Source organism: Oryx dammah, unplaced genomic scaffold, assembly GCF_014754425.2.
Source record: "Oryx dammah isolate SB20612 unplaced genomic scaffold, SCBI_Odam_1.1 HiC_scaffold_21, whole genome shotgun sequence".
In the NCBI taxonomy this organism is placed as follows: domain Eukaryota; kingdom Metazoa; phylum Chordata; class Mammalia; order Artiodactyla; family Bovidae; genus Oryx; species Oryx dammah.
In genome coordinates this window covers 37629523-37765596 of record NW_024070205.1, presented here as the reverse complement: position 1 = coordinate 37765596, position 136074 = coordinate 37629523, and the positions used below count along the sequence as shown (strand labels likewise).

At 52.9% G+C, this 136074-nt stretch overlaps 1 long non-coding RNA gene across 1 annotated transcript; it reads left to right on the top strand.

The window, feature by feature from the left end:
* Nucleotides 1-37871: 37871 nt before the first annotated feature.
* Nucleotides 37872-98672, top strand: LOC120880206. The gene is made up of 3 exons (XR_005724977.1): nucleotides 37872-37999; nucleotides 71103-71255; nucleotides 97926-98672. It is a non-coding gene; the product is annotated as an uncharacterized LOC120880206 (long non-coding RNA).
* The last annotated feature ends 37402 nt before the right edge of the window (nucleotides 98673-136074 follow it).

Here is a 136074-nt window from a genome sequence, read left to right as displayed (position 1 = left end):
GCCTAGCCGATAACCTCTTTTGGAGATTTTTTAAATATTTATTTGTTTGGCTGCATCAAGTGTTAGCATGCAGGTTCAGTAGTGGTGGCATGGCACGTGGGCTAAGTTGCCCCACCACATGTGGGATGTTAGTTCCTTAACCAAGGATCAAACCAGAGTCCCCTGAATTGCAAGGCAGATTCATAACCACTGGACCACCAGGGAAACTCCCCTCTTCTGGTGACTGACCTCTCATCTCGTGTTGTAACCCCCTTGCCCACTTCCTCTACTTCCCTCCTTATCCGTCTAAGTATTTAATTCTCTTTATCTTTTTAAAAAGAGAGTTGAGAGTCCCTTAAATAGTAAGGAGATCAAACCAGTCAATCCTAAAGAAAGTGAAAGTAAAAGTCACTCAGTCATGTCTGACTCTTTGCAACCCCATGGGACTATACAGTTCATGAAATTCTCCAGGCCAGAATACTGGAGTGAGTACCCTTTCCCTTTTCCATGGAATCTTCCCAACCCAGGGATCAAACCCAGGTCTCCTGCATTGCAGGCGAATTCTTTACCAGCTGAACCACAAAGGAAGCCCGTCCTAAAAGAAATCAACTCTGAATATTCATTGGTAGGACTGATGCTGATGCTGAAGCTGAAGCTCCAATACTTCGGCCATCTAATGCCAAGAGTTGACTCATTGGAAAAGACCCTGATGCTGGGAAAGATTGAGGGCAGGAGGAGAAGGGGATGGCAGAGGATGAGATGGTTGGATGGGATCACTGACTCAGTGGATGTGAGTTTGAACAAATTTGGGGAGATAGTGAAGGACAGGGAAGCCTGGCATTCTGCAGTCCATGGGGTCGCAAAGAGTCAGACATGACTTAGCAACTGAACAACAGCCATAATTTATTAATTATTATTATTTTTAATTATTTTGCTGTGGTGGGTCTTCGTTGCTGCCCACAGGCTTTCTCTGGTTATGGCAAGTGGGGTCTATTCTTCACTGCACTGCAAGGGCTTCTCATTGCAGTGGATTCTCTTCTTACAGAGCACGGGTTCTAGGCTCTAGGGCTTCAGTAGTGACAGCTTGTGTGTTCAGTAGTTATGGCACGTGGGCTTAGCTGCTCCTTGGCGTGTGGGATCTTCCCCGGACCAGGGATCAAACAGGTGTCCCTTACATTGCATGGCGGATTCTTAACCATTGGACCACCAGGAAAGCCTTAATTCTCTTGATTGTTGTCTGTCTCTTACGCTAAGATGTGAACTTCATGGTGTAGGGGTTTGCATCTCTTTTGTCCACTCCTGCTTTTCTGGCTCCCAGAGCAGTGCTCAGCACATAGCAATGGCTCAGTAAATATTTAGCAAGTAGACACCCATTTTACAGATGAGGAAACTGAGGCCCAGAGAGGTTCTGTGAGCTGCTCCAATAGGTGGTAAGATTCGAGTGCAGTCTTCTCAGAGTTCCCCAGCCCCATGAGACACCCACCACCCCAGTCCTGGCCTGGTAACTCTTTCCTCTCCATGCTGCTCTAGGTGGCAGTGGTGGTGGGCAGACAGTCTCCTCCATCCTCCACCCTGTCCCTCCCACCTTCCTTCAGGGACCAGAGGCTGGGAGGGGTCATGAGGGGTTGAGAAGGCGCCTGATCCCTCCCCTTCCCCATCCAGGGCTGTCTGCACCCGCCACCCCAGGCTAGAAATCTGACACCCGAGGCCCATCTGCTGCCCTGCTGTCCTCCCGCCCCTGGAGGCTGCTGGGCCGGCGGCTGTGGAGCAGTGATTGTTTGGGGCTGAATGGGCAGGCCTGGTGCCCACGCCAGGTGTGCCATTGTGAAGGCCCTGACACCTGCCTGGCGGGCGCAGACCCTGCCCCAGGGACCCTCACCCAGCTGAGAGGAGCCGCCCACCCGCCTCCCAGGGTGGGGCTGGGGGCCAGGCTCCTACTGCCCCCCCAGGGTAGAGAGCCCACGACACCCTGAGTCCTTACCCTGCTCGCGTCTGTCTCCAAACTCCTCCACCTCTCTACTGCTCTCTTCGCCTCTTAGCCATGTGGGAGCACGTCCTGGGGGTCAGCGATGACACCGCTTACTGTCTGTAATGGGCAAGAGACACAAGTTCTCTGAGCATCAGTTTCTCTCATCTGTAGAATGGGGATAATCAGAACCCATCACATAGGAGCATTAGGAAGATCACAGACTGTAGTCCATGGGCCGTGCTGAACTCATTGAGGGTGACAGAGAAAGGCAATTATTGTTACTAAGATCTAGCAGTGTGCAGATGGGGACCCAGAGGAGCTGGTCTCAGCCCCCAGCAGGCCCAGCCCAGGGAGCCCCCAGCCCGCCCTGCTCCCCCTGCCTCCCTCCCCTTGCCCGGCCTCCCACCCGCTCTATGAAAATTTAATGCTGGGTAATGACAGTCTGGGCTAATGAAAGAGCCTTCTCTTCTGGCAAAAAGAGAAAAACAAACAAAAATCAACAACCTGCAAGGGGGCATTAACTTTTCATGAGATGCTCTCCCCACTGACAACCCCACCCCCCTGCCCTGGCTCACCCGGGCAGCGCCAAGTCCCCTCCTTCTGTCCTTCCCTCTGTGCTGGGCAGCCTGGGGTGGGGGTGGGGCCTGGCTCTTTGGTGGTGGGGACATCTTCCCCGGAGCTCCTCCACAAGGCATCTGCCAGCTCCGGGGATGGGAGGGGAGCCCCTGAGGGTCTTTGAGAGCCCACGGAGGGCTCTGGGATGGGGGCTCCAGTCCTCAGAACTGTCTCTGGGCAGTGGAGGTTGAGGAAAGATGACACTCAGATGGGTGGGAGAGAAGAGGAAGGGCTCAGGGCACGCCCCCCCCACATCTGCCAACAGCCTCCTGTGCAGCGAGAGGCTTCCCCAGCTCACTGCGTCTGCTGCCAGCCAGGCTGGAAGTGGTTAGACGAAAGGGCATGCCGTGTCTCTCGCTCTCTTTCCCTCTCTTTGTGGTATCCTGGTGAGGCATTGGCTGTTGCCTGTGATATCCTGAGAGATGCGACAATTAATTTTCTTTTAATCAAGGTCGGATGAAGTAAATTGGTGTGGTTCTGCAGCCCTTCATTTTCTGTTTTTGCAGTGATGCAAAACAAATATGATCAAATTATGCTCCTTCTCACCTTATTGAATTAGGAAGCATGACTGATCAGAGGGAGTGGAAATGTTCTATACCGTGTAGCCCCCACCTTGCTCCCTCCCTGCCCTAGCCTCAGTCTCCCTGGTTTCACCTTCCCCAGGGACCCCAGGGCTTTGGAGGACAGAAGCCAGCATAGTCTGTGCTCAGCGAATGAGGGATTAAATGAATGAATGAACAAGTGAGCCATGGATAGATATCATTAGATACAGCCAGATTAAGCAGAGAGAAGGACTCATGTTGGTGAAGCCCAGCGACACAGCTTTTCATGCTCTCTCTAGAATATTACCTTGCTGGCTTCTTCCTACGATTGTCACCATCTGAAATTATCTTGTTCACATGTCTGTCAACACGTCTATTGTTTCTCTCCCCTTCTCGGATGTGTCCTCCGTAAGCTCAGGACCTCATCTGACTCATATACTGTGAGTCCTGGCACATAGTAAAGTGAGTGTTAGTCACTCGGTCATGTCCAACTCTTTGCGACCCCATGGACCATAGCCAACCTGGCTCCTCTGTCCATGGAATTCTCTAGGCAAGAATACTGGAGTGGGTAGCCATTCCCTTCTCCAGGGGAACCTTCCTGAAGGAAGATTCAGAATCGAACCCTGGTCTCCTACATTGCCGGCAAATTCTTCACCATTTGAGTGCACATAGTAGGTATTCATCAAGTATCAGTTGACTTGGTCAATGATTCTAATACATCCCAACTGAGTGGCTGAGCTTCCGATTCAGCAAGCGTGACAGGTATTGACAGTTTCAATGGCCATGACATTGGTGTCACACAGAGATCCGAATGCAGGGCCACCAGAACTAATTCCCTGTGGGTCATTGAGGGGGTGACATTAAAGGTGGGTCTGAAAAGGTACATGGGACTCGGACCCAAGGACAAAGAGAGGGAGAAATTTGGGGCAGGAGGACTTTGTATGTAGAGGCTGGTGGTCTGCAATGGCGGGGCTGGCTAGCTTTCCTCACAAGAGAGATCGCCATTAACGGGCCAGTGCAGCTCACTGGTTAGGGCTGTGCCCTGGGGCACCAGTTAACCTGGACTCAAGTCCCTCCTTCTTTCTGGGACATTTCAGATTTCCCCATTGTCCTCTTTACCCTGAGGATGACCTTTGACGTGCCATCTCAGAGTCATCTGAGGAATGAATGAAGTGACAATTATGTCAGGTGTCCTCAGGCAGTAGGTGCAGGAAAATGGCAATCACCATCATCACCACTGGTTTTGTTTCTTTGTGTCTGTTTTTTAACCATAGCTTCTATTTCTATTATGAAAGGCAGGTCAGAGCTAGATTGAGAAAGGCCTTGAATGCCAGGCCAAAGAGGTGGACAGCACAGATAGGTCTGCGGGCTTCTCACACTGCTGGTGGACCCAGCCTACGACGCGCACAGCAGTGCAGGCAAGTTGGATCATCTCTATGTGCTTAGTTGCTCAGTTGTGTCCGACTCTTTGCAGCCCCATGGACTGAAGTCCACCAAGTTCCTCTGTCCATGGAGATTCTCCAGGCAAGAATACTGGAATGGGTTGCCATACCTTCCTCTAGGGGTGGATCTTTATGAGCAAATTTATTTTTTAGGACCAGGAAAGCTGGATGTTTGAGGGATCCTGCTGAACATCTTTTGCTAAGCAAAGACTTTCTGTAAAGTAAATGATCCCTCGGGCATCAGATTAGTTAGAGTCCAGTGGCTAAGACCCCACGTACCCAATGTAGGGGGCCTGGGTTCGATCTTCAGTCAGGGAACTAGATCTCACATGCTACAGCTAAGAGTTCACATGCTGCAACCAAACAACCAAAGACTATGCCTCAACTAAGATCCAGTGCAGCTAAATAAATAAGCAGAAATAAATATTAACAAAAGTTACTTTTGTTTACAGCGAGACTTGACCTGGACTGGAAGCCTCTGACCCTCCGCTGTGGAAAGGCAGGGGGAGGTGGGGATAGAGGGCAGTGGTGATGTAGTTACCACCTTGGGGAGCTTGGCACCTTGCTGAGGGACATGCACACATGTGATAAATGTCATGAAGTAACAAACGAAGGGATACACACATATACACACTCTGAAGAGAAAGACAAAGCACACTGGAGAAATTACCCAGCTGCCCAGAGTCAGGCATGCTGATTCCAGGGCACTGGGGTGGAGGGCCAGACAGCATAGGGGGCTGGAGTGTGCTGGAGGAGGCTGGAGAGCTTTAAGTAGGGGTGCAGACAAAGTATTCCCAGTGGAAAGAGAGGTGTTTGGGGAGGCTCAGGAATGAGTCCCTGCAGGCAAGTGAACAAGTGGGATTGTCCATCTCTCATGCTTGGGGCCGAGGCCTACTGTGAAAATCTCCTACAAATCTGGTCCTTGGAAGCCTTGGGGAAGCCCCCCTGAGCACCCAAGGCCCTCAGAACCCCTCCTTGTGAGTATTCCAGAGTTTTGGAGCTTTAGGAAAAGCCTTGAGCCTCACAGCTGGGCCATCTCCAGCCAGACTCAGCTGTCATGGGCCAGCTTCAGACTTCCATCTCTATCATGTCTGAGCTGTGCAACCTTGGGCAAGTGAACTGACCTCTCTGGGTTTGGATGAGATGAACTGCACAAGACTTGAAATGAACCAGACTTGCTGTGTGGCTCGAGCAAATTCCTTGATCTCGTTGGGTCTGCCCTGCCTCGGAGGAGTCAGTTAGCTGGTACTGAGTCCTCAGCCTGGGCTGAGTTGTAAAGAGGCCAGGGGGTGCCTGAGCCATTGAGCTGATGAGTGACTGAGCATTGCTCCGCGGGACTTCCCAGCGTGTGTTTGCTGTGCCCGTGGGCCTGGGCTGCAGCCTGTGGGACCAGTCTCTGGGTGGGGACGTCTCACCAGTTGAATCATCGCTCCTGGGGTGCAGCTGGTGACCCAGATGGAGCAAGATCATGACATATCTTTATCTCTTCTATCTCCCCTTCCCCTTTCTCTTCCTGTTCCCACCCCCTTGTCTAGTCATTGGGTGGTCAGGCTGAGTCTGTGACTTAGCCCCAAATCTTTCCAACACTGGACAAGATCTGTGTTCCTCCTAGGCCTACTGTCTCTTATCTAAGTTCAAGGACAATAGTAATAGATGAGTATGTAGCAATTATATAGCATTTTGGATACATTAAATCTAATCCCTCTATTTGGTGAACTTATTACTATTATCCCCATTTTACAGATGATGAAAAGGAGGCTCAGAGAAGTTGAATGGCTGGCCTACGGCCACAGAGCTAGAAATGGCCAGGCTGGGGCTTTAAGTGGGTGGCTCTGATGTCAGAGTTCATGATCCTTCTATGATGCTTCATGCAATTTGTCTTTATTGCATCTCTTCTAACTCTCTAGTGGTCCTCCCTCCTCTCAGAGTCCTAGGAGCCCCCAGCTGATTCCCTTGAAACCAGCTCGTCCCAATCCGAGCCCATTAGGGCTCTGTCTTCCCAGCAGCTGATCCAGTCACTCCATCCAGCCAGTTTCATGGGCCACCTCCCCTAGGAACTTGCTAACTCTATCAGAGGAGACTTCTAGAGATTCTGCCTGAGCCCAGTCATGAGGCCAGTGCAGGGGCATCTCCAGTAGGCCCCTCAATCTGCTCCAGCAGTGGCTGGGATGGAGGACACCTGGGGCCTTGTCCCCAGACAGGGATGTAGGCCTGGGATGCAGGTTGGAGGTGATGAGAGGGAAGGGGTGGTGTCAGCATTGGGGGGGGGCACCCAGGTGGTGAGCGGTGATCCTTCTTATCCAGGCATCAGTGCATCGTTGCTTTTCCAGGCTGAAGTTTCAGATCTCATTTTCACTCTGGCCTTTGATCATACCGAGAGTGGGTGGCAAGTGGGCCAGGGAGAGGTGGGGGTAGGGGCCTTGAAGGGTGAGGGGGAGGGTGGAGTTCAAGGCAACACCCCCTTCCTGGGCATGTACCAGTATCTGCCATCAGAAGTGATGCTCTGAGAATAAATAACAAGGGCGACCTGAAGTGCTCCAACAGTGAGGTCCCAACCTGGGCATCGCCTCTGGCCCACTCTTGCGAGCTGCTCATTTTTTGTTTTCCAAATGATAATAGCTTTGCTAGTTTTCTCCCCTCTGATAATTAAAGTCACTTATGTTTGCTCTAGGAGGCTCAGACTATATGGAAGAGAAGACCCCAAATGGTCCCTCCCCAACACAGACAGTGAGGGAAAAATTCAGCTTTCAGTGCATGCATCCACACAAAGATCTTTCTCCACTAGGATGCTGTGCATCAAACTGTTTTGGAAACTGACTTTTCCACTTCCGACGTCTTTTGAACATTTCTCCACGTCAGGATATATCGAAAGTTACCATCACTGATTCCATAAGGTTTCTAATTTGTGCTCTATTTAACCAATCCCTTCACGCTGGACGTTGAAATTGTTTCTGATGTTAGGCCCTCCCTGGGCTGACCTAGGCAATGGGCAGGGTTTGATGTAGTGAAAGGAACATGAGTGTGAATTCAAGGGACCTGAGTTCAAATATCACTCTGCTTTATCTGAACCACGAGGACAGGAATAAGCTCTTTATTTCTATGAACCTCAATCTTCCAATCTGAAAAATGGAGAAAGTAATAAACTCACATGGCAGAGGTGATGAGAGTAATGCCTGAGTTTATGAGTGTGGCGTGCTCAGTCCTGGGCTGAGGCAAGTGCTGGGGGCTCAGCAGAGAAGAAGGGGTTTGTGCAGGTGATGCAGAGGTGGCCTGAGCCAAGGTGTGGAAGGACCCCGAGGCCCTCACTCCTTCACCCTCTTACCTACCAAATGCCTCATTTTTAGCCTTCACTTTAAAAAAATCACACACACTGCTCATTGTGGAGAAATCAGACAACACATAAAGATTCTAAGAAGCAAATGTAATTCCCTTGCTATTTGAGCCCCGTGAATTAACTCCTGAGAACATTTTCTGGTTATGGATTTGAAAGGCAGCACCCTTCCGTTCCCCATGGGTCTTCCACTACAGAACCAGGAAACTGGACTTGGTTCACAGCAGGTGGAATTTAGGGCCGATTCGGGAGGCACTGTCCCAGCTGAGAGGGTCAGCATCCCTGAGCCAGGTGATGGAGAACAGACAAGGACTGCGTGCTGTGGGGCCAGATGCTGCAGGAGTCCCTGCCTTGGATCCTTGGAAGTGGCATCCTTGGGGGTGCTGAAACTTGAGAGAGGAAGAAGGACCAGTAGCATTTTGGAGGACAGACTCTTACAGAGGGGAGGATGGGGGAGGAGAGAAGGAAGGGGGCAGGGAGGGACCGTTTGCAGCCAGAAACCTGTGTCTGTGAGGGGGGCTGGTGGAATGAAAGATGGTGGTGGGCTCTGAAAATGTGTGTGTCAGCAGTGGGCAGACCCCGCCAACACTTAGAGCTGCCAGGCAGGGAGGCACTTTCAGGGCGAGTGGAGAAAGGGCCAAATAGCCGGGTCGAGCAATAAATCTCGGCAGAACCTACTCACACACCGCGAACCCCGTCTCCTCCAGCCATCCCCGGAGGGCTGGGGATCTGGGGTCCCTTCGGTCATCCTTCACCATCCCCTTGCCATCGCTGTCTCCCCAGGAACGTCCTTCATCCAGCCCGCAGGGTTCATGTCACCCCATGGAGCGCGGGCTCCGTGCCACTGTACACTTCGGAGAATCATTAGCAGAAATCATTAGCTAGAATACAGCCTCCCCCATAAATCTCCCCTGCACCTGGATCGTTTGTCCGTGCCTAATTTCCATCTCCCGAACTTTATGATTTGTCCCTCGTTTGATGAGCGCTTCTCCCATCAATTGTGCCGTAAGTGCTTGCAGAGAAAGACCCCCTGCACTGACCCCATCTCAGATGGACGGGCTTGGGCTTCTCGCCCTGCATGTTGGGTGGAGACACCGCCCCCCCGCCCCCTCCTCAGTTCGTCCCTCAAAGGGCAGCTTAAAGACGATGCTGTGCCCGCAGCCTCCCAAAGTGATGCGAGGCAGAGCTGGTCCCAGGGTGTGGCTGGGACAATGAGAGGAGGAGGGAAGTAGGAAGGGCCTGTGGCTGGCTGGGATCTCAGGGGGAAGGGTCCTGGGATGGGGGTCAAGGGGCTTGTGTTTTTATCTCACTAGGTGACCTCAAGCCTGTTGTGTTCCTTCTCTGAGCCTCACTTTCTTCATTTGACACACAAGGATAATGCTGCCCATCTTTTACAGTTATAGGGAGGGTGGAGATCATTCATTCACTCACTTGTGCTTTCACACATTCGAACGTCCCTGGGAACATTCATCTACTTTGGAAGCACCCATGGGATACCTGCTCTAAGCTCAGACTGAATCAGCAAGAGCCTCGCAACCTGGCACAGCTGGAAGGAACTTTTTGGTTAAAAGCCAGGGCCTTTGTGTCCAGGAGATGTGGGTTTTGAATCCTGGCTCTACCGCTGATGAGTTCTGTGACCTTGGGCAGGTCACTGGACCTGTCTTAGTCTCAATTCCTTCATCTATAAAAAGGGGGGGGGAGATGAGTGACTGTACGGAGAGAACCGAACACACAGCACATGCTTGACACACAGCGTCCACTACCACGGTTGTTTTGTCATTATAAGGACACAGAGGGAGGCAGTGGCTTTCCTAAGGGGCATAAGGAGTCGGGAAATGTGAGTAAGAGGGTTCGGAGAAACGTGAAGGGGGGAACAGAAGCACAGGGCCAAAGGCTTCAGCATGGGAAGGAGTATTTTTCCAGCCTGGTCTCACTGGCCAGCTGACACATTTAGAAATATCAGACGAACCCCAGGAAAGGGGCAGAGAGGAGGTTACTTGGAACTCAAAAAAAATGTTTTCAAGATGTTTTATTTTTTTGGTCACCCCATGGGCATGGAGGCTCTTAGATTCCCCAACCAGGGATCGAACTTGTGCCCCCTTCAATCTTAACCACTGGACCGCCAGGAAAGTCCCTGGAACTCGGGGTAAAGACGTGGAGTCTAGGTAATTGGGAAACCGGGCTGGCAGGGCCTTCCCCAGGCAGAACTACAGATCTGAAAGGCTTCCCAGCTGTGACGTGTGTACCTGTGAGCTTTGGGAGACAGAGTTCAACCCTGTCCAACCCACGGCAGGGGCGGGCCCCTTGGAGACCAAGCTGGGGAGGGGAACACCTAGTTTAATGCTCAGGACTGGCCCCCACCTGGAAGAAAAGGAAGGGTGAATGCCAGGCACAGTGATTGCTGTGCCTGGCATTCACAGGATGTCCTTAGCTCCCACTGTGGGAGGCCAGGGAGCCTGGTGGTTGGTCATGTAAGTCATGGGGCCTCTGGTGAGTTACTTAACCTCTCTGAGTCTCAGTTTCCTCCTTAAAAAAAGGCAGGGTTTGGGCGGGTCTAAGGCTTCATAAGATGGTTGGAAGGTTATAAGCCTCTTAGTCTGGCCTCTGGCACATAGTAGGTGCTCAGTCTGATGATTGCTGTCATCACCCCATGCTATGACACACTCTTTCGCTTTGTTGTTTGTTGTTGTTTAATTCCTGAGTCGTATCTGCCTCTTTGAAACCCCAGGAACTGTAGTCCGCCAGGCTCCTCTGTCCATAGCATTTCCCAGGCAAGAATACTAGAGTGGGTTGCCATTTCCTTCTCCAGGGGATCTTCCCAATCCAGGGATCGAACCTGGGTCTCCTGCATTGGCAAGCAGATTCTTGACTGCTGAGCCATCAGGGCAGCCCTTTATTACTATTACCTTCTTGCAAAATGACAAAGGGCAAGATTTTTCACTTCCATTTTAAAGGTAGAGAAACTGAGGCCCAAAGCAGCTCAGAACTTACGTGGTTTCAAGCAGCTGGTCAGTGGTGACGCTGGAACTAGAACCCAGGCTTCTAGGGCACAGGGTGTCTGCCCCATTGTGTGAATTCCCAGGAGCTGAAAACAAAGAGGCAGGATTCAGACTCATCAACACACTCCCACGGGGGTGACTCACCTGGGAGAGGAGAGCCAGGATCTGCCCCGGCACATTTCCACCCCCTGGCCTGGCAGCAGCAACCCTGCTGACCTGAGGGCCAGGGTAAAGGGGGTGCAGAGGAGGAGGGGGAGGAAGGGGCCCTCACCATCACCACCCACTTCGGCACACCGTGGGGTCTTGGGGCCGGACACCTCCCTCAGCCCTAGGGTCCCCAGTGGTCTGATGGCCTGAGCCCCGTGGGACCACCAGGGTAGCAGACTAGGCCTGAGGGCAGGAGAGTGGAGGTGGGAGTGGGGCGTGGGGCCCGGGCGCCACTGGTTGGGAAGCAGCTTGCAGATTTTACAGGTCACATTATCTTTTATGGGCATCCTAAAAAGAATGTCAGGCACTAGAGGGCTTTTTTTTCCCCCTCCTCTCTCTTTCTCTCTCTCTCCTTCTTTCTCTTTGACTCTGACCATTGCAGTCACCACTGCGGGATTTTTATTGCAGGCCTGGCCCCCCGAGATGCTGGGCAGCCCACTGGGATCAGCTGAGCTGGGTCCAGGGGAAAGTTGGTTATTTCTTCCAGAAGTAGGTAGAGTGGCGTGGCTGGTGGTAGCAGCATGCCCCCTCCCCCTTCAGACTAGAAAGGACCCATGCCTCCCCCAACTAGCTAGGGCATCAACTAGACTTCCAAGTAGTCTTTCCTCTGCTTTTTGCCATGTGTTTCTGCCCAAGGGAGGATTCAGTCCACAGTGGGGACTAAATCACTTTCAGCATCAGCTCTATGACTCTGCTTGTCTGGGATTCGGGGGCTGGGGGTTTCCCCAGCTGGACCCTGACTGTCCTCACCCTTTTCCAGATGGCTCAGTTTCCCCTTGGTCTCATCATTCTTGATCCCTGAAAGAGGCCCAGCCCTTGAGGTCTCCAGATATCAGCTTTGGGGCCTAGAAGTCCTGCCTGGGCAGCCCCACTTCCCTCATCTTTAAAATGAGTTCAATCTTTCCCAGTTCACTACCCCAAGGGCATTGTGTTTGGGGCTTTGGCTCCTTAACCTTGAGGAAAAAATGCTATTCTGGAACTGACAGGGAAAGTTCTAGAAGACAAAGTTGTGTTGGCGGGGGCGGGGGGGTGGTGGTGGTGGTAGGTGTGCATTTAGCCAGGAGAAGCTTTATATTTTGGCCTTCTGATGCAAAGAGTCGACTCATTGGAAAAGACCCTGATGCTGGGCAAGATTGAAGGCAAAAGGAGAAGGAGGCGGCAGGGGATGAGATGGTTATATTGCATCACTGACTCAATGGACATGAATTTGAGCAAACTCCGAGAGACAGAAAAGGAGAGGGAAGCCTGGCGTGCTGCAGCGGGGTCGCAGAGTCGGACATGACTTAGCAACTGAACAACAAATAACAAAGGGCATTCATAGGCTCTTTGAGTTCATATGGAAAGGTGTTTAGAACCATTGATTTTGGGGTCCCGGTTTCACCACCTGCTATCTCTGAGTCACGATTCCTCCATCTTAAAATGGGAGTGATAATAGTCCACACCTCAAGAAGGCTGTGGGGGGAAGTTACTGAGTTCACAGGGCCTGGCACTTAGTAAGTTCTCAGTAAATGCTAATGGTCATAATTAGTGATTATTAATCAAGTCTGAGCTGCCACTCTCTGTGCCTGGGGACTCCAGGAAAAGGGGACGTGGGCTGACACGGCAGCAAGAGGCATCGAGGTGACACAGCAGGAAGAACTGCAGGCCACGATACTAGCAGTGAGGGGGACGGGGCGTGACGGCTCTTTCCTCCAAAATGGTTAAGAAAGAGGAAAGACTTGCCAAGACAGCAAGTGCCGCCCAGGAAAATTAGGCAGCAGGCCTAATGAAAACCAGGCAGCGGGCCAAGTAAGAAATGTGACCTTCCTCCTGCCTCTCCTTTTTCTTCCCTCTGAGCCTGGGTGTGGGGTGGGGCAGGGTCTTTGCCTTCAGCTGGGTCTCAGGCAGGAGTACCACTTGGACGCATGCTGAGAGTAGGGGTGGGTAGCGGGGAGAGGCAAGCCCACGGGAAGATGGGATGGGACCAGAAGAAGCAGGTTGACAACATCTGGCCTTAGAGTCCCACAGGTTTTTCGGGCCTGCTGGGACCCTAGAGAGGCTCTAGAACAAGCCCATCATTTTACCAACAAGGAAATGACAACCCAGATTGGTGGGGAGGTGGGCAGAGCCAACAGGATGAAAGCCTGCCTCGAACTTGGGCTCTTGGCTTCTATCCCCTTCTGGCCTCCCTGGCTCTGAACTTGGCCAGAGGAGATTAGCCCCAGTCCTTTGGACACCTGGCTTTCTCAGGTTGGGTCAGCCCCATTGTCAGGGCACAAGTTTCAAACCTTCTCCCCCAAAGTGCCACTAAGGGCAGCTCCTTACCAGAGTGGCCTGGTGCTATCCTATAATGCAGGTGTCCCCAGCCTCTGGGGTCTAATGCCTGATGATTTGAGGTGGAGCTGATGCAATAATAATAGAAACAAAGTGCACACTAAATGTAAATGCACTTGAATCATCCCCAGACCACTACCCCCCCACCGCCCCACTGGTCCAGGGAAAAACTGTCTTTCATGAAACCAGTCCCTGGTGCCAAAAAGGCTAGAGACTACTGCTATCATGGATCTGTGTTGCTTAGATAATGTTCCTCCCAGCCCCTTCCCCCAAATTTAAGTAAGAAATTGACATACTGAGATGACATGCTAGGTTGATCTTGTGGCTTCATCTCCCCCCACCTCCAACACAGGGCAATGTCTCCCCCAGCTAGAGGAGCTCAGGGTTCACTGATCTACCAGCCCCTTGAGGACAGATGATTTTGTCACTTCTTTTCACTGCTGTGTCGCCAGCACCCAGAACAGTGTTTGGCACATAGTAGCTGCTCAATAAATATGTGTCGACTGAATGAATAAGCAAGGTTGTCTGGGGAGGCCTGCTGGAGGAAGTGACATTCCAGCTGAAATCTGAGGGGTGAGGAGGTGGAAAGAGAAGAGACAAGCCCCTGGGTCAGAGGGCACAGCAGGTGTGAAGGTCTGCAGCAGAGAGCCCAGAGTGTTTGAAGAGCAGAGATGATGCACCTGGAGCTGGAGTGTGCTGCGTGGGACGGCATGAGGTGGGGGCTGTTCAGCCCAGTCCCTCTCCTTTCTGGCTGTGACCTTGCACAAGCTATTGGTCCTCTCTGAGTCTCAGTTCCCTGGTCTGTCAAATAGGATTAAAAAAAAAGAGCTACCTCATTGGGACTTGGGAGGACGAGGGGGTCAATGCACAGAGTCAGCCTATGGCCATGGCTGAATATTCAGTGGCTCTAATAATATTAGCTTAAAATTAAATTGGGCTTCCTAGGTGGCTCAGTGGTAAAGAATCCACCTGCCAATGCAGGAGACACAGAGACTCAGATTCAATCCCTGGGTCGGGAAGATTCCCTGGAGAAGGAAACGGCAACCCACTCCTGTATTCTTGCCTGGGAAATCCCATGACCAGAGGAGCGTGGAAGGCTGCAGTCCATGGGGTCCCAAAAAGTCGGACACAACAGCACGCATACATGCGTGCACAATTAAATTAATAGTTAAGGGACTTCCCTGGTTGTCCAGCTTTGTGCTTCCACTGTAGGGGACCCAGCTTCAATCCCTGGTCAGGCAACTAAGATCCCACATGCCACTCAAGACAGCCAAAAAAAATTTTCCTTTGATGATAAAGAATAAAAGAAACAAGATGAATAAAAACTAGAAAAATAAAAATGACTTAAAATAAATTAATGATTAATAATCACTACTAAATAATAATTCCAATTACTATCTAGAAGCTCTGTTTTTCATTTTGCACCATGCTCCATGCCCCATCTCAAACTCAAGCCAAGCTACAGCCTGGAGGTGCCCCCTTCCCTCTTGTGCCCCGCCTGAAGGTCAGGCCTTCCCAAGGTTATCTCTTGTTTTTCTCTGGATTCTGTGAAGTCGCACAGGTCACACTCTGGGGCTGAAAAGTGTTGCTTTTTATAGCCTTCCCTGATGGCAAGGAATGCCTGTGGGGCCCCTTGTGGGGAGTCCTGGCCCTGGGCAGAGATACCTAGGGGACTGGGGGCCCTGCAGCCACACTAACCTGACACCCCAGCACTCTGCAACCCTTCTAGGCCAAGCTGCCACCCCTGCTAGGTATCACAGGACCAAGGATGCTGGCCAAGAAGGTGGAAGTGCCCTGAACAGAAAGCCAGGACCCCCTGATTCCAAATCCAGTCTTGGGCAGGCCACTATCCCACTCTAGACTTTACTTTCTCATCTGTAAAATGGGACTACATGCCTTGGTTGCCTCCCATGGAGGTGAAGGGCCTGGAAGCTTTGGGGAGAACCGAGCAGAGGGTCAGCAGGTCCCAGGGCCAGGTCCCTGTGACGGCAGGAGGGAGAGGGACCAGGGATAAGGCAGGCACAACAGTGACGGTTTCAAAGAACCTGGCAGAGGGAGGGAAGAGTGATTCAGTGTGGCAGGCCCTCCGCCCCCTTCACCTCCTGGAATGCTGAACCTTGGAGGAGGCAGAGTGATCAGCATCACAGACCGGAAAAGCAAGGCTGGAGAGCTGGTCATTGGCCCAGGGTCACCTGCCTTGTAAGTGGCGGAGCTGGACTCACACTCAGATGTGTCCCTCACTTTGGTCACTTCAGCAGGCAGCCCCTGGTGACAGCTGACCACCAAGAAGACCAGCTGGGGGACCGTGTCCCCTTGCGGGAGCCCTCAACTCACAGAGTTCCCACCCCTCGCTCCACCAGGCAGGTGCCCGCAGCTCCTCTCCCATCTCTGCATCTCCGTCTCTCCCAGGCCCCTCACCCCCACCCCCAGGAAGAGGCCTGGCTTGTGGGGTCCTGGCCAGATTCTAGCCAGGGCCCCAAGAGCAGCTGAGGGCTTGCTCAGCATGACCAGCGCTGCCCTTTGCTTCTCCCCCACCCCTTTACCCCAACCTGTGCCTCCCCCTCCCTCCTTTTAATCTAGTTCTTATCAAGGATGATAACATTCAGCAATAATAAAACCCAGGTCCACTTTCTAACAGCTGATTGCCCCCACGCCCTGATGCAGCGATAGGGAGCCTGGGTCTCGTGCTGACCTGAGGAACGCTCCGTGCAGCCCCCACCCCATGGGGCGTCTCCAGGGCCCCTGGATCACTCCCACCCCTGGCAGACTCCCTGGCGAACCTCTGGAGAGAGGTTACAACCTCTCGTCTCTCCAAGAATCTCAAAGATGCTTCCTTTTTGCCAGGAACTGCAGGAAGGACCCACGACCAACCTGCGCTATCCAACTGTCCATCCTTCTCTCCACAGCACAACACGCAACTGTTACCCCTTTGGGCACCAACTTTGTGCCATTCATTAATAGATTCTTTGGTAGTGTTTTCAGGCATTTTCTTAAGGAATCATGAATAATATATGTTGCCCTTAACTCCGTTTTACTCAGCTATGACCAAACTGAAGCTCAGAGAGGTCAAGTCACTTGCCCAAGCTCACATACTGGGTAGGGGCTGAGTTAAGATTCAAGGAAATGGCAACCCACTCCAGTATTCTTGCCTGGAGAATCCCAGAGACGGGGGAGCCTGGTGGGCTGCCATCTATGGGGTCGCACAGAGTCGGACATGACTGAAGCGACTTAGCAGCAGCAGCAGGCAGCTGGTGGTCCAGTGGTTAAGATCCTGCACTTCCACCGTAGCGGCTTGAGTTCAATCCCTGGTTGGGGAACTAAGTTCTCACATGCTACTCGGTATGGCCAAAAAAATTAAATTAAAAGAAAAACAATATGCTTTTGTTGTTATTGTTTAGTCACTAAGTCACGTCCAACTCTTTTGAGCCCCCATGGACTCCGCCAGGCTCCTCTGTCCATGGGATTTCCCAGGCAAGAATACTAGAGTGGGCTGCTGTTTCCTTCTCGAGGGGATCTTCTCCACCCAGAGATCAAATCAGCATCACTTACGTCTCTTGCACTGGCAGGCTGATTCTTTACCACTGAGCCACCAGGGAAGCCCAACATGATTTTAAGGAGTACCTATATAATGAAATGATATTAAAAATGTTTTGAATTTAAGACTGCTGGACTCCAGGCTCCATGCTATCGAGTGCCTTGTCTCCCAAATCCTGCCTGTGCCCTGCCAAGTGGGAAGCACCTGCTGTTTTTGCATCCTGTCCTCACATAATGGGGGTCCTGCCCCAAGGAAGGGAGACCCAGGACCTTGCTTCTTCCATCCCTTCCCTGAGGTCTGAGCTGGCAGGGCTGAGAGTTGGGGTTCCTGTAGCAGCCCAAGCCTGGGCCAGCTGCCAGGGCTGAGCTGGGGTGCTTGCACCCCATGAAGACCTTTGTCCCTTTAATAGGCCCTCCTTGGTACAGGATGTCCCAGGGCGGAGGGTGCAGTCTGAATGCCAGGCCTGGGCAAGCCCTGCCCAGGGCACTCCCCATGTTCTGGGGCTGGGGGCAGGGCACCCATGTCTTTGACAAACAGCCATCGGTTGCCCTGTGCACAAGAACTGGGGCTCCCAGTCACCCCCAGCCAGAGCAAGACTTACGGGGTCTCAAGCATGGTGGTGGTCAGATGGGCAATCTGGATCTTTCCCAATGAAATTCACAGACAGGACTGTCTGTGTTTATGCAGATGCCCCGTCCGCCCCCACCTTGCTTTCAACTCCACAGCCCTGTTCCTCCCATCTCTGTCCTAGCTCCTACCATGCCTGGAAAATATCTGTCCTCCTCCCTGCCAACTTTTGAGACTCCACAGTCCTCAAGGCCCTGCTCCTGACACCTCCTCCAAGAAGGCCTCTCTGACTGCTGCAGCTCACAGTAATCTCCCTTTCCCACCTGGAACTCACAAAACCCTAATGTAGAACATACAGCACCCAACAGTTCTCTTCAGCCTGTGCTGACGGAGCCTCTACGGTGTGCCAAGCCCTGTGCTGAACTTGACGGAGTGGAGGAAGAGAAAAAATTATTAACACACGGTCCTGGCCCTGGGAGTGCACTCAAGCCTGTGGGGGTATAGATCACATCACACATTCCTGTAGCACTTTTCTGAATAATATGACCTCCCCACCACCTGTGCCCCCCCAGGACCTCAGGTCTCTAGTCCCCAGGGGTGCAGGCACCTCAGGCTCAGCCCTGAGGCTAGCCCTCTCTGGGTAGCGGCCCATAGAGATGCCCAATAAATACTGGTTGGATGAAGAATGAATTGAATGAATGAATGAATTGTGGGTTTCCCTCATTTCCTCCCCTGGAGGCTGAGCTGCGTGAGGGCAGGGACCAGGTGGTCTTACACTCAGGAAAAACAAGGCTTTCTGGGAGCTTGGAGGAGGGTCACGTGACCAAGACTAGGGCAGGTGGCCAGGAAACCTGACAAGAAAGCAGTAGGGACAGGGGCCGGTCAAGAAAAGCCTGGTCCCATGAAAATGCCGTGCCACGGGCAAAGGCCAGGGCCCAGACCACAGGGTGCTTTGGCGGGAAAGCAGAAAACCATGTGTCCAGGCAGGGGGAGCCAAAGAGGAGGGAGAAGAGGGTGGCAAGGTCACACCAAGCGGGGAACTTGGGAGTCACAGGAAGGAATCGGGACCTTTGATGGCCTCAAATCCACTGCTGCGTGACAGCAGGTGGGCAGGGCCAGCCTGGGGCCCCTGTCCTTTCAGGAGGCAGTTGCAGAATTTCAGGAGAGCCTGAAGGTGTCTGGATTTACTGTTCCTCCTTCCTCAGCTCGGAGAGTCTGGGGATCCCAGATTTTAGCCTCTGGGGACCTTTGGGGCTCATTCAGTCTTGCTTTCAGATGCAAGATGGGAGCACTGAGGCCCAGAGTTGGGAAGAATCTTACCTGAGTTTGAGAGCAAGTTGGGGTGAGAATCCAGGGCCGAAGAGGTCTCAGGCCAAGGAGGCCCCTCCCCACCATGGAGCAGGCAAAGGTGGAGCACCTTGGTGGGCAGGGGTCCACAGGGAGCCACTCGTTCAGGTCACAGGCAGACAGTCTTGAGTGGCCCTGGCAAGACCAGGGCATTTAGAATAGTCCACTACTGGGGGTTGAGGCTGAAAAGAGTCCTTCTGAGCAGCAGGGGTTGGGGAACAGCTGGAGGACCAGGCTTAAGTTTGATACAGGATCCTGAACCCACAGAGCCCCCAGTCCTGGGGGGACCCCTGCCAGCCTTGCTGCTTTCAAAGAGGCTGCCTGAGTCACAAAGTAATACGATTACTACTCTAACTACAGGCGGTGACCGCAATGGCCACCCTCTGTCAAGCACCTCCTAGGTGCCCGGCATTATTTCACTGGGCTCTCATGATAACCCAGGAGGAAGTTGTGTTATTGCCCCATCTCACAGATGAAGAAACAGAGGCACAGACCAGTGATGTCATTTATATGGCAGCTGTGAGTGAGAGAGTAAAGATTTGAATCTAGAGACCTGGCCCCAGAACCGTCTCTTAGTGTCGGAGCGCAACCCTGCCTATGCCAAGTTGAGAGTCAGGGCAGGGTTCAGTCTGTGTTTAGGCGACCATGAGCCAGTGAACTTCTGAGCCTCAGTTTCCCTCCTTCTCTTCCAAGAATCTGAGAATGTGGACTAGTGGACTTCAAGGAGCTGCTGTGGGAACACAGGAGGTGGTGCGTTTAAAGTGGCTGGAGCACAGAAGAGGCTCGAGGAGCACCGGCTCTGGCCCTGCCAGGCCTCTGACGGCTGCCGACACCTCTCCCGGGGCACATTCAGTCTCCACCCCACGCCCATCTGCATGCCAAGCTGCCAGCCTTGGCAGGTGAGCCAGGCCTGCCTCCTGCCCTCCCCTTCCTGTGCATGATCAGGCCCCCCCTCTGGAGGGGCTACCCTGGCTGGGGCTGGGCAGAGGGTCCTCTCCAGGCTGTGGTCGTCCTGGGTGGGATTGGGGGAAAGCTGGTACTTGTACAAGGGCAGCCAGACTCTCTGAGGGCTCAAGAGTTCTGGAGAAAGGGGCAAAGCCCCCCTGCCCTCATTTCTCCAGCTCACTTCCTCCGACCTTGATAAAGGTGTTTAACGAGCAAACACACGTTTAAAGAAAAGGCCCATTTCTGGGAAGAATCTGGCTCCCCTGAGATGCCAAGTCAAAATGTCCTCTCTCACCTCCTCTGATTGACTTTGGTTTTGATGTTGGTTCAGGTGAGTGCTCTGAGCCTCAACTTCCTTATCTGTAAAATGGGGATGAGACTTTTCTGGAGAGCTGGAGGGGGCTTCAATAAAACACTTAAGGTGATAGCTATTTTAGCCTAACCAAATATTCTCCTGCCTCCTTCAACTCCCAGTGCAAAGTTGCCCCTCTTGGGCACCTGGAGAAACTGAGGAATTACACCCCAAGTCCCAGGGGGTAGAAGTGGGAACAGAAGCCCGGTGTCCAATGTCCCAACTCTGGGTTCTGCCTGGCCTCGAGGTGGCGGTGCCGAGATACCATCTCCCCTCCCAAGGGCCCAGAGGAATTTGGACGCCAAAGAAAAAACAAGTCCCAGCCCAATGTTTTTCATTTTTGTCCTGAACAATGCCGTTTCTGGGCTGATTGTTAAGCAAATATTGCAGGAGGTGGGCCCCAGAGCTGACGAAGGCTGGAATATCATCAGAACTACAGCCCCAGGGCCCTGCCGCCCACAGATTCTGTCCCAGACTCTAGGGACCACCTGTGGCCCTCCCCGAGTCTAGCCACCTTGGAGGAGGGAGCTTCAGGTTCTGGGGTCCCAGGGAGTCCTGACTAGAGAGAAGGCATTGTAGAGAACACTTCTGTCCAGCACACCTGGGTCTCCCCTTCCCCTCCATCCTCTTCAGGCCACACAGGGTTTGGCTGACTATCCCTGTTTGCTCTGGACTGTAGGGTTTCTTGTGACAGGGAACTTTCAGTGCTAAAATTGGGATAGTCTCGATGAACTGGCTTCCCTGGTGGCTCAGATGGTAAAGAACCTGGCTGCAGTGGTGGAGACCCGGGTTTGATCCCTAGGTTGGGAGGATCCCTTGGAGGAGGGCATGGCAACCCACTCCAGTATTCTTGCCTGGAGAATGCCCATGGACAGAGGAGCCTGGTGGGCTACAGTCGATGGTGTTGCAAAGAGTTGGACACGACTGAACAACTTAGCACATACACAGTGCATGGCACACTTGAGTGAACCAGGATAGTTGTCACCCTATAGGGTCAAAGAATTGAGAGTCAAGTGCAATGATTCCTTGCTGCTGCTGCTGCTAAGTCACTTCTACTATTATGACTCCCACCATTTATTGAGTGATTACTATGTGCCTGGCACCCCACATAAGGGACTTGACATGTATCACCTCATATACCCCTGCGAACAGACCTGTGAGTCCCATTATACGGCTAAGAAAACTGAGGCTCAGAAACTGACTTGCACTGAGGTCATGCACGCCGCTGGGAAATAGAAGAGAGTCAAACTCAGCCTGATTCCAAAGACCTAGATTCCAGTTACCCTCTGCCCTGTGAGGGAGATTGACCTTGGCCAGCAAGGTCAATGGTAAGACCAAGGTCAAGACAGTGGGAAGAGCTCAACTCCAAGCTGGTGCTCCCTCAGTGAAGATGGCTTTAGGACACCCCTGCCCATCAGTATTGGGAGGCCCCTTTGCCCCCTGGTCTAGCCTCTGAGAAACACATCCCAGTTAACTGGGGGTAATAAGATGCTTCCGTCTGGTCTTAAGGTGTTGCAGGAAGGGGGACCCTTCCAGGGCTGAAAGGGGGCTCTTGTCTAACACTCGGAAATGAATTGTCCAAAGAGACGTGCATGTGACAAAGCAAGAGACTGTATTGGGAAGCTCCCAACCGGGAAATCAGGACTGCTCTCCCGTGTGGCTCAAAGTCTTGGGTTTTATGATGATGGATAATTTTCTGAGGGTTTTTGGCCAATCATTCTGACTCAGGATCCTTTCTGGTGGCACATGCATTGCTCAGCCAGATGGATGCCAGAGAGGAGGATTTTGGGAGGTGGTTGGACACATGGCATCTCCTTCTGATCTTTCACAAACTCTCCCAGTTGGTGGTAGCTTATTGGTTCTGTGTTCCTTACTAAGACCTCCTGTCATAAAATAACTCATGCAAATAGTTACTATGGTGCCCGGCCAGGGAGGGCGGTTTCAGCCAGTGTGTTGCCCCCAACAAAGGGCTCCAGAAACTGTCCAGAAACTATGGGAGGTTAGTGCAGCCTCTGGAATCCAGCCTTGTCTTGACAGCCTGTGGCCTCATTGGACAAACAGCCTGAACAGTCTCTTCCAGAGCCCTGGGCAAGGCAGAGTCCCAGAACTCCAGCCCCCACTGGTTTCTGAGTCCTGGAAGGCAGGGGTCAGAGCTGGTCTGGACTCTGTTCTTACCAGAGGCTGGGCCTGGAGCTTCCCGGGCAGCCCCCTCCTCTCTGCTCCCCCGCTTTGCTTGGCTGCTGGTGCTTCGGCCTCCGGCCTCTGTGACAGGGAGGGCACTGACGCTCTGGGGGTCTGTTTGAGGTTTCCTCCGGCGGCTGGTGGCGGCGGGTACAGCTCACTAATTAATTAGTGCTTAAGTACTTAGCATCCTCCTGCATCGTGTCAAACGAGGATTTGAGTCTTAATTCCCTGTGTAGGTAACGGTGGGAATGTGCTGGGGAGGGCGGTCAGGGCTTAGAGAAAATGCTTCCCCCCGCTTGGATGCTGCTGGAAACACTGCTGGTGCAGAGGCAGAAGGACGCCCATGGGAGCAGAGCTCCTGGACGCCCCTCATCCCCTCCTCCCCACCCCCATCACCATTTGCTTATCCTCTGTGGCATAGAGGGGTAATACACACAGGTCCTGCAGCCCCACTACCTGCGTTCATTTCCTAGCTGCCCCCACCTGCTATGTGTGTGCCCATGAGGGAGTGACTTAATCTCCTTGAATCTTGCTTTGCCTGTATAAAGGTGATGAAGATGGTATCTACCCATAGGATTGCTGCAGAGAGTTAAACAGCTACTGAAATTTTAGAGAACATGGCTGGCATGCGGTACCTCCCCCTCCTCCTTCCACCGATTAATAGGAGCTGCTTTCTTTCCTTTATTCACTCTCTAGGTCATGTTTCTATTTATCTCACAAGCATTTATCAAGCGTCTACTATGTACCTGCTGGGCACAAGCCCAGGTGCTGGGAGCACAGAGCTAAGAATTTCCACCTCTTTAAGTCTTAGTCTGACCATCCATGACATGGGAATGATGACAGCCTCTGTCTATGAGGCTCGATGAGATGCTGAAAGTCAAAGGCTGAGCCCCACTGACCTCTGGCTATTAGTGGGGGGAGGAAGAGCAGCAGTTCCAGCAGAACTGAACTAGGGGCTGCAGGGCAGACAGGATGGCCCTCTCTCCCTGGCTCATGGCCCAGCATCCCTCAGAGGACCCACCTGGAAAGATGGTTCCATCCCTTGGCTGCCCGGGTTGTACCTGAATGAGGGGCTGCCTATTCAGTGCCCGGACTCAGGGACAACGGGTGAAGGTCTGAATGGGTCCTTGAAAGGAGAGCCACAGGGCGGGTACCTGCTAAGTTGCTTCAATCATGTCTGACTCTTTGTGACCCCACGGACTGTAGCCTGCCAGGCTCCTCTGTCCATGGGATTCTCCAGGTGAGAATGCTGGAGTGGGTTGCCGTGCCCTCCTCCAGGGGATCGTCCCAACCCAGAGATCGAACCCACTTCTCTTATATCGCCTGCTTTGGCAGGCGGGTTCTTAAAGACCAAATCTGATCCTTCTTTTTCTAACACGTTTGACCTGTTCACACTCCGTCAGCATCACTTGGAAAAGCTTGGTCACAGAAATGGGTGGTTTCCACTGTTGCTGTCCCAGAAGTGGCACTGTGGGGTCTCTAGTGTAAGCCTCCCTCTAACAGTGAAACTGCATGGGGCATCTCAGCCCCATAGAGTGCCAGGTGACCAGTCAAGGGTGCTGGAGAAGGCCACATCTGTTGTAAGTAAAAGTTATCATCAAGAGGTGGAGAGGAAGGAGTGGAAGGGGGTGAGACAGAGAGGGGAATGGCAGAGGAAAGTGCTGGAAATTGAGTCTGAGTTTCTTGGATTAGCCACATGCCTCTGCTCTGTGACCTGAAGAAAGCCACACAACCTCTCTGAGTTTTAATTTTCTCACGTGAAATGAGGGTATCAATCCTGCAAGAGACAGCATCTCTAGCTGAGCACTCTGTGAATTGACAATGTGTCATAAAACTTCAGGGATTGTGTTATTTAGGCACCAAAATGGACTAATGATTCTACAGAAGACTTTTTCCACTACAGAAAGTTTTACAGACAGCGACTCAAATTCAGCTGCACATTCTAGGTTTCTAACACTGAGTTCTGCCTGCAATAAAAATAGACACCATTTCTGCAGGGTCTACTAAGTGCCAGGAACCATGCTAAATGCAGGGTATTCCTTAAGTCTTATCAACTCCTCACAACAGGCCCACGAACTGAGCACTCTTAGCCCCTCTTACAGATGAGGTATCTGAGGATCAACTGGGTTAAGTCATTTTTCTAAGTTCTCCCAGCTAGTCAAGATTCCAACCCAGGTTAGCTGCATTTGACAGTCAACAAACACTTGCTGAGTGAATGTGTAAACAAATGCATGCGTGATTACAGGAAAATAGTTGCTTAGGGGACAGTGAGTAGGATCCTCCTTTTTAGGGAAGCTAGAAAAGCAGGGGCAGCAAGGAAAGAGGGCTCCAAGGCTTTTGTCTGTCTTGAGCTACCTACTATTGCATAGAGCCCCAGAAGTTTAAAAGAGACGGAAAATAAAATCCTAGTCCAAAAGGAAGAATGGACAATTCGGGTATTCACTGGTCTCTGTGGTGTGGCAGCCACATGCCAGTTGCTTGGATAGGATCCATGATGCAGCCCTGGACGGACTAGACATCGCCCTGCCCTTGTGGTGCTTACAACAACTGGCAATGGAGCCAGACTTGAAGCAAAAGGTGTGGAAGGTAACACTTTGGGGATGGCAGATGGGAGGCTTGGGACCAACCAGCTCTCAGTCTCTTTCTATGCCTATTCTCTTCCACAAAAGGAAGAGCTTGAGAACTAGGGTGTTGTCTAATCACATCGCCTCACTTACATATTCAGACCCAGAGCCTGAAAGAAATTAAATGGAGACAATAAGTGGCAGGAGGTTGAAGAATGAAAGTCATACTAAAGCCTACAATCTGCTCCTTGACCAAAATGAGAGCTCAGTCCAATGAGCACCCACTACAAGCTGGGAACTGTGCTAAGACCTTCACCTATGTTATCTCACTCGATCCTCGCAATAACACGCCATAATTGAAATGCTGAGGCTTAGAGAGGTCACCTTGCCCAAGGTCACACTTGATAGCGTGTGGCAGAGTTGGGATTCAGACTCCAGGATGTATGACTGCAGACAGTGAACTGTCAGTGTGAGCTTTGCTCCCTGGATGAGCCTATTCTTCAGGTGGCAAAAGCTCCCTGCAGTCTGACTTCATAGAGCATGGTGGGCTGGGATGAGTAGGGAGAGGGCACGGGAAATTCCCAGACTGGTAGCTGGTCTCCAACAAGCAAAGCTGCTTTAGCACATGTGGCCCCAACCTCAAGACACCTGGAGGGAAGAAGAGGGGCTGAAATAGAAGAGCTTGTGAAATTCACTGTGCTCTGAGTTAACGACAGCTTGGAAAACCTCTCTGAAGGTTCCTGGCAATGTCCCTGTGGAAGCCAGCTCATGTATTTTAAGAAAAAAAAATCATTAAGGAACTTAGGACTATGGAGAGGCTGTAAATGTAAAATATTGGTGGTTCGACAGTATATCCTTAGCAGCTTCAAGCAGAGTTCATCTTGACGAGCCAGAACCGTGTCCAAGAAATAAATCACTCTGTTTTCCCCCAGATGGCTCCCACCTCAATCCATCTAGATGTCTGCTCACCTAGTTTGGGACTGACCAAGACTATGACCGCACCTCACCAGAAAAGGATGGAGTATTGGCAGGATTACGGAGGGAACTGCCCCACTTGGTAGGCGGAATGAGAGAGAGCCCAAGCGATCACCCCCCACGTCGGCCCTTACTTTGCCTGTCAGTAGTTATAACTATATACCAAAAGCACTTCATTTACTTACAGACATTCTGGTGGTAAGGCTGTTACTTTGGCACCTGCTAGTACTGCTGGCTCAGTTGGTAAGGAATCCACCTGCAATGCAGGAGACCTGGGTTCGATTCCTGGGTTGGGAAGATGCCCTGGAGAAGGGAATGGCTACCCACTCCAGTATTCTGGCCTGGAGAATTCCATGGTCAGAGGAGTCTGGCGGGCTACAGTCCGTGGGGTTGCAAAGAGTTGGACACGACTTTCACTTTCAGACATTCAGTACTGCTCGTTGGTGCCGGGAACCAGTCATTGGTTTGGGTCATAGCCACAGCACCTGCTTATCCCTTGTCCTGTGGGTATTTTGTTCCCTTCCCTCTGCCCTGTTTCCCCACAGGAAAGAAGGTGCCATCACCCAGTCAATCTTTTATTCCGCTTCCTCTTTCCTTTGGTGAGCTAAAGAGAAGATTGGGAATGAGTGGATCTAAAAGTGTTGGGGCCCACCCCTGCCCCCAGCCCCATCAGCCTGGGCCTGGATCCGGCCCAGACAGAGGGTCTGAGGCTGGAAGGAAGATTACCAAGGTCCTACTGTAGCCTTCAGCCCCCATATCCAGGGTGACTTCTAACAAACCACCTGACCCCTCCCCAACTCCCCCTTCCCAGCTGGGAGACAAGGGAGGGTGACATTGAGCGCTGGCTCTGGGGCGTCCTAAGGGTTAACTAATTAATGGTCGGAAAGTGCTTTGAAAAAATAAAGTGCTGGATAATGGGAAGGGCAATTATGTTGGGAGAAACTCCTAATTTGGCTGGAATTGATGTTAATGATAAAGTATCTGAAACATGTAGCAAGCAAGCGTGATTGTATTTTATATGACAGAGAGAGACACTCACACGCAGGGGACATGGAGAGCAGTTAATTTGGTTAAATAAAGTGAAAGATAAAAGGAACGCAGACACCACGGACCTCGCTGTTTATCTGGACTTGGAGTAACACTTTGGAATTGGAGCGGGCCCTCTGACTCCTATTTATTTGTTTGTGATTGAAATAAATGGGGAAGTGCCAGGCTTACGGTTCAAAAAGAGCCCATGGAAAGCAGACTCTGATAGAAGGCCCCAGGCAGCTACAGCCAGCATTCTGGGAAAGAGCCAAGGTCTTTGAGAGTCAAGGTGGGTGAGGATTGTCCCCACGGTGCCCTGTCCTGCACACAGAAGCCTCGCCCATCAAAGCTGGAGGGAGCTTAGAGGATGGCTAGTGTGCCTCTCTCATCTTCCAGAGGGAGAAACGGAGACATGAAAGAAGAGAGAGTATTAATCGGTATTGTTGTCCAGTCGCTAAGTCATGTCTGACTCTTGGTGACCCCATGGACTGCAGCACGCCAGGCTTCCCTGTCCTTCACCATCTCCCAGAGTTTGGTATATTAATCGGTATAGGAGTGAACATTTATGGAGCACTTCTGTTTGCCAGGCCTGATGATAAGATATTATGGTGGTAGTGGCTGGTGGTTTAGTGGCTAAGTCATGTCCAACTCTTACAACTCCATGGACTGTAGCCCATCAGGCTCCTCTGCCCGTGGAATTTCCCAGGAAAGAATACTGGAGTGGGTTGCCATTTCCTCCTCCAGAGGGTATTACTGACTCAGGGATCGAACTCGGGTTCCCTGAATTGCAGGTAGACTCTTTACCACCTGAGCCATTATGATTCCATTTAATCCTCAAAGAGACCCTATGAGGTGGGTACCATTTTCATCCCTATCTTACAGAGGAAAAAACAAAAGCTCAGAGAAGCAAAGCTATGTGCTCAAGGTCACAGAGCCAAGAAACAGCAGAGCAGGGAGGTGCAGGCAGACCCATCCTGGGAGTTAAGCTCTGTGATCATGACTTTTGGATTAATCAAGTGTGCTCCATATTCACAGGCCTCCCACGTGGCTCAGTGGTAAAGAATCCGCCTGCCAATGCAGGAGACATGGGTTGGATCACTGGGTGGGGAAGATCCCCTGGAGGAGGGCATGGCAACCCATTCCAGTATTCTTGCCTGAAGAATCCCATGGACAGAGGAGCCTGGTGGACTACAGTCCATGGGGCTGCAAAGAGTCAGACACAACTGAGCAACTGAACACACACACACTCCGTACTCACAGGTTTGTTCTCCTTGACTTGATCTGCTGAAGCAGGAACAGGACAAGGAAGTGGGGAAACTTCTATCTCTGTCCAGTGAGGACTCGGTGATGGGGTCTTCTGGCCTAGGACCCGCTCAGGAGGGTCTGAGCCATAGTTTGGGGCCTCATGAGAGAGTGTGAGGTTGCCCCAGGGAAGAGCAGGCGCCTTGGTTTCTGGAAGGTCTGTGAGGTCCCTGCAGGTCCATATTAGTATTCAGTATTTATAATATTTCCATAATGGTAAAACAAAAGAAAACAAGCAGAGAGAATGCATTTTTAATCACCAATCATTTCTCTTTGTTTGTTGTGAATGAACAGCGAGGTGAAATAGTATTTCATAATCACCCCATTCGAATTTTCCTCCCCACAAAGCACCGAGAAATCTCTAAATAAAATAAATAAACAAGCTAAGACCTTAAAATAAATTCCAGAGGGCAGAGTGCTACGTGTGGGTTATCACAGCTGCGGGAGACAGGAGCTCAGAGGTGGGGAAGGGAGGACAAAGGGACAGGGGCCTTGTCAGTTACCTGGAATCAGAGATCCAGGTCTAGGTGACCCACAGCAGGTCAAGAAAAGCAGATCAATGCTTTGAAGATCTACACAGTGGAGTGGAGCTGGGGCGGACTCCCCAACCTTCATCTCCTCATTCTTATTCTTCCAGCATCTTCTGTTCTCATCCTGTCACTGTAAACCAAGGGAGCTCCTGTCCCCTGGCCCCTTGGACCTTTACCACCTCCTACTCAAAAGCTATGCATTTAGGAAATCTTACCTACACAGTGTCTACCAGCCCTCTGAGCTAGTCTGACTCTCTCCATTGTTAAACAAAGAAACCATAGCAAAGAGAGAAGGGACATATCCACAACCTTGCAGCAAGCTAGTGACAGGGCTAGACCTGGGACTCTACGGGCTTGACTCCCTGTTTGGTCTCCTCATCTATGTGCACTATCTCTAGGTGTCTTTGAGAAGTCTCCTTTGCCATGAAAATTTTCTTCATAGGCTGTTCCCAATATTTTGTTTTATTCATCTCAGCATCTCCAGACACTCAGGTTATAGCAAGGTGCCTGGTACATGGGGGCACTCATTCAGAGGTTTGTTGGATGTATGGATGGATGAGTGGATGGTTGGGTATGTGGATGGATGAGTGGACATATGGATAGATGGAAGGATGGATGAGTGAATGAATGGATGGATCAACAGATGGATGGATGAATCAATGAATGGATAGATGGATGAGTTGATGGATGGATAGATGGATGGATGGATCAATGGATGGATAGATGGATGGATCAGTTGATGCATGGATAGATGGATAGATGGATGGATGGATGGATGGATGGAAAGTTGGATGGGTGGATGGAAGGTTGGATAGATTGAAAGAAGTTTGGAGGGATGAATGATTGGACGGATAAGTGGATTGATAGATGAACAAATAAGAGGCTAGAGCTGATTTGGTCCCTTCACTGGCCATTAGCTCTCAGTAGATAGATAATGCTCATCATACTGTGTTAGTCACTAAGTTGAGTCTGATTCTTTTGCGACCCCATGGACCTGTCAGGCTCCTCTGTCCATGGAATTCGCCAATCAAGAATACTTGGAGTAGGTTGCCATGCCCTTCTCCAGGGGATTTTCCTGACCCAGGGATCGAACCTGGGTATCATAATATAGTCTAGTTAATATCTAGGTTCCTGATGCCTTGAAATTATGTCTCCAAGCATCCTCTGAAAGACCCTGGGGAAGAAAATTACCTTCTAGCAAGTCAGAGCCCTTTCAGGTAGAAATCTGAAGCAAAGCTCTAGGGCCAGGCAGACCTCCATTTTCAAATGAGACATGTGGTGGTAAAGAGCATTCTCCTGGGGTCGAGGGACCTGGGCTCTGCTCCCACTTTACCACTAACTTGCTGTGTGGTCATGGGTGAGTAAGTGACTTCTTCTCTCTGGGCCTCAGTTTCCCACTCTGAAATGGCCTCTGTTAAATGTGCTGGGCTCTGAATCCAGCCCCTTCTATGTGGACAACTCAGCCAGAACGTGGAAGAACTACCTCTGGAGCACCTGTTTTATAGGCTGGGCAGCCCTCTTCCTCAATCTCTAAGCCCTTCCATGTTTAGGATCACTGCTCAGCCCTCTCCAGCCTTTTCCCCAGTGAGGCAGTTGGAATGGGATAGCTCAAAGCATCGGGGTATTCTCAAAGCCTGGCTGAATGTTCCAGCCATGGCCAAGGCCCACACTCCCTCTGAATCCTATTGAAAAAATAATAAAAAGGTAATTACTTTGTCATTACTGAACACTGATTTGTCTTTTTTTTTTTTTCTTAAGGCATGACCATAAATAACCAGCCCATTACCCTTCGGAGTGGACACACACATCTATAGGCCCCGCCTCCCTGTACAGGCTGGTTCTCCCCTCATACCACCACCCTGGTATATACCACACATCCACACACACATGCCCATCACACACAGAGATGTGGCTCCTTCACCTGACATTTTCTAAGCATTCTGCCAGACGCTGGGAATAATAATAACAATGGCCATTATGTGTGAAGCCAGGCTAAGTGCTTTGTGTAAATGATCTCAGTTAATTTTTCCCTGTAAGGTAGATATGTATTTTGTTGCCATTTTAGAGAGGGAGACACTGAGGCTGAGGAAGGTCAGGAACTTACCCAAGGTCGTACTGCTAGTGAGTACCAGAGCTGGGACTTGAACTCATGTGACCCAATTAGAAACCCAGACTCCAACAGACCAGTTGATTAAACATAGATTTAACACCCGCCCCCCCCCACCCCCCACCACACACACAGAGTCTACCAAGATAATTATAATCCAGTGTGATTAGTGTTGCAACAGAGGAGTCAAGAGGGCTGTGGGAGCCCACATGGAGGCATCTAACCCAGTTTGGAGCAGAAGGACCTCAGGGAAGGCTCCCCAGAGGAGGTGATACTTGCTTAGGCTTCCCAGGTGGCTCAATGGTAAAGAATCTGCCTGCCAATGCAGGAGACACAAGTTTGATCCCTGGGTCGGGAAGATTCCCCCAGAGAAGGAAATGGCAACCCACTCCAGTATTCTTGCCTAGAGAATCCCATGGACAGAGGAGCCTGGTAGGCTATAGTCCATGGGGTTGCAAAAGAATCGGACACGACTGAGTGGCTAAACAACAACATAGAAATAAAGAAGGGGAGGTGAGGCCTTCTGGGAACAGCCTGGACGAAGGCCTGGAGGGGAGACCTAAGCAGGTATGTTTGGAGCCCTGAGCAGCTCTGTGTAGCTGGGGCAGAGGGTGTGCAAAGGTATGACAGAGTGTTGAGAGGTAAGGCTGGAGAGGCAGGCAGGGCTCACATCCGGGCCAGGCTGGCACAGTGGGGAGCCCTCCTCCACCCACAGTCAGCTACCTGGCACTCCTGTCCATGTGACACGAGGGCACCTCATCAGCAAAACAGCTCTTTCCTGCCTCCCCGGCCAGCCCCGCCCTCTGTGAGACACAGTGCCATGGGCGGCAGCCAGCACCTGCACAGGTGCCAGTCGGGAGCCAGCATGGCCACTTCCGGAAACTCACCGCCGCTTCCTCTTGCTCGTGGTCTGGCCACACCAGCCTCAGGCAGGTTGCCTCCTGGGACTGAGCAGCACAGCCATGACTAGTCCATTTGGCTCCTGCCCTCGGAGATCTCTGCTGATTTCAGATCTGAGAGAGATGGGAGGAAGAAGCAAGGGGCTGGGGCTGAGAGATGGGTCCACGTGGTACATGGCAGGATCCCCCAGGCCCCGGGAGTGTGGCTGGTGCTCTAAGGACAGGTGGCCCCTTCAACTTCTCCGTCACTTGGTTTCCCTTGGTCAGTAGGGTTCTGGTGGCAGGCATGCCCCTCCCTGGCAGGCATGGGAGGGGAGTAGGTGTCACCTGTGGATTTTTTTTTTTAAGAGATGATGTCACAAGTCAGCCCTGCTCCTCACCTGGCTGTACTTTTCTGTATTCAGGTGTCTGCTGATAGCATGAACACAGTCTTTCAGTGTGCAAATAGAGCGAGGTCTACCTGCATAGACCCAAGCCCTCCTTTAAAGGGATACGTGTCCCACAAATGTATGTGCATGTGCGCACACCCACACGCCCATACAGATAAAATCAGACACATACCTCATCACTTGGCATGAAAGACACTCCTATCCACACACACGTCCCAAAAGTCTGCTGGGGTGGGCTCAGAAAGATATAACTGGTGGATTTTACTTAAATTCATTTTTTTAATTTTTAAAGTCCAGTTCACACCCAAATACAGGGCTCTCAGACTGTGGGTGTTTTGATATTTTCTGCATTCTGTTTATATTTGTATTTTTCTGAACTGTTATTATTGAATGTGAGTTAATCTTTTTACCCTAGAAATTTAAAGCTATTAGAAAAAAAAAAGATATTAAAGCTGAAAAGGATCAGAGAGATCAGACTGGGATTAGGGTACATTTCCTAAAAGGAAAAAATTAGTCACCTTCAATTCTTCTTGTTACCAGGTAGGGGTAAACACAAATACCAAAAAAGTAAATCAGTTAGAACCAACTAGAAAAAGGAAAAAGTTGAATCAGAGAGCAAAACAGTCTGTCCCTTGACTGGGGCTGAGTGATAGCTCAGGCGGGGAAATGAAAGCAGGTACAAAGTGTGGATGCTGAGCTTGAAAAACAGGTAGTATTTATGGCATAGAAATCCCTAAGGCTTCTCTGTCGAGAGAGGTGTCTGCAAGGTGTGGGCGGAGAGGTAGGAGGAAGCAGGAGCTCATTTCTGTTGAGACTGACAGACCCCACCCCTCTGCCCCCAAGAGTTGAGCACATGCCCAAGAAGCCTGGGCTCAGGTAGACAGTCTAGAAGCTCCCCCAGAACCTGTAAGAGATCTCTGCTCTCCCCTACAACTACCCACTCCTAAGCATTTGTTTTTCTCATCTCTGCCCGAAGTGGGTCTGAACAAGGCCGCGCAAACCTTGAAAGAGCCCCTGCTTGTGGCCAGCACGGTTCTAATAAGGATTCATTACTAGAATCGCAGACTCTTTCACCCATTAAATTAACAGGGGTTAAAAAAAAAACGAAAGAGCGAGAATACCAAAAGCTGGAGAGCATTTGGAGAGACGGGACTTGCTCACAGGCTGCTGGTTGGAGGGCAAGTTCATACAGCCTAACAGGGAGGGGGCACTGGCAACTGGGAATCAAAGCTCTGAAATGAGTGCACACTCTTTGACTCAACAATTCCACTTGAAGGAATGTGCACTATCATTTATGGACAAGGATATTCATTAGCATTATTTATAATAATGAAATGAATTGGGAACGAATTTGATGTCCAAAGTTTCCAATAGTGGGGGACTGGTTAAATAAATTATGATCAAGCTCTGCTGTGGGTCTACATAACATCGTGTTGTGGAAGAACATTTAATGCCGGGAGAAAATGTTCATGCCACATACACATGCGTTGGTATGTGTTCAGTCATGTCTGACTCTTTGCGACCCCATGTACTGGAGCTCTCCAGGCTCCTCTGTCCATGAGGTTACCCTAGCAAGAATACTGGAGCAGGTTGCCATTTCCTTCTCCAGGGGATCTTCCTGACCCAGGAATCGAACCAGAGTTTCTTGCATCTCCTGCGTTGGCAGGCGAGTTCTTTACCACTGAGCCACCTGGGAAACGCTACACACACATAGCAGGCTTAAAAAAAAACCTGGAATGTTCAGTGTGCTGATTGTATAAAACAAAACAAAGCAAAAACAAAAAACAAACAAAAACCCTAGACTGGCAGGAAATATATTGAAACATCAGCAGTGAATTATTCATGGGTGGTGGGATTATGGACGATTAACTTTTTCTTGCTGTTTATCTGTACTTTCTGAATTTTCTACAATAAATACATTATATATATATATGTATATAGTCAGAAACAAATAACACGTACTTTACAAAAAGGAACGAGGGGTGGAAAGGCTTGGCAAGTTGGTCAACTTGGATGAGATTTGAGAACCAAGCTTAGCATTTGGGAAGAAGCCCCTCTCTCCCCTCCTCCCGCTCCTGGACTCCCAAGAGAGACATTCGTAAATTTAAAAAAAAATGCACTCAGCTTTTTTTATTTTTAATTACAACTTGCCCAGTAATCACCATAGTCACTTATCTCAGGCGTTTGTTTAATTATTCAGTCACTAAGTGTCTATTGAGCGCCCACTGTGATGCCAGAACCATACGAGACCCAGTGAACCCAAAAGACACAGACCTCACCCAAGAGGAACCTCAAACTTAAGGCAGCTTGGGAAAAAGGCAAACAAGCACATAATCTGTAATTTTTACATTTAAAAATAGTGATTCTTTGCCAATACTTACTGAGTGCTTCACGCATATAAAATCTGGTGTTTGGTCCTTTGATTTCTTTGATTCTTTTTGTCTTTTGCTGGATTGAAATAAGATTTTATGGTGAAAGAACAGCTTTGTTCAACTTCTCCTCCTCCTCTTCTCTCAATGCACTCACATTTCATCTTTCTATGAAGAGTAAAGATGTAAACGCTTGTTGCACTGGGGTAAGTCATGGAGTGAGCCTTTGGTCACCTCCCCATCCCTGCACCTGGTCTTGGAGGTAAGAGGTGTCAGCTCTGGAGTCAGGTAGCACAGCCTCAGCCTTGGGAAAGGCATTCCCTGTGCCTTGGTTTCCTCATCCATATAATGGGCATATTCATAACAGTAACCACCTGGTACAGCTGTTGTGAGGACAACACACACAAGTGCTCAGTGTGCTGCTGGCACATTATAACCGCTCAGTAAATAACAGCTATTGACGCACAATTAGGTCTCGCTTTCCATCACCACAGAGGACCAGAAACCAAAAAACTGTGACCAGGAAGCTGAGCTGTGATTACTTTCAAGGCTGTGCCAATTACACAAACAGAGACAGACTTAAAGTTATTTGTTCAACAATCAATCATTGAGAGCCTCCTGGATGGCACCATACTTGGCTCCTCAGCTTCTGTGACAAAAGCACAGACCCTACCACGGGGAAACTCACAGTCTAGTGGGGAGGGTCTTCCCAGGAGATTTAGAAACGGGAGAGGCTCTTGATCATGGGCAGCCTGCCCAGAAGCAGGGGGCTAGAAGGACGGCTTCCATAGGGTCCTTAGTTGACCCCACATCCCTTCCTGCCTGTGCAGCCTCTTCTGTTGAGGCTCGGGTCACCAGAGTCATCTGCTTCGTCACTATCAACCCCTGGCCAAAAGCCAGAGAGTGTAAAACTTGGCAAAGCCACAGATTCAACTTGGCAACTACTGGCGACCCTCAGGTTGTACCAGTTCTTCCTCCCTCCCCCAAACTTTGTCCTGGGTGCTTTCTAGTCGTTCTCCTGCAGATATGTCCCTCAAGGGCAGGGGACCATAGAGGCTTATTTCCATTCACTCCAAAGAGTAAGGACCTACTAGGTGCCAGGCTGAGGTGTTGAAGACATGAGGAGACACAAAACAAAGTCCCTGCCTCCAAGGAGCTCCCACTGTAGCAGGGGCAGCTGGACAGGAAACACAGAAACAAAAGAATAAGCAAAATCTCTGAAGACACTCAAACAGAGTAAAATGAGAGAGAAAGGCTGGGAGCTGCTTTAGGGAGAAAGTCTCCCTGAGGAGGTGACATGTCAGCAGAATGATACAAGGAAGCAGCCGAAAGAAGGGCATTTTGGGCAGAGGGGACAAGTGCAAAGGCCCTGAGGTAGCAACAAGCTTGGTGATTTCCAGGGCAGCAAGAGGCTAGTGTGTTGGGACAATGTGACCAAGGGGAGGGTGGAAGGAGGTGAGGTCCAAGGGCAGGCAGTGGCCAGATCTTGCCAACCATGGGAAAGAGTTTGTATTTTATTTTAGGGAAAGATCAGGAAATGCTAAGATGAAACAAATAAGGAAAAGAGCATCTGATTTCAGCCCCTGTGAAAGAAATGGGGCGGGGGGTGGGGAGAAGAAGGTACTAGAGGCTTTCAAAATGCAGGCTACTTTTTGGGTGAGGTGCTTTTTCCTGGTCCCTCGGTTTGTTTTTGTTTTTTTTTTTTTCAGTTGGGTTGGTGGGAAAGGAAGAGGGAGCCCTCCCTTTTCACATCACCCCAATGTCCCCCTCCCTCCTCCCAGGCTTGCTTCTGTTTCCAGCTTCCACCACCCCAGATGAGGTTCCTTCAGAGGAGATAGAAAGACGTCTTGGGGGATGGGAGAGTTGTGAAGCATCCGAGGGAAAAATGGAGGGAAGAATAAATATTTTAATAAAAGTTTGGTGGTGACTGTAGCTGTTGGGGAGTATGTGGAGGGGAGCAGTTGAGCCTTATAGTGGGAAAAGAGGGAGGGGAGAGATGAGCAAACTCCTCAATCAGTTCTTCAGAGGCAAAGCCTCTTAGTTCATTTTTATCTCCCTGGCCTTGGGAAGGATGCACTCTTCACTGGGGCTCGGCAAATGCCTGCTGAATAAATGACTGAGCGCAGGACTGTTGTGGGAGAAGAAAGGACAGACGAGGAGAAGGGAGGGAGAGAGGACAGGAAGAAATAAGAAGGAGAGGGAACACCGGATGTCCAGGGAGCAATGACAATTACTGGCATTGATCGATCACTGCCTTGGCCGAGTCACTTTTCCTGCATTAACTCATTTTAGCCTCTCAACCTGCCCTGACAATAGTACTATTATTATCCCCATTTTACTGTTGAGGAAACTGAGGCACAGAGGGGTCAAATATCTTACTCAAGGTCGCGAGGCTGGTGAGTGACTGAGGTCTGACCCCAAAGTCCGAGCTGCCTACCACGTATTTACACTGTCCTAGGAGTAGAATGAGCCCAAATCAAAAGTTGGAATACCTGCCTCCCCTTGCAGATGATGCCCTGAAGTCTACCAAGCCACAAAGGTGTTGACCAGCCGGTAGCACTTCCTCCTTTGAGACTCAGCCTGGTGTGGCCACCTCAAACCACCTGGGAGGTGGGCAAGTTGGGCACAGGGACAAAAGGGGGGTTGATCTCCAATGGAGTATGAAGGTTTCCCCTCAAAGAGGCCTTCTTTATCGCCTGGGCAGGGGAAATTAGCTCTCCCAAGATACTCTTTATCTTACTGCTTTGTTTTATTTTCCTCAAGATCCTTTCACTCTCTGAAATAATATTATTCATTTGTTTTAATGTACATTATCTGCAACTCTCTCCCGCCCTTCGCCCCGGGCCCCAGGTTCATTTTTCACGACATATCTTGTTCACTTAGGGATTTATTTCTTGCACAATGCACTGAATGAAAAACTCCCTGGCAAAGAATAAGTGCAAAGCAGGTACCAAGCAGTGAGAACATCACATCCTTTTGGGTTCAGCAATTCCAACATCCTGACTTGCAGAAAAGAGCTAGTTCTTCAGTGGAAAAGTGGGAAGCACAGTAGCTTGCAAGGTTTAGAACAGGTGGAAAGTAACCTACTCCCGTCCCTCCTCTCTTGTCCCCCGGCCTCTACTCCACTCAGTCTGGGATGGAAAAGGCTTCTCCAGCCGCAAAAGGGAGACTTGCGCTCACATGCTGCTCCGCAGGCCGGGTCTAACCGCGCGCGCCAGCAGAGCTCAGCCGGGGCGGTGGGTGGGAAGAAACCGGGAGGGGAAGGTCTGGGGGTGTGAGGGTGGAGCGGAGCCCGGCCCCGCGATCCGGCCCGGGTTTTGCATGCCACCCACTCGCCCGCTCGGCCGCGGAGAATTCCATAATCACAGCGGGCGAGAGCGGAGACTGGGAGCGAAAAATCCGGGATCCGGCAACTTTGGGCAGCGCATGCGCGCCCGCGGCGCTCCATCCCAAACACACACACATTTTTCCCCCGGACTTGGAAAGTCACCCAAAGCCGCCCCAAGTGCAGGTAAGAGACTCGGCGCTCCCTCCGCCGCGCCCCCCTCGACCCCCTCAGCTCCGCGGCCCTCCCGGGGTGCTTCCCCGCCTCGCCCCCTGTCAGGGTGCAGTCCCCCACCCCCGGGGCTGCCGCTTGCAGCCGGGAGCGGGCGAGCGAGCGAGCGATCGAGAGAGCCAGCCAGCCAGCCAGCCAGCCTGCGCGCGGCGGCTGCCACCCAACTCCGGCCGTGCGGGAGGCAGGGGACACGGAGGGCTGGCACCCGGGCGCAGGGCGGCGCGTCGCCCGCCGCGGCCAGGGAATGCCCAGCGCGCGATTCCGGGGAAGGAGAGGGCTGCTGCTCCTGGGGTCACTTACTCCAACTGAGGGGGCGGCGGGGTAGCGGAGAAGAGGGGGAGGCGCCAGGCGCGAGTGCAGGACTTTGCAAATAGGGTGGGGGCGCCCCCCGCGGTGCGGGCTCGGGCGGGGGGGTGGGGGGCAGGTGCTCGCGAATACCCGGTAATCACTCCTTCCCCCTACGCTCCCCCCCAGCCCCCCGAGTTGCAGGGGTTCGTGCGCTCTCCGGGGCAGAGAAGGAGGCAGGGGTGAGGGGCGCCTGGGGTGACTTTGCAAGACTTTGTTCAAGGGAAGGGATGGGTGGGGAGCCCCTCCAACCGACTCTTGTGCCCCAATACTGGGGTGTAAATGCTACCGGCAGAGGTAGACAGTGTTCACTGTGGGGTGCCAAGGGGTGCCTCCTGGTTGGAAAACGAAGCCGCGAGGTTGCTTGGCTGGGGGGAACGGCGCCCCCGTTTTCATTTGTGCCTGGGAAGTTTGTCTCAAGTGCGCTGCTCCGGGCGAGGCAAGTGGCGCTCCTCACTCACCCCACCCCCACCCCAGCCTCCCGGGTGCAGGGCTGGCATGGCTGGGCACAGGGAGCCGGGGCGCCGGCTTAGGGCCGTGTGATTGTCGGCCGGAGCCCGCCTGGGTCCCGGAAAAAGTTCGGGGGAGTTGCCGCGGTTGTCGTGTGCGCTGGGAGAGAAGTTGCGTCCGGGGACTTGGGACGCTGGGCTGGCGGGCCGGTGGGCGGGTGGAGCCGTGCACTTGTAGGAAGCTCGGCCGAGGTGGGCGAGGGTCTGGTGGGGTCTGTACCCCCAAAAGTGGGCTGAGAGTGACCTCAAGGCTCAACAGTTGGGGAAGGGGAGCCCTGAATCCAGGGGCGCACGGCTGAAATAGGCACCAGGAGGAAGACCGAGAATGGTAGCTTGTGGGAATACAGGGGGGCACCCAAGGGGAGAGGGCCGGGCCGCCTGGCCACTTGGGGTCGAGTTTCAGGGCAAAGGAGCGCGCGATGGCTGGCGGAGGAGTGTCGGGGAGCGGGGCTCCAGGGGGCGCACCGGAATGGGGGATCCGGCCGGACCGACAGTCCCGGGGCAGGGGGCTGAGTCGTGCGCTCAGGGTGAGCCGGCCGGGCGGAGCGGCGGCCGGTTTATTTTTACTCGGTGGCATTTGCAGAATGTGCAGCTGATGGCCGTCGGCCGCCAGGAAGTTTTGCTTTCTGTTCTTTCTCTCTTTCCGAAGCCAGCGCGTCCGGGAGCGGGAGGGCTGGGGAGCCGGGCCTGGGAGGGGAGGGGGCGGCCGATGGGGTGGCAAGGTAGGAGGCAGGGGTGCACTGGGGCGGCGGGCGGGGGCTGGCCGGGCGAGGGTGGCGGGCAGGTTCTGGGCCGCTGCAGAGCTTTGGGGTGAATGTCTGTCCCCAGCGTTGGAAGCTCCTCGGCGAGGGGAACAGGTGTATGCGCCGTCAATCACGGCGGGAGGGACACTTTGGGGGCGTAGATTAAGATAATAATAATAGATTTTTCTCCAGGGGGTGGGCGCAGATTCTTCGTCCAAGCCATCCTCGACCCGGGTCCGGAGTTGGGGGAGGAAAGGAGTGCCGAGGGAGTCAGGGGGCCGCTTCACCCTTCCACACAAGTTCCTCCTGACCAGCCTCAGCTTGGGAAGTGGGCCCTGGGTGCGGCGAGGACCTCCTTCCAGTCACGCTGGGGAGGGTGCGGGCGCATGTACGGTGTATATGACTTGTCCACCAGCGAAGCAGCAACAACACCCCTCCAACGAGCCTGGAGCTCCCCCAAACCCGGCTGGACCAAGGGGTGACTCCGGGTTATGCGTCGCTGCCCCGGCGGAGTCTGAGGCCACGACCCTTATAGTGTGTGGTTGTCCCGCCAACATCCCGTACACTTAGAGATGGGGACGGCGAGGGGGAAAAGGCCAGGGTAGTCGTAGGGTAAAGTTGGTAAATTTAGGGCGCCTCTAAGCTGGTACAGATGCGCGATGAAAGCGCGCGAGGGGACTGGAAAACGGATCGCCGGGCAAATTGGTGCGCCACCCCCCCGCCCACCCCACGGCGCGCGCGCACAGACACAGACACAGACACACACACACACACACACACACCCCACACGCGCGCGCACACACACACACACGCACACACACGTCGCCGTCCTAAAGGGAGCTGTCCGGGCTGAGCAGGAGCAGCTGCGCCGGGCGTGGTGAGGGGGGTAGTTGGTCCCCGGGGGCTGCGCCCGGGCTGCGCTCCACGTGCCCAGAGGGGGCGCTGGGCCATTCGGCGCCCGAGCGCAAAGCTCCGGGTTTGCGCCCTGGTGGCGGCGAGGCTGTGCGTCCCGGGCCGGCGTCGCGTCCCGCGCCATCTCCGGCGATTCGCACTGCCTCCGCTGACGCCCAGCCGCTTTCCCACTTCCCAAACTTCGGCATTCTGGCTTTCGCCTCACTGGAGCTCTGAGACTCTCTCCAGGGCAAGGTGGGAAACTTTTCCCTTCCTGGCAGCGGCCACCGTCTCTCTCCCCGGAATCCGGCGAATTGGAGAGATTGACACCACCACCCCCATCTTGTTAGCCACCTTAGAGGCGGTTAACGAGAGTTTATGGGGAATATTGTTGAACTTCAGTAATCAGGTTTCCAGCGATCTTATGCCTCCTGTTTAATTTATTAGACTAGTTATTTATTCTGTTGATGATAATCTGTTGCTGGTTTCTATGGAGATGTTAAACTGATCTCTTTCAGAAATCAAACTCCATATGCACTAAAACGTTTAAAGGGGCAGTGCCTCCCTCCTTTTTCCGCCCCCCTGCCTTTTTTGTTTTGTTTTTTAGACTTTGCACCTTGCAGACACTTCGCGTCTTTCTCTGAGTCTCAGTGCATTTTATTTCCTTCTTACGAAGGAGAGGAGCCCGGAGACTCAACGCTTTGTGGCAAGTACTGCTTATTATGGCTAGAAGAAAGCCAAGGCTTTGATCCCTAAGTTGCATCATCATTTAAAACAGATCATTTCACCACCACCCTCTTCTCCCCCATAATATAAGAGCAAAATTCTTTCAAGATCAAAGAATCCAATCTTAAAAAAAAAAACACTATTGTTAAAAAAAATAGGAAGTCAGTCAAATGTGAACCTCTCCTATATATCTGCTCTCCTTGTGTTTAAAGAATTTTTTAATAAGAAAAACAAAACTTGTAGCTCAGCTAATTTTTTTATACTTATTAATAGTTTATCTTGCCCCCCCACACACACACACTTTTTTTTAATTTAAAAAGAAGTTCAAAGTTAGATTTCTCTGCCTGTGGGGGTTGAGGTATATTTGCTTCTCATTTAGATTCTGACCATCTGTTTTTGGAAAACTAGCCTCTGGGAAGAGGGGGGAAGGAGTTTTTAGTCAAACTTAATGGAGTACTTAAAAAAAATACCTAAATATTTTAAAGTCTTCATTTTTCTACTTTTTAGGAGAATATCAGTAACCTCTGTCTGGTGTGTGAAAGCATATCAACTTTTCCCCTCTTTTTCTCTTCTCCTCTCCTCAGGTATTTTTCTGTAGACTTGTGACTTTGAAGGGAGTGGGGGCAGTGAATTAAGAAAGTAAGGCAGAAAAAAAATTATCTTGGTTTGTGACACTCTGAAGAATTGCAAACCACTCTGAACTCAGATATTATCATGCTGACAGATATGATACAAAGCGATTGCATTTCCTAATGATCCTCTGGGACTAAGTTGTAGGTAAAACCATTTAATGCATTTTTAATATTAAAGTAAGGCCTGGGTTCCATCTTCTTGAAGGTGAGGGGAGTGGATGTCCCTCTCTGGAGCTGATGCTTTCAGAGTATACTGTTTTGCTTTTTCAACTCGAGCCCCCCACCTCCACTCCTTGATATCTCCACTTACTTTGGAGAGAGTTGAGCCGCACACAGGGCATTTGGCTTTATAAATAAATTTATATCTGGCCAGAAGGTCCAATGCTAAATAAGAGCACACTTTTAAAAAAAAGAAGAAAAAACAAACCTCAGACTCCACCCCTGCTATAGGAAATAAAACAGAGGCAATACTTTTTTTTTTTTTTTCTCCTTCTACCATCCTGGTTCTCTTTTATATTATTTTATTTTGGAAGAGGGTGGAGTGGTTGTTACTTCTTAGCTCAGAGGAGAGAGGAGTCATTCCTGTTATTTCCCTCTTTGCTATATTTTAAAAATTTGTTTGATTTGGATTGCAAACAGAACAGGCTTACGGGTAGAAAAGAGCACTGTGGCTTTAAACTCACGAGTTTGCATATTCTCCTTGTATCTTTCCCCTTTGCTAATTATTGTGTTGTTTTCAGAGCAAATATGTCATATCCATGGCGACCGGGCAGGTTTATTGTCTTTCTGAAGCAATAGCTCACATAAGTAATTAATGACTTTCTTTTTTTTCCTCTGGCTTAGGTTAAACAGATCATTCAAGGAAAGTCATATCTCTCTTCTCTCTCTCTCTTTCTCTCGCTCTCTTTTTTAGCCCAGTGACATAAGAACATGAGTTAGAACAAGAAGATACTTTAACCAAGAAGTCAACAGCTTATTTTCCTCCATTTCTTTTAAAAGCTAAAGTGTCAGCTTTCAGACATATGAGGCTGTCATTCTTGCAGCCGAGAGCAGTGCAGTCCACGCCTGGGTTGGAAATTCATCTGAAGGTTGTACAGCAGGGGAAGTCTTGGCATGGGGGGAGTAACCTAAAGGAATTTGCTTTTGAGCTGGGGGGAGGCACTCCAAAATGAGTATTTCTCCTGTATTTAGCAGAATTTAATTACATTGTTTACAGGAAAGAATTAATGAGTTGGTAGTAATGTGTAGGCCCCCCTCACCCCCGCCCCCTTTTCCTAGTCTGGTTAATTGGAAAGACAAAGTTTTTCTTTTTGATTCACCTTGAACTTCAGCTTTCTCCAGTCTTTGTCTCCACTGCTTTTTCCTGGAAAAGTACCTTTTGGAATCCCCTCTGGTTAGTATTTCCAGAATAATAGCAGGGGGTTATTTTTGTTTTTTATCCCTTAGACCTACGTACAACTTGAAGCTAGTTTCTGCATCTCAAGAATCCACAGCTGTGGTGATTGACTATGACTTGGATTTTAAAACTTTTTTTTCCTTTTTTGAGGGGGCAGCTTTTGAGGATGTAAAATGATAGAGACAGCACATCTCCTTTCCATAGCTAGTAACAGTATCGGGGAGGGTAGAAGCAATGTTTTCCTTTTTTTTAAAAAAAAAAAGGAAATCACCATTTATGTTCCACCTTTTTCAAATGGACCTTTTGTTAATAAGAAGCTTTGTGATGTCACCCCATAACTTTAGAAATATACTAAGTGTCCAACTGATATTCTCCAGCAGCCCCCGCAATAGACAGACACTAATTAGGGACATTTATATGCTGTTGCCCCTCTTTTTGAAATTTCACATATAGCCAAGGGTTTGTGTGTGTCCTTAAGAAAAGGGAATGAGATAAAGAGAAAAGCGTTTATGTTATACTTCTACTTGGACACAATTAAAAAGGATAGTTCCCCCATCTGAAGTAAGTTAAAAAAGGCTGTGAGTCAACTGAATGAATCTTGAGGCTTTTGGCATTCACAATAAAAATAAAAAGCAGAAGAGAGATTTATTTGGGATCTGGTTTCTGAAGAGGAGAAGAGAAGGCCAGGCAAGTCTGATGCTGAGACTCCAGCGGAGTTGTAATTGAGCCCGTAACCTCTTGATGTCTATATCAGAAAAACAGACACGAGCAGAGGGAACGGAGGAGAGGCAAACAAGCCTTGTAGAGGAGGGAGTGCAGGGGGAGATTCACAGAGAGAGAGAGAGAGATTTAATTTATAGACATTTTAAAAACCATAATTTCATTAGGATCTGTTCTTCCCCTTCTCTGAAGGGCAGCCTGGCAGACCGATAAGGCCGGTCCCTCTGCCGGGATGCGTGGTGTGGCCGGTGGGCGGGAACATGGGCATCCTTGTCAGTTTTGAGGTAGCATTGTTTCCCCTCTGCCCACTTTCTGCTGGCCTCCTTATTTTGGAATTTAAAAGTCCCACATGGCCAAAAGTTAGCTGTGGCTGGCTTCTGGCTGGCTGGTGATCTCCCCTGTGGGTGCCACGCCGCTCTGTGAGCGGGTCTGTCTCCTGCTTGGCCTTTGGCATCAACGATGCATCTTCCTTCTGTTGCCAGGCAGCCCGTGGTTCCAGCCATGGGAGACCGCTAGAAAGGGGGGCACCCTTTTCTCTGCCCCCGTCAAGTTCGCCAAGTTAAGTTGCTGTGGTTCGGAGGTCATGGTGTTGGGGTGGGGGGGGATGCTAAAGCCTGTCATAAATTCTGCAAAAATTAATCAACCGTTTAAAAGCTGCACGTTAAGAAGGGTGTGCAGGCAAGCTAGGCCCTTCTCCTGCTCCCCCTGTTCAAAGTCCAGCAGAGTGAGGGGTGGCCTGGACGATAGGAAGGGAAGGGGGAATTGTGTGTGTGTGTGTTTTTAATCTGAATAATTGAGAACAACTAGAGAGAGGGAAGAAGAGAGAGGGATTTGTTGAATATAAATCCTCCAGTGCCCTTGTTCCATATTGTTGGAATTTTTTTTTCCCTTTTGGTCTGGATTTGTCCTGTGTGTCTTTGGTGGAAAAGACACGTAGAGAAAGAGAGCAGAGGGGGATGGGGGGAGAGAGAGAGAGAGAGAGGGAAGGATGGAGGAGAGAGAGAGGGAGACGTGTGGCTCCTTCGAAACTCATTATCATTCTTAATAAGTCTTAAGGAATAAAGGAGAGCATTGAGTGTAAATGCTGGGTAATCCTAACACTTCTCAAGGTGAGAGGAGTCTTGAGGACACAGAGAAAAGAGAGAGCAGAGGAGGGGGTGGGAGGGGCCCGAGCAGCCCTGGTGGAGTGGCAGGCCCAGAGTCTGGGGGACTCAGCGGGGGCCTGGAGGCTGGGGTGGGAGCTACCTGGAGGAACCCAGAGGAGACAGTTGTCCAAGATGACCCTGGGGATCTCCAGGAGACGGTGACTGGCTGGGACAAGGAGCAAGGGTGTTGGGAACATCTTCCCCGGGTCAGCCCTGCTGTGGGCTTAAGGCCTTTGCAGCTTCCTGGGCACTATCTCCCCAGGCAGCTAGGCCCCCACCACCCCCGGGCCTCAGGTTCCTGGAGAAGGCCCGGGGCTCCTGCTCTGGCTCCCATGCATTGTCCGCTCTGGGAGGCGGGAGAGAGAGCCACTGCCAGAGCTCAGCTCCGGACACTAGGTGGCTTAGAGCATCTGCGAGGTTTTCCAAGACGAGCCGCCGCTGGCTTCCTCTCTTCTCCCGGATGGTGGGCTCCGCTGTGCCTGTCCTCTGCTGGGTCTGCGGGCAGCCCTGGCTGACAGGCGGGAGGGCCAGTGGGCACAGGCCCAGGGGCCATGGCACAGCTCCCAGGGCCGGCGATCCCAGTGAGCAGCTTCCAGGCGAGGCGAGGAGGAGGCCAGGGGCAGCTCCCATGGGAGGAAGGCCGCCGGTCAGGTCACTTACAGGAGGGCCAGTTGGAGCCCACCCCTGTGTTCTCTGCCACTTGGGCCTGAGGCACTGCCGAGTCCATGATGGGGGTGAGGTTGGGGGGGGCGTGTCTTGGCTTCTTCCTCTTTTGAGTTCATGTGCACCCCTTTGAGAATGTTCTTAATAAAAAAATTTCATCAGCACAAATACTGCTTATACTTTGAAGGATTTCACAGATCTTGTAAAGCCAACTAAAGACCCTCCAGGGTCCCTAGCTCTGGTGGGCTTCTTTCTAATGCTCCAGGACTGTAGGGCAGAAGCGGGCAGTGAGGAGGGCACTTCTCACGGCCACTCCCACCCCTGCTGGCCTCAGTACCTGGAGAGCAGAGCCATGTCAAGCTGTGACACCAGGCCCCCGCAGGTGGATGGGGGCCAATACTCAGGCTCCCTTCTGAACAGCCACACCTGCTTAGGTAGTTTTCCTCCTCCAGGCCAAAGGCTGCCTCCCCCTCATCCGACTGGCATTGTCCAGGATTCCTAGGGTGTTTGAGGAAGGGTCTTAGCCAAGGTGACATCAGAACCATGGATTGTTTTCTCTGGGGACAGAGGTGGGCAGGAAGACACAATTCAGGTTTGACTTACTATAGTCAGGCTTTGTGTGTGTGTGTGTTTTTAAAACTGTTTCTTTTGGAAAGCAACTTCTGGGGAGCATGCAAAAGGGGGTGCGTGGGAGTTAGAGATGAAGGCTGATGACTGAGCTGGTGTGAAGCCCGGAGGGGGAGCAGGATGGGTTAATGGCGGGTGGATTCTGCTTTTCTGTGGTTTAAAAGCAGTAATGACCAAATTGCATGCCCTGCGTATGCCTTGCTGACGAGATTTACCGAAAGGAAGCTGCACTGCCTCTCTGCTGCTGGTCTCGGGGTGGGTAAGCGTGTGTGTGTGTGTGTGTGTGTGTGTGTGTGTGTGTAAATGAGAAGACGGGGTGGGGGAATTAGCTCTGCCAGGCTGGCACCCTTCCCCAGCACTAATTGCTGGCAGAGTACCCACGGGGGCTGTGCCAGCGTCTCTAGCTCCACCCGCCCCCCTCACCCCCGGGGAGCTCAGCTGTGCAGCTCGCTATGTGAGGGCCATTTCCGGGCCCACTAGTCCCGGAGGCTCCTTTGGGAATTTCAGGGAAATCTGATCCTTGGTTGGGGGGCGGGGGGCTGGGGCTGGACCATGGGCCAAGCCCCAGCACCCCTGATCTGGGGTGAGGGGACAAGGTAAGTCTTGGGTGGTCCAGAGCTCTGCTGAGGTCTAGTTGCAGGCATCAGGAGACCCCATTCCAGTTTTGATTCTGTAGTAAATCACTGTGTGGCCTTGGGCAAGTCATTTGACCTCTCTGAGCCTCAGTTTCCTCTCTTATCAAATGGCCTCTGACACTCTTGCCCTTACAGGGTTCCCCTGATTGTCAGCTGGACTTGTAGCTGTGAAAGTCCTTTGAAATAATTAAGCGTAATGAAGAATTTATCATGGTTGTGTTGTCAAGTGCAGGGTGCCCATAATGTCAGGGGAGCCAGTTTTATAGAACATGGTATTAGTCTCAAAGGGGACCCATGTGAATTCCATTCCAGAAAGCCTCGAGCCTGGATATTGTGTGGTGCTGGGCTTTCATTTCTGTATCAGGTTGTGATATGGTTCTTTTTTTGAGGGGGAGGGTAGATAAGTTGTGTAATTCAGTTTTTATAAAATGAACAACTAATAAAAAAAAAAGAAAGAAAGAAACTGAACAGTTAAATGTATCAATCTGGATGAATCTCAAAAACAATATTAAGCCCCCCAAAACAAGTCGTCGAAATCACTGTAAGCTTGGGGCTGAATTGGAGGGTGGTGTTGCTTTTCAGGCAGTATAGGGGAGCCCATTCCGGATGTGTGGTGTGCTTAACTGTGTGGACACACGGATTCATTGAGGAGCTGTGTGTACTGTAGAGGATGCATTCTGGAGCACGCCAGCCGGGGCCCAAAATCGTGCCCTTATATTGCTTACTTAATTAGCCTGTGCCTCAGTTTTCTCACTTGTAAAATGGGGGTAACAATCCCTACTTTGTGGGGTTGATGTGAGAGTTAGATAAGCTAAAATGCATGAAGTGTTTAGAACAGGCCTGCGTATTCTAGACCCACGTCAGGGTGAGTGTGCACGTATTTGCTGCACACCAGGGAGTAGATGTGAGGGTGAGGGGAGGTAGCTGTCTATGTATCTGGGGGCAGGGGCCCTGCTAGGAGTGGGTTACTATGGGATCAGTTGGAAATTCTGAATTTTGTGTTTTATCTATGGACTGCCTTGGAGTCCTCCTGATATTTTTTGGTGATCAATCAGAAGGGCATGAGAAGTAAGACTGTGCCCACTTTCAGAGTTAGATGCCCCTCGTCGCGGAGGGGTCATTGGTCTCTCTTTTCTGTTGTTGTCAGACTGACCGTTCCTGGAGCTGAGGGGGTGGGATGAGGGGAGGTCCATCACAGAAGCCGTTGGACATGGGAGGCAAGGGGGTTGGATGGGCGGCAGACCCTGGGAACTCACTCCGGGCGCCAGTGGCCTCTGTCTGTGTTCTCGCGGCCCAGGAGCCAAATGCTGAGTGCCGGTGCGGCGCGCGGGGGGTGGGGTGGGGGTGGGGGCCGGGGGTCTGCGCGTGCGCAGAGGCTCTGCTGTGGTGGAGACGTGTGGCTGGCAGAGGGTCAAAAGCTGCTGTTGGAGTTGGGCTGAGCCCCGTGTGAACTGTTTCTGTCAGCTGGGCGGATGAATTCCTCTAATTCTTTGTTTCCACGTCTGTAGAATGGGAGTTGGAATTCCTACCTTGTGAGAATTAGGTGAGAGGAGAGTGATCGTAGCTACTGCGCGCTAAGGATTGACGTCCAGTACCCTTTCATGGACCGGGCTTCGCCCAGCTAGCAGCGTACAGTAGGGACCGTGGGCTCAGGATCAGGTGATTGACAGGCCAGCCCCTGGCCAAGCCTAAGGTGGGCGCCTGGATGACCTGAAGCTGGCTGGGGTGCAAGAGGGCCTAGCAAGGGGAGCTAGGGCAGGGGCATGATGTGGGTGGAGCCAAGGTTCCCTCCCGCACCCCTCCGCCCCGTCCCCTTCAATGATCCTGCCTGGAGCCGGGGTTGGGGGAGCACTCCCCATGCCCCAGAGCAGAAACAGAGGAGGCCCCGCAGCAGTGACCTAAGGAGGCAAGGGCATGGGGGCTGTGACGTGGGGAGCACTGGAGGGTCGAGGGGCACTTATGGAAGATGAAGTGTATGAAACTCCATCGGCCTCTCCCATTTCACTGTGCTATGCCAAAACACCCCGGTTCTTGTTTCACTATCTGAGATCTGGGAGCAGGTTAATTTCCATGACGAACTCCAGGCCACGTGCTCTGAGGATTTATCTAATTAAATTGATGCTTTTTTCTAAGAAAGAAAGAAAGGAGGGGAGCGAGGGAGGGAGAAAAAGATAGGGACAGAGGGAGAGAAGGAAGGAGGGAGGAAAAGAAATAGAGGAACTGAAAGAAGGAATGAGAGGGAGGGGAGAAGGGCAAGAAGGAAGAAAAGAAAGATTAAAAAAAAGAAGGAAGGAAAAGAGGAAGGGAGGCAGATAAGCTGGAAGCAGACCAGTGATTTCTGAAAGGCTGTGACAGAGTGGAGGAGATGCTGGTGGTTGGGGCCCGGGGGGGGGGACAGGGGGAGTGGGGCAGAGGGTGCCTTCGTAGTGGGCCATGTTTCTTTTTGTGTATTTCTAACATAGCTCTTGGGTTGGGAGGGAAGGGGTAGCTGGAGGGATTCTGTTCCACACAGTAGCCACCAGCCCATGTGGCAACTTAGATTAAGTTCATCAATGAACTTGCCACATTTTCAAGTACTCTGTAGCAAGCAGCGGCTACTTTGTTAGGCAGCACAGAGAAAGAACACTTTGATCACATAAAATTCTGTTGGACTTTAGGAAGGTACTTAAAGTACCCTTACATACCCTTACATGCAAGTACTTACATCTGAGGAAGAGGGATACTCCTCTCAGAGCCTGGGCTAAAGGGATGAACCTTCAACCTTCAAGGGACAGTGATGGAGGTAGAGGATGGGTGGCACGGATGTTCCCACAAGTCAAAGGGGCCTCCCTGTCTGGAGCCAAGGCCTCCATGGTGCTGGGGTTGCCTTGTCTATAGATCCCACGGATGTTTCCTCTCTCTCTCCCCGGGCAGGTGGGGCTAGCATTCAGCAGAGCAGGGTTAAACACCTCCCACGTACTCTGTGTGACCTGGGCAGGGGTCTTAACTCTCTGAGTCTGTGGAATTGGGCTGACAGTGGACAGTGCCTGCCTGCCTAGGTCTTTGTGACAGTTAACTGAGCTGATGAGTACCCATACTTATAGTCTAGTGCTGGGCACATAGTGAGCAAGCACTTGAGAAATGGGGACCACTGTTATTATAATCACTATAATTATAAATGTTGATATTATTTTCATAATGATTATTGAAGAGCTTTTGTGCTGCTAAGTTCTTAGGGATACTCCCCGACTAAATGCTGATTTCTTTCTAATCAACACTTTAACCGAATCCTCACAGACTTCTTTCTTCTGGGACCCTAATATGAATTTCTTCTTTCCCTCTCTCCTCGTCCCTCCTTTTTTCAGGCAAAAAGAAGGATTGGAACTGCTCCAGAATTAATTCTTTGCAGGCCTTTATATTTTGAGTTAGACGCCCCCACCACATCCAACATACGTATAAGTATGCTTATATATGTACACACACACACACACACACACACACACTCTTCTCCATGGGTCAAACTACATTTTTGAAAAAGTTTTGGGGGCAAAGTTGGAGGAGCAGGTGTGGCCCTGGCAGGGCTGGCTGTGTTGTTTGGGGCGGAGGTGGGGTGGGCGGCCTCTGGGAGGGACGTGCGTGTTTATTCCTGGACATTGCCCAGTACCCTGTGTGCTAATGTGGGGCTGAAAAGTCCCCTGCATTGTGCAGGCGCCTTTCCCCGTGAAAAGGCAATTGAGTCAGTGAGTTCCGAATGGATTGGAGCTGACAGTAAATGAGAATTTGGCAGTGGGTAGAAAACAAGCTCCCTCACCCCTACCCCCCACCTAACACACACTCACTCTCAGCCCTCCCTCAACTCCCAGTGCTTGTCTGGTTTTGAGAGGGGATTTGAAAAGAATCGTGGTTCCTTTCCGTGTGTACCAACATTATCAGTAGGGGTTCTGCCCCAACCTCCTGCCCCATCCCCCGGAACGGACTAACACCCTCCTCCAGGGTGTTGTAACCCCACCCCTCACCCCATTCCCCGTAGCCTCCGTGGCTCCGCCAGTGATCCCGAACGAGTTAAGGGCTGAATCAACTCTAGACCCAGATGTACATTTGACTCTGGGTTCCTGAATGAAGCGATGTGCTGTGCTCAGCACGTTTGGAGACTGTCTGCCCCGGGTGGCCCACCCGGCCCCCACCCTGCAGAGCTCCACCGCCTCCCATGGGACCTGCGTACTGGCGGCTGGAGCGCTGGTGGCCCGTGCTTCAGGGACCTGGTCTGGTGCCTTCTCCAAGGCCAGCCTCCCATCAGGGACGTGTTTTCATTTGAGACAAAGGGTGCTGCCACCATTTGGAGCTGGCGCCATCCCCGGTTTTACAAGGGAGGCGTGCAATTTTGAGGGTCTGTATGTGCCTCAGGCCCCCTGTCCCCTGTTTTCCCTCTCCACCATGTCCACACCAGTAAATCAGCCAGTGGGTATTTACTTGAACCTGGCTCTTGCCCATGGTCCCAGGTCCCTGGAGAGGCAGGGAAGGAAATACCACCACCTTGCAGACGCTCCTCCAGTCACCCCATGTTTGTAAAATGGCTTCCGGACTGCTCTCTCTCAGTGGAGCTGTGGTGTCTCTTCTCTTCCTGAGGGGGTGAGAAGGCACTCATTCTGGCAGAATTCCAGCCAGCTCTTTGGAGGTATGTGTCTCCCAGTGGCTGGGGAAGCCTCCCAGGGGCCCCTTTCTGGAAGAGGCCTGGTGGAGTGTGGCTGCTTTAGCAGCTGAGTTGGGAGAGTGGGCCCCATGCAGAGATACAGGTTCAGATCTCTGCTCCCTCGTGTATCAGTACTGTGACTTTAGGCTCCTCCCTAACTCTGTGAGCCTCAGTTTCCCCATTTGTAAGATGGGAATAATGCCACCGCCTATAGTATGGGGCTGCTGTAAGGATTAAATGAAAGGCTGGTAAGGGGCTTGCCCTGAGGCCTGGCATGTGGTGACAAAAGGGAGCTATTATTGCTCTTATTACTCTTACTATCCATCCTTCCCATGTATCATTAGGAAGGCAGGAAGGTAGAGGGCTCAGGCCTGTCCCTGTGTCCGGGCTCCAGGACACCCAGGGTCGGGCTGGAGCCCTGGCTCAGAGGCCGTGGCCACTGGAGTTTTGCTGAAACATACATGCCAAACCAGCAGAGCAAACACGCTGGCCCAGTATGGAGTTCTGGAGGGAGCAGGGAGGAGACTTGCCGTGGCCAGGGCTGGACTCTCAGAGTCCCCCAAGGTGGCAGCCCCTGGGCTGGCCTGGCCTGGCCTTGCCTGGCCCGGGGAGGAGCCACCTCCCAGATGCTGGTACCATCTTGCTTCTCTCTTGGCCTCTCCTCTGAGTTGGGAGCGTGGCCCTTGCCCTCCCCCAGAAGCAGGTGGCCTTTGCAGCCTGGCACCCGTCCCTGGAGGGTGGCTGCCAGCAAGGTGCAAACCCGGGGATCGCCCTGTGTCCTCTGGATCCTTGCCCGAGGCCTATTTGCTCCCGGAGGGGCTCGCCTGGGCCCATCCTGGTGGAAGGCCTCAGAGAGGGGCTCATCCTCTCCTCCCAGAGGCCCCCCACCCCACTCTCACCTGCCAGGTGAGTCATGGGAGAGCCAGGACTAGCATCCTGAGGTTTGTGTGCTGGAGCCTTGCTCGTGGGGGGCAAGGGGAGATGGCTTAGAGGATGATGAACCTGGAAAAAATTGAGGAAAGGGCAGGAAAAGCATCCTGCTTTTATCTCCCAGGGGCACCAAGCAAGCTGAGTTCGTCTTATTATTTTTTTAATTTTATTTTCTATTTATTTTTTTTTTTGCCAAGTTGGTCTTACATTTTCATTTCATTAAAAGAGGAAGGAAATAGGCATTTACTGAGTGCCAACTACGTGTCAGATGCTGTGACTTTTGTGGGACTGAAGGACAGATAGGTAGTGGTCTGATTCCCATGGCACCAATCAGGAAATAAGGCCCAGAAAGGTTTGGTAATTTACCTGAGTTCACCCAGCTGGTAAAAGGGGAGTCAGAGTTTGAATGCAGGTTGATGGGACTCTGACACAGAGGTTCTTCTCCATACACTGGGAAAATATAATCATATTTTAAATGGTTTTTGAAAATACATAAAAGGAGAAAAATCCACCCGTAACTGAACTATCGTTAACACCACCTCATTTAGTATTTAGTGTATTTCCTTGTGTGTTTTTTTTTCTCTTTGCTGACTATATATATGTGTAATATACATTTTACATACTTATAATCATAGGAGAATATGGTTTGGGTTGAGACCCAGGGTGAGGTGGTAGGGTCTCCTGAGCTGGGACCACTGGGTAGTGATTGATTCTCGGCAAAATGGAAACCTGGTTTTGGCCCAGAGCCATCTTTTCAGTAATGAGGTTCCTGAAGTTGTGTTGGTGAGAGCAGAATGGGTGAACGGGGCGGCAAAAAAGACCCTTGCCTTCCCTCCTGGGTTGGTCTTTACTCAGTTAAGTGGTAGAATTTTCCTTTTAACTCACTTCCTTCTTGCTTTTGACAAATGGGAATATTTGTACCATTTTCCCGAATGACCTCCTCTCCTCGGGGTAATGAGAAAATGAAAGGCCTTGCTAAGTGCTTTGAGATATTCAGATATAAAAATGGAGAGCTGAGTGTTGTTATGGGCCTTTTTGCTGCCAGGGCGCTTTATAAAGAGGAAGTGCAGTTTGTGGGGCTGAAGGTCAGGGTGGGGATGAAGGCCGTTGCTGGAAGCAGCGTCTCTCCCGGCACCAGGGCCGGGGTGCCCGTGGCCTCGCACAGGATGGGCAAGGTTTTAGTAGAGCCCTCCTCCTCAACTAGGTACACACTCCAAGTCCAAACCCCCATGGTCAAGGTGATCCGGATCACTCAGGCAAAGCCCCCACCTTGGTTAGAATCAGGTGGATAAATGATTCAATTCAAGGAGAGGTCTCCCCCAGCGCCCTTCTCCCCTTCTCGCCTGGTAGCATCAGCCCGAGAATAACACGCGGAAGAAATACTGTCACCTAGGCACATAATAATCCTCCAGATGATTTCGAAACATGGAAAAAATGTTTATTATGTGAGTGAAAAAACAAAACAGCATGCCGAGGGCCGAGAGTGGCAAACGCCAGGGTAGAAACCATATAAAAATCACAGATGCGTATGGACAAAGGTGATCCTCTAAAATGAAGACGAGAGCGTGAGGGTGATGGGATGACGGCGATTTGTTTTTTATTTCACAACATTTTCTTTAAATGCCCCCCTATGATTAAAAACCTAGAAGCCAACTTGTCGGCCCAGTAGGGAGCCCCGGGGAGGGGGTGGGGGCGGGGCAGCACCAGGCGAGAGGGCGCCTGCACCCACGGCCCCCGCAGGCTGCTGAGCTCATGGCTGTGCCAGCCACAGAAACCTATGAGATCTCCAGAAGCCGAGGCGTATCGGTGACTCAGACCTTCGTGTTATGCTGTTCAACAATAGCTTTTGTCCTTTGCCCAAAACCCTAGGCCAGTGTGTTTAAAAAAATTATAAAATTATGAGATAGTTTGTACTTTCCTTACCAGTCTGTGCCAGCTTCGGGTGCTTTATTTATCCAAGGTGGGGAGGCAAGGAAGGCGGGGTGGGGGTGAGGGGCAGACAGAAAGGAAAAGAAAAACAAGGTAGAACTCGGACAAGGCCCAAGAAACGTTTGAGCCTCAACAACAAACTTTCTTTTGTTTTCCCAGTGGGGAGAAAAAAAATAAGGAGGAAAATATGCGGAGGACCAGTTTGAACCAAATAAAACGACTCACATTTTGGGGTGTGGGGTTGCCTCTTGCCGGGGGGTTTGCCTTTTGTTTGTGGAACGTGAAAGCTACTTCATGACGCTCACCTCTGGAGTGGGAGTGGTGGGATCCAGGCAGAAAGGGCCGGAGCAAGGACAGCCAGCTTGGCCTCTGGTGAACATTTCATTGACTGTTCTGGCCAGTACTGCCAGCAGCCTTTGTCCTCACTTCCGGTTGGGTTTAAAGAAGGTTCCCACCTCCTGATGTCCCAGAAGCGACTGTGTGGTAGTGGGACTCAGAATTTCATGTGAATCAGGGGTGAAGACAAATTTGTCTTGTACCAGTTTGGACTAGAATGTTCCACCCAGTGTTTATTGGAAGACATTTTAGGAATAAGATTTAGGAGAGAAAGACCTTGGGACGGGAGGGCTGGGAACAGTAGGGAGGTGTGTAGTTGTGTGTGTGAGAGTGTGTGAGTGATTGTATATGTGTGAATGATTCTATGTGTGATTGTATGTGGTTGTATGAATGATTGTGTGTGGCTGTATATGAGAGATTGATTGTGTGTGAGAGATATTGAATGGTTGTATAGCTGATTATATGTGTGGTTGTGATATGATTGTGCATAATTGTGACTGTGTATACAAGTGTCCCCTTTAGTCTTAATCACTTTCCCCCCTGGTTCTAATAGCTAGGCCAGGTAAAATTTGTAGGGGCTTACAACAATTTTTTTCCCTTATTACCTTTTCCCTCTACCCCAAACCATCTCTCCTAATGAACCTGTTAGATGGCCTGGACCCTGGGCTGATTGGCAATTCCTTCTTCAAAATTAGTTCAGAGGATTTTGTAGGAATAATCTGGGGCCTTTGGTAGCAGTAAGAGAAGGAGGCTTTGGGGTTAAAAACAAAGTTACAGGGCTTCCCTGGTGGTCCAGTGGTTAAGATTCTGCACTTCCACTTTAGAGGGCATGTGTTCAATCCCTGGTCAGGGAACTAAAATCCCACATGCCTTGAAGCACTGCCCCCCCTGCCAAAAAAAGAAGTCATGGAGGTCTGAGGTGGCCTGGCCTGGAGCTCAAGATAACGAGGTCTGAGACCCTGATGAGCATCCCAGCCCTGTTGGCCTCATTTTGGGATTCCCACCAGCCCTCGCAGAGACCATCTCAGAAATGGATTTGCTGTCGAACTTCTGAGGCTCCGTGGGCTTGAATGTGACTTCCTGATCTTTCAGTCACGGAGACCATTCGCAAGAAGGCAGCACAGGGATGGTTGTGCTTGTTCTCCAGATGAAAAAACTGAGGCCCAGAGAGGGGAGGTACCTTGTCTAAGACCACACAGCTAGTCAGTGATGGATTTGGAACCAGGACTTTGTGCCACTTGGAAACATGGTCATCTCTGTCGATGGCTCAGAGCAGGGCTGACCAGTCCCGGAAGACAAGGAGTCCTGCTTTTTTCCACTTACAGGAAACAAAGGGGCCCTCCTGGTGGTTCAGACACTTTGTGGCTGTGTTTGGGGTGACTGTCTGTTAAGGAAAGTGCTGGATGGTAAGACAGGATGAGGGTGTTCTAGGCTCACCTCTGTCACCCACAAGCAGCCACTTCCTAAGCCCTCAGCTCTGCTGTCTGTGGATCGAATAAGAACCTGGACCCTGTGGTTTCCTTGTCCCTTTCTACTTCTGGACGGCTGAGCTTCCTGCCACAATCCAGAGGCCCCAGCTGTGCCATGCAGCAAACCATCTCCCACAACCTGTCAAACCAGAGATGCCAGTTTTCCCAGGGCTCCCAGGAGCTCTCTGCCTGCCCCTTTCTTGTGCCAGGGGCAGCCTTCGGAGGCTCATGAAGTGATGCCCCCAACCCCATGCCCCGTGCACCTGCTTTATTGATAACTGCATGTCTGAATGTGCCTCATGTCAGAGCCCTTTGCTTTGAGTGCTCAGAGGCTGAGATGTGAGAAAATTAAGAGCAGGGGTGAGAAGTGGTACCCTGTGATGAGAGGCAGCTGTGGTGAAAGGGGAAGGCGCCGTGCCCAGGGTGAGCGCCATCTGGGGAGGAGGCCTGGCTTCCAGCTGTGGGGGCTCCGGAAGGGCAGAGCCTGGGAGGAATGATTTTGAAGCCACTACTATGGAGATTAAGGGGATGAGAATGTAAATCTCAAGTAAAAAGGTAATTGAATGTAATAGCAAACACTGCTCGCTCTATGTTAATTTTAGCTCTTCCCCTGGATACAAGGCGCTGTATTAGTGTTTTATTACCATTTTGTTTGCACTAATAAAATAGTAAAATTTATTTCAAGGAAGTTGAAGGATGGTTTTACAATGCAAATTTGAAGAAATTGGACTTTTCATTTATGCCTCTGCTATTTTAAACCCTGACGGGTGTAAATTAGCTACAGGGACGGAGCAGACCCCACCAACGGGGACTTGGGAGGCAGGAACCCTGGCAGAGGTTCCAAACTAGCTTAGTGCATAAAGCAGAGAAGGTGGGGGGACACGGGGGCCTGATTGGGTAGGACAGGGTGGTAGGTGAGGGTGTGTCAATCACGAATGACTCTGGTTATAGGCAGGCACGTCATACACCAAGCCTGCAGGGAGACACACGTGGCCTCAATCCTCAGGGCTGTGTCTTTCTTCTCTACCCTTTGGCCTCCTTCCTGTCTTGACATTGAGCCTCAATTAACCTGCCGAACCCCCAAGGGGAACTGAGCAACTTCTTTCTTCTGTTATTCAAAAAAGCGGGTAGACCAGATGTCCAGTCTACACACACACACCACCCCCTTATTAAGGGGCTGAAGATTTAGGGGGACCATAGGAGCATGGAAGAAAGACCCTGAGCCTAAAAAAAGAGCAGGGGGGAAAGACCCAGGCCAGCCTGGCAAGAGGCTCCCTGACACAGTCCCCTTCTCCATTTTTCCTTCTGACTCGGGCATATTTGAGAAACTGGACAAAAAATGTTTTCAATAAGCCAATATTTCTTTGAGTTGGACCAGATGGTGGTGTCCATGAACAAAAAAGGCTAGAAGACTGAATTTTTTTTTTTAAATTGAGTTGTTTGAATTTTAGGAAACTGGATAATGGCACAGGAAGGTAGAGAAGGGAAGGAAAAGGGTGATGGGAGAGTTTCATTTTGAGTTTTGGGTAGAGAATTCAGGTTGGTTCTTGTTTTATCCAAACCGGTTTGTTTATCTCTGAAAAATTATCAGCAGCAGTGGCCCGAAGGGCTGCACTGGGGGACTAGCTTCCAAAGTGTAGGGACCTGAACAAGTGTTCCAATGTCTGGCGAGGGCCACAGCTTGTATTGCCCTGGGTTCTCTGGCTGCCTGCCTGCTGTGGGGAAAACCGTGAGCCACTGACACTGGCTTCCAGCCCCAAACCTAGGTCTTGTGGGGTTTTTCTGTATGCATTTTCACTCCCTGTTGGGGAGGGGTGCATCTGTCTGTGTGTGTGTGTGTTTAATGCAACGATTCAAACTGTTGATATGGGCAAGGCCAGAGTTGAAAACCTGGAGCAGAAACGGTGGTGGAAAACGCTTGAGACTGCCCTTGACTGCAGACCTGTGAGCTCTGGGTCTTAGCATTCTGCTCTGGGCTTGCCACTGGGGCAGGGAAGGGTGGGCACAGGCTCCCAGCCTCCCCTGGTGGCTCCTCTCGGGCCCACAGAATCATGTTTGGAGCAGAGGGGTCTGCGTTCCATGTGGTTATGGTTGGAGGAGGAAGGTTTTCCATCTGGGGCTCTTGGATCAAGTGGCCGTGAATGGGATTTCTTGGGATCCTGAGGCTTAGAGAATGTGCAGAAGGCAGGGGACCCCAAGCCCAGACCCACAGCAGTCCAGGAAAGCTCTTTCTTCCCCTTGCTGGGAACACAGGAGATCCTGTGGTTCTGAGGGGGCAGAGAGAGAGGACCAGTGCTGACGGAGGTAGCCAGGGCAGTTTTGAGAGTGTGGCTGGAAGAAGCCAGCTGATGAAAACATTTAAAAGGGGTGCGCCTTTTAGCTTTGGAAATGGTTTCCGATTCTCTGAGAGCAGGGAGAGTGCATCAGGGTTACACTTTGGGTAGATTGCAATCCAAAACTGTAATTACATCTAGGAGCAGACGGAAATGGGAAAAGAGAATTAGTCATGTGGCCTGCTTGGGCCTGGTGGTGGAGGTGGCAGGCCTGACCTCTGTGCTTGGATCGTAGCAAAGGTGGTTTGCCCAGGAACACCCCAAGGACCAGCCTGGGCCCCTTTTTTCTTCTAGTCTACTCTTCACTCACCCCAAGCCATCTCTGGAGCGCCGAGTCCCCTCTGAGTCACTCGGGGCTGCCCCCTACCCTCCCGGCTTCTTCTGTCAGCTCCAGCCAAGAGTAGAAGAAAGCTCCATTGTGATTGATTTGACAATCTTTTTGGCATGGGGTATACACGTATGTGGGCTTCCCCAGTGGCTCAGTAGTAAAGAATCCTTCTGCTAATGCAGGAGACATGCGTTCAATCTTTGGGTCGGAATGATCCCTTGGAGAAGGAAATAACAACCCACTCCAGTATTCTTGACTGGAAAATTCCACGGACAGAGGAGCCTGGTGAGCTACAAGGCCGTGGGGTTGAAAAAGAGTCAGACACAACTGAGCAACTCAACAATCCAAGCCAATCTGTGTATGTGTGTTTCTGAGAGGGTGACCCTAAAGGATACCAGCAGATTGTGTTCATAGGTGGCCAGTAAGCTCTGGAAGCCAGCCCCCACCAACTTCTTGGTCCTGGTTGGTTTGGAGGCGCGCAAGGCCTGGATTTCTCCTTTAATTGGGAGAAAGGGCAGCCAGGACTCTCAGGTCTTCGGCCTGCACGCCTCTGACTCTTCCTCTCATCCCACTCAGCTCCTCTGGGGTGTGACAGTGACATCCCCAAGTATTCTGAACCCCCAGCTCACCTTTCTCTTCTCCCTGCCCCCCCTTCCTCGCACCTGTCAGCTGTTTCATTGACTGTCTGGCTTGGCTGCCACCCATCCTATCCTTCCAGGCCAGCTCCTCCCTCCCCCCCCCCCCCCGGGCCATACCTCCCCCCCCCCCTTCCTGTCTCTGCCCACGTCTGTCTCTACCTGCCCGTCGCCAGCACACCTGAGGCTCCGAGGCTGCCTAACGGAGTGTGGGGCTGGTTCAGGGTGTTTACCAGACAGCCGGGATAAGGTATTAAATCCTGTTGCTGTCTTCCCAGGGCCAGGTTCCTCAGATGGTTTTCCAAATTCCTAATCTCGGTGCCCACATCCCTGCCCAGCCCCTGTTTGATGAGTGCCTTCCTTTCCGATTGAAGCTGAACCTAGCAGGATCTGTCGTGAGGTTGGGTCTGGGTTCCCACCGGTGCGTGATGACATGGAGGTCCAGCCCCTTCCTCCCTGGAGGAAGGAGGTTCTTCCTTCCTCTCTTCCTTCCTTTCTTTGGGAATCTCAGGGAGCAGGGGCCAGGATTCTGCCTCCAGGTGTTCCAGAGCCTTCTTGAGTGCCCACCTCCCCCACCAGTGTGGTCGTGAGGCAGGGGCAGGTAAATGATAACCTTTCCTGAGCCCAGCATTGCAGTTCTTCCTGTTCAGAATAAAAATGGCCAGGGTGGAGTTTTGCCCATGGTTCTGAATACCCTGGCTTGCCCCAGAAGAGCGTTTCTCTACGGTGTCTCTGCACTGTTTCCGGAGCACTGAGTAGGAGGCATGCATGTGTCTCGTGTTCAGGTGGACACCTATGCTTATTAAGCTGGCCTAGCCTCTGGGGTGACAGGAGGGCTCAGATGGGTCCCTGTGAACAGGGACATGGAGGCCATAAGCAGCTTCCAGGGTTCTTCCCTTGGCTGGGACATCTCAGTCTTGTCTACCCTTCCTGGGATGGCAGGATTGAACAGAGAACTAGGGGACTCTTTCCCCATCCTCAGCCTTCTGTCCCAGAAACTAGGCTGAAAGGGGCAGATTAGTTGACTTTCCTGTCCTCTACCCCAGAGCTGTGAACTCTCTTAGTTCCCAGACCAGGAATTAAATCCACACCCTCTGCCTTGGAAGTGTGGTATCTTAACCACTGGACCACCAGGGAAGTTCAGAGCTGTGAGCTTTCTACAAGGGGAAGAGCAGGACTCTACACCCATGATGGCAGTCTGGATCCACCCTCTGGAGGTGCCTGGGACTCACGGATGTGTGCTTTCTCTGTGCGGCCACACGACCTGGACAGACCTTGCTGATTTCAACTTCTATTCTCTGGCTCTTGTGTTCCCTCTTCCTCTTCCCTCTTGCGCCCTCTCTCTTCCTTCCTCCAGGCAACCAGAGGTCTCTTGGGTTTCACAACATTCGGAGCTTCCCATCTCTTCACCTTGTATCTGTTTAGGCTCCAGGTGGCCTGAGACTCCACCCTCTTCCTGTTGCCTTGGCACTCTGCACTGCACTGGGCTTTCTTTTCTCTCCAGGAGCAGAGGGATATCTCTGGGACTGAGCACAGAGGGGTTTGGCCTCAGTGAAACGGCTGGGGACAGAGCAATGGGCACAGCGACAAACTTCGCACTGGGTCTTCAGCCAGAACCCTCACCATCAAGGTTTCTTCCGTGGTCATATATATAAGAAAGGGCTCCTGTAAGAGTCCTCAGTGCCAGGGTTCCTGATTTTTTTATTTCAGGGGCTTCCCTGGTGGATCAGATGGTAGAGAATCTGCCTATAGTGCAAGAGACCCAGAGTCAATCCCTGAGTCAGGAAGATCCCCTGGAGAAGGGAATGGCAATCCACTCCAGTAGTCTTGCCTGGAGAATTCCATGGATAGAGTAGCCTGGCGGGCAGTCCATGGGGTCACAAAGAGTCGGACATGACTGAGCAACTAACACATATCCTTTTTCTAATATGTGTTGGGCAAGAAGTAAAAAGTGGAATAGAAAAAAAAAAAGAGGGCAAAGAAAATCTGGAAGATGACATTTGCCATGAGGAGGAGGAGGGAAGAGGTGAAATTAATTCATTAGAAAAACTTGTTGACTGGCTTTGCTTAGGCGCCTCCATTTTAAAAGTCTACATTTACAATAAGTCGCTAATTAAAATACAAAATTAAGCAACAGCTATGTTTTTTTTTCCTCTTACACTTTAATTGCATGATTTTTGGTGATGTAATTTCTGGAAACACCCAGCGTACCTCACAGGGCTGATTGTTTGATAAACTAGAAGCACCTGAAACCAACCCCCGAAAATAAATATATAAATCCAAGGGGAACATAAGGTAGATTGGAAATGACAGAGAACTGCAGACAGCACGGAACCAAAAATCCATAATAATAATAATAATAATAAAAACCTTCTAAGTAAGGACATTTATCCTGCCTACCCTGAAACCTGAACAATCTGTGCATCTCAAGGGGTGAAAAAAAAAAAAACAACAACATTGAAATGGAAACCAGATCAAGTGGGGGTAATTGCTCCCAGTCTCCCACCCTTCAGGTTGATGCTATGGGAAAAAAGCAAAAACAACTCAAAATCCAATCCTTCCTGATTCCATTTCTAGCCGGGTTCAGTACTTCCTGGGCCTTTTTCCTTCATCACAGATTTTTCAAAGGGAATTTCTCCATCCCCCTGTTCTGAACCTAATTGCAGTCCCAAGAGTGGGTGAACGGGGCCAATGACAGTCCCTTGCTGGGAGAACAACCCTCTCCATGCCCACAGAAGGCAGATAGCATATCCGAGGCTTGGGCTGCTGGCCCAGAGCTCCTGTCTCTTCTAGAAGGTATGACTTGGGGCTTCCCTGGTGGCTCAGTGGTAAAGAATCTGCCTGCCAATGCAGGAGACACCGGTTTGATCCCTGGGTCAGGAAGATCCCCTGGAGAAGAAAATGGCAACCCCCTTCAGTATTCTTGCCTAGGAAATCCCATGGACAGAGGAGCCTGCCAGGCTACAGTCCATGGGGTTGCAAAAGAGTCAGACACGACTGAGCAACTAAATGACAGCAATAACAACTAGAAGGTAGGGGGACAGGGTGGTCCATGATAAGAATGGTGTATGTTGCCTTTTGCAGACAGCCCCGTGGCCTGCTGCCTTCTTTAAGATGCAGACCTGGGTGATGATTGCAAAACTGCTGAGAAACCTGTTAGGAACTGACTCCAGGGTGGGGCTGGGAGGAAACTGGATCCTACTGGCAGCCTGGCTGCTGGAGGATCCTCAGCCCAGCATCGTCCATCCTGAGGCCTCCAGAGCGCCAGGCATCTGGGCAGCAGGAGCAGCAGGGACAGAGGGGACCTACAACCACACTGCCTTCTCTTTCTCCATTCAAAAACTGGAGGCCCAGTTGGCCGGGGGCCCCAGTAATCTCTCCACAAACTTCCCTCCTGGGGATAAATAATTTGCCTCTTTTTGGTCTTTTTAAAAAAGACATGTTCCTCCTGATTACAAGTCATGTTCATGGCTCATTGGAAAATTTTAAAAAAAAAACCTGTGAAGAGAATAGTTTAAAAATACATAGTGTAGTTAAAAGTACAGATCAGGTGAACAGAGAGACCTGGGTTTGAGACCCATCTTTGCCACCCAGCGCTGTTACTTTGGGTAAGTTACTTCTTATTGCTGAACCTCAGTTTCCTCATCTATAAAGTGGGGATAATGCTCGTATGTATCTTGGAGGACGGTGACAATTCAGTGTGATGATCTGTTTGAACTATTGACCGCTGAGCCTGACACATGGCGTAAACATTAACACTTTCTGTTGTTATGGTTAATAATGATTATTCTACTGCCTTGAGATAACAGGCTTTAAAATCTTTTATTAAGAATGTTTTTTACATTTAAGAAATTCTTTCTTAAACCTGTGCTGTCCAATACAGTAGCCTCTAGGCATGTGTGGTCACTTAAACTAAAATTAAATAAAATTAAAAATTCAGCTCCCCAGTCACACTTGCCGCGTTTCCAGTGCTCACTAGCTGCACCTGGCCAGTGGCTGGCATACTGAACAGTCCTGAGAGTTCTACTGGACAGCCTTCTAAATGGTAGACTTGTATGAATTTTGTCCTTTAACAGTTTCCTGCTTTCTGTAAATGTCTGCTGATGGCTGCAGTGGTCCACACTATGGCTGGACCACACTTCTTATTGGTCTCGGTCCTTGCTCCTGCAATGTTGGAGCACTCTCTGGGCTCTGATTGGGCCCCCTGGGTCACCCATCCCAGCACTGGTGAAGTGGCGCTCTCTGATTGGTGCCAAGCAGCAAAGAGTTCTGGGAGGAGCCTGGCCTCACCTGTTGTTTGGCTCCCACTAGAGGTGCCAGGGCAAGGGGTGGGACTCTGCTTTCCCTTCAGTGAGTCTTGTTGGAGCAGAAGGGGATGCCCCCCTCAGCCCACCGTGAGTCCCCTCAGACTGGCTCATCCACACCCTTTACCTCACAGGGCAGAGACCAAGAAGAGGAGGAATGTGCTCGAGGTGGTAATAATGAGCAATCATTGTTTCCCTCTACTGACCAGAGGGTCCTAGGTGTTCCTCAGGAACCGCCCCCACCCCGGGAGCCCCCAGAGAGAGGGTGGCCTTTCTTGGTGGGGAGCAAAAGCCATGGTGGGGGCTGGCCTGGCTCCTTGAGGCCTGCCCAGGCCTCCAGGCCTTAGTGAGGGTCTTCTGGCTTCTGGAAGGGCCCTGACTGAAGAGAGTTGTAAGGTTCCAGGGTGGGGGTGGGGGTGCCAGGGTCCTGCCGGGACAGGGGAGGGAACAGCTTCAGAAAGACTCAGAAAGACACTAGCAATGGTGGGTGACCATCCTGTGACTGGGGTTGGTGGAGTGAGCGTCAGGGTGATGCCAGGGTGGTGGCCTGAGTCTCTTTACCAGCTGGGCAGTCCACGCCTTCCTGGGTGGCCAAGGGCAGAGCTCTGGGTTGGGGGCTGTGGGCAGGGCTGGCTGGGTAAGTAATCCCTGGGGCAGTGGGTAAGACAGATAGGGAGCACCGAAACTGGACCTGCTGATGTGGCCCTTTCTGCTTGCAGCGGATCATAAAATATGGCTCAGATTTTCATTACGGGCTCTATCGATTATCTTCTGGGACGGATGAATTATAGAGAACATTAAATTTTTTTAAAAAAGCAAGTGAGAAAGGAAATATCTGAATGAGTTTGGGTGGTCGATGGCAGAAAGGGCTGAGCCACCAAGCCTGTGTGGCCTCCGTCTCCGAGCAGGGTAAGAACCAGATCATTCAGGGTGGGCAGCCTCCAACTCCGGCTATCAGCCTCCCAGGCCTCTTGCGCATCCCTGGGCCTGACCTGGCAACACGGGAGGCCTATGTTTCCCTTGTCTGTTCCCTTTCCCCTCCAGGAATCTGCCTGGTTTCTTAGAAGGCAGACACTTGGGTTCTTCCCAGGATCTTTCCCAGGCGTTGGGGCCTCATGGATGGGAGGGACCCCACTAACTCTGCTGCCTTCCCTCCAGGGACCTCTTCATTCTGGAGAGCATCTTTTATCTCCTGGGATCGGGATTGGAACAGGCCCTCCTGAGGAGTGTGGATACCTGAGCCTGTTGGCCATCTCAGCTTTCCTCTACTTATTCCTTCCATCGGTGGTCACTGGTTTGGTGGATTTCCGTTTTCCTTTGTAAGCTTGGAAAAAAACACATCTGGATCGCACTGCTATGCATCTAAGTCCCATCTGGAAAGAGAACCTCCTGGAAGCTCATCCATCCCTCTCTTGCTTCCTCCCCTCCCGCTTCCCTCTTCTTCTCCTTGCCAAGCAGCGTGTTGTGTAGGTGTCAGACAGGTCTGGGTTCAAATCTCTTCCTGGTCTGTGACCTTGGGTGGGTCACATCCTTCTCTGAGTCTTCGTTCCTCAGCTATCCAGTTAGGATAATAACCTGCCTCATTGGCTTCTTATGATGGTTATTTGTATTAATGTATTAAGGTCCTTAATAAACGTGAACTATCATTCTTTTCCTCCTCAGCTAGGGCAGAGGCTAGAAACCATTCCTCTGTTCTTTTCATTTAGCCCTTTTGATTGATTTAATTTCTCAAGTACTTTTAGCACCTACTATGTGCCAGCTACTTTTCTCAGCATGTTACACATAATACAGTGTTTAATCCTCATAACCATATGCAGGAAGGGCATTATTATCTTCATTTTATTGATGGAGAGACTGAGGCACAGAGATGTCAAAGGAGTTTGTTTGCCCAGAGTCACACAGCTTGTAAATGGTAGCTCAAACCTGGCAGTCTGGCTCCAAAGCTTGTACACGAAACTACTATGGCCTCCTGTCCCAGTGATCTGGTGAGGTGGTGTGTGTGTGCACACAAGCATGTGTGTGTGCACTCGAGTTCCAACAGCCCTGCCCTGGTGGTGGTCTCTGGCTGACCCCACTTCCTGACCCTCCCCAGGAGACGTGGCTCCCTCGGGTCATCAGCAACCCCAGCATTTTCTGGGGTCCTGTTCTGGGTGGAGCCCCACCCCCCTTCCCCCCTCAACCCCACCCCCCGCCCCGGCTTTACCTAGGCTACTGAGAAAAGGTGGCGGTTTCCATGGATATCCGTCTCCCTCTGGCGACACGCCCTTTTTTGTATAACTCTGTTCCCTAGAGTTGATTGTTTTTGGCACACAGCTCTGTAAACTCATCCAACAATTAAAAGGGGGGAGGGGTGGAGCAAACAGGAGACAGATAGTAACTGTGGGGTAAGTGACACACAGGAGAGGCCTTCGGGGTGTGCGTTCCCTCTCTGGCCTCTGTCGATGGCGAGACAGCACGGTCAGTGGAGCAAGCCACACAACCAGCTGGCCCGGAGTTCCGCTGGTTCTGAGAGCTCAGAACTTCCCATGTTTCTTTCCATTTGAGCTTGTTCTTGCCCCGTTTATTCCTCCCTCAGGAATCTAAAGGGGGCCCATGCTTGGAGCCAGTGTAACCATCTCCAGAGGCCACCTGAAGCCATGAGATGCCAGCCCGGACCAATCTGAATCTTCGCTGCCTTTGTTTTGGTTCATTATGTATGTGTTTGCCCTGTTTGTGTACCATCAAATACCTCCTGCGTTGGGCGTACCCGTCGTAGGCTGTGTGAGATCACAGATGAAAAATGCAGTGAAAAACATTTTCGTGCCACAACACATCGTGTAGGATTTTTGTATTAAGATGTGGATTTTTTTATTGTTTTTTTTCTCCCCTTTTCCATACAGCCCTGAAGTTGGGCAATGTGCACGTCTGTGTTTTTGTTTTCACTCCAGGTGGTTTATGAAATCTGCTCATTAGGGCTCTGTCCTCTCCCCACCTGGCCTGATCTTCTACCTCTTTATCCTCTTGGATTTAGATCTTTCCTTGCCACACCTCCCAGTGACTTCTCACCACTGGGGAGATGCTAGGTGACCCCCGCCTCAACTGCACATTCACCTGGTGAAGGTCAGGGGATCTTGTGGCCCTGCTTTTCAGCCCTGCATCTCTGAAGCAGGTGTTCATTGCATCAGGAGGTATTGATGTGGGGGAGGCAGCCGAAATCTCTGTGTGGGGGGGGGGCCCCCCCCCCCCAAAGCCTCTTGGCTTACTCTGGGTCTGGAGAGAAGACATAGAGATTGTCCCATGCCCAGAGGGCCTCCTGACTCAAGTGGCCCTTTGCTGGGTGGCTGCCTCGTCCTTATCCCATCAAGTGACAGCATCGGGTGGCTCAACCCCTTTCTTCTCCCGGAGGTCATACCCACAGCTGGGACCCTGTTGACCAGGTGGATCCGGGGGTTCCTCCTGCTCTCCAGGTGCATCAGCATAGGCCTCACCTCCCTCCAACCTAAGCCTGGACTTTGCCTTCCCTCTGGGCTGTGATCTCTGAATGCTTTCGGGTGGCTCAGGATTTGATGGAGACCTGTTTGGAGGGCAGGAGAACTGAGATTCAGGAGGGGAAAAAACATTAGGTGTGGGTGGGGACTGAAGTCATGGGTAGGGACGAAGGGAACTTTCAAGTGAGTTGGGCCTTGGAGCCTGTCAGCCTGAGTCCAGGCCTTGCTCCAGCACTTGTGAGCTATATGATCTTTGGAAAGTCGCTTGGTATGTATCTCTGTGCCTGCCTTCTCCAGTCTAGCCACGGGGATCATAATCCTTCCTACTTCATGTTGTAAAGATTCAGTGAGGTCATACATACACAAGCACTCAGCATGCTGCTTGGTGAATAGAAGGCGTCTGGAAAATTAATATCATTTCTTCTCACATAGGCCTCTTGGCAGACAGTGTGCCCTCCACTCCCACCATGTTCCCTGGCACATAGTAGGTGCTCAATCACCTCTTACCAGAATCAGCTGGAGGAGGGTCATGTAACCAAGCCATCTTGTTGAACCTGAAAGTTATAAATTCATGGTGTTGCTGGAGGAGTTGGGAGAGACCAGGACACAGGTTGGGGCTTAGAGGAATGAAACAGAAGCAAGCATGAAAGTAGGTGATAAAATTTCCTGTCAGAGGAGGGGGATGAAGCTGTGCCAGGCCCATCTGATTCTGACATGAAATCAGGGACTAGTTCAATCTCACAAACACTTGTGCTGCCCACAGCGGGCCAGCTGTTGTGCTAAATGCTGGGGACGCAACAATAATTAAGACCTGGGCTCTGCCCTTGAGGAGTTAAAAATCAACGGTGGAGACAGACTCGTGCACAAATGACTTTAGTCCGGATTTAAATGCTACAAGGACGGTTTCATGAGGAAGGGAGTAGAGGGGCACATGGGCCTGCCTGAGGTAGATTCTGAAAAGTTACCTTGAAGAGACTTTCAAGAAGAGGGTGCTGGGAGTCAAGAGCATTTCTAGAACACTTGGAACGCCTTTCACATCTCTTGTTGATCCTCCGCGTCTGCTAGGTAGGTGGGAAGAAGGCGTCACCATTGTTGGACCAGTAAGGTTTCCGGCCCTGGGTAGAGTACATCGCTTGTCCAAGGGCCCACAGTGACTTAAGTGGCAGAACTGGAACTCAGACCTCTGTCTTCTGAGTCTCAGCCCAGTGTTATTTCTGTGCCTGCACTTGACCTCTCACCCCTTCACTAGTTGGCCAGAGAGCTTGGTCCTTTGGGCTCTGAACCTACTAACCAAGATTCCTGCTGCTGCCATAACCCTAGGGCCTGTGCTGTGGGAGGGCCCGACCATGGCAGGCCCTGGGGCCTGTGCCCTGGTTTGGTAAATGGGTCAGGCCACTGGGTTGGGGATGGTCCTGGGGCATGGCTGCTCCCTGGCAGGGCTGGAGGATGCAGGAATGGGGAGGAGGAGGAGAAGGCCTGGCCACACCCTTTATTTAGTTGTTCTTACTGCCAAAGCTGAGAAGGTCCCTCTGCCCAGGACCGGCCCCTCCCTCAGCTGGTGGAGGCCAAAGTCCCCACCAGGGACTGGAAGACCCCCTTCCCCTGTAACTGGAAAACCCCTTCTGAACTAGGACGTAAGACCCTGGTTTTATTCATGTTCACCTTTTGTGTGTGGCCAGACTCAGGTTTTTCTAGCTCTTTGCCAGGAGCCAGGGAGGAACCCTACCCTTCGTGTCTCTTGACCTTTTCTCTGGGGAAACGTGTGTGCCTGGAAGTGGGGGAGTGTCCTCCAGCTGTATAAGCAGCTGGCTTTCAGGTAGGACAGCAGTCCTTCTGATGGGATATCTGAGTAGAGCCCCCCAGAAGAAGCATGATCTGGGGGTGGGGAGTGGTAGGTGATGGCTGGCACCCCATCTTCCAGCTTAGTCAGTGGGTGAGCTGCCCCAGGCTTTGGGGGGTTCTGAACCAACAGTGAGGGGTGTGTCAGAGCCCGGAGGAGTGAGTCTCTCAGTGGCCCTGAAGTTCCCATTAAAGTGTTTTTTCCTCTTTTTTAAAGAAAAAAATATTCCCAAACTGGAAAACAAAGGAAATTCACTTCCCCCAAATCACACGAAACTCACATTAGGGGCCTGGCGGGAATCCATGGAAACCAGGAAACCCTCTGTTAACCCTGCTGAAGGGTGGGGTGGGAGCTGGGCTGCTCCAAGCCCGGGACCACTGTTGCAGGGCCATCCCGAAGCTTCTCTGGGGAGCTGGGGCCGGTGGCATTGCCCAGAGCAGAGGTGGGGCGGAGCTGGTGCTGGAAGCTCTGGCCTTCAGAGCACCGACTACCCCCTTCCACTCATGGCCCAACCTTGGGAAGCAGGAGAGGAGGGGTTTGTGCACTCCAGGGAGGCCCCAGGGGATCCAGGGGCTGGGCCAAGTGGGAGAACCTGCCAGGCAGCTGCCCACACCATGCCACACTGTGGAGTCAGGGCTGAGCCCACTCACAGGCTTTGGGAATACACAGGCCAGGCGCCGCGGGTGCTGCAGTGACCCGCCAGAGGGGGAGGGGAAGGACCAGCCTTTTAGGCTCCACCCTCCCTGATGCCAGCCCTGTGTGTGTCGGGTGGGTGTGAGAGCAGAGAGACAGCCCCCTGGGGGTTCCTGCACCCCACTTTCACATCTGTGAGCCTGGAACTCCAGGCCCCGGAGGTGTGTCGGTGTTGGTAGTGGTGTGTCTGTGTTTGCACGCACATGGGCTAATTTTTCTAAAAAGGCTGAAAATATTTACAGGTTTGGAGTTGAAACGCAAACAGGAAAAGCCCTTTAAAAAGTGAGTGTAGTGGATATTCAAAACAGGAATCACCATGGAAACACCACAATATTTGCTTAAATTGACACAAAGGTTGCCGGTAGCAGGGCAAACCTCCCAAGTTTCTTTGGCCACTTTTTTCTGGCCCAACACCTATATCACAAATGATATGCCCCGCTTTGGGGGAGCATGTGTGTGTACGCTCTTTTCTTTTTTTAATGAGATGTAAGAGCACAGAGCCAGCGTGGGGAGGGGGAAAGAAAGAGAAGAAGCCAAACTCACCGTCGTAGTAGCTGTAGAGACACCTGCTTATTCCATTTTTAGAGACTCCCATAAGGCCACTGTGGGGGTCAGGGGAGCAGCTGGGAGCTGGTCGAGGGGAAGTCTGGAGGGCGCAGGAGGCTGGAGAGGCCAAGGGTTGGTTTGGTTGTCTGTGTCTGATCTGGTTTCCAGTGTCAGCTTGATTCATTGTCAGGCTGACCTTTCACCTCCGGTGCCAAGTCTAGGGTGTGGTCACTCTGTTGTTACCTGGGGTGGCACCTGATTGGCCTATTTTCGTTTCTACCCATTTGATTCTTTGATTAGGTGGGACAACCTTGTAGCAGCTGGCTAATAATCATGCAAAGGGTACATTGGTTATAGGGTCAGGCACGGCATGCACCACGGTGATGCCAGCTGCCAATTGCTAGGTAAGGCCTGAGAATCTCTTACCTTGTTGGCCAGTTGCCAGGCAAGGTGTCTGAACCTTACCCTCTATTGTCCTTCTCTCTGAGTAGCTCTGTAGGTCCCAACAATAGCCAAATAAATCTGTTTTCCTTTCTCCTTTTGGTAGGCAAACAGACCTCGCTGAGTGAAGGTGAAGACCATCCATCTTACCTGCCTTTCCTGCTGCCTCGGCGTCGGCCCTTCCTATAGAAGGGAGTCCTGCTGCTCCCGTGGTGTGTGTGGGAATGGACTTCAGACCCCAGGTTCTTGGGATGCAAAGGTAACCACTCCCAAGATTCCCAAAATGTCATGAGAAATGTGGGTGGGACTGTCATTGGCCAGGCCAGGGTTTCCTTCTTGAGGGAGAGACTGCATCAGCCTTTCTCAGCGGTGGTAGCTTAGCTCCCCTAAGCAAAACTGAGAATATGCAGGTCTGAGAAAAGAGCCAGGGCCTAGGAATCTGCATTTTGGCCCTGGCTCTACTTCATCTCACTGCTTTTTCCCCTCTGGACCTCTGTTTCCCCATGAGTAAAATAAAGAGGTGGGACTCACTGACCTTGAAGAATCCTCCCAGCATCACCACTGTATGACATTGGGTGGTGCTGGCAGCGTGCAGGTACTCCAGGTGAGGCCTGTGGCAAACATGGCTCCTGGAGCCACCTGACGGGTCATTTCTGAACATCATCTCTGGGAACGGTAGGTCTAACCCATCTATGTATCCAGCAGCTCTGGCTCTGTGCTGAGCTCAGGTGTGACTTGTTGGGGCTCTCCTGGTGGCCCTCCAGCCCAGGCAGGACCCACCTTAGAGAAGAGGACACAGGTATCTTTTGACCCCGGCTCAGAAGTTAGCCCATGCTTAAGACAGGTACTTACACCTGGGATGGGTAGCCTATGGGGCTGGTACTGTCAGATATTTGCCTGTAGGTGTCAAACATGGCAGATCATAAGGTGGATGTATGTGCGTGTGCTCAGTCATGTCCGACTCTGCAACCCCATGGGCCGCCAGGCTCCTCTGTCCATGGAATTTTCCAGTCAATAATACTGGAATGGGTTGCCATTTCCTACTCCAGGGGCTCTTCCTGACCCAGGAATCGAACCTGTGTCTCTTGCGTCTTCTGCATTGGCGGGCGGGTTCTTTACCACTACACCACCTGGGATGCCCGTAGAGGGGAGAGTTGATACAAAGCAGGTAACTTACTACATACTGATCATTAGCCAGTATTCTCTTATGATCCGAAGGGACCAGCCCAGAGGGCTTAGGTTGATAAAGTTGATGGACAGCATCTTAGGGTGGGGGGCTGAGGCTGAGGCCCTGGAGCATGGCTGGGAAGGCAGGCCTGGGGGCTGCTCCTCCTGTGTGTGCCAGACTGGAGGCAGCAGCCCAGACTCACCCACCTGTGCTCTGGTTGTAGGGTCAGGCATGGCAGGCACCATGGGTGCCAAGGGCAGGTGTGTCCCGCCCCTCCCTCCAGTGGTCAAGTGCTGCAACTCTAGACTTTGAACTTGCAAGGAGGAGGTACTTGCAGAGATGGGTGCCTTGGTGCTCCTTGAGGTTTGAGTGGTCCCCAGAGCTGCAGGCCTGGTCATTTTGGGTCATGCCACCTTGGGAACCAGTGGAAGCCATGGATAAGGGCTAGAGATTTGCAGATCAGCTGTAAGCATGGCCTTTGGTTGCTGTGGTGGAGTAACCATGTGGCTGAGACTCGTCTTCCCAGTGTCTAGGAACTGGTCCGTCCACATTGAGGATGTGCAGCTGCTTTTCCCTGATGGCAATGGGTCTGCACAGACTGGTGGCTGTGCCGTTGTCCAGTTGGGTCAGCACCAACTCCTGTACGTCTCTGCTCCTCTCCTGGCCTTTTCTTGTCCAGCTCTGCTTCCTTGATGATCTTGGGTCTTGGGATGACAAGCCCAGGCACCCTCGAGCCTCTGGATGGTCTCCCCAGCCGCCTGTGCCCTGCATGTGAGCAGGTTGCCAGAGTGTCTGTGGCGCCCCTTTTCCAGGGGGCAGTGTTTGGTGGTTCTGTCCTCAGTGGCAGGCTTTTTGTTTTCATCTTTCCTTCGGCAAAACATGCCCATTAGTTTTTCCCTTTCTGAAGTTTCCACTCACTGTTGACTCCCAGGGGCCACACCAGCTGGGATTTGTACCCGGCATAGGGTATGGGCTCTGTGAGTCCTCAGGGACTCCTATATCGTGGTAATGAAACTTGGGAACTCAGAGGGCTCCTAGTAGGAATGTCGTGGCCAAGCCCCTCCTCACTCACCCGGCCCTTTGGCCACAGCCTGGGGTCCTCTGTAGTCTGAGTGACCTGAGGTCTCAGAGGTGTCCCGCCTCACCACACAAGAGTGTGGGCTTGGGGCAAGGCTGTGCTCAGGTCTGGTCTGCAGACCTGATCCTGTCTGACTCAGATTCTCCCCACTTCTGGCTGGGCCACAGAAGATCTGGTTATGTTTATTCAACACTTATGGAGGGCCTGGTGTCTTCTGATCATTAGGGATAAAGTGACAAGACAGTTCAGCTCTCGTGGAGTTGTGGTTGGGTAAGCGGACAACAGATAAACCCACACCAAAAGGATGACAAGAAGATCTTCAGTGCGGAATGGAAATAGGATGAGGTGGTAGGAAGTGACTGGGCAGTCCAGGGGCTTCCTTTGAGGAGATGACAGTTAGCCGAGATGGAGGAATTAAAAGTGGAAACTCATCCTAAAAGGGGTGGAATATTTTCAGCAGGAGAGAAATAGTCTAGAGGAACTGAGGCTGAGAGCTCAAGGTGCTTGGTGGACAGAAAGAGACCCCAGTACTGGGAGTGGACAGGGCTAGGCCAGGGTTTATAGGGTTGTGTTGTGCCAGGGGAAGTTGGGGCTTTATTGTTTGGGTGATCGGGGAGTTGCTAGAGGGTTTAAAGCAGGGAGGTGAAGTGATCTGATTTTGTTTTAAAAGAGAAGGCTGGGGCTGCCTTGGTAAGCATGGATTGAGGGGGCAAGGGCAGAAACCAGGAGGCGAGGCTGCTGCAGCCACTAGAGTGAGAAGCTGATTCAGCCAACCAGGTGACATTCTGGGAGGGGGCTTTTGGTGATTTTAGGAACCAAGTAGAACCTTTCTCTTTTCCCTGGGAACATCCCACAGACAGATTTTATTGTTGTTCTTATTTCTTTCCTCCATTTGACATCAGTTGCAAGTGACTGAGACAGAAAGGGAAAATGGAGAAAAGAGGGCAGAGGCCCTGTGTGTTTATAGGGAGAGTGAACTGGCCTTGCTGGTGGATTGATCAGGCACAGAAGAGACAAGATCCCAGGCTGACTCTGGCATTCCAGGCCCCTGATGTGTAGCCCTACATCTCCTCTCTCTCATGTCCCCACCTGACAATGCCAAGGGGAGAAGCACCACTCTGGGCACTGGGCTGGTTGCTAAGAAAGCTTGGTGGAGTGCGTTAGCACCCCTGGGTCATCACCGTGTGGAGAGAAGGCCTGAGGCCTGCTTACATCCGGTGCCAATTTCAGCAGAAATTTCCCAGCTCACTGTCCTTGGGGCCTTACGATTTTGCATGGAAGCTTGTTTTGTGCCTTTACTCCATGGATTCTTCGCTGGGTCTGAGGTTGGGCCTAGAAGCTTGTATAAGTCCTCTCTCTGTGGCTTTAAATGTTATTTCTGCACCTGGATACAAAGAACCTCAGTTGATCAGCTTTGAGAGCTGAGAAATGGGTTTGTCTAAGACTCCCTCATTTCCAGAAATGGTCAGTTTAGTCTCCAGCCCCAGCTCATGGATAGAGATCCTAGCTGTCTTTCCACATGGAAAGGCTTTCCACAGTTCACAGTGTGAATTGCCGTAGATCCTTCCTTAGGCTTGACCTAGACCATTGTGCTTTTCCAGGGTCCTTGACGTGAGGCCCCGCCCTCCTGGGCCTGGAATCATCTGCTTGGGCCAGGACAGGACAGGCAGTCCCAGCAGTGATGCTGTAATAGCCAAACCATCTACAAGCCCCCTAAGTGGTCGCTGTGTAGCCCAGACAGCAGCCAGAGGCCTGGCTGGAGCGAGTGTGACGCTGTCACAGCCAACTGCGGGGGCCCCAGTGAGGACTCGCTCGCCCGTGCTGGCAACATATTCCCAGCCATATGGGCTGGCTCAGCCCTCCAGGAACACTCTGGAGGCCTGACCTCCAGGGGGAGTGACAGGAGAGAGCAGAAGGGCGGGCTGGCTACACAGCCTTGCAGCGGGTGATGGGGATGTCCCAGGCGTGCAGCTGGTGCCTCCGGGCTCCAAGGGGGTGTCAGCCAGTCTTCCCGGGTGTGTCTGCTGACATCAAAACACCGGGCTGAGCCCTGGGGGCGGGTGCGTCTGAGTGGGCAGCCGTGTGTGTCTGCATGCGTGGGAGGCTCTTCTGCTTTCTGCCTCCGTGGCCTGCACTAGATCCATGGCCTTCACTCATAACTGGACTGGACAGTTCTAACTCCGTCCTCCAGGGCTTTGATCTGATGTGGGGCTGGCCGCTCCAGAGCCTGCAGCTGGGGTGGGAGTGTGGAGGGGCAGGATCAGGAGAGGGAGGTGCTGGCTGAGAGGAGTGGGGGGCCTATGTCCTCCACCTGCCCCCCCCATCCCCAGGTGGCAGCCTGGCTGAGTGGACTCCGAGGTCACAACACCGTGGAGCTGGGCAGAGATGTGATGGGGAGATGGTTTAAGAAGAGTTACTGAGTGTTCTGGCTTCTAATCTGTTCTAGGATTCTGCTCGGTGTTGCCAACACCCCCACCTTGCGCCTCCTTCTCCGGTTCTCCCTCCTAGCAGGGTTGGAAGCCCCTGGGTTCCATCAGGCACTGACCCAAAGGGAGAGGGATCAGGCAGGCCCGGCAGGGCCTGACTGCCAGGACCTACCCAGAGTGATCTGCTCACTCGAAAAGGGACAGCGAGTGGCCTATGGTTTGGGAGGTTGCTGTCTTGTGGATGAGAGGAGGACACTTCCACCCTGCCTCTGTCCTGTCACGTTGGAGCCTCCACGGGGAGAACGCACTGGCACTGGAGAAGCAACAGTGGGTTTTGCACCCAAGGGGAGTCCCGGTGCCTGCAGTCACATCGTCTTCTCTTGCAGATCTTCAGTTCCCCAGTTTCGTCTTCTCCCAGCTTCCTGGGACTCTCTGATTCTAGAATGCACCCAGGTATGGTCCTAGTCCTTGTGGAAGTCCTTCAGCCTAGTGGACACCATGCTGAGGCATAGGGCAGCCGTAGGAGACCCTTGGATGGGCCCACCCGGGCCTTCCCACACCGTCAGCTGCTTGTTCTGTTAAATCAGCCCCCAGGATGGTCTCCACTTTCAGCTCATGACCCAGTCTGGTTTGGTTCCTTGGCCCTTCAGAAGCATGAGGCTTTTCTGACCCTGAGTCTTCAGATGGTAGCCTAGTGTCGGGACCTCTGCGGCACGGGTGGTTGAAGGGAGGGAAGGTGTAATTAATCACTAGTTTCTTCTCCAGAAATGCTAATCGGAAAAAGCAATTAAAAGCAACTTTTTTCCCTTAGTAATCTGTGTTGAGAGCTGGTAATGAAGTTTAGGGCCGCTGTGACTCAATATTTCAGCTTCACCGACTCAAGTCAAAACAATCCAAGCCCAAGAGTTTGCTGGCATCAGAGCTGGGCCCAGGCAGCAGCTGGGAGTCCTGGTGTCCCCACTCCTTGCTGTCATCACCCTGTTCTGTTTCCAGGGCAGAGAGAGTAACAATCCCTTCTGGTAGCGGAGGGTCGGGTGGCAAGGAGATGGGTACCCCAGGACATCCCTGGGAGACCCTGAACCTAGAAATGTATCTACGGGGAAATGCTAGGACTGTGGTACAAGTAGCACCTAGTGTGATGCAGAACTGGGAAGGGCGAGCTCCAAAAGAGTGGGGGAGGAGGGATGGGGGGCTGGGGAGCCCCCCAGGGTTGGCCAGGACTCAGCCACATAGAACTCAGAGCTAGAAGAGGTGGCGGTCCAGATCCTGACCTTTAACCTCTGGCCATTCCTGTTTCTTTTTCATCCATTCCTCAAGCATTACTGATGCTTGATGACTCTACAGACTGGACTGGAAGTACATCAGTGAACCAACAAGGCAGGAATTCCTGTGCTTGTGGCATTTGCATCTTTGTGGAGGGAGGCAAATGATAAATGCGATAAAGAAATAGAGTAGATATTGGATGGCGACGTGTGTCTGGGAGAAAAGTGAAGCAGGTTTGCAGGATAGAATAGGGAGTGTGTGTGTCAGGAGGAGGTGGGCAGACGGTTTGTCATTTTAGGTGTGGCGTCTGGGGAAGGCATCAGTGGGATAGTTGACTTTTGGGTAAGAACAGAAAGGAGCATCCCTGGTGGCTCAGTGGTAAAGAATCTGCCTGCAGTGTGGGAGACCTGGGTTCAATTTCTGGGTTGGGAAGATCCCCTGAAAGAGGAAATGGCAACCCCCTCCAGTATTTTTGCCTGGGAAATCCCATGGACAGAGGAGCGGGCAGGCTACAGTCCATGGGCTCTCAAAAGAGTCAGGCATGACTTAGTGTCTAAACAACAACAAGGACAGAAGGAGATGAGTGAGTGAGCCTCCCAGAGGCAAGAGCTCCCCTGGCATGTTGGAGGACAGCAGGGAGGCATGGTGTGGCTGGAGTTGGGGAGATGCCCTGTGTGGCCAAGGGAGTTGAGCGGGGGTCCTCCAGCTCCTGCAGGCCTTGAAGCTGTTGTGAGAACTCAGGCTCTTGCCCCGAGTAGAATAAGAAGCTTTTTGAAGAGTTCTGAGTGACATGATCTGCTTAGGCACAAGCTCTTTAAAAGCAAGACCCACTCTGGCTGGCTCCTCCTCTCATGGGCTGTCTGCGCCCAGATACAGGTGCGTCCACAGACACCTGCTCCGAGATGCTCTCCTGAGTGGACAGAGGAGTTGGGGGGGGGTGGGCGGAGGGGCTGTCAGCAATCACCCTGCCCTGGCCCTGCCTGCCAGACCAGCCCCACCTTGGGGAGCAGTTCAGAAACAGGGTCTTGTCACTTTAAGCCGCCCCCCGCCTGGCTTCCCTGGCCTGCTTTATCTGAAGTCCAAGCGCATGTCGTTCCAGGACCAATCCGCTTTAGCTAATTAATAATCTGACAGGAGCCACCCAGGGGATTAGCCGCTGAGCTGAGCTCCACCAGGCCCCAGCAAATGAGCCCTGTACTCCTTGGGGACATGGAGGTGACTTTGGGGGGTGCGAGAAGGGACCCCCTACTAGGGAGCCATGGCGTTGGGCAGTGCAGTAGTAACCAGTGAGGGGAAAGGGTGAGCGGGGGACAGTTACGACCAGAGCTCCTTGAAAGGAGACAGCTGTCCTGAGATGGCAGGGATCTCCTGTCCCACGATGCCCCCCTTCTCCAGTCCTGCTCACCCACCAGAGACCCTCCCCACCAGCCGGGTGTTACCTGCTGAGGGGTGAGGTGCAAGCACGTATGCACGCTCAGTCCGACTGTTTGCAACCATATGATAGCCTTGCCCAGTTTAGCAAACAAAAATACAGGATGCCCAGTGAAAGTGGAATTTCAGATAAACAGCAAATAATCTTCAGTGTGTGTATGTTCTATGCAATATTTGGGACATACACTGAAACAGTATTTGTTGTTTATCTGAAATTCAAATCTTGCTGATTGTCCTGCGTTTCCCCGGGCAACCCTGAGCGTGGGGGGCCAGAGCCTTCAGAGCTCCCTCCCTGAAACACCCTGGAGCTCTCTCGGGAAGAGGCAGCACCCTTGGGGGCTGCTTGGGAGCTTGGCAAGCAGAGTGGAGCTGTGGCACAATGAACTCCAGTGCCTTGGTACCAGGAGAGGAGGAAGGAGCTAAGGGCAGCCACTGGCCAGAGTCTCCAGCCGCTCTTTGGGCCCAGGTGGCCCTTGACGAGTGGAGTCCACATTTCTCCCAAAGGCACCAGGGTCCCTGGGCTGGGGAGCAAATCCCAGGGCCACTTCTTCCAGGTGAGGCTGCCTCTGGGAGCAGTCTGTGGCCTCACCTGAGACTGAGACCTGGTGTTCTGGGGTTTGCTGGGTGAGGTGGTCATCTGCTAAGGGCATCTGCTCAGAGGCCAGAGGGATGGCCCCTGTGTGGGAAGGAGGCCAGCCCAGGTCAGGCCCGAGGTCAGGAACAACAGCCTGCCCTGCAGGGCCACCTCCGAGTTGCACGGCCTCTGGGCACTGACCAGAAATACCCATCCATCTACCCATCTCTCTGAGCTTACCTGGAGGTGGCCAAGTAGCCCCTGGCCAGCTTCTTAGGGAGGGGGTGCCATCCAGAGGGGCTGGGCTACCTGGAATGTCACTCCAGGAGTGGGGAGGGGTGGTCTTTATTGGCAAGCATGATGGAGTCCTAATGCTCCCTCTCATGACCCCTCTCACCGGGGCTCCCTTCCCTGGGCTCAGAGAACTCAGGGTGGTGAGAGGGGCCTGCTGCCAGCTGGTGGTAGTCCAGCCTCCCGCAGCCACGGGGCCTGATGCCAGGGCACAGCCCCCGAGGTGGGAGCCCTCACTCTGCCTTGTCCTCCAGGAGTTAACAGCATCCTGAGCCTTCCCCGGCCCTGGACAGCCCTCCTCCCAACCTTTCCCGGCACAGCCAGCTGGGGAGTCTTGCAGTAGGAGCAGAAAGGGGCTGGGGGTGCCGAGCTGGGGGGAACCTCTTCCGCTTCCCGAGCGTTCAGCCTCTTCCCCAGCGTGCCCAGCGGTTTGGCCCTGTTTCGCGAGCCGTCTGCTGCCCGTGCTGCCTCTGACCGACATCGTTAGCGTGGGTATTTATATTTCATTAACGACATTAAGCCCAAATGGCATTAAAAGCAAAGCTGGTGATAAATAGCTTATTAATAAACAGGGAGTGCTCCGTGTTGCCTGGCCTCTCCCAGCCCTGCGTTAACCCTTGCAGCCCCAGATAAAGATTTTTCACCCCAAAGACCATCCCCTGCTAAGATGGGCCTGGAGGAGCCCGTCACGTGTCTATGTTCTCCCAGTAGCTGTGGGGTCAGTGCCTCTTAGATCCCGGGTGGGCCAGCCCTGGGTTACTCAGGCTCAAGGAAACCAAACCAAACCCCTCCTAGCTTCCGATAAAATCAGTATTACACTTAGTTTTGATTCTAGGCATAAAAAATTCAGGAAATGTGGCTTTCCTGGGCTGTAAGCTCAGATCTTCCCCATGAGTTTGTAACTCTGTCTGAAAGGAGGTTCCTAGAATATGTGGAAGCAAAAAGAGTGATGCTTATGAAAATGAGAACAGTCATGACCCCAGTGAACGGGTCCTGAACGCAACTGTGAGCAGGCCTTCTGCCCTGTCACGCCACAGGTACCAGGTCCCGGCCACCCGAGGGATCATCCAGCTCAGGCTCATTTTTTAAGTGGGAAAACTGATGTCCAGAAAAGTGAAGCAGGGTCACCAGCTAGAGGCCATGTCACACCGCTGTTGGCACCAGGGCTCCGGCTGCCAAGTGATGCTAGGCTCTGGTCATTGTGCAGTCTCCCCCAAAGCAGGACCTGTTGCAGAGGGCCGTCCGTCCGAGCTCCTAGGCCTTGGATCTTCTAGAGCTTCTCAGCTGTGGCTCCATGATTGCTTGACTCCATGCTCCTTGCCTTTGGGACCACACAGCTCTGTTATTCAGCACAACTGCATGGGCCAGTAACCCTGTATAGGCTGGCTGCCTAGAAGGCACAGCTGTGCACTTTGCAAGCCACACCCTTCCAAGGATCTGGAGGTGCCAACAGAGAGCCAATGGGGTGTCCATGGTACTGAAGAGGTCCTAATAGGCTTCTGCTTCTGCTTGTCGTTGTAGTTGTTTAGTGGCTCAGTCGTGTCCACCCCTTTGCCTCAAGGACTGCAACATGCCAGGCTTTTCTGTCCTTCACTATCTCCCAGAGTTTGCTCAAATTCATGTCCACTGAGTCCATGATGCTATCCAGCCATCTCATCCTCTGTCTGTAGCTTCTATGTGGTGCCCTCCTGCGGGAGGAGGGGGTACCAGCCAGGCCTTGTTTGTTTGGGGTTTTAGTATTTTTTTTTTAACTTTTATTTTGCATTGCGTGCTAAGTTGCTTCAGTTGTGTCTGACTCTTTGTGACCCCATAGACTCTAGTCCTCTAGGCTCCTCTGTCCATGGGATTCTCCAGGACAGAGGTATTGGAGTATAGCCAATTAACAGTGTTGTGATAGTTTCAGGGGATCAGCGAAGGGACTTAGCCATATATATACTTGTATCCATTCTCCTGTTTGGGGTTATATGTTGGAGTTTCTTGGATGTAGGGCCATCTCTTAAATCTTCCAAGGAATAAGGGCAGACTCAGCCCTGGGTCCCCCCACCCCCACCCCACCCACCCAAGCTCCCTGACTGAACTGTCTGGAGGCAGGAGGAGAAACTGCAACCTGCCTGAACTTTGGCCCCACCTAGAACTCTCAGACCTGCAAACCTAAACCAGGGTTGTCATTGTCCTCCCTGCCCTTTGGGGGCTGTCTGGGCCCAGGCCTGGCAGAGATGGAGAGGGAGGGATTCTCTCGGGGTTTACAAGGGAAAGATGTGGGGGGGGGGGGGGGGGGGCGGGGGGAGGAGGGGCGTGAGAGGAAGATGTGCTTCCAAGGGAGGGTGGCAGTAGAGGGCGCATCACGGGGACCATCTGGTTGTGTCTGGTGAGCACTTGAGGAAGATGGAAGGCTAATTAATTAGCAAGATTTCTGCTGCCTCTGCCAGGGGCCTGGGCTGCTGCTCTCAACCCATTCCCAAGCTGGGGAGGAAGTTGGGGAGCTGTAACCATAGGCCTCCTCAACCAAGAGGAATTCCACTTCTCATCCTTATGGATAGAAGCCTGACCACCCCCACCCCACCAACCCCACCCCCATGGAGGGAAGCAAGTGGGAGGGGAGCCAGCAGGGAGGCCTCTTCTAATTGACATGGTGATCTGGGGACTGCCTCGGATTCACACCTGCTTCTCCTCCCGGGAAGACCTTCCAGCTTGCTCTGGCCATCCAGGCCTCGGCCATCACAGCAGGGCATGGTGGGTGGCTGGGAATGGGGTCATGTTTGTTACCTTCATCACACTTTGCAGGCATTAAACCAGCAACCTGTACAGGAGGTAAGAGGCAGGAAGAGGTCAGCCAGGCCTGTCCTGCTTAGATGTTGTGGTCAGATGGGAGAACTAGCTGGGAGAAAGGTATGATGGACAGAAACAGACTTCGGAACCTGGCCGACCTGAGCTGCAGTCCTGCTCACCATCCTGTACATTTACAGCCATCACTTTGCCACACTTAGCCTCAGCCTCCTCTTCTGTAAAATGGGCACAGTACTACCTTCTTTGCAAGAATGCTATGTCTCAAGTGCCTATGACAGGGCCTGGGACCTTTAGATGCTGAATGAAGGGTTGTTGTTTAGTCTCTAAGTCGTGTCCCACTCTTTTGAGACCCCATTAACTATAGCCTGCCAGGCTCCTCTGTCCATGGGATTTCTCACGCAAGAATACTGGAGTGGGTTGCCATTTCCTTCTCCAGGGGTCTTCCCAACTAGGTATGGAACCTGTGTCTCCTGTATCACAGGCAGATTCTTTAACTACTGAACCACCAGGGAAGCCCACTGTGTGAGGGGTATCTGCCCCCTTATGGCTAGTAGACCTGCTCTTCATCTGTGGTTGCTAAAGTGCTGTCTCAGAAACAGGAAAGGAAACAGGTGAAGAATATGGTGTAGACAGCAGGGCACGGCCTGCCACTCTGGCTGGGAGGCCAGTCCACTCGAGCAAGGGGGCTGGAGGGTGCTGGAGCATGTCCTCCTGTGCTCGGCTTAGCAAGAGCGGAGCAGAGGAGAGTCTTGTTCTGGAAGGGGAATCGAGTGGGACAGCTCTGGTTCTGGGCAGCTATGGGGAGCAGAATGGGGGTCTTCAGCATGGTTGCCCCTGCTGCCACTGATGCCAGCTGTAGTCAGGCATGATTTCCCTCTCCCCTGCTGGGACATGCCCACTTGTAGTGCGCTGGGCTTTGTTTGTGAGCCCACCTCACCATCCTTCCACCGTGAGAAGGAACAGTGTGAGAAGGGACCAGTACGGCAGCTCCCACTCCGTCCTTTGCGTGGGCTGGGCCGTGTTCCACCCCCGAGCCCTGCCCCCTGCTGTGGGGGCAATGCCCGCCTTACGTCGTTAGGACCTGATCATTGTTTTAACATCGCTGGAGGCCACTGCCTCTATCATGCCTGGCATGTGCTTCTTGGCACCTGGCAAGTTCCCCCACCTGTGGCATTTGATTAGCCCACTGGGTTGTGCTGTGGTGTGAGAGTATGGACGTCCACCGTCTGCAGGCCCCCACCTTGCCAAGCACAGCTTATCCTTTTCTTCCCAGTGCCACCCTTAGTCCCAGGTCACCTGTGTTTTCCCAAGGCCAGAGGCTGGACAGGGACTAGGGAGAGGATCATGGAGCAGCCTTCAGATCCCTGAAGGGCCTGTGTGAGCTTTCCTTGTCTTGGTGAGATGGAACAGTGGCTGGGGGTTTTCTGTCACGTGACACTTGTCACCCAGAGGATTTCTGAGTGCGCCCCAGTGACGGGGGTCCCTGAGGGGAAAAACCTACTTTGCAGGATCTCAGTTCCACATGGGCCGAGGAGAGGGGTTGGAGACAGCTCCAGGGATGGGGACATGCTAAGCAGGAATATTGATCAGTGGCCAAAGAGATGGGCCTTGTGGCCAGATGGGCAGATCTTTGAGTGAGTCAGAGGCCACCCCAGACCCAAAGCTTTCTACTTTCCATGCTCCCTCGATTTCTAGGCTTGTAGAAACAGCTCACCTTCCGCTTGACCCATGGCATTCCGACCCCAGGCCAGCCTCTGTGGGCTGTGGTGTAGGGAAGTCCTGGGAGAAGGACCCAGGACCAGGGCTGCCCTTGCCCAGGGTATGCACTGCTGCCTTGGCTCCGTGCCTGTCCCCACAGTGGGCAGCACCTGCCTGTTCAGAAGGCACTCTGATGCCCACCATAGGCAAGGGTAGCCTTCATGCGAAGCCACTGGACTTGGGATGGGGGGACCACATGCCTGTTCCTTCCTCAGGGAGCCTTCGCCTACTTTCATTTTCTTTTCACCACTATTTTTTCCTGGGGTCTAATTAAAGACTTGGAGCCATTTACAGCCTGTGGTTGGCTTTTTATTTGGGTCCTTGGCAATTACCTCCTGCCCTAAAATAAGTTTCGATGGAACAAGGGTAGGATTTTTCCTTTTAGCCAAGTTCTCAGCTTTAATTTTGCTGTCTGTATGTGTATATGTGTGTGTGTGTGCGCGCGCGTGCGCGCGCGCGTGTGTGTGTGTGTGTGTGATGTAGTGTAAAAAGGTCTTTCCTTCCTCTTTCCCAAATCCTGCTGCCTACTCTTCCTTCTTACTGTCCCCATCTCAAGTGTCCCATGACCAAGACCAAGGCCAAGCCTGGACAGTGGGAACAGTATGTCCTCCGCGTCTCTCTGCCTGAGGCAGCTTTGTAACAACAGGCAGATCAGCTGTCCCAGTTTCTTCACCTGTGAATGGGGCCAGCCAGGTCAGGCCTGCCAGAGGCCTCCCTGCCACACTGCTCTGGAAGGAGACCTCTTACCACATGGAGTAGGTCATTCCTGGGTGGGAGAAGCCACCACCAATGCAGACAGGCCTCACTTCCCCCGCTGGTCAGCACACCATGCATTTGAATAGGAACCTGTAATTGTGTTTCCCAAGCTCTCTCCCCACTTTACTCCTGGTCCTCCTGGCCACCCTGAGAGTGGTATGATCACCCCACTTTATAGATGAGGCTCCCTGCAGCCAGAGATAATTAGTGGCTTTTCTGATGTCACTCAACTTATGGGGAATAGAGCCTTGGGCTTGAATCCCAGGTCCTCTGATCTTCTAAAGCCCACACCCAGGACCAGCTTCATAACTGGGGAGGGGGGAACCTTGATCAAAATGAAAATGCAGGACCCCTCATTGTAAATTTATTAAGAGGACTTCCCTGATGGTGCAATGGGTAGGAATCCACCTGCCAATGTAGGGGACACAGGTTTGATCCCTAGTCAGGGAAAATCCCACATGCCACGGAGCAACTAAGCCTGTGCGCCAAAACTGCTGAGCCTGTGCTCTAGAGCCTGCAAGCCGCAATTACCGAGCCTGCATGCTGCAACTACCGAAGCCCATGCACCTAGAGCTTGTGCTCCACAACAAGGGAAGCCACCACAATGAGAAGCCCAAGCACCGCGAGGAGTAGTCCCAACTCAGTGCAACTAGGGAAAGCCCACGCACGGCAACAAAGACCCAGCACAGCCAAAATAGTCATAATAATAAAATTATTAAGGATTGTATAATGGCAACTGCAGGCAGGACATTGAACCCCGTGCGCTTCTGAGCATGGGGCCCTGTGTGACCGCACCCCCTTGAATCTCCTTCACCTGTTTGCCTCTTTTCCCACCTGTGTGGTGAGGGGCAGGGAAGTTAGGTAGGAGGCGCCTGTGCTGTGTCCCTGGCCACTGCAGTTTTGCCCTGTTAACAGAGGCTCGGGTCCTCCCCAGTCTTGGCCTGTCCCACCAACCCCCCATCTTATGAGAAAGCATGCACAGTACCTTAGCATGCCTTGAGCTTTCTAGGGTTCCCTAAGCCTCTTATAGGGCTTCCCTGGTGGCTCAGCAGTAAAGAATCCACCTGCCAGTGCAGAAGATGTGGGTTTGATCTCTGGGTCAGACAGGTCCCCTGGAGGAGGAAATGGCAACCCACTCCAGTATTCTTGCCTGGGAAATCCCATGGACAGGAGCCTGTCTGGCTAGAGTCCATGAAGTCGCAAAGAGTCAGATATGACCTAGCAACTAAAAGACAACAGTAACAAACCTCTTAGGGTCCAGGCCTATTGAAGACTACCTGAGGTTTAGGTCAATCAAAGGTGAAAATTTTTTTTTTTTTTGATGGACAAAGAGGACTTGACAAGCAGTCTCTTTCTTTGGGCAGAGTGTGCAGCTTTAGGGAGATCAGTCCCATACAGTGTCACTCATGAGCTCAACAAGATCCAGGTGAACTGAGTGGTGACTGCTGAAGTATGCAGGTCTTGTAGCACTCTGATGGCTGTACTTGGGGTGGCAGGTCAGGCAACCATCCGTGGTCTAATCTGGGAACTTCTAGCCAGCTGCTGGGGACTTGGAGTAGCCTCAGAATCTTGCGGGGTTCACAGACTTTCCTAGGAACGGGTGGGTTGATAGAGCACATGGCTGGGCATGCGTCCACGTGTACACAGGTGTGTGTCTGCATCCTGGTGAGATTTCAGCTCTGTGTGCTGGGCGGCTATTTAAAAAGAGGTGTCAGGCTCTCACTGGCTCCCCTGCAAGGAGCAGCCTTTGCCTGCCTGTCTTGGGACCATGGACCTTGTCAGTACATGCCTGCCCGGCGCCCTTTGTCTCTCCCGCTGAGAAGGAGAAGCCTGGGTACCCAAGTCCTGGAGCTCACACCCCACCCTTGGCTCTCCCTGCTGAGAGTGGAAACCTGCTTCTTAGGGAACCTTCTGGATTCTGGACCTTGGGTGAACTTCAGGATGAGATGTGTCCTAAAAGTCGCAGCAGCTGTGTTGATGAGGGGGGATCGGCTTTCTGTAAGACGGGGGGACAGGCTGGGGGTGGGAATCCCAGAGGTGGAAGTTGTGCTGCAGTCTGATCACAGGACGGAGCGAGGGCCTGAGTTTCCAAGGACTGATTAGATGGCATGCCAAGTGTATTAAATTTTGCAGACATTTTAACAGCAATATGCTAGATAGTTGGGTGTCCCCTGAGGCGGCTGGATTTTTTATATCCTTCACAGAAGGTCGGAACCCTCTTCTGCCTGCCCACCCCCCACTCCCTCCCCACCAGGCTCCATGATTCTCTCTTTCACCCTCCCTTTCTTCAACAATTTTCCTTGCTTCTTGCTCTCTGCTCATAAGAGAAACTGAATGACACCTCTGGTCCCTGCCCGAAAGAAGGCATTCTCTCCCTCCTGCCCTCTTGTCCAGAGATCAAGGATCTCCAGGGCAGGGGCGGGGGGGGTTATGAATTGGGGGGAGGGCTTCTGATTTCTATTTTTTTTCCCCTCTGCCCCTGCTTCCCCTCATTTTGGAGATTGTCGTAAGACCTACTCCCTCCCTCCTTATTTTTATAGGAAAAAAAAAAGGCAGGAAAAGAATCCATCTGGCATATGAATAATTGAAATGGCTCAACTCTGTTCCTGTTGCCGCTGTTTGTTCTCAGCTCCCCCGGCCCCCAGCCCATCCCCCTGAGTGCGGGTCTCTGAGCAGAGGATGTGTGGGCATTCTTAGGAGCTTCTCGGCAGAGGCCCAGAGCCCTCCTTCACCTCCAGCCCTTGCTCCCTGTGAATCTGTAGGTCTGAGTCGGGGGCGTTTGGAGATGTGGTGGGTTTTCCTTCTGCGGACAGCCACCCCCTGGCTAGAGTCTTCCCGGGTATCAGTCTAACTGGAGTCCTTCAATCCTCAGACCTCACTGGACAGCTTCCCTGGATCCAGATTCCCACCCGCCGCCAGGGTTCCCCCTGGATTCTCTGGTTCCAAACTCCTCTCCCCCAGCCCCCACCCCTGTGTCCTCGGCTTCAGAGCCCTGGGGGCTCCTGTTTGGGGAACACTGACCTTTGTGGTGCTCACTGCATGCCCCTGTTAGCACTCCTCTAGGGGGCTGCTGCCAGCCCCAACCCACAGCCCGCACAAAACATCTTGCTCAGAGATCTTCGAGTCCTCGCACACCTGCTCCTCTTCTCCTGCCCTTCATTCTGCCTAGCCAAGGGCTTTGGAGTTCTTCACTCTGTATAACAACCTTTGGGTCAGGGGCCCTGAAAGCCAGAGACTTTTAAACTTCTTTTCATGGAGAGTAATTGGGAGAAAACCCAGCGGCAGCAGCTTAGGGCCGGGGCAGGGATGGGATGATAATGCACTCTGCTTGGCTAGAGTTGGCCACCCATTCCCTTCCTGGAGGCTGGACCAGCTGTACACTGAGCCCCCCAGGTCCGGGACGAGAATCCACTGTCTCTTTAAAACCATTTAGAGGAAAAACAAAAGAACTTTAGTGCATTAATTCTAGATGAAGATGGGTCTCCAGATGACAGGCTGATCCACATTATTCCCCATAAGACAACTTCCCCTCCCTCCTCTTCCCCCTCCCCCTCTTCCTGCCCCCTCTGCCCAGCACTCTGTCGTCATCCACAGCTTGTGGATGGAAGGCTGACACATGGGATGTGTGCTTTACGTTAGAAAAGTCAATACTTCTGTTTGTCTGCTTGGGACCTCATGTTTGTGTCATGTGTGAGGTATTGACTTGCAGCCATGGGTCCTGTGGTTGTAAAGTGCTGTGAGCAAGTGAGTGTGCACTGCTGAAGTGCCCACTGGCCGAGGGGGGCAGAGGGAAGGATGTGTAGGTCACGGCAAAGTGGTGCGGAGGTCTCTTTCCCCGGAGCTTTCTGGGTCAGGCAGGTTAGGACTCATAAAATGCCCCCTGCACAAAGAAAGTGTGAGCAGCACTGAAAACATTGTAGCTTTTCTGGATTTGTAAAAAAAAAAAAACAAAAAAACTACCCACTAAGCAAAAAATAATTCGGATGAAATTCAAATCAGGTTTGTTAATATATAACTATATATATATGTGTGTGTATATATGTGTGTATATGTCATTTATAAAGACTCCTACACATGTTATAAAAGCTGCAAAATGTCTGGCATTCCAGGGCCTGCTACGAATAATTAGTTATTTATATCCAATAAAACTGGTTTGATGGGGAAATCACTCGCCTCTGTGTGGATTCTCGGTTGAGGACGAGTTTCGGTGGTTGGGTTTGTTTTCTCCCCCGACAATAAAACCAGGAGTTTGGCACCAACAAATGTTATTTGCCGTAAATATCTAAATCTCTTTTTTCCACCGTGGGCTCTGCTCAACGGGCCCCATCATGCCAGCCCAGCACCGCTCCCTTCTCCTGCCTTTGCATTTTCGCTGGAGAAACATGTATGCAAAGCTCCCTCCATCACCCCAAGCCCTCCCGTCTGCCCTGTTCTCCCTCCACCCACTCCCAGCCTCGGGACCCACGCCAGCCAGTCTTCTCTCTTCTTGTCTTTGCTTTTTCCTTTGAGCACTCCCCTGGAACGGGGCTTCTGCTCTCAGTCCTCAAGACCCAATCTAAGTACTTTTCTGATTTCATTAAGCACCTCCTATCCCCAGTTTTCAATTTCCCACCTTCCTGAGCTCTGCTTGACCTCCTGGCCACTGCCCGCAGGGCCTCTAACACAGTGTGGGGCAGCCCCGGGGAGCCAGTCTGCCTCCCTGCCCTGCTGGGGGACACCCCCACCCCACCCCACGCTGCCCTTGTTTCTCTTCCATCTGCTACCCAGTCGGGAACAGATGGAGCCAGAAGGAGCCATAGATGGCTGTGCCCGCCCTCTCCCATTCTACGGATGGGGAGCTGAAGCCCCCAGTGGGGCATCGGGGCTTCCTCACGTGCTGGGGGTGTGTGAACTGGGGTGGGAGGCACAGCCTCCGAACTCCCAGCTGGTTCTGGGAGCGAGAATGACACACCAGCTTCACTCTGCCTCTCGCCAACAGTTTCTGTGAGACCTGGAGCAGGTGGCCTCACCTCTCTGAGCCTTGCTTCTCCGCATTTGTAACCTGGAATGGGTCATTCTTGTCTATGCGGTTGCTGAAAAGAGTGACTGAGCCAACACATGACCAGCTTTGGCCCTTCCCTGGGATTTGGCGGTAGGCGTTGTTCCCCTTGACTGTAGAAGGGCTACTCACTGGGACCCGGGGCCAAGCCTGGCCCACGAAGGTGGCACCCACTTGACCTTTGCTCCTTTCTCTCAGTGAGAGGCTGTCACCTTTCGGGAGGAGCCTGGCTGGACTCAGAGAACCTTGCAGTTTCCCGGAGGTCAGGCCCTGAGCCAGGAAGGAAGGGAACAGCGAAACTGTTGGCAAAACTCACGTGCTGGAGTACTGATTTCTCATCAGGAACTGGAGCCCCGGAGACAGGGCCTGGGGAAGGGAAGGGTGGACTGCGACGAGGCTCGGGGGCTGATGCCCTTGTTCTGACAGAGGCCCTTCAGACCCCAGACCTGAAATCTCCTGGAGGATGTTTGGATGGACAGGGTGGCCCAGAAGGCTGGAGGAAGGCAGAATGGGTCCCGTGGGAGGGAGGGGTGCTCTGGGAAATGTCTGGTAGCCCAAGTGGAAGCAGTGAGTTTAATTACAGAGCAGCGAATGGAGTGAAAATAGACAGCCCTCCGTGTGCAGCTGGGGCTACCGAGCTGGGCCATGCCAGCCACGCCCCCTCCCTGCCCCTGCCCCTCCCCCTGCTCCCCTTCCCTCCCCTCTTTCTTCCCTCTCCCCCCTCCCCCCATGCCCTCCTGCCCTCCTGCATCCTCACCAAAGGCACTGCCCTCCCAAGTGGTCCAGGCCCCTGGGAGGATGTTCCCACCAGTGGCACACACAGAATGGCACTGCAAGCTTTATCTGACCGGCTCCAGAGAACAGGAGTGACCACAAACACACCCACCCAGATTGCAGGCCCGCACAGCTCCCGTAGCTATGGGTTTAACACACTTTACACAGAGGGGGATTGGTGCCCGGCCTGAAAACAGACGCACCCTTCAAAAGACTTGGGTGTCTTGTTTTTTTTTTCTTTTTCTGTCCTTCTTTCCTACACCCCTTCCAAATTAAAACAGAAAAGAAAAAGAAAAACTCAGGAGAAGCAGAGCCCGGGCTTCCTATGACTGTCTCTCAGAGAAGCCAGTCAAATCTCCCCTTGTTGAGAACATTTTGACAGCATAAAATTGCTGCCGGAATGTGACTTTAGCGAAAAGTAAAAAAAAAAAAAAAAAAAAAATCCTTCCTTCATGCATATGGAGTTTTTTGGAAAAAAAAATGGTATTTTAATGCTTTCTATTAAATTGGGACTAAAAGTGGTGTCTTAATTTGCATTCATTAGCATATTTGCATATAGATCACTGAAATGGTGGAAGAGAGAAGAGCCTTTAAATGAAAATTCTTTTAAAGGCACAGGCCTGCCTCCCTCTTCATCTCCCTCTGGGATTTATGCCTGATCTCCCCTCACCTCGCACCCCACCTTTTGTGTCCTCACTGGGAATGGACAGGGACCAGAGAGTCAAGGCTCTTGTCTCTGGAGCTGGCTCAGGGTGGAGTCAAGGGGCTGAAGACAGCCTGACCCTTGGTCACCCCACAACTCTGCAGCTCCCATGCAGGCAGGACCATGCAGGCCTGGCCAGCCTCCCTCCTGTCCTGGTGGTGGCTCTGGATGAGGGCCTGTATTCACAGCCAGCAGGCAGGTGGCCTCGAGCCCTTGGTCCTCTGCCAGCTATTGTCCTTCCTCCCCTCCTACCCCTCCCCAGCCCATGCTGATACTCTACCAGCCTGCCAGCCACTGGCCTAAGCCTTTGGCCACCTGGCACCAAAGGAAGGGGTCTGTGGGTGCTCCTTCTGGCATCTTCCCCTTGTCAACCAACTCCTGGGCCTGAGACCTTTCCCACCTTCTTTAACCAGAAGGCCCAGTTGCCATGTTCCCTTTTATCATTCACTGTATCTCTGGTTCAAATGTCACCTTCTTAGAGGTAGCTGGATTCACCCTACCTGTCTCCTCTGTCACTCTCTATTAAGTCCCTTGTTTTATCCTCCTCTAAATTCATTAGTTGTTTATTGAATTATTTGTCTGTCCCCACCTCCCACCCCCGCCAAGACTAAACCTCATGAAGGTAGGGATTTGGGTCTGTCTCATTTACAGCTGTAACCCTGAGACAATGTCTGGCACACTGTGGAGTTTAGGAACTGTTTGTGGAATGAGTGAGTTGGGGGGAGAGTTGGCAGCAGGGCCCCTGTCAGTGCTGAGACTGCCCCTGGAGTCAGTGGCTGGCTGGACACAGTGCCCCCAGGTGCTGAGCCCCAGCCTGCTTGAGATGTCAAAGCACAAGGAGCAGGGGCCAGGAATTGGCCGGCACCTTCCAGTCTGATCTGAGGCCCTAAAAGAGAGCGCAGCAGCCCACTCTTATTCTTTTGGATGGTAAGTTGGAGCCAGGCTCAGGATGGCTCGGGAGGACAGGAGGCCAAGGTGGCCTGTGTGTAACTTCCAGCCCAGAGGAACAAGGGTCCCCTTGTGGTAGCCTCAGGAACCCAACTCTACAGCCAATGGAACTCCTTCTCAGACACCCTTCCCCCAGATGAAAGGCATTGGAGGCACCCCAGAAGTTTCAGGATGAGCAAAAGAGAGCCTCAGCTTTCTATTACCATATCACCTTTGCTGGAGTCCTCAGGAAACCCCACCACCCTCTACGCTGCACAGTGGGGCCAGCCCATGAAGTGAAATCTAGCCGCAGGGCCCTGCACCTCCCTGCTCTCCCACTCTGGTGGGTTGGGCTCTCTGAAGGGCCCCTCCAGGCTGACGGCTGCCTCGGGCTCCACGCCCAGCCCAAGGAGGGAGGGCAGAGGAGGGTGAGGGGGACGCCCAGGCTTGGAGCGGGGCTGTGCCTCCACCACTAATGAAAATCGGAAACCAATTGAGCAGGACAAGGTGCCCAGCCAGCAGGTTGTGGGAACAAGGGGCCTAATGGATGTGGCTGGGGGGTGGATGGGAGGAGGGGAGCGGATGCCTCATTGATCGCCCCGTGGCTATATTTATCCACCTTGGGTCCGTGGCCCCAGCAGCTAGGTGGTGCAGGGATAAATAAATGGCCACTAAAATATTCATGAGTTGTACATGCACATCCGTGGTCAGGGGGACCGCCAAGGGCCTTCTCTTCCTTCCTTTGCTCCATCTCTCTGCAGAAGCCTTTCAGGAAATTCCTCCCACCTGGGCCAGGTGAAGTGTGGCTCAGCCCCGCTGGGCATGCAGCCGGCTCGGGGACCCCGAGGGTGCACCTCCTCCCCTGGGCTGGCTGACGGGGGCACATTCATCCCTGCCTTCCCTTTGTCCCCACCTTGGCTCCCATGCCCACATCCCTGTCCCTTAGTGATGGATTGGACATGTTTGGCCTTGCTTTTTGCTTGCCCCTCTGTGTCCCCACTAGGCTGTGTACTCCTTGGGAACAAGTTTATGGTTCACTGGTCCCTATTTCCCACGTGGCCTGGCGGGGTGCCTGACACAGCCTTGAGGGGAACGTTGCATGGGATGGGCAACACCTCAGAGGTAGCTTTGAATCTCAGCTCTGGTCTGTTTTCAAAAGTGACTTAACCTCACTGGGACTCAATTTCTTCATCTGCAAAATGGGGCTAATAGCGGTGTTGCTGGTGCTTCCTAATTGGGAGACTTAAGGGGACTGCCTGTCTCAGATTCCCTTGTGGAGCAGGTTGTTGTTCAGCCACTCAGTTGTGTCTGACTCTGCGACCCCATGGACTGCAGCATGCCAGGCTTCCGTGTCCTTCCCCATCTCCCAGAGCTTGCTCAAATTCATGTCCTTTGAGTTGGTGATGCCATCCAACCATGTCATCCTCTGTCACCCCCTCCTCCTTTTGGTTTCAGTCTTTCCCAGCATCAGGGTCTTTTGCTCTTGGCATCAGGTGGCTAAAACACTGGAGCTTCAGCATCAGTCTTTCCAATGAGTGGTGGTGGAGCAGGTTAAGAACGTGGATTCTGGGTCCTTCCAAATCCAGAATCAGAACATCTGAAGCAGGGGCCTGAGGACCTAACGGGTTTAATGAGCTTCTCCGGTGATTTGCTGCTCGTGAAAGTTTGTAACTCCTGGTGTATTGCCTCATGATACCTATGTCCAGGTAGCAAATGGAGTTCTCCTCTGTGTTCTCCAGAACCCAAGAAACAAGGCCAGGCACAGGAGGAGAGAAGCATGCTTCTTGAGCATCTGTGGACCCAGTATTGTGGGAAATCTGCCTGGTCTGACCAAGCAGAACTTGGTCCAGCAGTGCCTGATGTCAGGGCCTAGAAGTGCTGCCCATCAGCGACAGGTGGGTGGGACCCAGGCGTGGGCATTTGGGCCCCTTCCACTTTCCATAGGGCTTCCCAGGTAAAGAGCCCAGCTGCCAGTGCTAGAGGTGTAAGAGATGCAGGTTCGATCCCTGAGTCAGGAAGATCCTTGGATGGTAACCCACTCCAGTATTCTAGCCTGGAGAATCCCACGGACAGAGGAGCCTGGCAGGCTACAGTCTATAGGGTTGCTCGCACAGAGTCGGACACGACTGAAGTGACTTAGCATGCACACACCACTTTCCAGCCCCAGCCTCTTCAGTGTTCCCACGACTTGGGCAGGATAGTGCCAGTCAGGGTACCAGGGGACCCAGACACGGTGCTCTGTGGGGTCTCCTCTGCCTTTGACTCTCAGCCATTCTTCCCCGTTCAAGGAAGGCAGGGTCATGCTGCCTCACCCTGGGGTACGAGCGAGTGGCATGGGGTTGGGAGCATAGTTGCCTAATTAGAGCTGACCAGCCGGTAAAGCACTTTCTGCAGCCAGATGTGCTTGCCGCTGCCCAAGACCTCAAGCTGCTACCCCTGGCTGCCCTGGGCACCTGCAAAGCAAACTGCCCACCTGGTGCAGCCCTGACCATGAGTGTTTGCCTGTCAGGTGGCACGAGGCCTGTCCCCTGGTAGGCAGATGCTGGTGACTCAGAAACCATTTGACCCCGTTTAACTGAAGAGAGCGGGGTTAAGCCGGCCATCTGTGGTGAATTCTCTGAGGGCTTGGAGCACAGAAACTGGGAGTCAGTAGGGTCGGGTGAAGGTACAACCTCTGTCCCTGGCACTCAGCTGAGAAGCACCAGCCAGCCCTGCTTCCTGCCTGGCCGCCCCCGCCCCCATCAGAAGTTTGATCCAAACAGAAGCAAACTTTGGGGACAGCCCTGGCACCACGAGGAGCCAGCTGAGCCTGCAAGTGGCAGGGAGAGCAGAGGGAGGCAGCCCCCGGCAGCCCTGGCGCCTGACTCCACCGGTCCCCCGTCCCCTCCAAGAGCTCCCCATACGCGCCCGCGCTTGCAGGCGCCTCGCTCGTCAGCTCAGAATGCAGCTTGGGACCCGTGGCGGCTCAACCTTTCCCTCTCCCAGAGCCCCGGTCTAATCAACCCCTATAATTTATGCAGAAAATATGATTTATATTTAATTTCACCACACTTGCATTGTTAATTTGAGATGTAATTAACCCGTCGCCATGACAACTAATTTTGTGATGCCGTAAATTACCGCCGTCTTTTCATCAAAATTCAGTTACTTTGGCTCCTGTGTGCAATGTACTGATGCAATTAGGTTGCTAAGGGCAACTCAAAAGTGTTCAATTTCTTTTGTGCAACTGCAATGGGGTAGAAGCTCCCTTGCATCCTCCCAGGGTCCCGTTGGCCGCGGGGCGGGGAGTTGGAGGTATGTGGCCCGCCCTGGAGGAATGCCGTTGGAAAGCCGGACTGGGTGGGCGCCTGCTGCCCCGTCTTCTCCCTCTCCCACCCTCTTCTCTCCAGTAATTATTTTTCAAGAGTGACCCCTGGACACATGCTCCCCGTGCCCCCCACGGGACCCCAGGGCAGGCAAAGGGACTCCCCTCCAAGCCCCCGACCCTCTCTCTTACACTTTCCTGTCCCAAGCATGCTGGTGCTCCAGTTAGAAAAGGAGCGAGAACCACCTCGCCTTTCTTGTCTCCTGGTGTCTAACTTGTTTATATAGATCTTCCCCTCTCCCTCTCTCTCTCTCCTTTTTTCTTTATTTAAAACAAAAACCCTCTGTGTTGCTTTTGTCACGTTAATTCCCATTTTGCCAACACCAGGGGCCCAGGCAGACGAGTTACCAAGGAACACAAAATTTTAATTAGTGTATTTTAATCATTCAGGCTTTCCGAGCTAATCCACATGCCCTAGAGAATTCCCGAGATGCAGCTCTGCCCTGCTTTACCATTTATTGTTGAGTCTATTATAATTACTGTTAGCAGGTGGGGACTGGGAGATGTTTATTATGAGTTTTTCATCTTTAGTATAATTACCGAAAAAAACAAAATAAAAAGATGTCGTTGTATTTTGTTTCCTAGAATTTTTTTTTTCCAGGGGAGGGCATGGCCGTGGGATTTTTTTTTTTTTTTCCCTGCTTCTTCCCAGGCAGGTGACTTGGAGTTTCTGGGCTGGAAGATAGTCCTGAAGATCAGCATTGAGTTGTGCTCAGTACCCCTCAGGCTCAGGAGAGGTGGGCAGTGCAACCTCTGCCCATCACCCGCTGGACCAGGCTCTGGGGGTGTCCCTCCTCCGCTTCCCTGTATATGTGGAAAGGGTCAGAGGCTGAGGCCGAGAGGGTCAGGGGTCTATCAGTTCTGCTCTGGGATGGCAGCTCCCCCTGGTATGGGCTGGTCTGGGGCTCTGACCAGGGTGGGCCCGTCAGGAGTGTGAACAGAGCTTTGCATGGTTATAAATACAACAGTTAACTCTGAATAGTCACTGAAAGGACTGATGCTGAAGCTGAAGCTCCAATACTTTGGCCACCTGAGGAGGAGTGCTGACTCTTTGGAAAAGACTCTGATGGTGGGAAAGATGGAGGGCAGGAGGAGAAGGGGGTGACAGAGGATGAGATGGTTGGATGGCATCACCGACTCAATGGATATGAATTTGAGCAAACTCTGGGAGATTGTGAAGGACAGGGAAGCCTGGTGTGCTGAGAGTTCATAGGGTTGCAAAGAGTTGGACATGACTTAGCAGCTGCACAACAGCTTGTATTGAGTTCTTAGGACGTGCTAAGCCCTGTGTCATACTCTTTACCTGCATTGTTTTACTTAATCCCTCAGCAACCCTGTGAGGCAGGTACTAATAACATCTCTGCTGCATAGAGGAGAGAGCCATCACTTGGGATCACAGAGTTAAGAAGCAGGATTCAAACCCAAGTGTGTCCTCTGGAGCCCAGGCTCCTGCTACCTACACTGTACTGTCTCTTCTTCTGGGTCCTCCAGATGCCACGTCCTCCCAAAAGCCTTCCCAGATTACTCAAGACTCAGTTAGGGTCTTCTTTCTGTTTTCCCACCTCTTCATAGTCCGTGTGCCTGTCCCACTGAGTTGTAGTTGTCCTGTTACTTCTCTAAGAACAGAGACCTGTGAGGGTGGAGGGCTTTCTGCCATTGTCGCTGAGGATCCCTAGCATGTAGTGCAGTGCCTGTACAAAGCCAGCTCTTGGAGCCATCTGTAGGGTAGGTTGGCCTGCAAGTGCGCCTGTTAGGGTACTTCCCCCTGAGCCTCCACTCAGGGTGTCAGATGGTAAGGACTCAAGGTAGACATTCAGCAGGTTGAATGTCCAGAGATGCCCTCTTAGGTGCCACACTCAGCAGAAGCCATAGGGCCTGGGGATCCCTGAGCTTCAAGTCTCCAGAGGAAGGGATGACCTGAGGCCCCAGGTCAAGTTTGAGTACTGTTCTGAGGACTCTGCGTGAGATGAAAACACACAGCTTCAGCTTTCGCTTCCCTAGCCCCAGGGTCCTAAGCATAAGCCTGGTCTGCCCTTTCATTTCTTTCTCCTCTTCAAGGTAGTTTTCAAATGCCTTCTCCTCTCGGTGATGATTTTGAAGTTTTCCTGGAAAATTCCACATCTCTGCACCAGAGCCAAGCTCAGGGCTGAGGACCACTGGTTTTCCCAGGCAGAGCAGAGTGAAGTGAGCTGGAGCTGACTTTTGCTCATTTCCAGCCTGGTTGCCCATGGGACCAGTGGGGGAAGATAATTAACACGTCCCTGGGAAGGGGCCCAAAGCATTCTGTGAATTGCACACAGGTGGCAAGAATCCCTGCTCCGCTCTAAATTCTTGGGCACCCCCTCCAACAGTTCTTCTTTACATTCCGATGGGGCAGTGGGGCTCAGGCCCTACATTATTAGAGGCCACCTTGCCCACATCCCTGGACTGTCGCCCCACCGGGCTAGACCCTGCTCAAGCCCAAGGCGAAAGTGGCCGCCTCCTTTCACTTTCCCTTTTCCCCTCCAGGACCTCTGAGTTGTTTTTTCAACACCTGCTAGTACCTTCTTCTTCAGTCACCATGCTGCCCAATGCTGTATCTTTCACCCTAGGATGGGATGTGGAATTCTCAAATGCCCTGGCAGTGCTGAGCATGCAGCCCTCATCCAGTCCAAGGCCAGCTGCAGGGGCAGAGACTGATTCCAGCAGAGCCCTGTTCCACAGAGCCCAACAGCATCATATCCTTTGCTCCTTTTTCTCTCTGTCCCACTGTCCCAAGCCAGTGGTTGTGAAACTGCTGCTCCAGCACCTATTAACACTTGTAAAAAGTATTGAGGATCCCAAAGAGCTTTGACTGATGTGAGTTACAGCGATCAATAGTCTCCATATTATAAATTAAAACACAGAAATTTTTAAAAACATATTTATGAATTCATTCAAGATAACCATGAACACCAAGGACCTACTGTATAGCATGGGGAATTATATTCAGTGTCTTGTAATAACCTATAATGGGAAAGAATCTGAACAAGCTGAATCACTTTGCTGTACACCTGAAGCCAACACAGCATTGTAAATTAACTATACTTGAATTTTTTTAATGGGGGGAAGATAACAATGATAAATCCATTATATGCTAACATTAAGAACATATTTTTATGAGAATATCTGTATTTTCCAAAACAAAATTTTAGTGAGAAGAATGGCATTGCTTTTTATTTTTGCAAGTTTCTTTAATATCCAACTTAGCGAGACTCGCCGGATTCTCAGATGTGCTTCTGCATTCAGTCCTTGCTGATGTGTTGTTTAGTGAAGTGAAATTGTTAGTTGCTCTGTCATGTCTGACTCTTTGGGACCCCATGGACTTGTAGCCTGCCAGGCTTCTCTGTCCATGGGATTCTCCGGGCAAGAATACTGGAGTGGACTGCCATTCCCTTCTCCAGGGATCTTCGCAACCCAGGGATCGAACCTAGGTCTTCCGCATTGCAGGCGGATTCTACTACGTTAGTCTATGAAGAAAACCAGTTTCCCACCGATATGTAGTTGGAGAAGAGAGGACAGTTTTAATAACCTTTGCAGATAATGGTGGCTATTCTCCTTTGATACTACACTAAAACTTGCCAAGTGGTGGTTTCTCAAAGGTTAGCCGCAGTGTGGACTCTGAAACGACATCAGTGAACCTTATGAACTCTTCTTATACGAAAACCCTTTGGTCTGTCTTGCACTGTGAATGAATCATCCCCCTGAGTATGACTTTGGTCACGTATGGGTCATTTGGGGAATACGGGTGCACCCAGGAACAGAGACCTGCTGTGTGTTGACACGTTTCACTACACGACATTTGAAAGAAAATGACGCTCATTAGTATCATCACCTGTCTCATCAGAAAAGCTGTTAAGTTTTAGGACACTGTCAGAGTCACGGTGGCAGATATTTTCCCCAAAGTCTGGTTCCCAGACTAGGAAACTCTTCAAAGCTCAGATTTTGCCCATTGGCAACAAATATTGCCAGTTTTTCTTCCCCCGCAAAGTGACAGTCTGACTTTGTTCACTTTTGAGAAAATGTCTGCCAAATCTTCAGATCTGAAAAACCAGAGTTTATCTGTCAGTCATTCGCTCCTTCAAGTTCAGAGAGGGCTCCATGAAAAGAGCAGCTGGCTCAGCGTCAGCCCAGTCACCTGGGCACTTTCCCGGGGTGAACTTCAGACCATGGGGCGCAGCACAGTGCTCCATGTGTACTTCCCCCTCCATCCTTCAGAATATTCAAAACACACGTACTCAGGGCTCAAGATTTCGTAAAAATTAACACTTCTTATAGCTTTATCAAGCACATTCTTAAGTGAGTATGGCTCTTTCTTGTAACTGAAGTGCGTGGCACTGAAGAACGCAGTAGTTGCCAGTCCCACACTGTGGTCTGTGCCAAGGCATCAGCCCTTTTACCCACCGTTGCTTTTGTACCATCAATGCCAATGTCACCACAGCAGGGAAAAAGAAAAAGGCAAATTGCATTTTAGTAGTATCACGAAAGGGTCCCAGGAACCCCAGAGGCCTGCAGACCACACTTTGAGAACCGCCACCCCTGTCTCTCTCTCTCTCTGATCAGAGCCCCCAAAAAGCATTTCACTCTGGCACTTGCTTTCTATCCTCAGAAAGGGCAAGTTCTTGGGCTGATCCAGCACCACTTCCTGGCTCTCTGGCTTCTGTCTAGAGCTGCCATGGGGCAAGGTGACTGTGGGGTCCTTGTAGGCAGCCTGGGAGAAGGGCAGGAACTGCCTTGCAGCCGGTGTCTGTGGATGCCAACATCCTCTGGGCCCGTGGCCTGAGTCTCCCCTGCAGAGCCTTGTCCTCCCCCAGCAGACCCTCCCGCAGCCTCTGACTCCGTCAGGGCTCAGGGCCTGTCCTGAGCTGGGGCTCCAGCTGCCCCCGCCGCACACGGCCCAGTTTCCCATCGGCCACCTGCCTTCATGCTGAGGGCCGTGGCGGGGGCCGGAGCCAGAGGCGGGCCTCCACCTCCCTCTGCTTCCCCTCTCCGCTTCCCCCAGCTGTCCCCCAGCCGCCTCCCCCAGCACGGCAGCCTGTCCGAGACACTGGGTTTTGTCCCCTCGATCCCGGCACCCTGAGAGTGAGAGAAAATAGCTGTCCGGTGAGCGGCGGGGAAGGCCTCTTGTTTTCACCTCTCAGCGGCTGGTTTCCCAACTTTCCCATCCCAGCTCCTGAGGAACAAAGGGCCTCCGGCCCCCGTGTGCTGGGCTGGGCCCAGCGAGGGGACTCACCAGCAACTCTTTATTGAGTCTTCAAGCGCCGGCCAGGCACTCCATTAAAAAGCCATTCCCCTTTGTGCTGCCCGGCCCCCAGCTGTCCCCCCTCTCATGTGACGGTCGGTCACAGTTGTAAAACAACAACACACAGAGTTGGCAACTAACGAGGCTTTTTTTCAAGCCAGGGTCTCCATGGCAACCCCCGTCAATCACCCCTCAGGAGCGCTTTAACCTGACCGAGAGGGGGAAATAAAAAATAAAATAATAATAATAATAATAAATAAAAAAAGCCAAGAAAGAAAGACTTGGAAAGAGAGCGAGAGGCCAGTAGACAACTGGGGAGGGAAACAATTCAGAAAGTTTCTGGGGTTTGCTCCGTCAGCTGGAACACAAATGAAACTTCAATCTGTTGGATGGGAGTGTCCCACTGACCCGAGGGGAAGGATATTCATTGTAATTTTTACATATAGTTTGCAGGTTGCAACTCATTTTGCGAAGGCCTCTGGCATTTTCCTGTGGTCCATAAAACGATGGAACATGGTTGTCTGTGGGCAGACTGGGAGGCAGGGCAGTTCTATGGGCTGTTAGAGTGAAGATATGGTACCATGGGCCCAAACCCAGGGATGCCCAGTGTATGGCCTCAAGCCAGCAGGGAGAGCCATTCGGAGCCTGGCTGGAGTCCAGCAGAGTGTCTGAGTCCTTCCATGCGCGGCCTGGTGCCAGTGGGGATGGCCCACGGTATGTGGTGGGCATGGCGCCAAGGGGACATTGGAGGGCCCCCAAGCGCCATGCCACACGGGGCAAGAGTGGACCAACCCCCGTGACGTGTCAGGGGGAGCCAAGAGTGACAGGCGGTGCTGGGACCCCTCATTCCTCCTACGACACCGTGCCAGCAGATGCCCACTCTCTGGGCACGTGGCATCCCGCCAGGGGTGAGTTCAACCTTCCACGTGTTGGCGTGGTGCCGGGGGCATGGTAAGCCTGAGCCCCCCCACCCCACCCCACCCCAGCACTCATACATGCTGTCTGGCTGCTAGCCAGGGGCTCCACAGGTTCCGAGGTCTGCACGGTCTGGGCACGGGCACAGTCTGGGCATGGCAGCGGGCAGCCTGGCAGTCACTGCCAGGCCCTCCTGAGAGCTCGGATAAGGAAGGAAGAGAAGGCCAGCGTCTTGGCCCAACCCTCATTTCTCAGCCCCAGACATCTGAAATTGAGAGCTCAGGCTCTTTTTCTCCGTGGAAGTGTTGAGAGACCAAGAGTTCCTCTCAGGTTCTCTGCACCTTGGGGGAGGTTTTGCTCATTCGTGGAGTCTAGGAATCTGACTGGAGGCCTGAGGGGAGTAAGGAAGGGAGCCCTGGGGCAGAACCTTTTAGAGAGCAGGCACGGGGTTCTTGCCATCCCGGGCACTGTGAGGCCGTGCGGTGTCCCCAGGCCCTGGGGGTAAAGAGGCTGAAATTCTTGAATCTGTGGGTTTCTGGGAGGCTGGATTTTTTTTTTTCCCCCTGGACTTCCGAGGCCTCATATGAAGCTGGTACCCAGAATAGCAAACCCAGAATAGGCAGATTGTTGTAAATGGATAGATAGATAGACAGGTGACTGAGGCAGAGCAGGCTTTCCTTGGGCCACTTCCTGTCCTGAGGGCTGCTGGCCGGGCTGGAGAGACCTGGGGCCACCAGCTTGCTCCCGCTACTCTACCTTACACCAGGTCACCCAGCTTTGCCAGGCTTGACGCTGCTGCTCGACACTGCTCCAGCCCTTCCTCCCTGACCCTCTCTCTGCCCGTGCTCCTGCCGCTCTGGCTCTGCCCTCCCTCACCAGCTGCAGGCCTGACATTGGCTCCCCAGGTGCCCCCTCTGCCCTCACTGAGTCCTCAGTCCTTGCGCACATGCTCAGGGGCTCTGTTCACTTCCAGAGCAAAGTCAGTGAAAACCTTTCCGGTGGCGCTGCAGTCTTCCTCCCAGCAGTCGGCCCTCCTTTGTCCCAGCTTTGACGGCGGGGAAGCTGGCCCTAGGCCCCATACAGCGCTGTTTACGTGACATCTCAGTGGGTCTGGCAGGGACTGACTCAGCCTGGGAACACTTTTCCCCCAAGACAAGAAGGTCAAGAACAACCCCTGCTTTCAGGGCAGCCCTGTCCAGTGGCTCTCTGGCCTCTGGATCCCTGCTGGAGAGAGGACCCTCTAGGGACTGGGACAGCCTTGGCCAGGGCCCCATCTCTGCTTCTCCTTTCCTGGGTGCCCTGGGAAGCTCCTGCAGGAAAGGAATGCTAACACTTTACTGGTGTAGTAAGCTGGCACTGTACCCAGGCAGGGGCCGCTGAGTGCCAGAGCCTAGTAAAGACGTTGGCGAGGCCTCCACTCCCCACGCCCAGAGTTTCCTCTGTCCGGATTGGCGTGCAGCCTTCAGCCGAGCCCCAGGCAGCACGGGGAGGAGGTGGCCTGCTCTGCAGGCCCCAGCCCAGCCGGCCCAGAGGACCACAACTCCTCCCCCTTTCCCTTCACCTCCAGCCAGAAGGACCAGGGACAATTATGGCAATAAATATTTTGCTGTTGCTCAGTCGCTAAGTCATGTCCGACAATTTGCAACCCCATGGACTGCAGCACGCCAACCTTCCCTGTCCTTTACAATCTCCGAGAGTTTGCTCAGACTCATGTCCATTGAGTCGGTGATGTCATCCAACCATTTCATCCTCTGTCATCATCTTCCCCTCTTGCTCTCCATTTTCCCCAGCATCAGGCTCTTTTCCAAAGCATAGGCTCTTCTCCTCAGGTGGGGCCAAAGTTTTGGAGCTTCAACTTCAGCATCAGTCCTTCCAATGAATATTCAGGATTGATTTCCTTTAGGATTGAATGGTTTGATCTCCTTGCAGTCCAAGGGACTATCAAGAGTCTTCAGCACCACAGTTCGAAACCACTGCAGTCCAAGGGACACAAGAGTCTTCTCCAGCACCACAGTTCGAAAGCATCAATTCTTTGGCACTCAGCCTTCTTTACAACTCTCACATCCGTACATGACTACTGGAAAGTATTTTGTAGCGTTTTTGTGAAAGGAGAAGCAAGGTGTGGGGTGAGCCAGGGCAGATGGGATCATAGTAGCAGCCAAATTGTGAGACCTGACTTCACCTCTCTAAGCCTCAGTTCCTCCTCAGTAAAGTAAGGCTATGAATAGTATTCCATTACCACTTAATGCCTGGGTTGGGAAAAGCCCTCCATAAATGTTAACAGTGAATGTGATTAGTGGTAGTGGTCATGATGATAGTGGCTCCCCCATAGTTTGGAGGTGTCAGTAAGATGATGTGTGTAAAGCATGTCAGTATAAAGCATTGCTATGCAGTGAGTGCTCAGCAAACGTTAGCTGTCATCATTATTATTGTTATTGTTACTATTTTCTGGTGCGCTGAGGTGGAGCCTCACGCATGCCCTGAGCCCTGCTCTTGCTCCTGAGGGGCCTGGGGTTGCTGCGCACTGATGAGTCCAGCAGGTCCTTTTAGAATGCTCCACAGCCCCATCTACCCCCTCCCATTTACTCTCCAGCACCCACCCTGCTGTCTTACAGGCCCCTTACTGTCCTCTCCCTGTCCCAATGTCACTGTCACTCGCCCATCCAGGATTCCCCAGGCGCCACCCCTTTGGGGGTTTCCTGGCAGAACAGGGTCCCCAGAACCCTGTTTCTGCCTCTTACCCCAGCCTGGCCTCCCCCAGGCCTGGAATCTGACTGGGTATTGTAACATAGTAGCTGAATGAACTCCAGTTTCAAAGGTTAATATCAAAATCTGGAGTGGATTACCTAAAAATTACTTACAACACCATTAAAATTCTGAACTCTTTTTGTTGTGGCTGTAAATTAATTTAAAATGTCAGGTTTTTTGAGAAATCCAATAAGAAATTGAGCCAACAGAGCAATCTGCAAACTGTCTGGCAAAGAGGAAAGTGTGTCTCTTCAATCGACAAGGAAAAATATGGAGCTTAACTGGAACCATATGGCTTAGTACTTGAGAGAAATCTGCTGAAGAGGGAGGGCGGCTGGGGGGAGAAGGGAGGTAGGAGCTCAGCTGACAGCCACACACATGCAGCGCGAGGCCAGAGGGGAGCAGGGCCAGCGCGGCGGCCTTGGCGCGGCCGAGGGGCCTGGCAGGCGCCTGGCACACAGCCTACTTGGCTGCCCCCGTCCGCGGTCACTGGGAGGCCCCAGGCGGCAACTTGGTCCGTCCACCGTCTTAACACATTCTCGCTGTGTCCATCCAGCGCTCCCTGGTCAGTTTGGGAATCCTCCCCACTCCCCTGGGGGAGCCCAAGCACCCCCCCACCCCGCCTCCTTCCAGGGGAGCACAGGCATGAGTGTCCCAGCCTGGGACGGCCACCTGCGTGTCTTGTGAAGGCCACCTCCTCCCCTCAGCCCTCTTTGGGCTTCCTCCCGCCAACATGTGGTCCCCATTACTCCTGAATTCCCCCAGATTTACAACACATTAAGTAATTTGTAGGTTATTTCAACTTCAATCTGCTAAAGTTGAGAAAATCAAAATTAAATTCAAACCACAAGGGAACTTCAAAGAAAGAGGAGGAAGAGGACGAGAAGAACCCTCGAGTGCGTTCTCCTCTTCAGTCGCGTGCGTCCCCTGATGTCATCCTCGGTGGCGGGGGGCCCACTCTGCCTGCCTTCCTCTGTGCCTCCCATCTTCCTCCTGCAGGCCCCCACCTCTGGACAGGACAGTGCCCCGGGTGTCCCCTCTGAGTGAGGATGCAGAAGCCCAGGGGCAGCCTGGGGTCTCGTGCGGGCCCCGTGGTCTGGGCTGTGGGTGAAACCCATCTAACTTGTAACACTCTCCCCACTTCCGCTGCCCAAGCCCTCACCCCGCCCCTGCTGGTTAGGGTATTCTGGAGTTCCAAGGCCTGTCTGTTTCATTTTTCCAACCCATTTTGAGGGGAATCTCCACCAATGGCTGTTCTAGCTCCCCACGCGCCTGGGACAGCTGACAGCTGGTAGGTACCACCTGGCCCCCTCGGTTTAATAGCTCAGGTTACCTTATTTTGCTTTCTACCCTTTAAAGCAGCCTTGTAAATAAGCAAACACTCGGTGCCAAGCACCTTCGGCACCTCGCCAGGCTGGTAAATATTTTAGTAGTGACTTGGTAACAGTTGTGTTCACTTTGATTTCCTCAGAAAGGTTCTTGGTGCTGGGGAGGGGGCCGGCTCTGGGAAGCGATTTGCTGGTTATTTATAGTCCGGCTCTGGCCACATGGCCTTTGCTCTAACCCTGCGGATTGTATGCTGGGGTATTTTTAAAGCTGGTGTGGCCTGACTTACACCCCTTTCTGCAAAGATGTGAGGGGCATTCTTCTATCTCTCCAAAAGTGCCCCATGAAGAAAGAGCTCCAAGGTCCTGGATTTGGGAAACAGAGTCCCCACCTAGAACTAGAATGAACTGAGAGATTCAGGCAGATCCTATGTTGGGTGTGAGTTAGGGACTGACCCCTGCTGATGTGGTTTGGACTTAGGGAGAAGCCCAGGATCTGGGGAAAGGAGGTCTTTGGGGTTGGGGTGTGTAACACTGAGGCAGCGCCACCTGAGATGGCCAGAGTCAAGCTGACCATGAGACCAGCCATGTTGCAGGAGGGAAGTAGGTGGAAATGCATCAGTGGGATGTGTTGTCTTCGCATCTGGTTCTTGGAGGAGCCGTACCACAGGGAAGGAGCACCAAGGTAGACAAAGCAGGGTAGGGAGCCTAGAATATGATACCCTCGGGTCCAGGCGTTCTCTCTAAGCCAGGGGTCCCCAACCTTTTGGGCACCAGGGACTGGTTTTGTGGAAGACAATTTTTCCACGGACCAAAGAGTGGTTTCAGGATGATTCGGGTGGATTACATGTATTGTGCACTTTCTTTTTTCTTTTTTTAAACAATTTAATCTCTTTATTTTTGGCTGTGCTAGGTCTTCATGCTGCTCAGACTTTTTCTTTAGTTGCAGCGACTGGGGAACTACTCTCTGGTTGTGGTGTGCTGGCCTCTCATTGTGGTGGCTACTCTTGTTGTGGAGCACGGGCTTTAGGGCATGAGGGCTTCAGTAGTTGCAGCTGCCAGGCTCTAGAGCACAGGTTCAGCAGTTGTGGTTCCTGAGCTTAGTTGCTCCTCGGAATGCCTGATCTTCCTGGATCAGGGATCCAACCCCTGCCTGCTGCATTGGCAGGTGGCTTCTTTACTACTGAGCCACCAGGAAAGCCCTGTACACTTTAGTCTAATGCCCCCGGTGATCTGCCAGGAGGCACTAGTCTGTGGCCAGGAGGTTGGGGACCCCTCCTCTTAGCCAGGAAGGGGCCCCGACAAGTGCAGGGGCTCCCTGCCCAATGCTAGGAAGCTGGTCTCCCCCAACCAGACCTTGCTCATCCCGCCTCCCATAGCCTGGGTCTCCGTGTGCTTCTCCTAGGGTAAGTGAGAGGCCATGGGGTAGGGGATGGGCATCTTTAATAAACAGACTGCTCACTGTCTCCTTTGTTTTATGACAGGGTTCTGTGCAGATGGGTTGGTTTTAAAGGGGTTCAGACTCAGCACAGTGAGGCCATATCAATGGTTCCTGAATGCTAGTGCCCCAGGATGTGCTTGTGAGTGTCCGCAAGTGGACCCAAGCTAAGCAGGAGTGAGGCTTGTCTGCTCTCATTGGCTAGTGGTGGTGGGGAAGGCTGGGGAACATGGGTGCTTCCGGGCCACCTAAGACAGGATCAGTGTTCCCTGAGGACCCTTCTTCGGGTCCCTCCTTGGGGGTGGGGCCTTCACACCTGGCGCTTACAGCTGAGCTCTGTTCAGCTGACCAGCCAACCTGCTGCCACTCCCCAGCCGCCTGCCCTTCCCACCTGGCGCCATGATGCTTGCCTCCTGTCTGCACCCACGCACATCTCATTGGTGCTCAGCTGTCGTGGGCGCAAGTCAGGTGAGCAGCAGACCAAGTGGCAGACCGGCTCACCTCCTTCCCTGCGGGACTGGTGCCAGGGCTGTGCTCTTCCCGGAAAGCTTCCAGGCTCCCCCGCATGGCATCCTGTTGAGCCTGTTCCTGGGGTGCGGGGGCAGGCCTTTTGGGGGGAGAGTGTCTGCCCTATGCTGCCCTGGCGCCAGCTCTCCTTGGAGGCCCTGGCGGAGTTGCCAGAGGGAAGCGGCTGGGCCAGGGTAGGAGATGGGGACAGCTGAGATGGGGGTCAGTGGGAGGCGGCCACCTTCCTGCCACCACCGTGGCCCTGCTGGGAGCGACCTCTGACCCCTGGGCTGGTGTGCATTGGTGTTCACTAGATCACTGTTGCTTCGCTGGCCTCCAGTGACTTTTCTTCAAAGATGCAGAGCCCTCACTGTACCCTCAGCTGGGCCCAGCACCCACAGAGGGTCTCTGGGACCCCCATGGCTCCTTGGCCTTGTCACACTGGCTCCCTAGTCCCCAGGTTTCAGTGTCCTCAGAATCTCTGGGGAGTCCCACAGGGGAGACGGGAAGGTAGAGAGGCCTTCTTTGAGTGCTCAGAATGTTTATGCTCAAGTGCTCAGTGATCAGCCTTTTAAGCTATTGGAGCTCAGAGCCTTGCCTTCTAGTCTTCACTTGTCCGCTGGCCCCTATGTGGGAAAGAAGCTGCTTAAGCAAACCTTCTTCTCCCCTTGGCCTTGAGTGTGGACTGTGTGGCACCCAGAGCCCTGTTGTCCTTTACCCGATAACTTAAGCAAAACCTGTCTTTTCCACTCCCCCTCTGTGGCCTTTGGAAACAAGGATATCCATCAACAGTCATTCCCCTCCCTGGTCTCCCTAAAGGAGGCCTCATAGTCCTGCTGAGGGATCAGAGCTGCTCAGGGGAGATGAGGCTGTGACAGCTGACCCGCCCCCTTCAGTGCAGTCAGGGGAGAAGGGGTGACATGATACCCAGTTGCAGTGGGTCCCTTGTTCAGTTGCTCAGTCGTGTCTGACTCTTCGCGACCCCATGGGCTGCAGCACGCCAGACTTCTCTGTCTTCCATCACTATCTCCTGGAGTTTGCTCAAACGTGTCCATGTGGCATCTTAAGAAAAAGATGCCATGCCATGAATCAGTTTCCCCAGGTGACTTCTCTCCACAAATGCTGCGAGGACCTCAAGGTGAAACAGCAGGAAAAGCAAGAGAAGAGGCAGTGAAGGGCGGTAACCAACAGGACCCTAGTAGACTTTCTCTCCTTGGAACACTGGCCGGCCTCCACCTCACCTTCAAGTGGGTAGGAGCAGAGGGCAAAAAAGCAGTTGAGCTGGAGCAGGGCAGGAAGGTATATGGGCTGAGGCCTCCCCCCGCCTAGCAGATCCAGTGGAGATCAGGCCTCTTCTCTTCCAGTCTGGACATCAGCCTCTAAGTGGCGAAGTGTGCTGCAGGAAGGAAGATGAACCAGCAAGTTCTGTAGAAGGTCGGGACCGCCCCTGTGGGGCCAGAACTAATCAGAGCCTCCGCCCTCGTTGGCCCCAGACACAATTCTGGTGGGAGGGGCCTCGCCCACAGGTAGCCAGTTGCCCTGTTTCTCCTTGATGCCTCGTGGATGAGTCCTGGTTTCAAGCTCCCTGAGAGCTGGGAATGGAGGAGATCCTATGAAAATGATGATATGTGACAATCAGTCACAGCAATTAGTGTTTTGGTTAACAGGCCTTTTTTGTTTTCTCTCACCCAGACAGAATGTCACAAATAAATCCTCTCCTGCATTTGCATATTAATTGGATCGGAGACGTCAAGCATCTTTCATTAAAGAAAATGATCTGCATATTTGGAGACATAAAATAGTTATTTTGATGGGTTTTTTTCCTAAGATCAGGGGGTGGGGGAAGTAGGTGATGGGAGCAGTAGAAATTGAGGTAGAGTGAAGGCAAAGCCAGCCAGCCCCTCCTCTGGAGTTAACCCTGTGCAGCCTGGAAGTTGATGGGCCCAGCTTGGACAGATCATTTATATGTGAATAAACTCAAGAGTCAGGGGCCCTCCCAGGCACTGGGTGGTTGTCCAGGAGCCCAGCTTGACCCCTGAATAGAAGGGGTCTCCACTGGTGTTTTGGCAAGGAGACAGGCTGCAGGCCCCACTGCCATCCTGCTGGGAGGGGTCCGGCGCCCACCTGTGTCTTGGAGTTCTGGCTGGCTTTGCCCAGCTCTCTATCCTTCCCCTCTCACCTCGACCCCTCCACTCCTACAGCCTCCTGCTCTTCCTCTCCCCTTGGCTTATCCGTCTGTGCCCACTTTCTGCATCCTCTCTGAACTTCGGCTTCCCTGTGCCCTTCTCATTCTCTGCCAGCCGTCATCCCTCTCCCCAGATGGAAAGTTGTCTGGGGGCAGCAGACGCAAAGCCTGGAGTCATTATCACACACACTCGAAATAACCCAGAAAGCTGCTGGGCCCATATTAGGGCATGAGTCCCCATGGAAAGCTGTGTGAATGTAGGGTTTTGATAGGCAAGTGTGACCATCACGGGCCATCCTGTTTCTCCTCCTGCCTTAAACCCTAGGTCCTTGTTGGCTGCAGTAGCCAAGGGTGATGGGCAAGACCTCTCGTAAACATGTCTGAGCCCCCCCGGGCTCTCTGCCATCCCAGCTCCAAAGACACAAACCCAAGTGCTGTACTCCGGATAGAGAGGTGTTTAGGTGATGACCATAATGATGACAATTGCCATCACTTTTTGCACATAGAAAATGTGTAGACGCTTTGTAAGAGCTTTGTGCTCATGGTATCCCGGAATCCCCACCACAGCCCTCTGAAAGCAGCACTGCGAGTGAGTGAGTGGTGCTCAGTCGTGTCTGACTCTTTGCGACCCCATGGACTGTACCCCACCAATCTCCTCTCTCCATGGAATTTCCCAGGCCAGAATATTGGAGTAGGTTGCCATTTCTTATTCCAGAGGATCTTCCCGACCCAGCAATTGAACCCGAGTCTCTTGCATCTCATGCATTGGCAGGCAGATTCTCTCTGAGAGGGGCACACATTTCATGAATCAGGAAACTCAACCTTAGAGAAGCCAGATAACATGCCCTTCAGGGGTTCAGAACTTGCAGCCAGAGGCAAGCTCTTCACACTGGACTTGGAGGGGGCGGTCCTCTGGGCTGTGGGCACCAGTGGGAGTCTGTTTCCTGGATTGGTGGCAGCCAGCTGTAATTCCTGGGCATGAAGTCAGAGGACTGGTGTAAAGACTCTGTCTCTGCACTGCTGTCTCCTGTCACCCCACCAGGAAGCCCTGCCCGTGTTCCCAGGATTCGCCTTCCTTTGAGGGGTAGAGAGGGCTTCCCTGGTGGCCCTTGGTAAAGAATCTGCCTGCAATGCAGGAGATGCAGGTTTGATCCCTGGATCAGGAAGATCTCCTGGAGGAGGAAATGGCAACCCACTCCAGTATTCTTGCCTGGAAAATCCCATGGACAAGAGCCTGGTGGGGTACAGTCCATGGGGTCGCAAAAGAGTCAGACACAGCTTAGCGACTAAACAACAGTGACAGGCAGAGAGCTGACTCCTGTGTGTTCTGTGGGCCTTGGGACCCTGGAGGTGCCTGTTCCGGGCCTGCCAGAATCACTCATGCTTTTTGTGTGCCAAGTTGGGCCAAGAAATTTGGCTCTAATGGTGGGTCTTGCCTTGTAATACACAGGCTCCTGGATGCACAGGGGTTGGGCTATGCCCCAATGTATAGCCTGGCTCCCTGGCTGAGTGGTACATCTGCTCACCTGTGCACCACCCTCTACCTGTGCCCTTCAGGCAGGCCAGCCCCTCTTCATGCCCTGGTGTGGGCTTGAGCATCTCGTGGGAACCAGTTGGTTTCATGTTCCTGCTGCCCCACAGGGCCATCACCTTGAACTTCAGGTTCTCTCTCTTCTGCCACCTTCTTCCACTGGCCATGGCACTTGGGCAGGAGCACTGCTCCCAGATTAAGGAAAAGGCAGAGTTCTTGTCGAGTTACGGTTTTTCATTCAAAAGGAATCAGTTTGGATTCTGGCCTGGCTGTATTCATGAGCTACACCCCGGGCAGATCACCTCTCTTCTGTGAACATCAGTTTCTTCCCTTGCAAAAAGTGGGCCATCATTCCTCCTGTGGGCAGGGGTTGAGGAGCAGTCTGGTTCCTCTCTGTTGAGTGCCCCAGTGCAGGCCTGAGACATAATTATATTCAAAAATTCAAATAGCAGTGCTCAGTCATGTCCAACTCTTTGCAACCCCATAGACTGTCGCCAGGCACCTCTGTCCATGAGATTTCCCAGCCAAGAATACACTTCCTTCTCCAGGAGATCTTTCTGATCCAGGGATCGAACCCACATCTTTTGTATCTCCTGCATTGGCAGGATTCTTACCACTAGTGATAATAGCCCCCACAAATGCCAGCTGAGGGGTTTGTGACTCTCCAGTGGGTCAAGACTCTGGAAGGGTCTTGGGGCTGGGGGATGGTTTCCCAAAGCACCTGGCATCTCAGCCCCAGCATGTTCCTTTCTCATTCTCTGGCCCTCGGGATCTTTGCATGTGCTTCTAGCTGAGCACGGGGGAGCCCTGGTGGTCTTCAAATTCGGGGTTCTTGGAGAAGGGCCCCTGGGTGCCCTCCTCGGGGAGCACACGGACAGCCTGGGCATTTTATAGAATGTGGGGGAGTCCGGCGGCAGCTGTAACTGTTCAGTGCCAAGAAGCCAAGTTGGTTTAATATGATTGTAGCTGCTGCTTTGATAAATCAAAATAATTAAAAATAATAAATTTGATTCCTCAACCAACAGGCTGTGTGTGGGCGCAGGGCCTGGGCTGACGAGCTAGGGCCAGGGAGGTGGAAGGGGGGCACTGCGACATGGGAAGGCCTGTCTTGGTGGGATCGTAAATGGGGAGGTGGGTGTGAACTCTGCAGATCGATTAAGTGAAGAGTCTTTCGTTTGGCAGAGCTGTTGGCCGGCCTCGGCTGGAGCTGCAGCTGGGCTTGCTGCTGGCTCTGAGGCCTCAGGCCAGCCTTGATTTCCTCATCTATCAAATGGGGTGATAGTTCTGCCAGCTCCCCTGGTGGCTCAGATGGTAAAGAATCTTCCTGTAATGCAGGAGACCCGGGTTCAATCCCTGGGTCAGGAAGATTCCCTGAAGAAGGGAATGGCAAGCCACTCCAGTATTCTTGCCAAGGAGAACTCCATGGACAGAGGAGCGTGGTGGGCTACAGGGCATGGTATCGCAGAGTCGGGCACAACTGAGCGAGTAATACCCAAATGGGGTGATAGTTCCACCGCCTTGCAGGGCTGTGTGACGAATCAGAGCTTTGCTGAACCCATGGTCAAGCCTGACAGGAACATGGTCAGCCTGTGTTTCATGGGTATTGTTGGCCCTTCTTGGCCCTGTCCTTGTACTCCGCTTGGGTACCACAGTGGCTCAGGCCACCTGATGTGTGCACAGTGGCTGAGCAGCCTTGTGGGCCCGGCGGTTTACTGGGGGCTCCTCTAGCAGCTGCTGGGTATTGTCCTAGCACAGGACTACACTGTCATGAAGCCACCCCCCTCTCACCCCTCCCCCCCCAGCCCGTTGCAGGGCGTGTCTATTGATTGCTCCCTCTGGTTCCAGACCTGGGACAGGAAGCACAAGCCACTCCCTGTGGACCTGAGTCCCTGGTCAGGGTACTGGCCGCTCTGACACAGGTGGGTGGGAGTTGGAGCGGGCAGCCCTCCCGCCCCTTCGTTTCCCCCACCTCCCACATCCTCCCTGAGGAGCCGTATTTGGTGTCTGATCCACAAGAGCCTGAGCAGCTGGAAATCTGAACTGAGTGGAGGGGGCAGGGGCTGGTGGGAAGGGAGGGACAGGGTGTCTGTCTCTTTAAATGCACTTTGTGTCAGTGTGATAAGGAATTTGATGGCTTTATCAGAAATACCAAAGCTTTATTTAGCAGGGTGAGGCTCACACCACTCAGCTCCACACAATCTGCTGATAAATTGCAAAAAAGAAAAAAAAAAAAACCCACCGTCTCACCAACACCCAGCACAGCAAGAAAGGAAGGACGCGGCAGAAGGAAAGGCTGAAAAGCAAAGTTGGGAGTTTTGGGGGGCTGTGACGTTGTCAGGGGTGGGGGCCGTGGGACTGCAGAGACTTCCTTGAAAGGGCTGACAGATGGGCCTTCTTCCACTCTCCCCGGTGGCCTTTGTTTGGATAGATTTTTCTGTTATTAAGTAAAAAATACAGTAATTATTTTTGCTCTTCCAGAGAAAGGGCTGGTTATAGAGATCTATTGCCTAGTTCTTGCTTCTGTCCCTCCATCAGCCTGGCTCACCCCAGGCTCTAGGGGAATCCGCCAGGCCACGCACTGATTGTGCTGGTGAGGGCAGGACCAGCCTCCAGATGGGGATGTTGGATGGGATGCAGGACAGACCGTCAGAGAGTGAGGAGCCACCCCTTGTCTAGCAATCCCCACTCTGTAGAGTGTGGCTGTGGCCGAGGAAGCCGGGCAGGGGAGGGCGTGAGACAGCCTGTGTGGGACAGAACTCCACGCCGGGGTGAGGTCTCCACCCAGGTCACAGGGGAAGCCGAGGAGCCTGGAGTGACCCTGCCTGCCCGCCACATCCCAGCACTTTCTGTGCTCCCTGTGGGTTGGGTGGCTCTGGGGGAGCACCCCTGCCTTGACCAGTAGAGCAACATTTCCATGCTGTTTTCCGCCGTGAGCCTTCTCCTTGCGCCCCGTGTGTGTCTTCCTGCCCCTGCTTTGTCCGGGAGAGCCCTGTGCCCTGATCCTTTGGTTAGCACACAGGCTCGAGTGCAGCCGCCCTTGCTCTTCCCCTTGACTGTCCACACTGCTCCCGGTGCCCTCTGTTCCTCAGGAATCTTCTGATATGAGCAGACTAGATTCAAGCTTGTGGTCCCTACCGATGCCCCTCCATAAGGCTTTGTCTCCTCAGATCAGCCTGTGTGTGTGATTTTCCCTGGAAATCGAGGCAGGTATCAGAGCTCTGTGTCCACACCAGAGCTGTGAAAAAGGGAAATTGGGTACTGGGTGTGGTGGGGACAGAGAAGGAGGCACCTCTGCGTCCCCAGCGTCTTGGGGGGCTGTCCTCTGTCTGGCTGCACAGGGGGGCTTCTCCTGGCCCAGCTCCTCCGCTCCTCACACCTTTCTGATGGTGCTGGGGGCTCTCACTGCAGGCCCTGCCCATCCCAGTTTCACTGTCCGCCACCCAGCGTTCCTCTTGGTGGCTTACAGACTTCGCTGGGGAGAGGTCTCTGCCTACAAGGGCCCCCTAAGCATGGCTAAAGGGCCAAGGCTTCCCAGAGCCCACAAGCTGCCCCCTCAGACAGGATGGAGGCTTTGTTGTTGTTCAGCCGTTGTGTCCGACTCTTTGTGACTCCATAGAGTACAGCATACCAAGCTCCCCTGTCCTTCACTGTCTGCCAGAGTTTGCTCAAATTCATGTCCATTGAATCGGTGGATAGAGGCTGGGCAAGGCCAAAGGATGCCTCAGGGGCAGTAAAGTCAGACTGACTGCAGGCAAGGTTCAGCGGAGTTTGAGAATAACTTTGCACTGAGCACCCTCTCCTGAGCCAAGGAGGGCTGAGCCTGTGCGCTCCCTAGAGGCGGTGAACCAGAGGGACCCCAGGCAAGGTGAGGCCAGCAGGCCTGGCGAGCCCTGAGCGACAGGTCAGTCTCAGAGGAATTCCTCTGATAGTGGAGCAACAGGATTAGCCCAGCTGCTCAGAGAGGGGAAGTGCAGGGCGGAGAAACAGGGGAGCTTGGAGGAGAGGGCGGGGGCTGATCTGGCCAGGGAAGGGCAGAGGGTGGAGGAAGCTGCAGAAAGGCCGTGGCTGGGAGACAGACAGGAGGAGTAAATGGAAGTGACAGGGTCAGGCCAGACCTTTGTCCTGCAGCCTGATTAGAGAGTCTGCCCTGGATTTCTGAAACTTTGGGATGTTGTCGGACAAACTGGAGCTTAATTCTGTCAGAGCACTGGGGAGATTAGAATTGACATCCTGGGAGCACATTCCTGGCTGGGCAGAAATCCAGCCCCTGCTGGGAAAAACCTATGAAAGCATGGCCAGCCCAGTGGTGGTGGCAGGGGGGTGCCCAGGGGCCCGAGTAGCCACTCCAGGCTTGTGGGTTGGAGCCAAGATGTTTTGGAAGGCCAGGCCATGTCATTGGACGGCTATGGACTAGGGGAAAGAATGGAGGCCCAGCAGGGTCACTTCTGAGTCCAAATCCTGGTTCTGGGCCTGGCTGTGTTGCCTTGGGAAGAGAGCTTTGGTTGTTGAACCTCAGTTTTCTTGTCTGTAGAATGGGCCCACTAAGTTTGCCTTCTGGGCCCACTAACTTTTCCTTCCTTTGAAGTGGGAGGCATAACCTTGGGATGCTGAGAGGAATGGATCAGACTTTTTTTTTTTCATTTTTTTCCTCTTTTTAACTGTCCTGCACAGCTTGTGGAATCCTAGTTCCCTGACTGGGGGTTGAATGTGGGCCTACAGCAATGAAAACACTGAGTCCCAACCACTGGCCCACAGGGGATTCCCAGATCAGACTTTTCTGTACTCGAAGCTGCAGCAGAGCCAGGGCCTGCTGGTGCACAAGGAGGGTTTCCCTCACTGAGCACCCTGACGTTCAGCATTTGTTCACTGGTCAGGCGAACCCTGGCAATGTCACCCCAACAGAGTGCTCCAGCCTCCTGCCTCTGCACCAAGGGGGTCCTTTCCAGCAGCCAGGCTCCTCAGCCACAAGCAGCCCACAGGAACCCCTGGAGATGGCCGCCTCACTCTCTAAGAGCTCCGGGGAATCCCCTGCTCAAACTCAGTGAGCCGGGCAAGCCAGACCCCCACTCCAGGAGATGGGCGTGGAGGACCGGAGTGAAGACCCAGCCCTGCAGCCGCAGAGCAGGCCATTTCTAGAAGAACAGAGCGGTCCCTCCCCACTTCCCTCCTGATCCTAATGACTTTCAAATATTGGTAAATATTTTGGCTAATGTAGGCTCTCGTGGCAGAGAGCAAAGCTGTGTGCAGTTCAGGACCTACAAATTATTTATTAAAGATCTGAGATGCGGTGCAATTATGTGGAAAGAACCCCCAAAATTAAATAAATAAGTAACAAAATAAATAAATAACAGCCACACTGGCCTCTTGAAGGCTTGGGGAGCTGCATACATGATTGCTATCTTGATGAAATCCCCTCGGATGTAATGAGCTGATTTTCTGCTGTTAATATTGCATCTGCTGATGAAGGATTCGTTAGGATAATGGAACGAAGCTAAAATATAAATGACTCCCTGTCAAGAAGCAGCTTTTGTTTGTTGATCTCCTGACAGTTCCCGGGCCAAGACAGGGGTTTCGATGTGCACATGCGTGCGGGAGCAGCCAGGAGGGTTGGGCTGAGGGCTGGTGGGGGCGAGGGAGGCTGTCCCGAGGGCCCGGCTCCCTGGTTATCCTGCAAGGTGGAACTCCTGGTCCTCGGGGAGCCTTGGAGTCCTGAGGGGTGGGGAAGCCATTGACTCAGACCCTCTTTCCCCATGTGGAGGGCAGCGTGTTGCACTAAGATGCTGGGCAGCAGCAAGTGTTATCTGGGGAGCCTGGCAGAGAGATGGATGGAGTGGGCTGTGTGCGTTGAGATCCACATGTGAGAGGAGCCAGACCACGTGTGCACAGACGGTCGGCAGTGCTAGAGAGACTGGACCGTAGGCTCTTGAGGGACTTGTCCTCCGATCTCTGGAGCCACCCTAGCCTTCTCATGTTGTTTATTCCATTAGCATACATGTGAGGCCTGGGAACACCAGGGGCAGGAGTGCACGATGTCCTTGAGGACAAGAGGGAGAGGGGACCTATCTGAAAGAAGGATAATTTGCCTTCTGCCCCCTTGCTTGGCTTGTCTAATATCCGTGCCGAGCCACCATGTGGGAATAGCCTTCTCCTCTCCTAGATGGAGCTCCCTCTTTTCTTTTTTTTAAAAATGTATTTAGTTTTTCCTTTGGCCACACCACACGGCACAGGGAACCTTAGTTCCCTAACCGAGGATAGAACCCGTGCCCCTGCGGTAGAAGTACAGAGTCCTAACCACTGGACTGCCAGGGAAGCCCCTCCTTTGTCTCTTCCTCCTCCTCCTTCTTCAGCTATAGCACTTCTCTGTATTGTGGTAAAATGCACATAGTGTAAAATTTACTGTTGTAACCCCTTTAAACTGTACAATTCAGTGGCATTCCGTCATCTACAGTGTTGTGGAACCATGACCAATATCTGGTTCCAGAAGGTTTTCATCACCCCAAACAGAAACTCTACACCTGTTAGAAGTCCCTCCCTGTTTCCCTCTTCCGCCTGCCCCTGACAACCACTAATCTGTTTTCTGTCTCTATGGATTTGCCTAGTCTGAATATTTCATGTAAAAGGAACCATATAGTGTGTGGTATTTTGTGTCTGCCTTCTTTCACTTAGCATAATGTTTTCAAGGTTCATTCTTTGTAATGGCTGGTATGAGAACTCCATTCCTTTTCATGGCTGAATAATATTCCATTGTGTGTGTGACCCCACGTTGCTCATCCACTCACCTGCTGATGGACATCTGTGTTGTGTTCACCTTTCGGCTATTGTGAATGGATCCACTATGACCATTGGTGTCCAAGTTTTTGTTTGAGTCCCTGTTTTCCATTCTTTCAAGTACATACCTAGGAGTGAAATTCCTGGACCTTTCCCCTGCTTCTTAAAGGCAGGGCTTCTGAAAGCTAATAACAGGCAATATTTGTTGAGCATGTACGATGTGCCAGACCATGGTGCAGTGTGTTATTTCACAGAGTCTTCACAAGAACCGCAGAATGGGAGCTCCGTGAGGACTGTCTTTGGTTACCAGTATTCTCCAGGTCTAGGGGAGTACTCAACATATAGTAGGTGCTCAAGAAATATTACTGAATGAACTGTCTTTGAGATGGGGGCTCATACCCTCTGCCTCTTCGGTTGAAGGAGCTGAGGCCATGAGAGCTTAAGCAGTCTGCCTGCCCCAGCAGACACCATGGAGGGTGACAGAATCAGGACTCAGAATCAGGTCTTACCTACTCACTGTTGCCCATGTAACTATCTGATGATCATTGTGGAGTAGGGACGGGAAGAGATCTAAGTCACTGCCCTGGAGGAGGGTTGGGCAGGGCCCAGAGCAGGTGTTGTCCGTCTGTGCATCTGTCTGGTAGAATGCACCATCTGTCCAAGGAGGCACCGCCTCGCCCAGATCGAGCCCTGAGCTGCATAGACCACATTGGACACTGCTGAGCACCCCTTCCAGCACCTGGGAGAAGCCTTCTTGCTGACAGCTTTGCCAGATCTATTCTTCACCTTGATCTTCGAGGCCCTCAGACAGGGCAAAAACCCAGCCACTCACCTGGGCCGCTCTTCTTGGGGAGAGCATGGATGCCAGGAAGATGTGAGCCACCTCTGCCTGGAGTGATCAGGCGGGGCCTCTGAGGGCTCGGGGGGAGCAGGGAGGCTGGCCCTTTTCCTGCAGCCCTAGGGAGAAAGGCACGCCTCCCCTCACAGTCCAAGCCTGTGGTGGGGCCTGTCTTGGCTTCTGAGACAGGAAAAGGGAAGGTGAGCCTGGTGTGAGGACCACAGAGGGCAGCATCAAGCAAAGGAGCCAAGGGCCTGGGCAGGGAAGGCATGCAACCCAGAGGGCAGATGAGGGGTGCTGAACCTGCAGAGGCTTCAGCCCCTGCAGGACGGATGGGTCAGCTGGGTACCTACTGAGCCAGGATTTTCTCAAGAACAAGGTGGGAAAATCCCTTCCTGGCTCCAAACTCCTAGACCCTTCCTCTTGACCCAGTGCAGAGTTTTCAGGATTCTGGCCAAATCCTAGCCCAGGCTGTTTGCAAAACCCCACTCGCCTCCAGAGCCAATCCAGAGGCCTGGCGCTGACCCCCACCTGCCTCGGGCCAGCCTTGGAGTGTGGGGCTCTTTTCTCTAAATGGGATGGACAGTCCACCCCAGCCACCGCCTCCTCTGAGTCCAGCACCTGCTGGACTGTGCGGGCCCTCGGCCCCCCCAGGGTCCCGCTAACCACTGTGTAAAAGCCTGGGGCTTCCTTTGACCTTTCTGCTTTGCCTGGTTATGTGGCGGCCATCCCGCTGACACCCCTGCCCAGGCGTCATGGCCGGGCAACTTGCTCAGGCCCTGCCCGCGGCCTGCGCCCAGCAGCTCTGCCATCCACTTTCTCTCCTTCCCCCTGGTTCCTCGCTCTCCCTCTCGTTCTTTCTCCTTCTTCCTCTCTCTCTTTTTCACTCTTTTAACATGGTTTTCCTAAAAAGTTTTTTAATCAATCAAATTTGAGGCAGAAAATAGGTTTTGTCACGCCTGGTCCCGGGGTGGTGTGGCTCTCACTCAGGCTCCTGACAGCTCCTCAATGCAGGAAGGAGGCCAAACAGAATATTTCTCGGGGAAAGTGCCCGTTTCCATGACACTGCCCCTTGTTGTCTGCGCTGCCCCCCTCCTCAAGCTGCCGCTGACACGGCCTCAGCCCTGTGAAAGGGCCTGGCCAGGGAGGGGGCTGTGTGTGGGTTGGGGAGGGGGCAGGAGGCAGCATGGGGATTTGAGGGGGGCGGGTAGATGGGCCGACAGCTGCCCTGGGCCGCCCCTCGTGGCCTGAGAGGGCTGGGGAGCAGGTAGGGGCGGCAGGGCTGGGAGCCTGGCCCTGTGCTGCGTAATCAGCTGAGCCTCATAAATATGGAGCCGGGGAACTGGGGGTGAGATGCTCCGAAGCCAAGCCCCAGAGGGTCGGCGGCTCCAGCCAGAGGGGACTGACTGCGGGCGGGTGAGGCCTCTTCGGGTCCTGGTACGCTGGTCTCTGCAGCTTCTTCTCCCTTCCCTCCCCGCCCCCCTGCTCTCCGGCCTTCCCTTCCACCCCTGGCCTGTGGCAGCCCCCTCCTCACCATCTCTGACTCCCTGCCCGCCCTCCCTCCACTCCAGTGCCGCCTGGGCCTCTGGTCTCTTCTGGCTCCCAGGCCCACGGTCCCGCAGCGAGCTCCTGCAGGCCCTCTGCTCCTTGTCTGTCCGCCCTGCTTGCCCTTGCCTCCTTCCCACCTCACTCTTACCCTCTCCCCTCTCTTCTACTCTTCTTGCTCTCTTTTATAATTAATGATTATTTTTGATTGGTTTGCTTAGGTAGCCTGACAGCAAATTAACAGAAGCCAGCTCAGGTCTGCCAGCCTCGGGCGAGAGACCACTGCACTTCTCAACTGGTCAGGGGAGGGCAAGGGCGAGGCTGACCTCCAGACTCTGCCTGGGCCTGCGGGCTGGCCAGGCGGGCTCTCAGCGGATGAGTGAGGCCACACCTGGTCTGGCGCAGTGGCCAATGGGAAGAAGGCAAGAGGATCTTCGCATACAATCCAGGCTCACTTTTGTCATCTTTCTCTGTGTGCTTTTGTTCTCTTTCTCCTCGTCATGTCCCCTTCCATATTCTCATTCATGTTAGGCATCATCCACATCTTCTGAGATTAAGGTCATGTAAAAGGAGGGCAGGGGCCCTGTCTTTAGACAGGGACAGGGCTTCATTCTGATCCTTCCCTGTAGTTCTAGGGGGTTAGAAGCTTGATGGGTCTGGGCCAAGATCTTGCTCTTTCACATGGACAGGAGGGAGCAGGTAACAAGGCTTGTTGTCATTGTTAGCTCAGCTGCTGGTCTACAGTCAGTTACCACAGCCCAGAAGCCAAACAGATCCGGTTCTGTTTCTGATTTGCCCTGTACCTCTGTACAGAGCTCAACCTCTTGACCCTCAGTTTTCTGGTCAGAATACTTAAAGTACATTAGATGAATGCATGGATGGGCGGATGGATAGGTGGATGGGTGAATGAATAGCGGGCAGAGAAAGTGGCCAGCATCCCTGAGCACGTGACTTCTCTTGCTTAGCTTAGAAGGGTTGTACTTATTCAACCTTCCTAAGTGTGGGGGCTCCTCTTCCACTCTGTGTTTTCCTACTCTGTACCTCCCCCCGGCTTTGTAGAATCCTTGCATAACTATAGCGGCTTTCTGATTCTCCACCAAGCCCAGGGTGTGCCCAGTCACTCACTCACACAAGCCAGAACCAAACTTCAGGAGTAGTGAGAGGCAGAGAGAGATAGGAGAAGTTGCCCAGGCAGGACAGAGAGATAAAGTTGAACTTCTCAGGTCCCCTCCTCCATGGTTCCAGGATCCACCGAGTGTCCCAGATCCCACCCAGAGACAGCCTCCATGCTCCAGTCAGCCAGGCCTTTGCCCCAGGGGCAGGGGAGGGACAGGACCCCGGTTCTCATCCTAGTCCCCGCATGGTAAGCATCTCGGCCCCTCCCTGTCTCTCCACCACCCTCAGCCAACTCCTGGAAAGTTTCCTCCCTGATTGTTCTGTGTGATCAGATCTGTGAGTTGCTCTCTAAGCTTCTTGTCACATTTTGACTTAATGAAGTGCAACTGCTGAGGGATTTGGGTTCAGCGCTCGGGTCTCCCGCGCTCCCTTGTTGTCAGAAAACAGGGGTGGTTGGGGACGGCAACACTGCGCTGCAAGTCCTTATCATTCCGGTCAGTCTGTTTAACACAAAATTAAACAAAGAACTAATTAGTGCCTCATGAATTAATAAATGCACAGTTGCCGGGGAGGATGGGAGGGGAGAAAAAGGTGGTGGAAGGGAGATACTGGAGTTGTGGAGTTGGGGGGCTTTGGGGGTTCAAGGGAGGCTGGCCAGGGTGCCTTGAGAGATCTCAGGCAGTCGGGTGTGGGATGGACCGGACGACAACGACGCCTCACCAGGTCCCTGGCTGGCTGGGATGTGAGCTCTGACAGCCAAGCCCGCCCCTTGCTTCTCAGCAGAGGCTCAAGGTCTCCATCCTTTGCCCCGCGGCCCAGCCCCTCTTGGCCTCCACTTCATCCAGCTCTCCTCTCTGACTGCTTCTTTTTTCCACTCTGCCGACCTCTGCCCTGTCTTCCATCTCAGCAGGGCTCCCCTTTCCTCTCTGCTGCCCCCTATCTCTGTCAGCCCAGCTCTATGCAGAATCCTAGCTTCTCACCATCTCGGTCAGAAGGGCTTCCGCAGTCCATGAACAACAACCCCCACCGCCGCCCCAACTGCTCAGAGCCCACCAGAAAGCCCTGTGTCCAGCAGGGTGGGCTCTGCCACAGTGGACATCCTCTGCCCAGGCAACCCAGCAAAGGCAGCGAAAGCTGGTTGAGGACCCAGCCCTCCTTAGGAGGACGTGTCAAGTACAATTAGCATTATCTATCTAAATATGTCCTGGGAACTCGAGGGCGGGCGTCGGGACTGGGTGGCATTCCAAGAGCCCGGTACAAGGTCACCTCACCTCTCACAATCCCCCCAATCTGATTTGGGGATTACACAGACTAAGGAAATTGTTGTTATTCCTCTTGCATCATTGATAAGCCACAAATAAGGGAGTGGGGAGAAAAAAAAACAACAACTAGTAAACAGAAAAACAGTGTGGGTGGAGTTCTGAAGGCCCTGGGGGTGGGAGAAGGGGGTGGGAGTTGGGGTGGGCATGCAGGGCCTGGCTCAGGCAAGGGCAGGTGGGCCCAGGTCAGTGGGCAGAGAGCTCCTTGGGTTTTCTGTCCACAGGAGGAGTCTGTCCCATTTGAACCTGGCTCCCCAAATTCACACTCTGGGCAGGAGGGACTGCGCCTGGCAAACTGGGCTGAGTTGCGTGTTGGCCAAAGACCCCCTATCTTGTTGGACCATCTTCCCTTTCCCTGCGTGGGCCCCTAGCATGGGTTGTGACTTATCAGTGGGACCGCAGGGTGGAAGGTGCTGTCTGCAGCCTATCTCTGGGAGCTGAGGCTTCTTGGTCCCCTGAACCCTGGTCCACCCTGGCCCCTCTGTCACCCACCTGCTGTAGTGAACAGCTTGGCCTCTGTCATTTTTATTTTCAGGGGCCAGGGGAAGAGAGTTAAGGGATGAGCGTTGCTGTGTCCAGTTACTGTCCCCAGTCCCCAGCTTGCTCAGCCACTGGAGCTCCAGGGGAGCACCCAACCCTTACACGCGCGTCTCTGCTTCCACAGACGTGTGTGTAGTGCAGCTTGACTTCTCTATCTTTGGTTAGGGGAGCCCTGAGGACCATATTTTCCACTGTGATCAGCCTCTGCTTCTTTCTGAATTTTTTCAAATTTTGGTTTGGCATGTACTTCAGTGGTCCAAAATCAGTGCCCACTCCAGGTATCTGAATTTTTGATACCCTTGACTAACCTGGAGCATCAGTCCCTTGGCCCTGGGAGGGGGGGTGATGGCACACTGGGGAATTGTACGGTTCCTGCCTTGAAAGGCTAAGAGGCTCTTCTCTGTCCTTCCTCAGGATGAAGTGACACCCCCACCGCAAGAGAGGAGCCTCTAGGACCCACGACAAGGTAAGGCCTGAGCCCTTCTGGATCCTTGAGTCCTTTCCCCTACTGGAGACCAGGCACCTGGTATATGATCTGAGCTGGGCCCAGTCCTGCTGAGCACCCAGGGTGGGTCTGGAAGATGAAGATAAGGAATCAGAGGCACACTCCCCATTTGAACCTGGCAGGAAAAGATAACCCTGGTAGAAGTGTCTCAGATTGATAGTTAGGCTGGAAATGGGCTGGGGACCTGTGGATCACTGACTCTGGGCATGGAATCTGTTCAAGGCAGCATCAGGCTAAGGTGTCAGCTGCCTGGCAGGACCATGCACAGCTCTCCATAGAGCTGTCAGCCCCTCTGGCTGCTGCCTCTCTCCCTGGAGGCTCTGCTTGCAGCTTGTGCTTGGGAACCACATGGACTTGAAAGCCCTGGAAGTCCAGTCCTGCCTCTCTGGGAGGTGGCTGCCCTACTCCCTGGCCTCCTCCTCCCTCCATGGGACGCTGGCAGGGAGGAGGCCCCGGACTCTGAGCCCAGAGCAGGCTGCTGTCCTTCCTTCCCCTGGCCTGGCTGGGCCTTCACAGACTGTCCCAGTCCTCCAGTGGCTGGAGGAACCTCAGGGGCCACTGGGCCTCGGCCCCAGGCAGTGCCGTGTCAGAGGTGACCGGTGGAACGCCAGTGTTATGTAAATAGCGGGGCCTGCCCGGCGGGCAAGCTAGCTGGCTGCAGCCATCCATCATCCATGCGCGGCGGGGCGGGGGACAGACACGGCACCGTGCGCCTGGCTCCAAACCTGTTTGTTTTCCCTTTGTCTCACGCGTTTTGGGGGCCCCGGCTGTGACCGGCTCCGGGTTTTGTCCTGCTGGCCCCCTCCCCCGAGAGGATGGGGGGAGGGAAGAGATTCGCGCGGCTCCCACCGCGGCATCCCTTTCGGACTTCAAAGGCTCCCCCAGCATTGTCTATGCCGGCGGGCAGTGGCCCTGAAAACGTGATCAGAGGCGGCCGGTGTAGGGCAGGCCCGGCCCGCGCCCTGCGCTCTCTCTGGGGCCCGTGGATTCCTCCCTTTGCCGCCAGCACCACCCTGGTTACAGCTCTGCTCCCCGGGCCTCTCTCCTCGTCTTTCTCTCCCGGGCATCCCTTCTGGCCAGGCCGACCTTGCGGCTGCCCACTCCCATCCTCTCTTAGCCATAGCCCAACACCTCTCTCTTGGCATCAGGACTCCTAGAATGTTGAGAGCTGCAACTCTCTGCCCCTTCATGCCATTTGAAGCACAGTGGAGGGCTTTCTGGGATGCTGGGAGCTGGGAAGGACTGGTTCCTGAACATCTGTTTCCCATGCCAGCCCTAGTTTTCTTCTTTTCCTCCACCCTCTTCAGGTAAGGAGACCCTGACTTGCCCTCTGCCCAGCCCTTCTTTCTACTTCTTGGCAAGGTTCAGATTGGCTACTTCCATCCTGAAAGTCACCCCTTAGGTGCTTCCATTCTCTGGAGCAAGGCTTGGCAAAATATGGCCAGAGGGTTAACTTTGGCCCCCTGCCTATTTTTGTAAATAAAGTTTATTGGAACATAGCCGCACCCACTCATTTGCATATCAGTTATGGCTGCTTTCACTCTAAGATGGCAGAGCTGGGTAGCTACAGCAAAGCATGTTTGGCTTGAAAAGTTTACAGTATTTACTTTGCGGCCCTTTACAGGGAAAGTTTACTATCTCTCACTCTGGAGTTTCTGGCTCCTATCTGCTGCTCGCTCTCTCTTTTTTTAATTAGTCAAATAGACATACCATGAAGTTTACCATTATAGCTATTTTTAAGTGTGCTGTTCCCTAGCATTAAGTACATTCACAGGGTTGTGCAACTGCTATCCTGCTCCTGCTGTCCTGCTCATCTTGCTCTGAGGCACCTGGGCAGTTGTCAGGGAGCCCCATCCCTGAGCTTATGGGACCGCTTGCAGTCCTGGTCCCTTTGGGGCCCCCCTTTCTCTCTCTCGTCTCTGTAGGACCTCATATCCTCTTGAGTCTCACTTCCCAAGAAGACCCGCTTGTCCTCTCCTTGACAGTTTCCTCAGAGCTCTTGCTCCCAGCATCCCAGGAGCCTTGTATCTCCATCCTGTAGCCTTAGAAATTCTCAGGTCCAGTTTCCTCTTCTGCAAGGTAAGCAGAATATCTTGTTTGCAGTGTTATTTGGACAAGTAGTTGTTGTGGTTCAGTTGCTCGGTCGTGTCCAACTCTTTGCGACCCCAAGGACTATAAGCCACCAGGCTCCCCTGTCCTTCACCATCTCCCAGAGTTTGCTCAGATTCATGTCCATTGAGTCAGTATGCTATCTAACCATCTCAAGCATGTGAGTGGATGGGACTGAAGGTGTCTGACAGGTAGGCAACACCTACCTCCTTTGTTCCCTCCCTCCTTTGTTCCTTTATACCTGCCAGAGTGGGGGTCTTCCCCTGGGCATTTAGGAGGCAGCAGTCAGCCCTCAGCAGGTTCCATGCAGAGCCCCTCTCCTGCCCCGGGACCTCTGAGTCCCTCATCTTGGAGAAGCTGAGGCTCCCCGCTTGAGCAAGTGCTGTGGAAGATGCCCCTCTCCAGGGAGTGGACTGGGCATCCCTGAGTTCTCAGGTCAGTCCCACATCCTGCACGTCTGCTGCAGGGCCCTGGGAAGTTGCATCACCTCTCAAGCACCAGTTTTTTCATCTGTGAAAGGGACTGCCATGCTCTCTACTCTTCAGGCTTGTTGCAAGCCTGAAAGCTGTGATCCTGGGGGCTGCTGAGGGCAAAGGAGGCCGAGTTGGGCTTCATTCTGGGGAAGGTGAGAACCAGGTCGCAGTTCTAGGGAGCAGGACCTGGATGTTGTGTGGGTACTTGCTCTGTCCAGGGGCAGGGACCAAGGCTGCACATCACTACTGAGCTAATCTGGGATCCGGGCTCCAAGCTCTAGAGGAAAGGTTGGCAGGGAGAGGGAGAGGGGAGGAAATTGAAGCTGTGCAGCTGTCAGAGGTCTGAGCTGGAACCGGGTCCCCGCACAGATCACTAACTGCTCTTTCCTGCTGCTCTTGCTGCTATCTCTCTTTCCGTCCTCTCACTGAGGGATCCCGGCCATTTGTAGGCTTGTGTTCCCCTCCAAGCCTTCTTTCAACATCCCATTAGTTTCTCTTCCTCCTCACCTCCCCACCACCCGTGCTGCCACCCCCAACTCCATGGCGCGCTCTCTCCCTCTCTCTCCTTTTCATCTACTCCGAAGGCTTTACTTTACTTCCTTGTCACCCTAATTGATTGCATTAACCTTTCAGCGTATTGGATTTCCTCGGCAGCGTGCAGAGAGCCCTGCGCAATATGCTTATAATCTGAGCCATAATGGACAGTTTGTAGTCAACAAGCCCCTTCTCCCATCTCTGCCATCGCTCCCGTTGACATCTCTCTTGCCCAGGCCACCATGGCCACTTCCCCTGCCAGCAAGAGTGGGGCAGCAGAAGCGGGCTAGGGAGCGGTAGGCAGAGCTGGACCCATTGATAGATTTCCCTGCCTCTCCTCTTGGGGCTCTGCCCTTGCCCCACCTCTGCTCTTCCAAGCCCCCCAGTCCAGGTCTTTGTCTGCAGAGTCCTCGCTGCTTCTAGACTCTCTGCCTAATGAATGACTGATGGAGCCAGCTTGGATTTGGCAAATAAGAGAGTTCCTGGGCTTCCCTGGTGGCTTGGTGGTAAAGAATCTGCCTGCCAGTGCAATAGACATGAGTTTGATTCCTGGGTCACGAAGATCCCCTGGAGGAGGAAATGGCACCCCACTCCAGTATTCTTGCCTGGACAATCCATGGACAGAGGAGCCTGGAGGGCTATAGTTAATGGGGTTGCAAAGAGCCAGACATGACTACATGACTGAGTGTGCGTGCATATGATGATTCCACCAAATAGTCCTCAGAGGAAACCTCAGTTGCCTGGGAGGTTTTGGGGAAGGTGACGGTGACCACTCCAGGAGATCAAGGGGAGCTAAGAGGAAGAGTCTGAGGTCTCTGGGCTTGCCTGGCCCCTGAGCTAACCAGAGGTCTCTTTGGAACTTCTGGAAGCCAGGTCCACTCATGGAAAGGTATGGGAGCACAGGGGAGACACAAAGAAGGGGATCTTCTAAAGGCAAGGGAAGAGAGCCAGACAGTGCGGGGGCTGGCCTGGGTGCTCCAGGTAGCAGTGGCCGCTCCCAGTGGGTGAAGACGTGGACTTGTGGACACACTGGGGCCCTGTCTTCTCCATGGTCCCAGGATTGTATGATCTGGATCCTTGGTGGGTGATGTCTCAGTCTCTGTTTCCCATCTGATGTTTGTCAGCAGCTTTGAGCAGAACCACTTGCCAGGTGGCACTAGTGGTAAAGAACCCGCCTGCCAATGCAGGAGATGTAAGAGATGCAGGTTTGATCCCTGGGTCTAGAAGATCCCCTGGAGGAGGGCATGGCAACCCGCTCCAGTATTCTTGCCTGGAAAATCCCATGGACAGAGAAGCCTGGTGGGGTACAGTCCATGGGGTCACAAAGAGTCAGACATGACTGAGCAACTCAGCACACACCCGTGGACCTGCCTTCATCAAAGGAACACAGACGTGATACAGGCAACAGGGCTCCAAACCAGGGAGAAGCCTTTGCAGGACAGGGGGGCTTGGCTGGGCAGGAGACTGGCACTGGGAGAGGCTGGAGAAATGAGAGCTGGCTACTCAGGTTGGTAAGAATGGGCTCCCTCTGGAGGGTTCTCAGATGGGCACCTGCTTGTCCAGCATCAGGCAGAGGACAGCCAGTGCCAGCCACCTGGTTCTGGGATCTCAGTGAGTTCTGGCCCCGTTGGTCTTGGCCAGGGCTGCCAGCCCTCAGACCCGAAGCCTGGTCAGCTGAGTCTTCATTCATAACAGGATGGACGTGGGGTTGAATACATTAGTGTCAGGCCCGAGGAGTAGGATGCAAGCTCCCCTTAGCCCTGGTGGTACTGCTCTCTCCCTCTGCCCTCTGTCCATCATCTTCCCCTTCTCACCATCCCTCCTCCCCAACCTCCCATCGCTCCATCACTCCAAAGGGCAGGCTTTGCTAGAGGAGGCTGGACTAGGTTCTTCCCATCCTCTCCCAGGGATTTGGGGGGTGGGCAGAGGGCACGGTAGGGAGAAGCCAAGCAGCGAATTAAAGTTTGGTGATTGTCAGTGTCAGGAGAGGCTAAATAACCCTGTAACTAGTATGAAGGTGAATTCACGGTCTGCTGCACATGGAAAATATGAGTGCTCTGTGAGACGGGGAGAGTGAGCGCAGAGTCTGCCCGCTGCGGTGGGTAGCCTCCTCTCCAGGGACCCAGGCGGGGAGGCAGAAGGAGGGCCGTGCACTCTCCCATGCCTGCCAGGGAGCAGACGCCCAGGAATCCCAACCACGTATTGAGCAGGGGTGGGTGGGGGGCAGCTCAGAGGCTTGACAACCTGCTGGCCAGGCCCCCGGGCCCCAGGTAGACATTTGCAAGCCCCACGCTTATGGACACCAGCCCAGGTCCAGGATGCCAACTCATCCTTCCCCAGTCCACACGAATTGACTAATCACTGGTCCTTATTGAGCATGTCCTCTGTGCCAGGCTGTGTGCTGCATATGCCCTTAGGACAACTCAATGCCGTAAGTGCTATTAGCTTTCCCCCTTTTTGTCCCCACTTTTTATAACCACTTTATTGAGGTGTAATTCACATGCCAAGTGTACAGTTCAGTGGTTTTTAGTATATCCACAAGGTTGTGCCACCATCACCAGGATCTAATTTTAGACTATTTCCATCACCCCAGAAAAAAAAAAAAAAAGACGGTGCTCATTAGCAGTCACTCTCCATTCTCCCCGACCCTCAGCCCTAGGCAATCACTAATTATTATTCACTTTGATGCTGAGAAAATGGAGGCTCAGAGAGGGTCAGTGATTTGAGTGAGGTTACACAGCTGGTGAGAGATGGAACTGGGATTTGAACCCAGGTAGTGGAACTCTGGCGCCTGTATTCCATGAGGGACTGCCTGATGTCCTGGCTGCCTGGACACGTGCAGGTGCCCTACCAGATGTTTCTAACAGCATGGGCTCAGGCGTGTATGAGCACTATCCAAACACGTAAGCCCAGGTGGCAACACGCATGTCTCTCCCCAGGTACACTTGCAATTCCACATAGAAAAATTCACACCCCCCAGAAGGACAGCCAACCCCCACCCCCTCCTCCCTCAGCCAAGCTCCTGGAGGGGAGGGGTTGGTACAGGGACTGACAGCAACAAGGGGGCCAAACTGGCCAGTGAGACCTGGGTGGTTTGGAGCTTTAAAATGAAGAATACCCATTATCTCCTGTAGCTGATAATTGTAACTGAAATAAAATGCCAACACTACATTCCAGAACAGGTCCCTGCCCAGGTTGGGGCCACAGGCTGGGCCGTGCCCCCGGGGGTGAGGTAGCGAACTCAGCTCTCTGCATCATGCTTTCTCTGTCTTTTCTTCTCTCTCTCCTTCTGTCTCTTTCTCACTCTCTTTTACTTCTACCCGGTTTCTCTTTCCCTTTTTCCCTCCCACCTGCCTCTTTCTTCTCCACACACCCACTTTCCCACCCTAAAACAAAACAAAACAAAACAACCTTTTGTGACCATACTTTTGCACTTGAGAAATTAGGGAATTAATGTGAAACTGTTGCTGTTCTGATAAAAGATACATACAAGGATGAGAGACAAAGGGGAAGGGAGAGAATGAGTCTGTTGGATTTGGTTTGGGGTTTTTTTTCCTCCTTCTTCCCTCTCCCTCCAAAGCGGAAGATCCGGCCGGGCCAGTTTGGATATTTATTAAGAAAAAGCCAAAGATAATTAACTTTTTTGTTTTTGTTTTGTTTGCGGGTGCCTCCCCTGCTGGCACTCCTGACTGCCTGGCAAATTAAACCTGCTCCCTGCTCCTGGGAGCTGGGCTGCCAGCAACTCAGCTACTGCCCGCCCTGAAACTGCCGGGCCCAGTGGCTGCCCACCCGGCCACCCACCTTGGGTTGGAGATCTAGGGTCACTTTATGCTACCACTGGTGCCACCTCCCCAGGCTCTTCTGACTCCAGGAGCAGCCTTAGAGAGTGGGGTAAGTGGCCTGGGATGGCGGGGGGTGAGAGAGGAGGGCCTACTATTGGGGTTATGGCCAACAGTTCCCTAAAAGGAAATGGGGGTGAAAGAGTGAGCTCTCCCATGGGGCAAGGGTAGTCCTTCTGGCCAGTTAAGCCGGTTGGCTTCCCAGAAGAGGGGAAGAACAAGGAATGAGCTGGAAGTGCAGGGAGAGGCCAGATTTGGGCCACGTCCATCCCCGGCTCTTCTCCCAGAAGGCTGGTACACTGCCAGGGCCCATGGCTCCTGGGAATGCTCTGGAGAAGGCTGGGGGCCACAGGACCATCCCATGATGTCTGGCTACCCTGGGCATCAGGTCCCGTCCTCCTCTCACCTCTGACCCAGCCCAGGCCATTTGGGGATCCAGCCGGGTGCCTGGAGAGCCGGCACCTGGGTCAGAAGCTGGCTGCCTCTGGTCTGGTGCCCCAGAACCGTGCAGAGCCCTGAGGCCAAGCTGCGACCTGGGCCCAAGCCATGTCCGTGGGCCAAGAAGGTGGCACTTATAGTCCTCGTTCTCGGTGGGGGACAAAGTTGAGGGCATCTGAGGAGCCAGGACAGCGAGTGAGGAGGCAGGTCCTCTCCAGGGCCTGGCCCGGCCCTGATGCTTGGGGGTGGAGGTGTGCTTTGCCCCTCTGCTAAATTAATGTGCCTCAGCCCCTTCCCTGACAGGGACGTCTCCCCTTCCCCCCTAGCTTCGTCCCCAACCGGGCAAACAGGCATCAGTGCATGCGGTCCCTCCAGGTAGGGAACCTGCTCTGGAGCTGGGCACAGAGAGGAGGGCATCTTCCAGGGATTTTGCTGGCCCCTTTTTTTTTCTCTGAAATATAAGGATGTGCAATTTTTTTGGTTTCAATTTAGCATTGGAGAATTTTATAATTTAGTAATTAAAATCTCTGATAGGCTTTAGAAATTGCGGCTAATTGAATTTAATGGGAAGATGATTTTCAATTTTATTTGATTACCGGGACCCCTGGCATCGGTATTTATGGGAAAAAAATGGGAAATGTGCTGTGTGGGCTAAGATGGCATAATTGAATTAGGGATAATCGGATTTATCCGTCATGAATTTCACTATAATTTTCCTATAATTTTCCATTAGATATCTAGTTTACAAATATTCACAAAGAAATGAAGCTCTTTCGGAATGGAGATTGCTGGCTAACAGGATTACGGGGCCGAGCGTGCGGCGGCTCTGCCAGCCCCTAAACCGCCATAATGCGTTCCTTGTATCTGCCTTACATTTAGCTTGAGCTCGGCCTCAGCCCCTGGCTCTGCGAGGCCTCCCTGCCCTTTGTTTCCTCTTCATTCCGTCTTCCCTCAGCCCGGACACCGAAACCATCCAGGGCCCAGGACCTCTCTCACCCAGCCTCAGGCTAGCCCCGTCCCCTGTGCCAGGTGACGCGGCTCTGCCCTCCGTCCCCACCATCCTTCCCATCCACCCTTTGCTGACTTAGGGCTCTTTCTGACACTCTCCCGCTGTCCGCCCGGGGAGGGCACTCACACGCGGGCACATGGGCTCCCTCGCAGGTGCGAACATGCTGGCTCACAGGCACACACAGTCGTCTGGCCAAGGCTCCAGTGCCCTGGCCCAGTCGCCTCAGAGGGAACCAGTTTATTGGGATCCTGGGGTGGGGTGCAGGAACAAAAGGAGCTTTGTTCAAGTTTATGTGAAAGTTACGAATTCAAAGTGAGAGCAGATAAAGCATGAGATACCTGGTGTGTAAACAGGCTGCTGAGTGAGAAGGCCCCGGGCTCGGGAGGGAGAGAAAACGAGTGGGCAAACTGGGGATGCGAGGACGCTGGGAGCCATCGAGGGAACCTGCCCGGGAAGAGCTGACAGGCTTCCCGAGACCCCTGCGAGGGGCCTGACGGGTGGCATGGCTGTGTAGGGCTCGTTTTCCCTCGGGGATGGGGAGCATGAGGAGGAGCTGGTGGCTCTGGGCCCAGGGCCTTGAGACCAGGAGGAGCTGTGGCTTTGGGCTTTCCATCCCTGGGGCCCTGGGCACAGAAACTGTGGCCTGGGCTCAGGGTTACAGGGGTGTTACCACATCAGGGTTCTCAAGGCAAAATGGGCCACAGGCTGAGGTGCCAGCGTCCTGGGCCTCTCCCCTTCACACAAAGGGAAAGAGATCGGGGGACCCCACCGTGACACGGCCTGTGACTCACATCCATGACCTCAAAGCCTCAGCCTTCTCAGGTCTCAGATCATAACACACCAGGATGGCCTCATTTTCTGTGTGTCTCAGGAAGGAAGGCCCCCTCACTCTTGGGCAACAGTTCTTATGCCAGCAGTGGCTGATGGTGGCCATCATCTTGGCAGAGCTGAGGGTCTCTGGGCCGTTCCTGCCTCCCTCTACTACTGGCTGTGCTTGGGGGGCCCCCTCTAGTCCACCTTGCCTGCTCCCCCTTCCTTCTAGCTCTCTCAGTTCTACCCTTCAGCCATTCCTCTCCAGCCTTGATCCACCAGAGGTACAAAGTTATTATGCAGCCAATCCTGTGGGCCCTGTGGTGGGTAACTGGCAGGCAGGCCCTTCCAGACCCTGACCACCATCCTCAGAAGCCCAGAAGGACATTCATAGGCAGCCCATAGGCCATGTGGGTATATATGCAAGGAGCTGCCATAGGTGCATATTTCAAATGCACCCAGAAATTCCCCTTTCACCCCTATGTCTTCAGGCTTCTGTCTACATCCCAGTTGCCCACATCAGGAAGCAGACACTCAGACTGGGATTTGGGCTGGACTGCTTGCTGTTACAACCCAAAGCTGTAAGCCTTGCTTTGGGGAGTCAGGGGTGGGAGTACCCAGAGGCATGTGTGTACCCCAGAGCAGTCCTGGAAGCCGCAGTGCCCTCTCTGAGATCCTGTGTCGGAGCAGAAGCTCGTGGCCTCACTGCTTGATTGCCCTATGCCAGCAACATCTAGGAAGCACTGGGCTTGGTTTGTTTAAGGAGCTCTGGTCACTTATTCAAGATTTTAGGGCTGGGGTACACTCAGAGCTCTTGAGCCTCTCCAGCTATTCATCCTCTGAAATGATGGGGCAGGCCTGAAGGGTAAAGGTTGTGTAACCACCGGAATGGGGGTTGCCAAGAAGGCATCAAGGAGGGCGGTCAGATGGGGAAGCGACGCTAACCTCCCTGTGAGCCCACTTGGAACTAAAGCGCAATTAAAAAAAAAAAAGAACAAAAATAAGGGAAAAGTGGGAAAAACAGTAGATTGTTAAACTCCCTGACTTCTTTGCCCCAAGGCCTCCCTGGGCCTCTCCCTTTGTAAAATAGAAATATTGCAAAAAACAATCCAGCGCCATTTTGCTGAACTTTGCCCAAAGAACAGAGAGCAGAAAGCCTGGGTTCTGAGCTCCTCATTGAAGTGTGGCCTCCCCTGAAACAGGATAGGGAAAGAAGGCAGCAGGCTGGGTGCAGGAGGGTCCGAGGGAGAGCTGGGGACAGTGAAGTCCAGGTGTTTCACCTGCAAAACCGCCAGCTTCCTGCTCACCTGCCTGCTTCCTTCCTCGGCACCGCGCCCCCCCCACCCGCCCACCTCCCCACCTCCACCCCCACCCCCACCCCCGTGGGTAATCTAGGTGACTAAAATGGAAGGAATCTCAACATATCTGGCTACAGCGGGGACTTCTGGGGACAGAAGGACCCACCAAAGTACTTTCTCTGAGGGTGAAAAGAGGGAAAGGAGAGAACAAGTTGCCTGGTCCAGCGATGAACTGGCAGGCAGGAAATGTGGCGATGTCCGAGGGGGCAGGCGGCAAGACACTGGCTCCTCGGCGGAGGGTTGTCTGGGCCCTGGCTGCCCGGGGCCCTGCATGGGGTGTGGCGGAGGCAAGAGGGCGGGTTGGAAACCCAAGTGACAGCGAGGATCCGTGGTGGGGGCGCTCCTAGGACTCGTAGCCAAGGTGGGGTGAGAGAAGAGATGCTGTCCGGGCTGCGGAGCTGGGGGCTGAACTTCCGGGCAGCAAAAGGAGTAGGAAGATCCCGAAAGCAGAGACGTAGAGGGGACCTGGGTAGACCAGGCATCGGGGTGGGGTGGGGTGCCAGGGTGCATTTAAAGGCAAAGCCAAACCGAACTGGCGGAACCCCGGGGGTCCCTGCACTCGTGAAGCCTGCGGGGGGCCACAGTGTGCGAAACCCCACGAGCCGCCGCTTGTGTTCCGCGGGACACCCATGCCCACTGCCCCCGAGTCTTTTCTCCTCACAACTAAAAAACACCACCACCAACAGGGATGGGGGAGGAAAGAAAGCCCCTGGTACCCCCGCACCCGAAACCCGAGGGGCGCGCGAGGGGGGAGCCGTGGAGTAAGGCTCAGTAGGCGCGACCCCGCGGCGCTCACACCTGAGCCCACCCGCGCCCAAAAGTTTGCTCGGTCGCGCGCGCCACGAGCCCTTGGCCGGCCGGCGCCGGGGAGTGAGTCCGCGCGCGGCCGCCATCGAGTCGCGCTCGCGGGGCCGGAGCGCAGAGGGGAGCTTGCGAACGCGCGCCCGCCGGAGTCCGGCCGGAGTTGGCGCGCGGGCGCGAGAGCGGGCCTCCGGCTCCTCTCGGACCGCCGAGCCCCCGAGCTCCTCCCCGCTCCCGCCCGTCCCCGGCCGCCGAGTCCCCGCCTCCCTCCTCCCTCCGAAGTCTAAGGTTGGGGCAATCGCTGAGCCAATAAGGCTGGCCGCCCGGGCCGGTGCGCTGAAGTCGCGCGCGCTCGCGCTTGCGAGCGGGCGCCGGGCGGGGGCGCGCGTGTGAGCAGCGCGCGCGTGTGAGCAGCGCGCGCGCGGCGAGCGGGAGAGGGGACCAGACGGAGGCGCGCGTGAGGGAGCGGGCGCGGGGCGGGCGAGCGCGAGCCCATTCACTCCAGCATCCCGGCGGGCGGGCGCGCGGGCGCGCGGGCGCAGGCGGGCCGAGCTCTGCTCTTTCACCTGCCGGGGCGGCGCGGGCCCGGCCTGGAGGAGGCGGCGCCGCGGGCCGCCCTGCCAATCACCTCGGCGCCTGGCAGCGCCCCCGGCCGCTCCCGCCCGCCCGCTCTCTCCTGCCAAACTGTTACCCTGAGTGTTACCGTCAGGAGCAATGACATCAGGGCTTTAAAACAACTTGTTATTCGGGGAGTAATCAGTTGCAATTAGGCATTAATTAAGTATTATGAAAGTTGATTATTTAAGTGAATTCGGCTTTCGACTCTCCG